This window comes from Canis lupus, chromosome 3, assembly GCF_003254725.2.
Source record: "Canis lupus dingo isolate Sandy chromosome 3, ASM325472v2, whole genome shotgun sequence".
Taxonomy (NCBI): Eukaryota; Metazoa; Chordata; class Mammalia; order Carnivora; family Canidae; genus Canis; species Canis lupus.
The window spans coordinates 68720094-68848571 of record NC_064245.1 but is presented as its reverse complement, the minus strand read 5'-3'; the positions used below and the strand labels follow the sequence as shown (position 1 = coordinate 68848571).

The following is a 128478-nucleotide window of genomic DNA, read 5'->3' as shown; positions in this document are numbered from 1 at the left end:
CCCACTGTGGGTCCATCAGCAAATCCTATCTACTCTAACTTCAGAATGTATCCAAGATCTGAACACTTCTCACCACTTCCATTGTTTACAACCTGACTCATCCTTCTTTTCTAGATTTTTAGTCAACTATTACATTTTCAGTGAGGCGTCTCTGCCACTGTATTTACAATCTCAATGTTTTACTCCCTGAAAACCAAGTGATGAAAATTCCTATCCCTTGCCTTACCATATTTTTCCCTATTCCACCCACCACTAACTAGTATATTATATGCATATTACATATAATATACACATGTCTCTCTGTGTGTGATCTGTGGTTTGAATGTTTGTGTGCTTTCAAGATTAATATACTGAAATATTAACCTCCCAGGTGGTGGCATTAGGATGTGGGGCCTTTGTGAGGTGATTGGGTCATGAGAGCAGAGCCCTCGTGATGGATATTGGTGTCCATATAAAAGACGCACAAGAGGACTAGCTCATCTCTTATGCTATATGAAGCTGAGGCTATAAGGCCTCCTTTAGGAAGCAGGCTCTCATGAGACACCAGATCTGCCAGTGTCTTGATCCTGTACTTTTCAGCCTCTAGAACTGTTACAGATAAATGTCTGTTCTTTATAATTTACCTAGTCTATGGTGTTTTGTTGTAGCAGCTCAAATGGACTAAGACAATGCATAAACTTGTTTATCTATATTTCTACCATTAGAACATAAGTTTCATTGGGGTTACATTTTTTCATTAATGACTATATCTGTTGGATGTAGAATACTGGAATATAGTAATCGCTCAATCAATATATCTTGAATAAATACAATAACTAAATAATAAAGTTCTTCCATATCCTTTAAGGTCACGCTTATATGATTACCTTTTTCCTAAAGACTTTCCAAGTTTCTTCAACTAGAATTAACCACTCCTTCCTCTGGCCTTCCAATAAACCTTGCTTTAAATTTTATTGAATGCCTTCCATGCATTAAACACACGTATGTTCTTTCATTTATAACTTATTCCAACCAGTAGTCCAATGCTTATGAACTTTCAATAAATTTTTTGCAAAGAATAAATACATTCTCACTAAAGCCTTGTAATATAAAAATAATCATTCCTAATGTAATGAAGAAAGTTTCAATATCATTAAGCATCTTGTAGAAGAGGCTTATAGCTAGTAAATGAGACTTAGAATGAAAATCAAGGTCTTTGACCCTAATTCTAGTGCCTTCTTCAATTCTGCACACTCCTTCAACCATATGGGTCATAGTGCCTCACCTAGATGTACATGAAAAAATTCTCTGCATGGACTGTTATACCACTGTGCTTTATTCTACAGGAGAAATATTGAGCTATATTATGACTTGGGAACAAAAGGATATGAATTTTGTGTTGCTAAATCAGAACCTTATATTGCTTACCAGTTTGGCATGGTAATCTTTTATACTTATGAGAAGACATAAAATTAGAAGCAGCGAGTGTGGTAAAGAAGGAAGATGGGTACTGCCAGATATCAAAGCACCAAGAAATGGAAATAAAACAAAACAAACAACAACAACAGCAGAAATAAAAATAATGAGGAGTAAAAGAAAGATCAACATTAAGGCAATAATAATATAAAGGGTGTTCAAGAAAAGAAACGAAGTCTTACATATTTATCGAATGTCAGAGGGCAGTTTTGCACTACAATACCACATAATAACTGGCTTAAAATATTCTGGCTAATGGGGCAGAGGTAAGTATAATACAATTTTTCAAAACAATCCCATCCTATTATCCTTTGACAGGTAACATGCTCTTCTATTGCTAACTCTCAGTTTGATCTGAACAGAAATCAAGTCTCTAGTTTGTGGCTAAAAATAACATAATTTAACAGCATCTCAAAATCACATTGGAGACACTTCTACATCTGATCTAGGTGGAGTACTAAAGACAGACCTACCTCTTCCCCAGAACAGCCAACAATTTTTAAAAATGACATAATGGTTTTCAAGACACTAAATATCAGGCAAAGTACTCACTGAGAGACAGGGAATGAATGAGGTTAAGTGGTACTAATCTCATTACCTTGCCTCGGCTTACTACAGGGAAGAAAGTTTTCCACTTAGTAATTCATGTTCCCAGTGTGTTCAACACTGGGTCCTGTATATTCATCCATTTTACAAACACACACTGAGCTTCTACTACATAAAGGACACTGCTCTAAATGTTTTTGGGGAAAAATGTGTACAAGCCAGAAAGGTAGTATGGCTGCATATGCTTTTGTGTGTCGGTCCTTGCATAAGAATGACCAGGCAAAGGTTCAAGTATGGGCAGAAATTTCATCAGCCCTCATACTCCAAAATGTGTTCTTGGCTGTGGGGGCTGCATCCATTCAGAGTGACCCCTACTTCTACTGCCAAAAGACTTGTAGTAGGATCTTACAGATATGGTTTCTATTCTTATTTAGCTTGCATGTTAGAGGCAGAGGCATATAATAAACGCATAAAGAGGACAGTTACATGCAAATAATTATAACAGGGCAGTGAGAAAGAAAGTCACTAAGGGCTACCTGATTTATTTGTTTACTAATTTCTTCATCTCATTACTTTTAATTCTTTGTGGTTGTTAAGATAGCACATATGTTACAGAAGTCAAAACGATATAGGAAAAGGCCATCTTTTATCCTCTTTTCCCATGAAAGCTCTTAACTCACCACTTCTCCCTTCTAGTGATAATTAGAGTTACCAATTTCTTATGCAATCTTCTATGGATAGCCCATGCATATAAAACCACACATGTGGATGTTTTAAAACTTTTCTACAATACAATACATGGTCTGCATCCAAATTTTCCCACTTAAAGTCCTATATTGTCAGTCATTTCAAATCAGCATCAGCATAGAGAGAACTTATTCTTATTCTTGTCTTATTCTTCTATTTTTAAAGTTCTTATTTTAATCCCAGTTAGTTAACATACAGTGTTACATTAGTTTCAGGTGTGCCATAACAGCTACCTCATTCTTTTCAATGTCTGCTTAATATCACACTGAAGAAAAGGTTCTGGGGTTGATTCTCTTTTATTTATTTATTTTCAAGATTTGATTGATTGATTGATTGATTATTTATTTAAGGGGGAGAGAGAGAGAGAGAGAGAGAGAGCAGGGGAAGGGGCAGAGGGAGAGAAAGAATCTTAAGCTGACTCCCTGCTCAGCTCCAAGCCGACTCAGGACTCGATCTCATGACCCCTGAGATTCTGAGCCAAAATAAATTGTCGAACGCTCAACTGACTGTGCCACTTAGGCACCTCTTGATTTGCTTTTTAGTAATGGAGTTTGAGGTCATATCCAACTTTTTGCTGTTACAAAACAAAGCAGCATAAGATATTGTTGAACATAAGGCCATTTCATACTACATGAATGTTTATCTGTAGAATAGCTTCCTAAAACTGAAATCACTGACTCAAAATTTGTGTGGGGTCTCACTTAATAGGAATTGCCCTCTATTTTTCCTTGGAGTGCTGCCAACGTGAGCTTTTATCAACAATGTATGAAAGTTTGTCTCCACACACAGGTCTCATCAAACTTTTAGATCTTTGCTTCCAAATTAGGTTTAGAAATGATATTCTTTGTTTCAACTAAAGTGTATTTATTGTGGTGGTTTCATACTGTTAGGAGATTTTTGATCTTCCTTTCTTAAAAACTGCCTGTGCATATCCCTTATTCATTTTTCTACTAGGTTCCTGGTAATTTGTTATTTCTAACTGAGTTTTAGGAGATCATCTCCTACTTCAGACATAGCATTACATCTATAACACACTCTGCCGATGTTTTCCCCAATTTATCAATTTCCTCCTGACCTCTGTTTGTAGATTTTTTTTTCCAGGATGAATTGTAAATATATTTTTATGTAATCAGAACTTTATCTTGAGTAAGTCATGAATATAGGACAAGGGAAGATGCCAGGGGTCTATAGTGAAAAGTAGTTCATTAACGGATTAATGATCAGAGATACTGCAAGGATGAATTACTGGATGGGGAATCACAAGGTTGAATGAGCTGATAGATAGAGGTGGACAGAGAGCTGGATGATGTCCTACTCCAGCTGTCAGAGGGGTACTGGTGATGACAAGGTCAGAGCATGACCGTGGGAGTGGTAGCTGCTAGAACTAGATGATTGGAGATGCCCAGGGGGAAGAATGGAGAAAACTAAGTGTTAGGAAAGCTTCCCCTGGGGACACTGAAGGGACAGGTGGATGGGTGGAAAGGTTTGAGGGAATAGTCATGGAGGCATTGTTGAAAGCAACCTAAAGGTATTTAGTAAATGCTCAATTGCAAGGAAAAATTAATAAGAGGCAAGAGAATAGAATTTTATTTCATTTTCCCATTTTAATCCCATTATGGTGTAGTGGCACAGTGCTGTGGATCAAGGACTGGATGGCAAGTCAGAAATTGATCTCTGTGTAAGACCCTTCCTTTCCTTGAGCCTCTGTATTTTCATTTGTAAAATTATCTGCTGGACTAAGTGAATTATGCAGTCACGTCTGGCTCTAATAGCCTACGAGTCTCCAGTGCCCCAGGCAGCATCATCATAGACTGATGGTTTCCCTAGCAGACACATGATGGGGACAGGCCTGGAACCCCAGCACACTCACTGAACTACCACACTGGGTAGACAAGTTCTCCTGGTTGGCACTGGGCCATCTTCTTAAGTAAGGCTGTCTCCAAGGGAGCCTTTGAATTATTGACAGCCAAGTTGGATCAAGGCCCAGAATTGAAAAGAGATCAAAAGCATAGCCTTAAATAAAACCAGCTGGAAACACAGCTACTAAAAAAGAAGAGGGGGAAAAAAAAACGGAATTTTTTTTTTTCTGGTAGGCTGGGACCTTATTTTAACATGTAAAACACAAACACTGGAGGCCGAGAATCAGACCCTTTGCAGAGAGCATTTATGGAAGAGGTTGAGCTAGCATTTTGATTTGCGTAATGAGAACCGGCTGTTTAAACATGTTTAGTCTCATTAACCATAAGTAGGAAGAGAAGTCTTCTCTCTCCTGCTTGACAGGACTGAGGCAAGTTTCTTTTCTTCTTCTTCTTCTTCTTCTTCTTCTTCTTCTTCTTCTTCTTCTTCTTCTTCTTCTTCTTTCTTCTTTTTCTTTTCTTTTCTTTTCTTCTTCTTCGTCTTCTTTTCAAAAAGAACTTGGAAGTGAAAGTGATAAAGCTGCCTCCACATTATCTCATTTAATTTTCATAAGAAACTTTCAAAGATGGGGAAATAAAGCTCAGAGAGGTTGAGTATGTTTCTAAAGTAACCGAGGCTCTGAACATTAAAATAACTTGGTGAAGTAACTGGCCCAGCAGAAACCCCTAACATAACAAATCATGCAGCAAGAATGAGAAAGACACCCTGGAGCCATGTCAGTCCAGCATCTGGGAATGGGTGAGCTCCTTGGGCAAGGTGATGGATCTGGAGGGTAGGACACGCAGCCTCAGAACCAGTATCCTCCAAGCCAGATCATTCCTTGTCGTGGGGACTTTCCTCTGCATTGCAAGATATTTAGAAGCATTTATGACATGGTTGGCATAACTATATCTCAGTAGTGGCAACCAAAAATGTCTCTAAGATATTCCCAGCTGTCCTTGGTAGAGAAGCAAAATCACCTCCAGTTGGAAACCACAGAGCTGGACAGTAGAGATGCTCTCATGCACAGTGTCAAAAGGTTAAAGGGACAGAAACAGGCCATGATGGGGGACCACGTGGCTTTAAGGAGGGAGAAAATTGGCTGCAGGAAGGAGTCTTCATATGCAAGAATCTGTTGCACCAAGTCACTAGGTTCGCTTTGGAAATTGGCTCAGGGTTGATGTGGGCCTTTATCCTCTTGTCTGCTATGATGCATTTGTCTGTCTACCAGGATCTCACAACGTGTGTGGCACTGGTCAGGCCACATACCCTACGATTTTCCACTTCTTCATATGTAAAGTTGGAATAGGAATTTGCACTTTCACAGTGGTTGAAAGCTTTAAAAAATAGATGTATATAAGCATGCTGGCATCTGATAGGCTTATGTGTGTGTGTTTGCTTATTTATTCAATTATAGGATACGTTGTATAGGAATAAGTTCCGTATCATCCTTATAACTTGGTCTCCCCCACATCCTGTGCTTTGTACATATGTTAAGTGTTAAAAAATGTTAATAATAAATGTTTAAAAAAGATAATACCTGATAAAATTGTGAAAATGTTAAAATAAATAAACGCTAAACATTACAAAAGATGTGAAATGATGTTAAGTGTTAAGATAAATGTTAAAATGTTAAAAGAATAAGTGAATGTGAAATAATGTTTAAAAATGTTAAAAAAATAAATGCTGTAAAGTATAAATAAGAGCTTATTTCGTGCCAGCCTTAGAACAGTTAGTTTTCTAATTGATAATTAATATATTTTTAATTTTTTATTTTATTTTTATTTTTTATGAATTTATTTTTTTATTGGTGTTCAATTTGCCAACATATAGAATAACACCCAGTGCTCATCTTGTCAAGTGCCCACCTCAGTGCCCGTCACCCAGTCACCCCTATCCCCCACCCACCTCCCCTTCCACCACCCCTAGATCGTTTCCCAGAGTTAGGTGTCTTTCATGTTCTGTCTCCCTTTTTGATATTTCCCACTCATTTTTAATATATTTTTTAAAATCTTTCTTCTGAAATAGAAAAATGCCAGTATTATGCCAATTAAAAAAAAACAGGTTTTCATGTGTGTGTGTGTGTTTTTTTTTTTTTTTTTTTTCATTTTTGACGGTTTTGCTGAAATATTGTCCTCTCATCAGGGCAGGCTTCACTTCACGAGGACATAAGGGTAGCTGTGACCATGCACAAATAAGCAGCTGGTGTGTACAGTGGGGTTCTGCAGTGGACAGAAGCAGGCTCTTCACTAAAGTCAGTGGGGTAGGAGAAAGCCAGAGGATGCTGAGGCCCTGATGAGGAGCTGACCTTCACTATCGTCATGGTGCCAGGTGAGGCAAGGGCTTCCCGGGGAAGCACCAAAGCTGTCAGAGCCCAAAGGGACAAGGTGACACATCAAAATTAGGCTAATTCAAGTGGTGCTTACTTATTAATTTAAGGTGGATTCGCGGCATAGGGACCCACAAAGAATAGTGCAAAGACTTAAGCTAGCATCATCAGGGATCCTGTTACCTTCCCGGGTCCAATAAGGCAAGGACACGGAGAGCTCACTGGATTTTGGAAGGCCAGAGAAATCCCGTGTATAGTGTAGGCTGACTCAAGGGGGCCTGGGAGAGGACATGGCTATCCTGAAGGGATGTCACTGGGAAAACAAGTCAGTGGAAGAAATGCTTCCCATCCATCTCCTGCTGGGCCTCCATATTGGCTGAACTCAATCAGAGGCCAGAGTATACGGGAGGCAGTTGGTATTAACCCACAGGCCAGCCTCCTAGATGGAGAGGGTAGGGTCTGATGGGCAAATGGAAGTATCTACAGAGTCTCCAGGTCTGAAGATGTGCCTAGAAGAGGAGATTTTCCAGTAAGTAATGGAGTGAAATTGGGGTTATTTGGGGTTATTTGGAATTTATCTTATGTGCCAAGCAAGACTTACAGTGCTTGCTTTGCCAAATGCAAAATGTCAGGAGAGGACAGAAACCTGGTCCATTTTATTTCAACTGAGGTCTGTCCTCTAATTTATAAAAATAAATGCACCCATATAATGATGGAACTCCCAAATACTGGCTGATTAGGGCTGTATTTGTGGACAGATTCTGAAAATCCTCAAATAACCCTGGGCCATGTGTTTTTATGTGTGCCTTGACCATTTGCAGAAAGACATTGCCAATTCATTTAAAAGTAATTGTAAGCAAATTCTCAACAGATGCAATTTCCATAGTTACTGTTAATTGAGTCACTGCTAAGCTTTTATGGTGTTCTCAGACACACCAGTGGGATATTTTGCCCTCTTCTCTGCAAAACCTGTCCCTCTGCTGTGGGTGGGAATGCCTGTAAATCTGGATGGCATATAGCTCTGTGGCACACTGCTGTCAGACCTCTATCCTGTGTCCACGGCAGACATGACTAATCATTTCAGCATGCCCATACTACTCTTAAACCCAGGGCTTGCAAGCAAGATGAAAGTAATTTGTAATTTCTGCCTTAAATTGTGCTTAAATGGTAGCATACATTTAGCCTACTCTCTCTGACAGGGAGTGTATGTGCAGATGGTCCGTACTCAAGAAGATAAATTTAAAAACTCATTTATGTACTAAATGAACATTTAGTGAACACCTACTGTGTGTCTGGCTCTGTGGTGAGGGGTGTACAAGTGATGAGCTGTGTACAAGCAATGAAAGGTATACCAGTGATTCACACGCAAGCCAGTCATTTCCACAAGTTTAAGGCTACTTTAACAAAGGTTTGTATAAGGAAGAAGACTCAGTTCTACCTGGAAGCTACAGATGCCAAATATGCTATTTTCACCTCCAAGGATACTATTCTTGAAAATTATTAGCATGATCATACTCTCTTAGAGCTTTATCCTTTGACTTTAGGAAATTGAGTATGACTTAATCACATATAGGGAGGCCAAAAGACATTCCACTTGACCCCAAGAGATGAATTTTCTCTTATTCTAAAATCATAAGTGCTGACAATCTGGAAAGGCTTAAAAAGGATTATTTCTTTTTATTTATTTACACGGTCATTATCATCATTATTATTGCCACATTTAATATTTATTGAATGTCAAGCAACCTTGGGTTAAGTAAAAGAGACAGCTAGTGGTTTGACATATAAAATGAGTCTCCAAAATAGAAGCTATGAGATTCTCCTGTAATGCCTGTACTCATGTGCAAGGCTGAGAAGTGGCTTCAGAGCAAGAACAGACCACAGAATGGGCTTAGCTTCTACTGTGGACAGTGATGCTCTAGTTGGATTTCTTTCTGGGGCCAATTTTCATTTCTTCATAAAGTACTAGTGTCTTGTAAGCCAGTCTCTAACAAAATGGTTATTATACGTTTGCACTTTGTCTAGGAAGTCAGGCTAGTTTTATACAAGATAAAGCAAATATCTATTTCTCAGAGGGAAAGATAACAGTATTGTAATCAGACACAAAAGGTAGAGAATAAAGCAATGACTTTCACTGTGATTTCATTACTTAAGTTTCTAAGAAGTTAAAAAAAAAAAAAAGAATGGAAAGAAAACAAGCAAACACAAAGGAAGTTCAGTTCTTCCTCACCAAACTGGTAAATGATATCCAGTATATCCCTACTGGCCATATTTCATCTCAGAGGTTGAGGCAAAACAGAATGAAACAGAGAAAACCATGTGAGGATTTTCAGAAGATATTTTTTAAAAATCAGGTTAATTCGCTTTTACAACGTGCAAAATCGATGTATGCACTCTTCATTAAACACTGAATGGGGTTATACTACATATAGTACCCATCTATTGGTTGCTCTGGAGTATCAATTTTCTCATTTTCCTTTGAAATATCTTGATTTCCATGAGGGGATCCATGTAGTTTGGGAAAAGCTGACTCTCCTCCTGTCTCCAGGAGTCTGGTATTATATTTGGCTGACATTTGATTCAGGGCTGGAGCTGTGACCTAGGCTAGTGTGATTAGTGTTAGTGTTGGAACTCTTGCTTAGGCTTCTGGAACTCAGGAGCCAGTTCTGCCTCTGAGGGTTGTAGGTTGTGAATATGCAACCTGAAATTGCCATAGCCAGTTTGAGTAGGAATCCAGCCTGAAGAGGAAACCATAAGAAAAGTCAGAAATTCAGAATAGCTAAAAGAAATGAAGCTGTAATCTTGATAACCTTATAAACCTCTGAATCAAACTGTGCCTGAAACCCTCCCAATTTTTAGGGTTCTAAGTACTGTAAATTAAAAATTATTTTTATTTCTGAGTCAATTATTTTTATTTCTGCAGTCTTTATTAGTTATAATTAAAGTGGTTCTAACTAATACATGTTTAGACACGGTAACTCAATTTATGCAGACTTTCCAATGTGTCCTGCCCTATGCAAATTAAAAGAACTTACAGGAAATAAATTCTCCTGATCCACTCTCCTGTGTTTCTTCCAAACATAAAAAAAAAAAAAAAATTCTACTTAATCTTTATGGCTCTGTTAAATCCTCACTACTGTATGAAGCTAGCCCAGTCTTGCTCCTGAGCTTAATAAAATTGATAGTTTTCTGTTTGTATCCACATAGTTATAATTATAGTTACAATGCACATGAAACACTCACCCCATTGTCTTCTGGTTGGTTGGTTCCATGATTGTCTTCTTCACAAGATTATATGTCTCTGAATCTTGAGGGTGTAGGATAGAACCTTGCCTAGTTGTATGTTCCAATAAATATATGCATATTATTTTGTTTATCCCTCCATTCTTTCTAGACTGTAAGACATTGCACCAGAAATTTGGGATTCAAGGATGAATGACCTTGTCTTGACTTTTAAAAAGCCTACTGTCTATGGACACAACATGTTTTTTTGATTATACATTTTTAGTAGTTTCTGTATTATCTGTTTCTGCATATGATAGTAGTTAAAACACAACTGCAATACATAACCTCACTTATTAATTATATAGATGTACCTCAGTGTTAATATATTATTTACATTACAGAATTTAAAGTAAACATAAGATGGACTAGAATTAAGTGTAAATCAAAGACCTACTAATTTATCCTTGCATCTGGTGGATTACCTGTGTGTGCCCTGAATCCTTACTCCCACTTTGAAGACCTCTGCTCATTGTCTCTGAGATTCATGGGAGACAGAGAGGATGGGAGTTCCACATGAGGCTTGTTCAGTATGGAAGAGAAGAAAAGGAAAATGAACACCAATGCTCTGAGCCTGAGGCTCCAAGAATGGTGGGAAGAGCTTGCAATGAGTCATTCAGATGGCTTCCTTCTCAATCTTCATGCTCTGAGGCTGCAAAGAGGGACAAGGTGTGAGTCCCCTCCAGAAATGCATCCTGTTTCTCCTCCTCCCAGGACAATCCCTACAAAGCAGGCTTCTTGTGGGATGAAAGGAAAATAACCTCTGGTGAGAATTAATCTTATTCTTTCCGGGGCTTTCTCCTTGCTCGGTTCCTGGCAATACAGATGGCAAAATGAGTCTGCAGTTCTACACTGTTAAAACAAGGATCTTTTCCAACTTAGCCATTAGCTCTGTATCCATCCCACATGATAAACACAAAGGGCTTGACTTAAATCTTGAGGCCAAGAGATCTTTATTAGCTCCCTAACTCCTAATGTCCCCAACCAGGCAGAACTAAGGGGGTTCAGGATTTCATTTGCTATATGCTCACTGGATGTTTGTAGAAAGGCAGCAAAAATGAATTGAAACATACGATCTCATGTACTTTTCTTCCCTCACAAGAGTTTCATTTTGCAAATAAGACAGTTCAGGCCATGGCAATTTAATAACTTCTCCCATTAACATCCTGAAGAACCAGGATTCAAACCAGAGTTCTCTGGCTTTGGTTGTTTTAATTTTTCCCACCATACTGCCCTGCTCCATCATTACTGATAGTGCAGTTGATGGCCAGAAAAGTATGCAATTCTATTTTACTTCTAAGTGGGTAGCAGCTACATAGAGATCATGCAGCTTTAGAATTTCAAGGTACTATACTGATAGTGTATTCTCGTAGTTGGGTGTTATTCTTTTTTGCTTGTTAGGTGAGTGTTTATTTCACCCACAAGGTGAACTAAGTTACTTCGTGGTGGAGTTGGGATTATAATAAGTCCAGCCTTCATACCCAAATTTCCTTTCTACCACCCCTATGCCTTATCTGATTTTCTTGTCGAAGACAGGGTTAGGTGATTGTAACATGTTAATTTTATAGCATCTCTGCATTTAACCAGTACTTTCTTGTACATTATTTCTTTCAGAATTCCTCAGCACTCTGTGAAGTAACTACTATTTTTCTGCCCAGTGTGCAGGTAAGTCAAAAGATTCTGAGACCACAAATACATTCAGGATTTGATTGGGGAACCCAAACTCTAAAATCACAGGATTCTGCTGTCCCCAACTAAGTACATCTAACAGTAGTGTTCAGCTATATATTTTATGTTGATATTTATTATTCCATGCATTATTTCAGTTTCCTAAGCAGTATCAGTCATGCATGAGGAAGATAGGGACACAGAGTCAACCTGATCTTCCCCATATCAAATTGGGAGTTCCTAATGTGTCTGTCTTTTTATTTAATTGGGAGAGCAAAAGGATCCAAGTTATCTGTTGATGAGACATTTCATTTAATTTCCACATTTAAATGGCCATTTATGTTTAACAGATAGGAGATAAAAGCATGATAAAAAATCATGAAAGTGTTAAAGAAGCATAACAAGTAAAGACAAAGACAAGATAATCAGAAGAGCCATTGGCCTAACTCATAAGGTTGAACCAAGGCATTCGTGTTATAAAACTGATTATCTAAGCAATGACAGACAAGTTTGGAGGGTCTAAACATGTTTTATATATTATATCCTGGCATGCTCCTAAAATCCTATGAAGTAGGTTGATATTATGATAATCATTGCTCTAATTTCACAAAGACAACAGTGAAGCTGATCTGGGATTCCAAAGGGTCTGTTGGACAGTTGAGACTGGACTGGCTAAATAGGTCCAAGTGCTACAGAGCTTTCTGCATAGTTTCTCCCTTTGGTGGTGCGTTAGCTTACTGTAGAAAGAAAGGGGATTACAGAGCTATTCATGCCCTCATCTTCTTTAAAATATTTCTTTGGAAGTTGAAGATTCAAAGGGCAATAGATTTAAATGCCCTTTGGGGTCATATCTTCATCAAAGAATTGGTAAGATAATGGCAATGCCTTTTCTGTTATTTTTTTCCCAATCAAAATGGAAATGGAAATTGCTATTATTAAGTGCTAAGGCCAGGTACAGCCCTAGATATTTAACACAAGGCACTTAATGTGCTCTATAACTGTGGTGTAAAATGAAACCCAGAAACTTCATAGTGCCACACAAGAAAAATAAGGAAGCAGAGAAAAGGCCAGAGGTGTTTTCTTTTTTCTTTGTCTCTTTTTTAAGGGTTTATTTATTTATTTTAGGGAAGGAGAGACATAGGGAAAGGAAAGGGAAACCCAAGCAGACTCCACGCTGAGCATGGAGCCCAACCCCTGGGACTTGATTTCATGATCCTGAGATCACAACTTGAACTAAAACCAAAAATCAGATGCCCTACTGACTGCTCCATCCAGGAGCCCCAGAAAAGTTCAGAGTTTAAGCAAGATTTATATGAACCCAAAAGCTTTGCGGTCCTTCTGCGCAGCACTGCCAATACACAGTCCTCAAATACCTGGGCTACTATTAAATCAAAATGGAGATCTTTTGAAATAATTTAAATGTCCAGAAAGGTGCAATCATCAAAACTCTTATTCAAATATATAACTCCTCCTCTGCACTGAATCTGGACAATGCCAGGCCTGAAAGCCTAGGGTAGTGCATGGACAGTGAGTGTTTTTTTCTGTTTTCTCATCCTACTCTTCCACCTATCCCTATTCCACTCCTTACAGTCTAAATACTTGACCTCTCCACATGAGGCATAGGCATAGAGGGCATTAGGGAAGGAAGGACTAAGGTAACATGGCCACAATGATGGGCAGACATGTGATTGGGAGTTGGTTCCTGTTGCACACATATAGAGGTACTCCCTGTTCATCTCTCAAGGGACCCCCTTTTGAGGACATATTTCAGAGGTATCCATAGCTCCCTTAACACAGATGCTGCTACACCTCTAGCTGGCCACTTCCAACTATCCTGACCCCTAGAATTCCCACAATCCTCTCCACATAGACTCCAGGCTAGATTCCAACTCTAAGGTCACATCTGGTTCCCTGAAAAACACTGCTTGTCCATGTCCTTCCTATGCCTGGATATCTGAAATAGATAGCCCTGGCCACAACTCTCCCAGGTGAAGCTCACAAGTTTCCCATACACACAATCAAACCTGTCATTCCTCCAAAGCTCCTTTCACTTGGTTTGAGGTAGGAGCAAGTAGCTTCCTCTTCCTTGTGGGTTTTGGGAAGAGACCTATAGCCCACAGATATTCCCCTAAAAGGAAGCCTTTTTCACCTATTTTTCTACTCATATCCTTTACTTCTTTGAGATGGGTAATGGACATTCTTATTTGAACAATTTTGTAGCAGATAAGGCCAGCCTTTATTTTTGATCTGGCTCCTATTGCGGTTGTCTTGGAGAATTCTGCTGGTGAAGAGACAGAGGGAGTTCTGCTTATCAGACTCTTACGTTAAAACTTATTCTAGTCTTACTACATGCCAAGCACTGTGCTGATCTCTGCTTATTTCATTTAATCCCACAACAGTCAGGTAGGCATTGTTTTACTGATGAGGACATTTCAACATAATAATCTAAGTTAGTGTGGTACAAGCTTTGGAGCATAAAACAGCTAGAGGAAAGAAGGTAAGAGGAAATGAGTGGATAGATACCCTTAGAAACCAATAAATGGGGCAAGGTGTAGAAAATGGGTATGGACTTCATGTCCAACAGGCTTGGGCTTGACTCTGAGCTTATCTTTGCTAGAATGACCTTGGGCAAATTATTTTACCAATCTGAGTCTTGGTTTCAATTTTATAAAGTAAGGATAATGACATTTATCATAGGACTGATCAGAGAAATAAATGAGATGTTGTAAGTGCTCATAAAATAGGTGAAATGTTAATCTAGGGCTGTGATGGTGAGGAGGAGGAGGGGAAGTTGGAGGGGGAGGAGGAGGAGGATAGTTAATGACAATAGCTAACATTTATTAAATAGTTATTATATGCCAAGGAATGGTCTAAGCACTTTACATGTGCTTATTTAATCTTTACAAGGTATGATGAGACATTATTCCTATCTCCTTCCATGGGAGAATGAATTCAGAATCAGAATTACAGATGAGTAATTTTCCTAATGTTAACACAGCTAGTGAGTGGCAAGCTGGAACACGAGCAGACACAGCCTACAAGTGGTGCCCATGTTGACCATCACTGTCATAGCAATATCTGGCACACCTTAGGGAAGTTCATGATTTTCTTCATAATAAATAGTAATGGTATCACTATAATTATTTTTACACAATTCTTTAGGCAATAGGAAGCCAATCGAAGTACAAGAATTTTGGGTATAGCAATGTCATTGGAGTATAGTTGTGGAATAAATATTTGTTAAGTGAACTCATAATTAAGAGAAGGCCAGCTGAGTTGTCTATTATCTGATTTATTACATAACAATTGAAAATTATTTAGTGAATAGAAATAATTTATGTAATTTATGAAATTTTTAGTTTTTGGTACAAAAGAGGAAAACAATTCCAAATATTCTGTGATTTTGCAGAGATTTAGAGTTTGTTCTTGATCACTGCATTTGGAGTTTGTTTATCTGGAGAATGCCTTGGTTTAAGATCTGTATAGCATAAATGCTTTGGGAAGCAGAAATAGATTTCACTTTATTACTCCTTTCACCAACAGAACCTAATCTGCTTGCAATGATTTAATCAGCAGCAGTGAACTGTTTGCAGAAAACCTCGTACATAAATCAAAAACTTCCGATATGCATTTGCTCGTGACTTCTCTGGTGCCCTCTGACCAGATGGGTGAGCCATCTGCAATTCCCTGTGTGTGTATGCGTGTGTGTGTAACAATAAACTGAATAATCATAACATCAGAACAGGGTTTTTTAAGCCTAGTGATCACTGGCATTTTAGTTGATTCATATACACTCTGGTGTTTGGAAAATGCATTTTCTTTTAAATGCAGTGATCTGAATCTTTTTTTTAGATGACAGTTAAGAGTTCTATATACTTCCTTATTTTTTTTTCCTTTCCTCTATTTTGACCTTCCTTCCCACTTTCTGGCCTATTTCAGCTAAGTTTCTTTGATCTCAAGCAACATACAGTAACTCAGATTAATTTAAGTATAAAAAAAAACCGTAAGAACAGGTATGTGGGTGGATTTGGAGTCACTCTCTACATCAAAAGACAAATCAAAGACAAACTACATCTTTTTCCATCTTCCACCAACAGGCTGATCATCATTTTTCCAATCTCTGTTGACACCCAACCCCAAAGCCATTTCTAAGTACCAATATCAAGTCGTTATGCTTTATACTTTGAACATATACAATGTTATACATCAGTTATATCTTGGTAAAAATGGGGGGAAATTATCCATTGTTGTATAATAACCACTCCAAATCTTAGTTGCTTAAAGCAGTAGATATTTATTAGCTCCCACTTGCAGTTTGGCTGGAGAGGTCATCTGGTCCAGGACAGGTTTAGCTGTTGTGAGTAGACAGAGGTATTGTCTATGCATCTAGGGAGAAACAGGCAGACTCTGTCCCACTTAATCTCTCATCCAAAGGGTGATTACTGGGGTTTGATCAATGCAGGTGGTTGGGGTCCAAGGAAACAAACAGAAGGTGGACAGTCACTTACAACCTAGGCTCAGACCTGGTGGGACACCAGCTTCACCACATCTATTGACCAAAGTAAGTGCCTAAGTCAGCTCAAGTTCAAGGCAGGAAGTGGAGAGAAAGATGCCACCTTCAGCAAAGTCATATTGCAAGAGCCATGTTTGCAAACAATCTACAAAAGACAGGAACCACAACCCTCAAAGGATCTGGGTAACGAAGAATGGACACTTTACTTCTGGCATCACACTGAGGTGAAACAATTCCACTCATTTCTGTCTTTCTGTCATTCCACTGAAGAATCAACACTTACCATCCCTGGATTAGTGGCATCTTCAGAATTCATGTAAATTGGGAAAGGAGAGCCCTAAAGAAAAAAAAAAAAAAAACCCTGAGCTTTCATTGTGACCTAAGAATGAAAAAGGGTACACAGCAGAAAAATAATATCAACAAATGGCTCTCAGGGACCTGAGTCTTTGGGGGAGGTAGAGGTGTACAGCATTGAGCAATAGATGTTATCATGCTATGCTTGTTTAGGTCTTGATACACAAATTCAAAGAACGTCTACTTGGCGAACACTTTGTTGGTGATGACTGGGTGAAAATTTGATAAATAACAATTCTTTACTATAAAGATAAGAAAGTATTAGGAGTAATGTTGGTGAGGAACACTTCCTCCTCACTTCTGACATTTCCATCCTGTGAAAGTAGCTCAATTAGCATAACACGGGGTCCTTATTTTGCTTCTTTAGCTTAAGAGTTGGTAGAATGACCTAGTTGGCTGGGATATTCAAAAGGAATAAGTGGGGGTACTCAGCTCAGCTAGGCCATCTATGTTGCAGGAGTTCTAGGCAGGGGAGGCCTGCCCCAGTCCTGCAATGCCTGAATTTGACAGAGTAGGTCTTGTATAGCCAAAGTTTGATATTCTCAAGTCCACTTGACTAATCCACCTAAGGATGTGTCTTCCATCTTGGCCTCCATCTGTAACAAATATGTTTGGCTTCCATATTTTTTCTTTGCTTCATTTCTGTACATGTTCACAATCTAGCTGGGAAAGGGGGATTTTTTTTATGGGCTCCCTTGGAAACCTTAATAGAAAAAACAGTGTAAGCAAATGATCATTAACATGAAACAATTTGGAACATTTTGAAAACTTTGTGGTTCATATATCTGGGCTAGGTAGAGGTGTGAGGTGGGTCCTAAAGAAAGAAAGACATGTGAGAATCAGACAAAAAAAGAGTTGCATGCCTTATAGAAAGAACACTGTGGGCTTTATACAGATGGCATTATGTGACAGCCTTTGTCTGTCATTGATGTTTAATGGAGAGGAAGGAAATGAAAATACCAGCGTTTTGAAAAATCCACTCAGGCACAATGGTTGAGAATGTTCTGCTAGGACTTCAAACACAATGCAATGGAGCCAAATCATATGCATCACCTTATAGATTAAAATATATGTGTTCCACAAGACATGCACACTTATACACACATGACAAATGAAACAAAACAAGCAAGAAAAAGAGAATAGTGAAAAGGAGACAGAGAGTTTTCAAAGAGTACAGATGATTTCACTATCTATTCTTACCAATTAATATATTGGGCTTAGTCTAGCTGCTAAGTTACAGAGACCAAAATATCAGTGTGCTCACAATGCCAAATTCAATATGAAGTCATTGATCTCTGGATCTAAAAGAGCTCAGAGATGATCCAATCCATTTCTCATACAGGTTCAGTGATTTGCCCAAAGTCCCACAGTTCACTTTTCAGTGTCTTTTTCAGCTCTCCAGCCAGCTTTGCTTCCCACATTCAATATTCCACATCTCTGTCTTATAAGCCTGACTTATAGATGTTATCCTCCACTCTATCTCCTTCTTCTTTCCTCTGATTAGATTAGTTACCTTGTTACTTGTTTATTCTGCCCTAAGAGAGTTGCCCTTGCACTTGTATTATAGTAAAGCATATTATCAATCATGTCACTTTTCTGCTCAAAAGTTGTCATTCAACAAGGATGTGAGGGTATTGAGATAGGAGAGTTCCAGAATGTCTTTTGCTCCAGTATTTCATGCTCCCTTTCAATGAGCATCCTTTATGACCTGGCTTGGACTGGGTGCTTGGAGGATCCCTGATGGGGTGTTAGGCTCAAATAAGCACCAGACCTGCTCCAAACTGCTCCCAATTCTTGCCTCTGTTTATGCTGTTCCTTCTGCTGCTGTTGTCATCTCACTCCCAAATCCTAAAGTTTTACTAAACCAGTAATCATTCTTTATAGTTACCCTTTCCATAATTGTCCATTCAGAACAGGAGTTGAAAAACTATGGTCCACACTGGCCTCCTGTGTTTACACTTATTATAGCATAGCCACACCTATTCATTTACACATGGTCTGTGTCTGCTTTCACTCTGCAACAACAGAAATGAGTCGTCATGGTGGACCCTACAGCCCACAGAGCTGAAAATGTTTACAGGAACATCTACAGGAAAAAGTCTGATGACAACTAATTTAGAAGGTTAGCCACATAGTACTTTACATCTCTTGATAATTAATAATTGCTATTAACAATAGTCACCACTGAATGAGGGATTGATTGAGAACTTAGGTAAAGTTTGAGTTCTTCATTTTACACTAGAGCAGTGTTCATGACCCATCTGAGGACTAAGTGTAATTCTTCACATAATAAAGGAGAGCAAACAAAGGCCTAGAGTAGTTTAGGAATTGGACCAAAAGAGTGTATGCAAAGCAACAGAATCAGGATTTGAACTCAGTTTTTTCCTGATGCTAAAATCTGAGATCTGTCCTACTTTACAGCTGGTTTCATGTCTCTTCTGTCTTGGGCTGAAATTTAATTTCCTTTTTGTACAGTACTAAATGGAGTATTTTGCATGTGGTATGCAGTAGCCTGTTCAGTTACTAGGTAAAAGCATCGCAGCATTCACATATGCAGAAGAAAAAGTAGCTGGAGAGCATGTAGCCATCTCTTTGTACTCTGCATGTGGCCAGGGGTAGTTCTTGGTGTTGTCTTCTTGGATTCTAAGATCCTTGAAGGCACAGATGCATGCCTTCATTGAAGCAATCAAGACATAGGTCACATCTGGGCTTGCGGAATGCCTATGACCTAGAATCCTGGAGACTAAGTCTACTAGTCCTGTTTCAGTTGCAAATTAAGAACTGTCTTAGGCAAGTCACATATCTTTCTAAGCTTATTTATTAATACATATATGATGAGAATTTGATTTGTTGACCTCCAAGGTTTTATTACAAAACCTATTCAAATCTAAGATTTTGTGACTATAACTATAATACTACTTTTGTTATATTTATCATAGAACCATAAAGTCTAAGACAGAGTGGGTGACAGGAAGAAAGTAACTTTTACAAGTTGTGCAGGTGCAGGTCTGGGTGTATTTCATGAATTGTCTCACTGAATACCCAGAGTAATCTTGGGAGGAGGGTGCAATAGTTATCATAATAATTTAAAAGGAGTTTCACGGGGATTAAAAAAGTTTCCTTAGATCAAGTATAAAGATCCTCAGCAGGAATTTGAATCTAGGTTAGATTTATGACAAATAATATACTGTTCCCACCACATCAAGACTTGTTACATCATGCCATCCCACACCAAACACTAATGTGCCATTCCATACCACATGCTAACATACCATTTCACACAGGACGCTAACATGCCATTGTACACCATCACACCATTCATTCCACACTGCACATTAACATACCATTTCACACCAAATGCCAACCAAAGGCTGTCCTTCATTCCTTTGCTTTTAGATCAAGTAGATTGATCTGAAAGTATAAGCAAAGTGAAAAATACAGCAAAACCATTAAGTAGTATTGGCAAGAGACTTCATATTTCTGATCTTCTGAATCACAAGCTGCCTGCTACTGAAGTCTGTTGTGTTAAGTGATAAATCTTATCAAGTCTCTTAAACACAATACATTTGTTTTTATCATCACCAGTAGCATCTGAGTGTAGGCTTTCCTAGTTCTAATCTGATAATTATGGTAGGCTGATAGAGCCTCTGCTTATTCCTTTAAAAAACAACTTTAAACTTTTCCAACACTTCTATTTATTTAATATAATATATAATATACAATATATAATAATATATAATATATAATAATATATGAATAAACTATTTATTTCTTTGTTTATTTTTTAAGTTTTTATTTATTTATTCATGAGAGACAGAGAGAGAGAGAGGCAGAAACACAGGCAGAGTGAGAAGCAGGCTTCCTGTAGGGAGCCTGATGTGGGACTTAATCCCTGGACCCTGGGATCACTACCTGTGCCAAAGGCAGATGCTCAGTCGCTGAGCCACCCAGGTGTCCCCAGTCTTTATATTTATTAAAGTTAATCATGTCACTCCCAAATTAGGCAAAAGCTAAATACTTAATATGTAAATGTCATCACTAATTTAGGCAAAAGCTAAATACTTAAGCTTTTGTTTCATGTTCCTGAAGATAATATATTTTTATAACATAAAGTTTTTTGCTGATACATAGAGGGTAGCATGTTCCTCTCAACTTTGGTATAAAAACAGACTGCAAGAAAAAGTAATAATAATAACAGCCATTTTGTAAATATTTCATAATCTCTGTTCTTATGTATCACTATGTTTAATCCTCCTTCAGTAGTCTGTGAAGTAGATGCACTGATTCATATTTTATAGACAAGGAATTAGAAGCTCAGAAATGTTAAGTCTTGCCAACACTAACCAACCTTTGCTGATGTTATTATGACCAGGCACTTTCCAGATAGTTTCCATGTATCAGTTCATTGTATTTCAGTGAGGGGTAGACTCAGACTAGAATCCAGGCTCCCCAAACCAAAGTCCATAATTTTCCTTCCATTTTTCCCATTGTGTTTAGTTTGTGGGTTATTTTGCCTTATAATCAAACACAAAATAGGGGCACATGGGTGGATCAGTTGGTTAAAGTCATGAGATGGAACACCACATTGGGCTCTGCACTCAGCAGGGAGTCTGCTTGAGATTTTCTTTCTCCCTCTCCCCCTACTCCTCTGCTCTCTCTTTCTCAATAAATAAATAAATAAATAAATAAATAAAATATTTTAAAAATAAAGAATATAGCATGATCAATAATTGCATGGTGTTTATAGTTTATAAATCAATTTTGGTAAAAACTTTTCATGTTTTCTTTTTCCTTGTAGTAACTCCAGGAGACAATTATCATTATACTCAAGATTTGCAGACCCAAACAGACAAACAAAAATGAAGGCTCAGAAAAGTTCCAGCACAATGGTTTACATACTCTCAGTGCTGGTCCCTATCTTTACTTCTCTTCTCGTTGCCATCTTCCTCTGCCCACATAACCAGTAATTCATCTCGACTCCATATTCTCACCAATGTTCAGAAGCTGATTAGGCAAAAGAGAAGACACCAGCCAGACGAAATAGGGTGAACATTTAACCTGTTACTTGTTTCTTGCCTCCACCTTGATGTTATATCAGGCAGCACAGGTTTCCAAGGCTGAAATTAGAGAGATTAGATTTTATGATGATGAAAATTTCTCCCTGGAGAGTTGCATTTCACCTCGTGTGCACTGGAAGCCTGTTTTGACAGTTCCAACTATAAGAAGCATTCCACCACTAACGGTTTGGCCATGACTCACCTCCAATAGTCTCCATCTGCAACATCTGTCCAATTTGTTTTTCTTTTTTAAATCGTGATTTTAATTTTATATTGAGCTTGCTTTAAAGCAAAACCCACATACTGCTGTCCTACCAGGGAACTATTTAAAACAAGCATGGAAGTTGAAATGCAGAAAATATGTCATCCTCCAAAGTTTTGCACAGATTCTGGTCTTGTGCATCATTAACAGTAGAGGAATAGAGCTAAAAGTTGGATTTTATGATTTGAGCAACTGTGAACATTTGGTAGACAATGTGCATGCATTCATAAACCATGGACCTAGCAGGATAATTCATCTCTTCTTTCAATATTTAGATATCTTCACTGAAGTTCCCAGAGGGGCTTTAATGTGTAGTCCCCCATCACATGTGAGAGCTAGTTTTCCAGTATAATATTCTTTTGCCTTATGTCCACCGTGATTTATGCATGGCCTCTACCATGGGGTAATTTCTCTGAGATTTTCTTAATAAAGTTTCCTGAAGCTGGTATGGATTATCTTCTTAAAAATTTAAGAAATACTATCATATTGTGTAGATCATTAAGAACTTTGGCTTTAGGTAAAACTAATCCTAAATAAACTTTTACTTCTAAACTCACTGATTTGAAGACTAACATTTATTGTGAGAGTGCAGTTACTTCCATCCTAAACCTTATTTTAGAGGCCATGTATCTGTAAGTGAGCTAAGTATGGGGACAATATCTTATTCAACTCAGAATCCACAGCACCTAAACTCAACCATACCCCCATGTAGTAATGGACTGACTAATTAGTTAGATTGCTTAAGAGCAGCTTCTGGACCAGCCTCTAACTAGTTAAGTGAACTTAGACCTGTTTCTTAACCTCTCACTCCTCCGTTTATTTATCTGGAAAAAAGGATTAGTGATGGCATTTAATATATGCATTTTGTTGATAGATTAAATAAAACTCATTGAGTTCATTTATGTTACATTTATGTTTCTAAATGAGCATAGCATAGTGTCTGACATATAACAATTGCATTAAAATGATAGTTATGCTATCAGAGAAGGGATTTATTTAAAATATGCTGAATTAATCTTGAATAAAGTTGGGAGATATGAAATCCTACAAGTCTTGAATTTTCTGCTAAAATTAAAATTTCAAAGAAGTCTCTGAGATGTAGTAGAAAGAATAAATGTATTTATGATCAGACATCCTGCCTTTGAGTCCCTGCTCAGTGACTTATTAGTGAGCAAGTTTTCTCATCACTCTGAGGTTTGCATACCTTTGTTAGTAACAACGGATAATATTAATAACTACTGTATGAGTCTGTCCTGAGGGTTGTATCTGTGGCAACATTCTCCAGGGCAAGGGTTTTCAAATTTTTAACCCCTAAAAGTTTTTTTTTTTTTCCCAAAGGACTTTTCTTTACAAAGAACCCAAAGAATAAGCAAAGAAAATAAATAACAAAAGAACTGAGTTTATGGACTTGAGCCAGGGGTGAGTGAGAGTTTTATGCTTTGATTGTACTCATCTCCACTCCACATTCATTCCACACCTTTCCAGCCACCTCACAATTAGAAAATTATTTATCTAGGGTGAATAAATCCTATACCAATGAAAAGATTATCATGCCACAAGGAATGAGTGTGCTGCTAAAATTTTTCCTCTGTCTCTCCTTTTGTGGTTACAAATATTTCTGTGATGCATCATATTCTTCCTGGATTTGGGAAGAAGATCCCAGTGACCCTAACCAGGGGGGCTTTGTGGCAGGCCAAGACATTCATAGGGCACCAGAGTGACTAAACATTACACCAGTAATAACTGGGCTGCAGATGCTAATGAAAGAAATGTGGAAAATTAGTTTCTGGGCTCATCCCTGAATTGGGAACATCTCACAAAATTAGGATATGTGTGCTAGAGACCTGGTATCAGGGACTTTGTTTTTTTCTGTTTGTCACTCTATCTGATAGATGTTTTGCTCAATATCAATTCATCAATGGTTAATAAATTTGATAGAGGAGTGAATGATGGAATAAGAAGATTTGACATCGGGGATCCCTGGGTGGCGCAGCGGTTTGGCGCCTGCCTTTGGCCCAGGACGCGATCCTGGAGACCTGGGATCGAATCCCACATCAGGCTCCTGGTGCATGGAGCCTGCTTCTCCCTCTGCCTGTGTCTCTGCCTCTCTCTCTCTCTCTGTGACTATCATAAATAAATAAAAAATTAAAAAAAAAAGAAGATTTGACATCGGAATGGTTTCTTTTTGTTGTTGTTGATTTTCTTTTCTTTTTTTTTTAATATTTTTTATTGGAGTTCAATTTGCCAACAGATAGCATAACACCCAGTGCTCATCCCGCCAAGCACTCCCCTCAGTGCCGGTCACCCAGTCACCCCATCCCCTGCCCACCTCCCCTACCGCTACCCCTTGTTCATTTCCTAGAGTTAGGAGTCTGTCACCCTCTCTGATATTTCACACTCATTTTCTCTCTCCCTTTATTCCCTTTCACTATTTTTTATACTCCCCAAATGAATGAGACCATATAATGTTTGTCCTTCTCTGATTGACTTATTTCACTCAGCATAATACCCTCCAGTTCCATCCACATCGAAGCAAATGGTGGGTTTTTGTCATTTCTAATGGCTGAGTAATATTCCATTGTGTGCATATATATATATATCACATCTTCTTTATCCATTCATCTTTCGATGGGCACTGAGGCTCCTTCTATAGTTTGGCTATTGTGGACATTGCTGCTATAAACATCGGGGTGCAGGTGTTCCAGCATTTCACTGAATCTGTATCTTTGGGGTAAATCCCCAACAGTGCAATTGCTGGGTCATAGGGCAGGTATATTTTTAACTGTTTGAGGAACCTCCACACAGTTTTCCAGAGTGGCTGCACCAGTTCACATTCCCACCAACAGTGTAAGAGGGTTCCCTTTTCTCCGCATCCTCTCCAACATTTGTTGTTTCCTGCCTTGTTAATTTTCCCCATTCTCACTGGTGTGAGGTGGTATCTCATTGTGATTTTGATTTGTATTTAACTGATGGCAGGGGGCGCAGAGCATTTTCTCATGTGCTTGTTGGCCATGTCTATGTCTTCCTCTGTGAGATTTCTGTTCATGTCTTTTGCCCATTTCATGATTAGATTGTTTGTTTCTTTGCTGTTGAGTTTAATAAGTTCTTTATGGATCTTGGGTACTAGCCCTTTATCTGATATGTCATTTACAAATATCTTCTCCCATTCTGTAGCTTGTCTTTTAGTTTTGTTGACTGTTTCTTTTGCTGTGCAGAAGCTTTTTATCTGGATGAAGTCCCAATAATTCATTTTTGTTTTTGTTTCCCTTGCCTTCATAGATGTATCTTGCAAGAAGTTGCTGTGGCCAACTTCAGTAAGGGTGTTTCCTGTGTTTTCCTCTAGGATTCTGATGGAATCTTGTCTCACATTTAGATCTTTCATCCATTTTGAGTTTATCTTTGTGTAAGGTGTAAGAGAATGGTCTAGTTTCATTCTTCTGCACGTGGCTGTCCAATTTTCCCAGCACCATTTATTGAAGAGACTGTCCTTTTTCCAGTGGATAGTCTTTCCTGCTTTGTCGAATATTAGTTGACCATAGAGTTGAGGGCACATTTCTGGATTCTCTATTCTGTTCCATCAATCTATGACTCTGTTTTTGTGCCAGCACCACAACTGTCTTGATGACCACAGCTTTGTAGTACCACCTGAAATCTGGCATTGTGATGCCCCCAGCTCTGGTTTTCTTTTTTAATATTCCCCTGGCTATTTGGGGTCTTTTCTGATTCCACAAAAATCTTAAGATGATTTGTTCCAACTCTCTGAAGAAAGTCCATGGTATTTTGAGAGGGATTGCATTAAATGTGTAAATTGCCCTGGGTAACATTGACATTTTCACAATGTTAATTCTTCCGATCCATAAGCAAGGAATGTTTTTCCATCTCTTTGCGTCTTCCGCAATTTCTTTCAGAAGTGTTCTGTAGTTTTTAGGATATAGATCCTTTACCTCTTTGGTTAGGTTTATTCCTAGTATCTTGTGCTTTTGGGTGCAATTGTAAATGGGATTGACTCCTTAATTTCTCTTTCTTCAGTCTCATTGTGAGTGTATAGAAATGCCACTGATTTCTGGGCATTGATTTTGTATCCTGCCACACTGCCGAATTGGATTCTGGGTCACATTTGAAGGTAAGCCACTCTTATGGTTATGTGACAACTCAGCTAAGCTTTTATACTCAGTTACTTAAACATTGATCAGGTGCTGCATTAAAGGCATGGTATAGATGTGGTTAACATCTGCACCTAGCTCCCTTAAAGCCAACAAGACTACTGTTGATAATGGGATGGGCCTCATTCAATCAGTTGGAGGGTTTAAGAGCAAACACTGAGGTTCCTCTGAGTAAGAAGAAATTCACCTCAAGGTTGCAACATCAACTCCTGCCTAAGTTTCCAATTTGTCAGCATGACCTAAAGATTCCAGGCTTGCACAGCCAATCCTGCAAACATATAAGTCAATTACAGTTGTGTCAACCAATTCCTTCAAAGAAATCTCTTTGGATATGTGATGATAGATAGATGATAGATAGATAGATAGATAGATAGATAGATAGATAGATAGATAGATAGATCCTATTGATTCTGATTCTCTGGAGAGTCCTGCCTAGTGCAGCCACTGAGAACAGTTGATGTGTTACCTGAAGGGCTGTGGAGAGTTTAGAATGGGGAGTGGAGGTGGGAGTTATGAGGATCAGGTGTAGCCCAAGACCAATCACAATATCAGGGGCTTGGTCTTGCCATGCTCTTGCTGTGCTCTTTTGGCATCCCTTAGTCAGTGATTGAGTGTAATGGATGTACTAGAGCCTAGTCATTTCTATACAACCCAGGACTTCTCTAAGGGGTAATCTTGACTCCAGATTCTCTATTGAGTTGGCTGAAACTTTTAGATCTGTATCACTCTGAGACTCTTCTTACTCATTCCCCCCTTCACTGTCATAGTGATTGGTCATCCTCAGTCTGAAAGTTTTCCTTGCTCAGTTTTTCTCCCAGTCCTTTTTCCTTTCACAGACCTTATCCCCTAATAAATCACTGTATTCCTAAATCTGTCCCAGCATCTGCCTCCTGGAGCATCCAGGAGACACCTATCCTTCCATCCTTATCATACACTACCCATTTTTGTGTAAGTCAGCTCAAGTTACTGTCTACTATTTGCAAGGCAAAGAGGTTTGACTTGGGTGTATATTATATTTCTGTGCCCTCATTACATTTCTGAGATCCTGTAACATTCATTTGCCCTTCACTCGTCTTAAATCTGACATGACCTATATCCAATCTTGCAGTCAGTGACTGATTGTCTTATATATGCTGTTAATCATTTATGCTTGCTTCTCTTGCTTTTCTAACTAGGCTGTAAGCAGTGTGTGTGTGTGTGTGTGTGTGTGTGTGTGTGTGTGTATCTAAATTGGAGGGATAAGACTAAATAGAGGAGGTAAGGTCATCCTCATGATACCAGAAAACAGTCTGCACACAGATTTGCAGATGGGCAATTCTGGATTTTTTTAAAGAAAAATTTGAGTAATATCTTCCTTTTAAGAGAGGATTCCCAAGACCTGTTATATAGACAAACTTTATAGACTAAATATTGACATTAGCTACCTAAGAGTAATGTATTTTTAAGTGCAAGAGTTCATGCAAACACACCATATTATCAGAGCCTTATATTTTGGTTTTAGCTTTCAGAGGGAGGACTGCCCACATATTAGGTCATTCAGGCCTGATTTGGGTTTAGGAACTAGTTATATGCATTCCATTCCAGGTTTTATCTCTGTAAACAAAGTTCAGAGCATTAGTGATGTTTCTAGAACAATGCCAGTAGGTCACATGGAGTTTCCACTCAGGAATCACTTCGTCAACATAACATATATTGGTCACCTCCTATGCACTAGGCATTTTTCTGGGTATTGGCTATGAACATGTTATCGAATAGACAGCATCCCTTACCTTCGGGAGATGGGGAGCATATTAAGCCAGTTTTAAAATTAAGTGCATGGTTTCCTTTAGTTAACAAAGGTGTTCAGATTTAGAGTTAATAACTGATTCTGTTACTTACTGTGCTGCATTCTTAGAAAGTAAATTAATTTGTTTGAGCTTCCTTATTCATCTTTAAAATGTGGATTGAAATACCTATTTTCAAGAATGTGGTGAACACAAGATGAGGCAACACTACATAAGGTGCATGATAAAATATCTGGAATGTACAAAACATGCTTTTTCCTAAATTCTTATTTTAGCTTCCATCCTTCACCATCTAATTTGCCAATTAGATCTATGTAAATTATATATTGTATAATTATATGTTATATAAATATATATATACAATAGTATAAATATATATAAAATTGCAGATGGGTCAATTATATGTAATTGGAAATACATAATTTTATATGTGTGTGTATACATAGATATATAGATAGATGATAGATGGATAAATTAATATCTGTATGTATATATGTATATAACTGAATTTGAAGGGATTATATATTATATATAATATATATAACTGCAGATGGATTTACATACACACACACACACACATATATATATACACACACATATATACATATACAACTAGCATTTTCTCTAGAAATCCAGTTTGATGTAATTGTCACAAAAAAGAATTTTCTAGCTGAGAAAATACTTCTTCACATCAAAAAGGAAGCATCTAGATTGTAATTACAGATAAATTAAGAGCATATTCTCTCCTAATTCTGTCAATGTGCTATGGTTGGAAAGGTCTGGAAGAAAGGAAGCAAGATTTGACAACATCTAAACAGGATGATGCTGGATGATAATATGATGCTCCTAGAAGAAATAAATACATTGTTTGTCAGTGTCCCAAACTAAATGAACATTCTGTGGTCATCTGCTTTTTTTTTTTTTTTCTGAAGCAAGCTCTGTACCCAACATGGGGCCTGAACTCAACAACCCTGAGATCAAGAGTCATACGTTCTATCCAATTGAACCAGCCAGCCATCCCATCTGTCTTTAATTTGGGCAAAAATCTAAGTGACCAGGAAGATCTCTCTTACAAGCATAATGGTTTGAGTTTCTGGAGAATTAGCATTGCTACTTGCATTTTCTGAGAACTTGAATAAGTGGACTGGCCTCTCTGAACTGCATGCTCTTTAGTAAGACATGGATCAGATGCCTTCCTTGCATGGGTGTTATGAAGATCCAGTGAGCACTAGAATGGGGTGACCTGAGGGCAAAGACAGGTGCCATCCAGTGCACAGCACTCAGAAGATGTTACTTTCCTTTTTCCCTCCTACTTTCTGTTCCTTTATAGTTCCTTCATGGTTTTGTTCTTCACCTGTTGTATAACCCAATCACCAAAGCCCCATCAGCATAGGATAGCTCAATAAAGTTACGTTTCCATTAACTATGCAAATTAGAGTGGCTTACCCTTCTGTTTGCCCAAGCAACAGAAATTCAACCTTTCATTTCTTCAATTTCCCAGCATGCCTCTTAAAATTGTTTTGGAATTGGTTAGGGTTTTGTGTCCTTCCTGAAAGCTGCTGTTAAGAACATGAATTAACTTGTACCATCTAATATTCATATTTTCAGCCATTAGCCCTGTGGACAATTGCTCCTTTTGCCTTTTGGTGCCAGGGCCTCCATCTTGCAGCTGGTTTTGACAACCTGATACTCCGGATGCCTTCCTTTATGCTCCTGTCTCTTCCAGACCGTGACAGGTCCTTGAGTTATGAGGGAAACACCTCTTCTCTCTGGGTCCAGTTTAATCATTCTGCTTAGGTGCCCTAGGTACACCTGTAATAAGATAAAATTTTAGATTTACACAATTTACCTGTTTCCTCCAAAGATATGTACTCTCAATGCCAGAGTTCTGATCTGGACAGGTTTTGGTACCAGAGGCCCATTGGACAGAGAGCCAGCTCTCACAGCTGACCCAACCCCATAGTCTGCCCTCTGCCTCTTCTCACTGATGATGGTGGTAGGGCTCCTCGTAGGGCCTCCTTGTTCTTTCTGTGCCCTGTTTCAGGGACACTCTAGTCTATCACACCTTTTATTACTTTGAACTTCAAAAGGAAGTGGACAGACTTCTGATAATTTTCCTCCTACCAGGCTCCTCCATCTCTGTAAATATGCTGAATGCACGAGATATGTGCTTTGGATTCTTGTATATTCTTCAGAGAGAGGCTCTAAGACCCACATATTAGTGAATACATTAGATGTTGGGTGAGCACAGCTCTCTTTTGCCTGCTCTGGAGTAGCAAAGTTTTCTTGATCTCAATTCTTCTTAACTTTTAAGACTGTTGTTTGAATGAATGGAAGCCACTAAGCAAATATAGGCTGGAATGATTGTGGACAGATGATGGAAGGTATAGGGATGGAAACTCACAGTGTACTTGGAAGGCAGCGACTATTTCATTGTGTGCAGAAAGTAAGGTGATTAGGGGGTTATTAGCAGATAAGGCTGAAAAAGTACTGAATTCTATAGAACCCAGAAAGACTGGGAATGGTGTGTTAGGGAACTGAGAGTTTATCCTGTGGCTAGAGGGGCCACCACTGGAGATTACTTATAGATTAATTTTAATTATCTATAGCACACAGCAATGAAGCCCACTGAGAGCATCACACAGGCATTCTTAGCACATAAGAAGTTGGAGTCAAAGCCTGTTCTACTGATCACCAGTTCTGTTTGCTGATGTCCTATTCTGCTGACCACTGTGACCTCTGTCTACCACTAGATATTCTGCTACATGTTCACAGAGGTGGATCTATGAAGCAGATCCTGTGCAGACATCTATGCCAGCCTCCTTCATAGCCCAGTCCAGCATCTGGACATCCTAGCTATGAGATTCCCCAGCAAGCTCAGACTCACTCACTCATGCCAAGGCTGGTTAGTGTAGATCATTTGTCTAAAGTCTAATTCTTATAAAACTATGATTCCAGAATGCTCATAGAAGTTCTGCTTCTCTCATTGAACCTAGATATGCACGTATATCATCTTGTATTTATAATACACCTTATGTATTATACTGAATTTTACTATTCATAAAAGATCATTTCCACAGCCTTATGGACTGATATGTTTAGCTACATTTCAAAGACAGAAAGCTTAAGACTCAAAAAGGTGAAGGTGAAGTAAGCAAGTGTCTCGGGTAATCGCAGGTAAACACTTGGTCTCAGAACTCCTGACTACTGATTTTTTTCCAAACACAACCCACTGGAGGAAGGAATTGTCGCTATAGCTATATGAGCTACAGCTATAGGTTCTTCCCCATTTTCCACTAGGCCTCTCTTGTTCTCATAGGCCCTGGGGGATTTGATTTAAGTCATTTCATAAGGAAAAAGTTGATCCTGAAAGTTGACCCTCTGATTCAGATCAGGAAAACCACAGCTGAGCACTTCTTGTAAGCTCTAAGGCATGTGTTCATTGTGGTCAACCACAATTATGTTCTCATAGCTTGGTCACTGAGGAAAGGTCAGGGAGATGGTGGTGGGTGGGCATTGACTGTGGGAGTGGGTTTGCATTAACTGTGTCAGACATAGAAGGGCTGGTCTTTGAGTCAGAATTAGGCTATGCAAGCAGCAAATGCTGTGCACACACACACACACACACACACACACACAGACATCAGTAAGAGTTCAATCAGGAAGGCAGAACCTCAATGAGTATTATGAATCAGAGTTTTATAAAAACTAGACTTTAGACAATGATCTACACTGGCCAGACCTGACATGAATGAGCCAGTGAAAGCTTGCAAGGTCATCTTAGAAGTTAGAAAATCTAGTCACTGGATTGAGACTACAGAGGAAGCTACAACAGAAATCTGTGAAAGGTGATGGCTAAGCATGGTCCTTCTCTGAATTTGCAACAAAGCAACACACACTTATACATTCTCAAGGGTACTATGAAGAGCTCATGCTTTTACTATTGGTTTACCTCCTCTGTTTTGAATATTTGACATTAGATTTTTCTGGACTTAAGAGATAATTTTCCCAGAAACAAGAATAATGAAATTATCACAACAGATGTTTCTTATATTTTAATGGTACTCTAATCTTTCTGAAGCACTTTTACAGTCAGTCCTAACCACAGTGGGGGAGGGAAGTGGGGCTGCAGTACTGGCCTGAATGCTTTTCCTCCTTAGAAGAGGATGAACCAAATTGATAAAATGACTTAGCAAAATTGGGGCTTGGAGGTAGATTCTGCTAAAGGTCTGTCAAGTGAGTAGTTGCTTTCCTGTATCTCTCTTTTTCTTTTTAAAAATGAAACCAAACCAAAGCTAACTCCAAACCAAAACAACTGTGTGTGAACGTATATATGCACATATAAACTATATATATCATGGATGCATTATTTGAATTATAAAGCAATGCAACTAGTGTTTATCCTGAATAAGGTAAACCTTGAAAAGTGATTTCAATAAATCAATACTAAGATTTTTAAACTTGGTGTTCATCCATATTAGCTTCTGGAAGATTTTGAATCCCTTAAATTATATGCAAGATATTTTGTACTATGTACAAATATTGGTAATATGTGTACTCAAGAAAGACTTCTGCATAATAGCTAGTTTCTGTTGAATTGCTGGACATTGTTCTCTAATACATGCTGGGTATTAACCCATGTGGCCTTCTGAGGTGGGACAGAGTAAGTCTGAGCACATGATGGCTCTCCTTGCTTTAGACAGTACCTAGTGCTGGAGAGGGGACAGTCCTAGGTCCCCAAAGAATTTAGTCCCTCTGTTACATTTGTGTTTAGCTCCCCTGCTCTGGAATGGGGAGAATGTAATGGAAGATAAGCCCCTCCTCCCCACAGGAACTCCAACTGCCAGACCACTCCTGCTCATCAGAGAAAAAGAAACAACTCCTACTTCTCAGCTGTGAATGCTGGTGAGCTAGAAGAGATACAAGCAGCCCGCCTGCCAAGGGCTCTGAACACAGCCTACATCCCTCCAAGAACTTCTGGCTGAAGAAGAAGTCCTAGAAAAACTTGTGAAGGAATGTTGTACAGGTTTTATGTAGACTATTGCAGTGAAATTGGATATTATGTCATTTGCTTGCCTCACATATATTTCTAGATTTCTTTTTCATGTGATATATCATTTAGTCTTTGCACCAACTTGGTGCAGATGGCAGTTTCTGTCCATTTACAGGTGAGCAAAATGAGACTCAGAGAAGGTAGTTACTTTCCCTGGACCCAGTGGAGAGACGAGGAAAGTGTCCCCTTGGTTTAACAATTGTTTGCAGTAAAGGCTCCACCATTTCCGACAGGCAATGATTTGATTCTGATCTCTTGTTCTCATAATCTTTTATAAGGAAACAATCCCAATTAAAGAGCAGGCATTATCATCTGAGATAATAATGACTTTAGGGAAAAGTAAGAAATGACTTTAATATTGTTTATTAAGTAGATTTACTCCATACTCTGCATAAACATTTATAAACCATTTAGTGTAATACAGGAAAATTCTTCATTTATAAGCAAAAACAGCAGCTATAGAATTTTCTCTATTAAACTCACCTATGTCAAAAAATAATTAAACTTTCCTAAGCTAGCAAAAATAATAGGAGGGGTGCCTGGGTGGCTAAGTTGGTTAAGTGTCTGACTCTTGGTTTTGGCTCAGGTCAAGATCTCAGGGTCATGAGATTGAGTGCTGTGTTGGGTTCCATGCTTATTGTGGAGTCCACTTGAGATTCTCTGTCTCTGTCTCTCTTTCTCTGTATGTCTCTCCCCTCCTCAAATAAATAAATAAATAAATAAATAAATCTTTAAATAAAAAAGAAAAAGTAACAACATATTTAAAGCATTTAACAACACATTTAAAGTATTATTCTATTTAAAGATCTATTTATTTACTCGAGAGAAAGAGAGAGAGAGAGCATGAGCAAGGGGTAGGGTTAGTGGTGGAGGGAGAGGGAAAGGAAAAATCACAAAATCTCAAGCAGACCCCCACCCTGCATGGACCCCCAACTTGGGGTTTGATCTCATGACTCTGAGATCACCAGGTGAACTGAATCAAGAGCCAGATGCTTAACCAACTAAGCCATCTAAATGCCTGTATTTAAAGTATTTATATGTTAGTTTTTATTATCTTCCAACACCTTGAAAATATAATGGAAAAAATGGAATGCATGGGGGTTTGATGGCACCAGTACTGGGTATCTAGTATGTGCCAGTGTTATGGGTTCAGTGTGTGTCCCCAAATTCATATACTGAGGCCCTAACCCTCTATGTGGAGGCCTTTAAGAAATAATTGGGTTGAGATGAGGTCTTGAGAGTGAAGTTCCCACAATGGGATTAGTGCTTTCCTTAGAAGAGGAAGACAGGGAGATGTCTGTCTCCATGTGGTGCACACAGGGGACAGCCATGGGAGTACCCAGTGGCAAGACATGTTTGCAAGCCAGTAAGCAGGCCCTTACCAGAAATGGAATCTTCTGGCACTTTGATCTTGGACTGCTCATCTCCCAGAATTGTGAGAAATAAATGCCTGTTGCTTAAGCTTGTCAGGCTTTCGTGTTTTGTTAGAGCAGCCTGAGCAGACCAAGACAGCGAGGTATCCATCTAAGTACTTCATACGCATCAATTGACAAAGATTCTCTCCTTGTCCGGCTTTAGTTGGGCTTCTCTGAGCCTTCTTCTTGATGAGGTCCCGACCCTAGCCCCTGTCCTTGTGAGGCCCGCACAGCCCAGTCTTAGCAAGATTCCTGCTAAGTCAGCTTGGTGAGAATTCCTTCCAATGATTACTATATGATCACCCTTGATGTCTGATAAAATTTCCCATCCCCTACACCTGGTATCTGATCATGTTGGCTTGCCTTCAGCAGGAGCTCTGTTAAGTTGGTGTAGCCAGAATCCTCCTACCTTCTCTATCTCTTTTTTACTAAAAATAGCCTATACACTAACCCCCTCACTCCTCTCAGGGATTATAAACCTCCACTGTCTTTGCTGTGTTCAGAGTTGAGCCCCATCTCGCTCCTCTACTCTAGTAGTCGTGACATCCATTGAAACAGTCCTAAATAAAATCTTCTTTAACATTTCAGCAGTGTCAAAATATTTTTTTCTTTAAAACAATTTATTTAAATATCTAGCAACATTATGGGGTAGGCATTATTATCCCATTTTATAGAAGAGGAAAATAAGAACAGAAACATCACATAATATTTCAACATTTATTTGGCATATAAGTGATAGTGCCAGGATTTGAATCTAGTTAGTCCAGCCAGCACAAGATTTTATGCCATGCTAGTTATTTTAGCTGGGACTTTTCTCTGACCATACTGTTTATTTTCCTGTCAATTCTTTCTTGCAGCTCATTTTTAGCTTGTTGATATTCATAAGCTTGATCTTTGAATATACTGTTTCTCTCCCTGGACCTTGAGCTGGCTCTTTCCCATTACCTGTATATACCTAGCATTAAGTATGATTCCTGACACATTGGAAATCTTCAACAAGTGTTTGCTCATTTTAATAAAAATGCATCTGGTATCTAAAAATGCATATTATCACTGCACTTGGGACGTATTAAATAACCAAAATAGATCTGTTGAATTGTTAAATTTTATTTTTTATTTTTAGCAGTTTCCAGTTTATCAAAAAACTGAGCAAAGGACATAGACAGCTCCCATATAACCCCCTTCTCACCTCCACTAGTCTCATACTGTTTTTGCACAAAAAGGAAATGGGATAGGAATGGGGAAGAGTCAGGAATACATCTCGATTTGCTCCTGACTCACTAATGTGTGGTAGAGAATATCCTAGAACATTTCTGAGGTCAAGACTGCTATAGAGGAGTTTGTTCATTCCTTTGGCTCACATAAGTAGATGTTTAAGAAACATTTGTTGGATGAATGAACTAGGTGTGAAGAGCAACAGGAAGAAGGGAGACAGAGCCAGCTCCCTGGGAAGGAGGAAAGTTCTGTTAGTTGAGCTCACTTTATTACTTCCCTCCCACGTCCTCCTGCTTTTTAGTGAGACTGCGTGGGGTGTTAGTGCAGGGAGAACTTGAGGTCATGTCATTACAAGACAATTTTCTTCATCAATCAGCAAGAAGGAGCCTCAGACTTAGAGCCAACCTTAGTGAACATGTCAAAAGAAACTCTTAACTGTCCATGAAGACTTGTATTTTTGCAAATGCCCTGCTCTCTGGGGATCTAAATAAGTAAGCAAAAGAGCTGACATAAAAAAATAACTTATTAAATCAGGGTGAAATATAGTAGGTGCCAAGTGAAGTATGCAGAAATTGAGGGGACATAGGATTTCAGAGCAGGGAGGTATCCAGCAGGACTGACAGGGAGGAAGATAGGAGGTAATCCAAATCTTGAGATACAGCATCACTTGGTCAGGACTGCAAATTGCCCTTACAATAGCTGCCTACATCTCAAATCCCTCCAGCTAGATGCTCCTTGAACTTCATAGACACCACATACGTGAGTGGTTCTCAACTGTGGTTATGCATTAGGAGCCTTCATGGGGTTTTAGAAGACCAAAGGATTCTCACGTGAGACCAGCAGAAAGAATAGCTGAGATAGGAGGAAAGTAGTGGGGGGGAGTTTGTGAGAACTGGTGTCAGCAGGTGCAGAGAGGTGAAGAATACCAGTGTGTATGGAGGAAAGAACACTTGTAGGGCAGCAGTAGGAGATGAGACTGGAAAGGGAGCTTAGGGTCAAGTTTTATGCAGTCCTTAATGCAGGCAAACATGTTCCCTTCCTCATGTCATACAAAGGACCCCATTTTTTTAAAACACCAGCTAAATCCCAGGCACAGACCTTTCACTTTAGATTGTTTATTCTCTCAAAGTATTCATTTGTCCAAGCAATCAATATATATTTAGTGCCTATTATGTTCCAGAATTAGCTCTGGAGAACCAAACAGACATGCTCCCTCCTTCAATTTTAGAGAGGAAGATAAAACTAAAATCAAATAAGCAAAAATTCATTAACTCATTAATTTAAAAATTGAATAAGCAAATAAGCATATGTTTTCCACTAGTGGGAAGTGCTATGAATGAATAAGTAGTGTGATGATGGAGAGGTTTTCAGTACCTAAAGCAAACTTTATGCTGTTTCTTAATGTACTCTTCTTAAGGCCAAAATCCGAGTTCCCATGACCCTCACAGAGCAAAGCACAGCAGTTACTCTAAAAGAGACTACTCCAAGGATTAAAGAGCGTGCACTCTGGGCTCTAGTTTGACCTGACTTGAACTCATCAGCTGAGAGACGATTTGAGAAGACTCTGTTTCCTTATGGAAAAAGTGGAGAGATCTATCTTGTTTCATAAATTCAATTGTCTGAATATAAAGGCAGGATACATGTGTAGTTTCTACCACAGTTCCTGGTACATAGAGGGTGCTTAAAAATAGCTTCCTTTCTTTTATCTCCTCCACATACCCATCTAAAATCAAGTCCCCCCCTCACCCCCCACCACCCCGCAACGTGTGCATACAACTGAGATCAGGTCTAATATCTTTTAGAAGACAGCTGCAAATATTAGGAACATACAGGAAAGCCCACTAATTTCTGTTTGGCTGCTCCAAAAAGTAACTAACTGCATGTGAGATCATTTGCCTAGTTATATATACCACAGTGGCATCCCCAGGCAATTCATTCTGCAAACTAGCAATTGTATGAATGTGTGACATCTGCTGCCCTGGGTCTGGAGAGGCCATCAATCCCACCAGGAGAGTGGCAATGAAGACAGTGACTCACAGCCTCACTCACCTTAAGGGTGATCCCCAAAGATTCATTTATCATGGAGTGTAATGAACAGTGTTCTCTAAAGTTACACAGGCATGTTTCTGAGTGTAGGGCTCCTGGCAGTGAACTGGTGGAGAACTGATAGAATCTCAAGGAAACCCGACCAGTCTGCCTACACTCATGCTGGCCTGTGTGTTTCTGAGAGGTGAGGATTGACTCCTTTGGAAAATGAGGGATGCGCCCATAATGAAATAGGTATGCATTAGGATGCCGCTATCGAAGCATCCTTAAGATTGTGTTTTTCTTCCTACAAAGGAAGTAAAGATAGATGAGAGTGAATGAATTTGACAAGAATGCTACCTTTTCTTTTCTCTTTTTTTTAATTTTTATTTATTTATGATAGTCACAGAGAGAGAGAGAGAGAGAGGCAGAGACACAGGCAGAGGGAGAAGCAGGCTCCATGCACCGGGAGCCCGACGTGGGATTCGATCCCGGGTCTCCAGGATTGCGCCCTGGGCCAAAGGCAGGTGCTAAACCGCTGCGCCACCCGGGGATCCCAGAACGCTACCTTTTCTTAATTAACCACTATTGTTTTATGAATTTTTAGAAATACATTTTTTCAAAAGCCAACTCAGTGACAATATCCATTGTCGATATCCTGATGTGAAACTTGAAACTGTTCTGTAATGCTACAAGATGCCACCATTATGGATGACTGGCTGAAGGGTTCCCAGGATCTCTGTGATAATCTCACCACTGCATGTGATGCAGTGATTATCTCAAGATAAGAAATTTAGTTTTAAAAAAAAGTAACTTAGGAGGACATATTAACCAGATACAATGTGAGGACTTTGGATCTTGATTCAAACACAAACTGTAGAAGGATATATTTGAATCAACGAGGAAAACAGAGACTGGGACATCTGCTATCAGGAATATTGTTTATTTTGTGAGAGCTAATAATGACATAGTGGTAATGTTTTCTTAAAAGCCCTTATCTGGTAGATATGCATATCAAATTATTTATAGATTAAAAAGACATTATATCTGGAATTTGACTTAAAGGACTTAAGGAAGAAGTGTAGGGGCAGAGAGATGAAATGAGCTTGATAAAGTGTTGATAATTGAAATAGCTGGGTGATATGGGTACACGGCAATTCATTGTATTTTCCTCTTTGCTTTTGTATATGTTTTAAAGTTCTATGATTTAAAAAGTTAAGAAAAACTAACAAAAAAGCTGTCAGTTCAGGGCCAAATACAGTGCATGGCTAAAGTCAGCTAAAAAGGCTGAGAGCAAGTTTGGCTGGCTGGGCACTCTGGGTGAAGCCAAGAGGTGATTGGCCATCCAGAGTCTACATAGGAGCTGTTTCCAGAATGTGACAAATGGGAGTCAAGTTGAGTGACAGCAAATGGCAGCCATTCTAATGTTGACACCCAAAGATCTTGGGTAGGACAGGTAGGACCCTAATATCTATTAGGGTAGACTCCTCATCCAATTTGGTTATTTCTGATCACAAGGACTAGTACCACGCCTGGTCCAAAGCTAGTACTCAAAAGCTTTCTATTGAATGAATACATGGAAAGGGACCATTTTTAAGTATGCAGAAGGGAATAAAAGCTGGAAAGGAAAGCCATGGATGTCTTTGGGTGGTTCAGAACATTTCCAGCAACAAACTCTAAGTAGGAGAAAACAGGTTATCAGGAAGTGAGTTCCCTCCTTTCCTATCCATAAGGTGGAAGCTATAGCACTCAGCCCACAGTTTTCTTGTGAGCACTAAATGGGTACTAATAGCTTCTCCAGGGATCTTATTAAGTGTCTTTAACCCCATCTCTCTTATTTTTGACCCTGGACAAGTTCTTTACTTTCTCTCTTCACACTTTACTGTCCTCATGTGTAGAAAGTGCCTGCCCCAGAAGGTGCTTTAAGGTTAGGTATTTCATGCCAAGCACTTGACATTGCACTTGACACTTATTAAGTTCTCTGCAAGAATGGATGAAATCATCATCATATCATCATCATCATCATCAATCATGGTCATGGTCATCATCAATAGTACAATGGCTAACACTAGAGGAGTCCACAAAGACCAATTCCCTTTTATGTCTCACTCAGAGTAATATAGTGAGGTTTCTGTTTCCCAGAATAAAACACTGGGTTTCAGAAGAACTGAGGAAATCCTCATCACATGCTTAGCCCTTCATTAGGTACATAGTATTTTTGAAAGCAAACAAATAATCAAACCCAACCTTGCTAGCAGCGATCGATGCTTCCAATCTCAAATCCAATGCTCTACCCCTTATGGTGTATCCTGGATTTTCTGAAATTATTCCAACTTCAAATGTATTTGTCAGATGTGTTCTTTGCTAAAATCTGGCTAGAGTATTCACAATTTTCAGGATTCCAGTGGCTAAGTCACTTCAGGTTTAAACTGCAGTGGACCTTGGAGGAAAGGAAGGAAATGGATTTGCTTTTTTTTTTCTTTTTTGAAAATAGGTTTTATTCCTGTCTAACCCATCAAAGGGAAAGCGCGTATACATATGCACACATGTGAATAACACACATAAATTCATATGCTCTCACATACACACATAGTACACATGTACACATACGGTAGAAGAACAATAGTGGAAGGGCTGGCCCCCTTGTCAATTTGGCAAACAGACTCAGAGGATGAGATGAGAAGAAAGTAGGCAGAAAGCACATGAGCTTGTAGGAAGTCTCTCCTCAACCATTTCATTTCTTGGCTAATAATAGGAATGCTGGCTTACAGGCAATTTTTGCCCCCCTGGGATGGCAAAGACCACTCTCTGTAGTTGTTCTGAAACATACTGGTTATATTGGCTGAAGGGATCTTGTTACACTTTCTGAAAGTACTGGCCCAAATGTCTGCAAACTCAGGGTAGCTAAGAAAGGGGCTCAGATCAGGAGGTGCCAAGAGTCCACATAGATCATACTATATATGGAGTCTGCATCTGGAGGAGGGCAGGGCTGATGGAATTGGTATCGGGAGACTTGGGGGTCTGTCTTTAACTAGCTCTGTGGGTTTGAGCAAATTACTGCCAGCCTCCATTCTAAAAAGAAATTTTCTTATTTAGTAATTCTTGAAAAGAGCTTAGTATATTTCTGGGCACATAGCAAAAAATTCAATAAATGTTGGCTCTTGTGATTGTGTACACAGTACTGTTCTAAGTTACTGAGGGGTCACAGTCTTCAAGGAAAAAGGGTCATTGAATATATAAACAAGAACAAATATGGCCAGAGATATACATACAAGGCACAAAGGAAGCAATGTAAGGAAAGATTTGATCTTTCTTTGGGGAAGTGGGAGAGATGTAAGGGAGGGTTTCTCAGGGGTATACGCTTAACTACAGAAAAATCAATAAGGGCTTAGCAGTGAAGGCTTGGGCACTCCAGAGAGAAGAAAGGGCCCATTCAAAGACTAGAAGTTTGAAATGATCTGGTCCCTTTGGGGACATCAATGGTATCATGCCAGAGGGAAATGGGCAGGATATAATGCCAGCAAGAATCAGAGCCTAGTTATGATCTCCAACATTCCAACCTTTACAATCCATGTGGCTCTAAAACTCCCCACTTGCACTTCTATTGGTTACATTGTTAACTGGTCAGCCCCTGCCCCCTGCCCAATGGAGCTCCTTCATTCAGAAAGACCCTCCTCCCCTTCTATGTCTATAGCCAGTGTCCCTCAAATAGCTTTCATGCTAGTTCTCTAAACCCTTGCTTTCAGGATGCCTGGGTGGCTCAGTGGTTGAGAGTGTGCCTTTGGCTCAGATTGTGATCCTGGGATCCTTGGATTGAGTCCTGCATCAAGCTCTCTGCAGGGAGCCTGCTTCTTCTTCTGCTTATGTTTCTGCCTCTCTCTGTGTGTCTCACATGAATAAATAAGTAAAATCTTAAAAAAATCAATAGGCCAAAGTGAATTGTATTCCATATACAGAGTTTGAAGATGTAAACCTAAAACCTAAATTTTAAAATAATCAAACACATACACACACACACACACACACACACACACCATAAAACACCTAGGAAAAAGTCCAATGAACTTTATGCAAGCCCATTATGATGAAAATTACAAAAATATTTCAGGAGATATTGAAGACCCAACACAATGGAAGAGAAACTCAATATTATAAAGATGTCGAACATCTCCCCAAATTGAATTACTGATGTAATGCAATTCCAATGAAAATGTCAATAGGGTATTTCATAGGACTTGACAGGTCAAAACCTAAAATATAATTGGAAGTGCTAAAGTCAATAATAGTCAAGAAGAAGAAGAAAAACGGGTTGCATGGTCTTTCCTTTGCAAAAATCATGAATTATTGTCAAGTCCAAGTAATTAAATCACAGCTCTACTAGGCATAGGCAAGTTGACAATGATGAGATTAGAGTGCCCACAAACTACCCGGGCAAATATGGCACCTGATTTATGGGAAAACTCATGTTGCAAATCAGTGGGGAAAGGAGACTTTTCAAAAAATGGTGCTGGGAGTCTGGGTTATCAATGGGTAGTGGTGGGGGTGAGGATTAAATTGAACTCCTAAATCACTTATATACCAAAATCAATTCCAAATGGATTAAAGACTTGACTATGAAAGACAAAACTATAAAACTTTTATCATAGGAGCAAATCTTCAAGCTTCTCAGGCAGGGAAGGACTTCCCAAACAAGGCACCAAATGTGCAAACATAAAGGCAATGACAGTGACAGAGGGCCACCTGGGGACTCCATGGACTACATCACTCCCCAGGCAAGTCTGTGGTGCCCAGGAGACAGTCTGAGGAAAATGGTCTTTGGGAGGCATATAAGTGGAATCCCATACAGGGTGATCATGAAAGCTATTAAGTTTGTGTTATAAAGCAATTAATCAACACTTATAAATGATTACATGCAGAAATCGTTTAATGGTTTGCACAGACATTAAAAGAGTGTGTTTCAGTTATGTAAGATTAGAAAGAACATTATGTCTGAGCCTACAAATAATAACAAAATTAACTCTGATTTTTTTATAAACTACTGCAGTAGCCCTCACACCACTGACCCATCTCGGATATATGTTAAATTTGCCAATTATTCCATCAACAGTGATCTTTCCATATTTATGTTCAGTACCCACAACAGCCAGATTTGTTGATCTTTGCTCATTACTTGACATTACATTTTCTATTAATCTTAATTTTGAAAACTTTCTTGCACAGACAATAATAGACATACACAAAAAAGTCTTAAAGGTGAGGTTAAATTTGGAAGAAATTTGTTAAGTAATAAATTCTCAAAATTGCAATACTATCTCTCTAGGGATTGCCTGTAACGACTTTCAAATGTTTCTGCAGTCAAAATTTTCCTCTGAAATAATGTCACCTGACAATTTATTATAAATTTTGGTACATTTAGTAAAGACTTTCAAAGATGTTCTTCTGAAAATATCAGAGAAATGACTGAATGTTACAAGACATTGCGATAACTTCATCCACTGCTTATTAAGAATGTCAGGTCTTAATGAAAATGATGCAGGCACTCAAACACTGTTTAGATTTCTTTTGGTAATATAAGACCAGCATCTTGTTATTTCTCTTCACATTTTTCTTTGAAATTCAACTCTTTTTTCTATGTGAATGTCCATAACTTACGATTGTTTTCTACTCTGATTAACTTCATCTAAAACTTCACACCTATAGGACAAAATAACTCAGAAAAGAAAAATCTTATATAGCTGTGATTTGACTATTGCAAATCTACTGTTAAAATACAGGAATGTTTATTAAGCCACAGGATTTAGAGGAACAAGTCTGACCCAACACAAGCTTAAAGCATTTCAGAACATTAAGAACTTATTCTCTAAACAAATGCATATAGCTGAGTTTGTGTTTTGAGTGGCTCACTGTGCTAATGGGAGTTCTCCATAACCCCCATATAAATTTATTTTAAATTTATCAAAGTATCACTAATAAAAATATCCTAATTTGAAATTTACATATACATTGTTAAAAACCAGCAGTAAACAAAGTATTTATTTAGAATTGAGAAAAACAGAAGATTTTTTCAAGGAGGAGTATTTCATCATAGAACTTGTAGAGTTGCTGGCATTTGGTGATACAAAGAAGCATATGGACCTTCAGTTGCTTTTATTAGTATAAGTTCCGTATACACAATACATTGCTTTATTTTTTGTCCCTTGATGGACCAGTCCTACTGCCCACTCTTGGTTCACCAGTCTATATAAAATAAAACAAAATAACTTTGAGAGATATAGTTAACTATATACTGAATTTTTAGCTGGTATTTATATGCTGAATTCAAGGTAGGTCATGAATCTTTCAACTGAAGTTCTGTTTTGTGCAATTCTTCACTTCTAGTGAGGCTGAACTAAAAGCAGAATGTCAACTTTGCCACCTCAAAATTCCAAAAGGAAGAAAAAGTCCAAAATCAAATATAACATCCATGATAAACCATTTTATCATTCAGAATATGAGTAGCAAGGAAAGAAGAAAGTGGTTTGTTTTTTGTTTTTTGTTTTTGGTTTTTGGTTTTGCGTTGTGTTGTTTTGTTTTGTTGTTGTTTTAAAGACATAACCACAAGGACCTTGCACCTCCACAGGCTTCAATGGAAGGCTTTCATGTCCTCAGTGCAGCCCTGGGGCTCCGCGGATTCCCACAGGGAAAGGTTGCTTTTGTACTCTTCACCCTCAGATTTTTTGCTTTTACTCTATGCTTCTGACCTCTGCAAATTCTTTACTTTCTAGCCAACTGAGAGAGTGATTAAAATGATCTTCAAAATATTTTCTGTCTTAGTTGGCTTTTAAACTGTTTGCATTTGAAGAATTGTTCAGGGTATCTACTCAGCCAGCCCCCTAAACATTGATGCCTTCCAAAGAATGTGGTTTTGTTTAATTTTATTTTGTTTTGTTTCTTCCCTTTGTCCAGCATGACTCTCTGAAGCCCCTGACTGGGTCTTGCCACCTTGGTTTATGCTCTCATAGTTCTGTGTACTCTCCCTTTCATAACTGGGTTTCCTAATACTTGTCTCTGTCCTCAACAAAGGGTAAGCTTCCTGAAGATCCTCTGTGCTATTCCTTGTTATAGCCTCGAAAGCTTTTCCCAAGGTAGGTGCCCCTTCCTTTCTTTTCCTATCCCTCTTTCCATTCTAATCCTTCTTTTTTTATCCATTTCTCCAACTCAGACTTATTAGAGGCTCATCATGTGCTTGATCTCTTTGAATATCTATTTAAAATACAATTTCCTAAGTGTTATGATAGGAGAATTAGAGGGTAATAAGGGTGGGGGGGTCATACATAACCAAGACTTGAGAAATTGAGAGAAGGCCCCCACCAAAAAAAAATGTAAAAGTGACCCACAGCAATTTTTCACACGTACACACTCCTTTTGCTACCTACCTCCCTTCTCTATCTCATTGTCTCCCTCACACTTCCTGGAATCATCTCCCGAAGAATCAACCTGTACCAACCCCTTGCCTCTGACTCTGCTTTCAAAGGAAGCCAAACAGGGACATCATACCAGTCTTCCTCCATCTTTCTCCATACTTCAATTTTTAGTTTCATAGCCTACTGATAACTACATCATTTTCATCAAGTTTTTCAAATTAAATTCCTCAGGAAGAATCTTATTTTCCCTGATTCTCTTTCCTAGACCAGACCTCTTTCAATAACTGGAAGCCTACAAATTGGCTGCTTGGGGTGAGGTACATGTGCCCATCTCAGTACAATACACTGTGGCTGGCTGTGTAGGGCACAGAAGGTCACCCTTGGTGGGCTCTACTGGCAAAGCAATGGCTTCAGAGTCTGGAAGACGCTCGGAAAATGCATGAATTGAATTGTCTCAATGGTGCTGCATAGGAGGTGCTATCGTTCCCACTATCAGATGGGAAAACTGAGATTTAGAGACATTAAGTGACCAGGTAAGATTTCACCCACATTAAGGTGATGTATGGGCTTATATCCAGAACTTTCTAATGCTAGCATTCTTTTCATTACACTATAATGCATTTTCAACATGAACAGTAGGGAGTCAGTAGGTTACGTATAGAACCAATATGCCCTTTTTATTTATTTATTTATTATTTATTTATTTATTATTTATTTATTTATTTATTTATTTATTTATTTATTTTTTGCCCTTTTTATTTAATAACAATATATAAAATAGAAAACTATTTCCTGAAATGGGCTTATGCCTATCTTTTACCTTTTTCATTTTGTGGGCATATCCATAAGAGAAAAGTCAAAAGAGGCAAGCAATAAATTATACCTTTGCAGTGGAACTAGCAAGCTTGGGTTTTAAGTGGTGGGACAGGGATGGTTTAGCTTAAGGTCAAAATCTCACAGGTAATCAGTAGCATAATTGGGACCTTAACAGCAGACATTATAGTTGAAAGAGCCTGTAAATCTAAGGCCTCTCTTACTCAGAAGGGACATCTCACCATCTCACTACATCAGTAAGGAAGCTCATAAGAAAAATTATGCCTATGAAGCTCACTGTTGACCAAATATACTTTTTTTTTTGCTATGTGAAGCAATGACACTTCAAAAATGCACACAGTACCTGGCAGTATATTCTTGTTTCAAGTGGAAAAGGATTGCATGGCCTCGGTGTAATAACAGACCCCAGGGTGGGTAGATGAAACTTCAGAGCTCTCTAGAGTCAGAATCAAAAAGCATCATCAAGACTCAGTTCTTCTATCCCTTCTCTCTGCCTTTGATTGGTAAAATTTTAGTCTCTGCCAGAGTGAAATAGACATTTCAGACTGTACCCACCCACTTTTCATATCCACAGGATCAGAACAAAAGTCTATTTCCTGGGATACTCAGCACAAATCTCAGGGGATCCCATTCACTCTGACGTGATGACTTGATCATCTTTGAACCAATCACTATGGCTAAAGAAACGGGGTTTCCTGATTGGCTGAGCTTGATTCCTGGTTTGTGTATAATGTTCGCTTTACCTGAAGCACTGCAATGGAGCCTGATAGGGGATTGGAACCCCTAACAAAATCAAGGTCCTTTTATCACAAGAGAAAGTTAACTCTGGGTGACCTGAATACACGTGCATGTGCACACACACACACACACACACAGGACAAACACCCCTACACACCCTACATTATCCTGATGAAGAAAACAACTGATGCTAATGTTCTAGGATACAAATATGTTCAGAAATTTGTTGGACTTTAGCTATCTTCAGATATTAAAAATAATTAACGGGCTGACCGATTTCACAGATGGAATTTAAAAAGCCAAGAGTTCAAACAAACAAGGCAAATCTAGATTGTTTTTTATGCTGATCTGACAAACTCTTACTCCTTCTCAACCCCAGCTTATTTGTTCCCTCCTCTGTGAAGTGTCTCCTCACTCTCCAGTCAAGGTCCTTTCCTTTCATAATTATAGTGGTCATTTATTGCACCATAAAGAGGGTCATTACCTAACAATAAAAGTGTCAACAGGAAGATATAACAATTGTAAATATATACACACCCAACATTAGAGCACCTAAATATAGAAAGCGAATATTGACAGATTTGAAGAAAGAAATTGATAGCAATACAATAATAATAGGAGACTTCAAATACTCCGCTTTCAATAATGGATGGAACACCTGTACAGAAAATTAATAAAGAAAGGGTGACCTTGAACAACACTGTAGATAGATGGACCTAATAGGCATATACAGAATGTTCTAACCCACAGCAGAACACACATTGTTCCCAAGGGCACATGGAACATTCTTTAGGATAGATCACGTGTTAGGCCACAAAACAAGTCTTAACAAATTTAAGAAGATCAAAATCATACCAAGTACCTTTTTCAATCACAGTGTAATAAAATTGAAAATCACTAACAGTAAGAATATGGTAAAATTCACATTCTTGAACAGCCAGTGGGTCAAAGAGGACAATATTTAAAAAGGAATTTTAAAGATATCTCAAAACAAATAAAAAGCACAACATACCAAAACTTATAGGATTCAGGGAAAATAGTATTAAGAGGGAAGTTTATGGTAATAAACATGTATATTTAAAAATGAGAAATCTTACATAAACAACCCAACTTTACACATCAGTGAACCAGAAAAAAAGGACCAAGATGAACAGAAGAAAGGAAATAACAAATGTCAGAGCATAAATAAATGAAATAAAGAATAGAAAAACAATAGAAAAAAATCAGCAAAACTAAGATTTGGATTCCTGAAAAGATAAACAAACTCAACAAACTCTTAGCCAATATTCCATACATACACCATCCCTGCTCTTCATCTACTGATTCCCAAATCATCACACTCGCCTAGGGCTGGACCTGAATGAAGTCTGCACGCTCACGTTTACATGCTCATGTTTAATGAGTGAACTGAATGAAGCATGATACCCACCAGAGTACTGACATGTCTTAAGTGTTCAATGTGCCAAATATCTTGAGCACAGATTTCCCTGGACCAAAAAGTCCTCACCATTTACTGGTGCCAATCTAATTATATTTTTTTTATTTGGCATGCAATAATGCAATCAATGTATCCACAGCCAAACTTTGGACATCTTGTTTACTTACCTAGAACTGTCTCTATCTCCTTAGGCAAAGAGTACAGTTCTGGGAGATTCTCCTTATTGAAGTGCATGGGCTATAGCACATACTTTATTATGATTTATTTTGGCTTCAAAGACCCATTTGTGGCTTATTTCTCACTTCACTGAGGTTGCTGATGAATGCGTACAGGATAACACTAAGCCCAGGATTTCCAATCTGAGGTCACACATATAGCGAAATGCTGAAAAAACACAGCCATTGTCACTACACAGATCCAGGGGTGAGTCCTGACATTTCTATACATGAGTAAATGCACACAGCTTTTGCGCCCCTGGGATTGTTACTTGTCATCCCTGAGCTCCAATTTATTTATGTGTAAAGAAAGGAAAATAATCATACCTAAGTCGTAGTGAAAATTAGAAAACAACATTCCTAAAACTCCTACCCGATGTTTCATGAAAGTCACCTTTTATTTCAATTTTTTCAGCATTTATTGGTACTTTGTCATATGCCAAACACCCTGCCAAGTGTTGTAAGGAAACAAGGGTGAACAAGATACTGCATTCTCTTAAAGAACTTTCAGCTTTGTGGAGAATAAAATGTATGTGAAAGGAGGGAGGAGGGATAGAGGAAGGAAAGAAGGAAGGAGGGAAAGGAGAGGAAGAAGGGAATGAAGTGAGGAAGGAAGGAGGAAGGAAGAAGGGAGAGAACAAAGGTGGGAGGAAGAGAAGGGAGGAAAGAGGGAGAGAGGGGAGGAAGGAGGGAGGAAGGAAAGAAGGAAGGAAGGAAGGAAAGAAGGAAGGAAGGAAGGAAGGAAGGAAGGAAGGAAGGAAGGAAGGAAGGAAGGAAGGAAGGAAGGAAGGAAGGGAGAAAAGAGGGACATACAACACAAACAACATAAAATAAACTTGAGGAAGAGTAGCATGGAACTTTTCTTAGGCTAAACTGAGAACTTGATTTATACTCCTTTTGCAAGCTTTTTACTTCCCTTCCTCATGTTTAAACTACAAATCCAGGTGCCTGGGTGGTTCAGTTGGTAAGTGTCTGCCTTTGGCTCAGGTCATGATGCTGGTGTCCTGGGATCGAGCTCAGCATTGGGCTCCCTGCTCAGCGGGGAATCTGCTTCTCCCTCTCCCTGCTGCTCTGCCCACTTATGCGTTCTCTCTCTCTCTCTCTCTCTCTCTCTCTGTCAAATGAATAAATAAAATCTTTAAAAAATAAAATACAAATCAAGCTTTTGATCTTGGCCTGTGTATCTGCCCCCCTTCCCCCTGCTAGCCTTCTTGCCAGTCTCTTACAATATCCTAAGCCCTCCTTTCCACAGTTGACACTGTTGCATCCTGACTTTGTTCACACCATTCCAATTCCCGGGAACTCCTTCCCATTCCTCTTCGCCAGGTGAGAAGTTCACCCTGTGTGCCAAGATTCTCAGCTCAGACGCCATCTCCTCTACCCATTCCAAAATGAATCCTGGGGTCCTGCTCTGCTCCCAGGGCACCTTAGATAGAATCCAGAGCCAGCACTTGATTTTGTCGATATACATTACCATGTTTATCTATGCGACTGGATTATTGAAGACCTTCCAGAGCAGTGTCTGTGGCGTGTTCACTTTCGGGAGCCTGGAGTCCAGCATACGGCCCGGCGTGGGATTGGTCCCAATGGAATCTCTATGGTGCCGAGCTTTTCTACTGGAAGTTTCTCTGGCTGTCTGATTTCAATCAAGTCCCAGATTTTGCCCAGACTCTGGTGACGGTGCAGAGCTTGCTACTCACTTTCAAGGGTGGACGTTGGCTTCTGTTATCTTCACAAGAGAGACCAAGCTCTGGGAATTGGGTCACACTCAAACAGCAGAGGAGGAAACCAACATATTAAAGTATTCATTTGTTTGGAGAAAGCGTGTGGCCAATATTTTCAGCAGCCAGGTTGGAGAGTCTCCTTGGGACAGTGAACTAAGAGCCGTGGCAGCTTGCTTGGAAGACAGTAAAGGAAAATGTCATTAATTAATGACATCCTTTTTCCACCAGCGGAAGTGTGGCATTTGGAGTCAGACAGATGGGAATTTAATTTTTATCTCAAACTCCACCTGTGTGACCTTGAAAAAGTTACTTAAATTTTCTAAACCTCAGTATTATCGTCATCTATAAAAAATGAATAATTGTACCTTCCCAAGAGAGCTGTTGTGCTGAGTAGTAGACAGGAAAGAGGACAGCATGCACAGTGTCTATCGTAGGCAGTATTTGGAATGTGGTCTCTAACACACACAGGCTCCTTTGCCCAAAGGCAGCAGGTGTTACTGAGACAGACTTTCTCATGACACTGAATGACTTGAGTTAGTCTCGGCATCTGCGCTGGAATCACAGATTCTGTGAAATCTAGCTTCCTTCTTTTCAAAACTCCATCACTTTCCAAACAAAACTTCACTGCCCCCCTTGGTATTTCTCAAAATAGTCGACTGCGTGATTTGCATCGGGGCTTCTAGAGGTTGGCAGGACCCCGACGTAGTCTGAGTCATAATTTCAAGGAGTTTATTTCTGGAAAGTTCTTAGCAAATGGCTCACCCCAGGCTGCAGTGAGAGTTCTAAAAATATCTACTTTGATGATGATGCTTGATTTTCTATCCTTGCCATTAATATTAACGGTTTCTATAATGTCTCCAAACTTCTTCCTTTACATGGCCTTTAAAGCTCTCCACAGTCCCATCCTAGGCCTTTGAATCACTTCTCCCTCTGCCTGGGGCTCTAGAACTCACTCAGTGTAACCTCTCTGAAAGAGACCACAAGTTTGAGACCCCTCCACAGACCCTCCCCAGGATTGCACAGGTCACGGGGCCAGGGTGCTTGTTCTACACATCACACATCACACTTTCTATCACTTCGCAGTTGTAAATCCCAAAATATACAGTTACTTTTTTGTGATTTCTGGATTGAAAGGAGGTAATCCAAGTTTATACAGAGAAGGCCTGTGCCTGTTTCCTGGCCCATGATTTCTGGCAGGCATGAACCGAATACCTCTAATCTGGGTCACCAAAGGCAAGTTACTTCTCATAGTTTTCTCATCTATAAAATGGGACCAAAAATCCCTCCCTCACAGGATTGCTGTCAGAATAAATGAAATAAGAAGCAAACAAAAAATAAACCCAAACACCCCCACACAGAGTAGGTGTTTTGCCCATGATAGTGAGTCACTTCAAAGTTCCAACCTAATTGCACCTTCTAAATGCCCTGCCATACTGACCGACATGAAAACCAGCGTGTGTCTACACGTGTGTGTATGAGCACCTACCAGCAGAGAGGCTGGAATATACAGGTAATTGAATGTGGTGCAAAGGAGTTAGGAGACTTCAAATATAAATCTGGACTGTTCCAATGTTACTCCTCTCAGCTCAGCCTCACTGCTAACAGGTCCTTTGTGGGCCAGGTCTTCCTTCCCCAGGTTTGATCAGAGCCACTCCAGACATTGTCACCAACATGGGGTAAAATTAATAATAATAAAAAGAATTCCAACTTAGTTGACTTAATCATGTTGATACCTACAGAAAACAGAGATACTTGTTTTTCTCTGAATTTCTTTAGACCTCCATTACCTCAGATAAAAAATGGGATGGTAACGTCTACCTGAGATGAATTCATTGGTTCTTTTTGACAATTAAAGTAGATTACCTAAAAGAGAGAGGATTTCTGCTTTCTCTTCTGTTTCTATTATTTTCCACTGGGTGGGTTGCCTGATACCTCCAAGCCTCTTGATTCTTCCATAAAACGGAGAGGAGACCTGCTTCCCTGTTTCACCAGTTTGGACACGGATCCAGTGAGAACAAATGGTCTTAGAATATGATGTGCAGAATGTTAATATAAGTGTGAGTGGTGCCTGCAGCCCACACACCTTTTCACAGAGAAAGGAGAACCCCAAACAGAGTCCTGACAGCTGATCCTCTACACGAAGTTCTGATTATCAAGCAAGATGGGGGAAGTGTGACATGGGTATTTTAAATAATAATTTTAGATTTGTGAAGATGTGGGGGGCAATGTTCCAAGAAGTAGATTTGGTCTCCAAACTCAGGTCTGAGTGTGCTGTGATGTGCAGGCAAGGAAGTCGCAGAGACTGTTCTCCCCAGCCCAGCTTTTTGCCTCATTTTTTGCAGCTATTTTATTTGGAGCTTAAATCTTCAGACTTTAGGTGAAGAGGAAGCACTTTTCTTTTTCTTCTTTTTTTTTTTTTGTTCTTTCCTCAAAGTCATGAATGCTCTTCAAGCAAAAATTATTAGTTTTACACTATTTTCTTGGCACCAAATTGCAGTTTAATGACAGATCTAGGGTAGGGCTTTGCTGATTCCACAGCAGAGATTTGGGCTGTATTTTCTAAGAGAATATAGCAAAGGTGGCATGTGCTATTCATCGGGCTGCAGACAGGCTTTTGCACGTCGGCTCACTTACCTGCTCATTTTCAGCTGAAAGTAATACTAGGTATTAATTTCAATCTACTCAACGCCTGCAACTATTGAGTCCTTGACCTTTGGACCTTTTCTGTCCCTCAGTCCCTGATATTATGGGGGGAAAATGACTGTAGTGAAATATATCTAAGTCCCCTTACACATTGGCTCAGGGGCCCTTAGGCACCAGCCCTGCACTTCTGCTTCCTAATCTGCATGAATGAGCCTGATGACTGCTGCCCCTTCCTGAAGCACTCCTACTTGTCCACCTGCTCCTGGGCGCCCTCTGAGGAGGCTGTAATGGACCTGCCCATGAACAGCTGGAGTACTTATCTCTTAACTCCTGACTCTTATTGGATGAGGTGCCTCTGAAGATTCTATGGTCCTCCTAGGGTACCCCTGTGGGCAGATGAGCAGAGAGATGCTGGTGCTGAGTAAGGATGCTGTCAGCCTCCAAGACAGCCTGTCCGTCTGGACTGCAGGTGTCTGAGCTTGGGCCAGAGAACAGATGGGGCATTGACAGCATTGTCTACTGCAGTGCACACCCCAGGTTGGGCAGGATCAGGTATGAATAAGCAGAAACAATGAGCCCAGAGCAGAGGACACTAGCATGAAGGTAGGAGGTGAGAGGGTAGCAGACAAAGGTAAAATGTGACGTAGATAGAGCAGCCCATGTGGTAAGCACAGATCTGTGAATTTCCCTGCCAAGGGGCCTGCAATCCCCATTAACCTGCACACATGCTCTGTCTGCATGGACAGTGAGGCCAAAATAACTTGTGTTCGTGATGTCTGTGAGGTTCCATCTTTTCTTCCAACTTACATTCATCCTAAACTATCCATCCTCTTCCTCCCTAAACTAGTGTGAGTCTCTGTTCCTTGCCCCAGGTGAAGCCCCAGCTAAAACATTCAGTAAGCCCACAGTAACCCAACCCCAGCTAAACTAGAGTCCTGGGCTTCATCATTAATGCTGGCCAGAGTCTGTGTCTATACAGTAAGGGATGCTATTCTTAGAGGTGCTAAGAATTCAGATCCAGAATCTGATCCCTAGGTTTGGTTCGTAACTCACCTGCTTTTTGCTGTGTGATCTTGGCAGATTACTTAACCCTGCTGTGCTTCCATTTTCTTATCTCTTAAATGGGAATAATGAAACCTACCTTATGGTAGGTATGAAAAGCTAATGAGCTAATACAAGATGTGCTCAGAACACAAATTGGCAGGGTCAGCTGGTGATGGAGCCCTGCACCAGCAGAACCCGGCTTGCAGGGCCAACATTAATCCCTGCTCCATACCCAATGTCAAGAATACAGTGATTTTGTTTTCAAATCCTTGCTGAAAAAAAGGGGCTGAGATTGTTACTCTAATTTTTATCATACCTCAATAGATTGGAGGAAGAAGTTAAAGACTAATGGGCTGGTCTTGAAAGCCAGGGTTCTTCCAAGATTTGACATCTGAAATACAATCTAGGAATGAATCAAGGAAGTAACAGTTCCACCTTGGCAGGGGCATGATTTTGGTACTCTTAGAGTCTTCTAACAGACTTGTATTATTTCCAGAGCCTCAGGGTTTCTAAGCACATAAACTTGGACCAGTCAGCCTGGAATATACCCATTCTCTGCTTCAGGATATCTTGCTTATGCCCAGCTGGGAGCTTAATTAAGCCTCTTTGTGGGACAGGAGTAGTGGTAGCTCTAAGAGTCTGCTTAGTGAGGACCCCTAACAGCAGCTCCATAAAGCAGAGATAGTGTTGGGGCTGACAACTCTAACAAGTGGGAATGGGCTGGTATTGTGTCACCATGTCCAGGGACAGCATCCTATTAGGTATTAGGTACTAAAATTTATTTATTTATTTATTTATTTATTTATTTATTTATTTATTTATTTAATGCAGAGAGAGAGAGAGAGAGGCAGAGACACAGGCAGAGAGAGAAGCAGGCTCCCTGCAGGGAGTCCAATCCAGGACTTGATTCCGGGATCCTGGAATTACACCCTGAGCTGAAAGTAGATGCCCAATCACTGAGCCACCCAGGCTACTAGAATTTAGTCTCTGTTCCTGCATTGCCCCCTTAAGATTGATAAGGACAGAAAGAATATCTCTGAGTCTGGAACCTTGCCTGGTTCTGTGGTCTGTAGTAGACTGTGATGCTTTTCAAGGCTGAGACAGATCCTGGTCCCTCTGTTTGCCCCACTAATTTATGACCTCTGAAGACTGAGACAGAACTGCATTGGGAAAGTATTTGGTGTTCAAAAAGCATTTGTTGCATATACACACCAACAAATGGATATGAAGAAAACAAACAACCCTTACCCAGAGGAATTCACATATGCTGTTCCTCAGCCCCAAAAGTGGAACAGTTTTTCAACACTTGGTTGCCTATTAAAATTATTAACTCTTTAAATTCCAGAAACTATGTACCATCTCAGAAGAGCAGGCCCAGGCTGTCCAACTAGCCAAGTCCTCTCATTATACTTTGATGTTGACCTCTGTACCACATTATAACGGTTATTCATTAGTCAATTGTGTGATTATATTTTCTATAACTAGCTTCTTTCCCCACTATAAGCTTCATTAGGTCTAGAAATGCATCATTTTTGCTCATCATAGCATTTTAAGTGTCCAGAAGAGTGTCTGGAACATAGAAGATCTCAAAAAATATTTGCTAAGTGCATGAATAAATGAGCAAATATAAAAGACTGTGCATAACAACTGCGTTTACAGTGATCCTCTGTCATAAAAAGATTGAAAAGCCAATAGTTGGCTTTTATGGAGTCCAAGGTTGGCCAAAAAAACAGCTGAAGGAGAAATGGCTTAGGAAATACACAAGAACTCTCTAATTATCTTTCTTATGGGTATCCATTTAGCCAGACGATTATGTTTCTTTGTTCTTCTTTCGGTAAACAGGTTTCAAAAAGGAGGTGCATTTTCAAAAATTTTTTTCAAAAAAATTTTATAGACTTTTTTTACCCAAAGGTAATGCATGAATACTTACAGGAAAAAAAAAAAGTAATTCAACTGTAGGGAGTTTATCCCACTGAAGCACTTGTTTGCTGCAGTATTTTTTTTTTGTTGTTGTTGTTAATTGCTCTGAGATAGAGACCTTTATCTAATAATTGGAGTGATGTACCCATCAGTGCCCTATGGATACCAATGACTGTAAATGTACCAGCAAACTTTTTGAGCAAAGTCATCCCTGTTTTCTTTATTACTACTTTTTTTTTTTTACATAACATGAACCAAGGTTCCCGCTCCCCACATGCACATGTTGTTCTGAAGCATCATCCTTGCTAATTACAAACTCAAGATAATAAATGCAATGATCAAGCCATGCATTGATGGGGGAAGGGTCACAAATTGATCTGTCAAGTTCAAATATCAAAAAAATCTTCATTAGGATATAGAAAGGATTTTCAAGCACACATTTGGTATGACATAGAAATGACTTAACCTAAGCATATACCATAATTCAATATCTGAGATTTTTCTTTTTTCATCTTATTTATGTTACTTGGAGAAACTCACATTTGCAGACTTTTACTAATTTATGCCAATGTTTTCCAACTGGTGCTTTATCAAAAGTATTGTCCTATGTCCTCTTTTGACAAGTTAAATGGCAAAGCAGGAAAGTTGGTGAAAAGTGCTCATTCATTCTTTGTTCACCTGTTCATTTACTCACTTGTTTGTTTAAATATGACATGTTGTCAACAAAACTGTGTTTAAAATCGACAACCTGTTAGGAATCGTGTCAGGCTCTCCAAGGACCCTGAGGGATGACTGGTAGCATTGATGTCACTAGAATAACCTGGTTGGAACCCTTTGTAAGAAAATCTACAAACACCATGGTCTTTGTTGGACTGTCCACTGCACTGGTGGGTCTGTCCTCTTTCCACCAAAGTCTTGCATCAAATAAGCAGAGATGAATAAACTAGAGAATCTGACTTTAGGTAGAAAAGACAGGTACGTGGACAATGTGGCATTTGTTAGGAGCAAGCTAAGTATAAGTGTGTGTGTATGGCTATAGATGAAGAGAGGGTCCCCCAAGCTGACCACTGATAGGTAAGTGTGAGTGATAATGGTGACAGGACAGAGAAAAGGGGGGACCTATTCTATCTCAAGAGAAGGTCCTTGAGGGAAGGGACAGGTGTGCCTGAATTCTTGCAAGATTTTTGACATAGCAGTTTATGAGAGAGAGATAAAAAAAAAGATGGTAAATATTTCTAGAATTGAGAATAAGCCTATTTTTCAGGAGTCAGACAGGTACGTAGGCCCAGGAGAAACTACATGCTCTTCCCTTTCTTTCCCTTTTATTTCTCCACATTCTGCTCTCATCTCTCATCTCCCACATGGCCTCTTCTGCTGAGCTTCTTGTCTGAGCAGGAGCTCATTCACTGGGGATGACGTTCCTTTCCATGACTGAGACTTCTCGGCCCGCACGCTCCCAGGCTGGATCCCCTGCCGGCCACCCACTGAAGTTGGCCAGCTGTGCAGGCAGCCGAGGCGGAAGGTTGGTGGTGAGTCTTCTGCACACAGGAAGTACCTGGCTCATTCTGCTGATTGTGCAAAATGAGAAAGGCAGATAGGAGGTTACTGTTTTTCCAAGTGACAGCCGGAAATAAAAAGGCAACGAGGCCAAATGTTCACTGGGACAGAGCATCTTGATGGGGAGGTTGAAATTCAATCAACTTAATGAGGAGAGGCGGTGGCATTAGGTGCACTGCCCGGATTGGAGCGCCATGTATAAGCAGATAAAACTAAAAAAGGTTGACTTAAAAGATATTTAGGAAGGAGATAAGGCCTCTAGGAAGGCTCCTACTTACTATCTACATATAACATCACTTTATCTGCACCAACTTTCTTGTAAGCCAAAATCTGAAATTCAGGAGTAGAAACTGCCTTTTCAGGCAACTTAATACCATAGGACCCAATTAACTAGGGACAGATAGAAAAGGGGAGATAAAATAGTGTATAATGAGATCATCAGGGGTATGCAAATGAAATCCCACATTCTTGTAATACTTTGATAGAAAAGATATTTATACAAATCATTATATTTATATGAGGAGCAGCCAGGATCTGCCCCTGTCTGGTGCCGGCGTGAATCACCCTCAGGGCCACTGAGAATTCCAGGGGCCCCTAGAGGCCAGGTCAGAGTTGATGCATCCAGGCAGACCTGGAGTGAAGGCATCACACTTTCTGGGCTTGAAGCTGCACCCCCTGTTCCTGGGAAAACAGTGAAGATTCTCAGCAATGTGTTCTCCACTGCCCGCAACTTTTATTACTCATGATACTGAAAAAAAAAAAAAAAAGTCACAGGGAAGAGAAAATCAGTGATTTTCAGGAACCCAGAACTTACTAGATAAGTCTTTCCACATACTGTCTTTAATCATCTTCACATTCTTGCAGGAAAGAGTCCATTGTTCTTATTTTATAGATTAAAACCCAAGACTGGGGGTGTCCCTAAATGGCTTGCTTAAAGCTGCAGGTGAGAGAGTAGGGCCAGGGTGCCTATCTCAGAAATGCTAGAAGCAGACTGCTTGACTCTGCTACATGGGTGGAATCACAGGCGTCTTCCAGGTACTACTCAGAAGCAGGTGTTTCCTTTTCCAGATGGTCCCAGAGATTCTGCAACATTCTCTGTGAAGTCTCTGGTGGTTCTTTGATCTCTGGCAGACTTTTTTTTTTCTTTTTCTTCTCATGCCCTTCTAGGGCTTACACATAGTGGCCACCTTTTCCTAGACCTCACCCTCCAGACACCTGCTCTCAGGTGCGTTTAAAATGGGAGGAACCACATAGAGGCCCTGTGTCTTCGAATGGCATTCAGGTACATTTTGGGACTTCTTCATGATATCATCCCAACCAGCCAGGATGAACTCAAGCTCCTTCACTCTCTGTACTTTTAATATTATCCATTTGAAAAGAATTAGTTGATAATTCCAACTTCTGTCTTTAAAATTATTATTAAAATTATTGCCATTTGTTCTAAGAACTGAAACTATACCTTTATATTCTCCTGTATTTTCCTGTTTTGGTTAGTCTGGCTTGGTGTCCCAGATCTAGGCCAACACTATGGATCAATCTGCCTTATCTCCTATCTCTGACTAGGTACCTGGATGCATCTTTTGTATTTATTTGCTTATTTATTGATTTGAGAGACAGCATGAGAAGCAGGAGGGGTGAAAGGAGAGGGATGGGGGAAAGAGAATCTCAAGCAGGCTCAATGCCCAGTATAGAGTCTGATGCTGGACTTGATCTCATTACCCTAAGCTCATGACCTGAGCCAAAATCAAGAGCAAGACACTTAACCACTGAGCCACCCAGGCACCCCTGAGTGCAGCTTTTAAAGTTAATATCCTAGTGAACTCAGTCTTCTTGTCTTTATGACCCTAGGCTTCCCAGCAAACAAAAAGTAAAAAAAAAAAAAAAAAAATTAAAAAAAAGTTTTCTTCTCTTTGATGTGATCAAAAAGCCAGATTGGCTCAGAAATAGACAAGGGCCAATGAATACTGGAGGACACGTCTCCAACTTTAATTACTTTCTGTGATACGTTGGTTGCTTGCTTGGAGTGTAAGAATCTCCTGTGTGCGATCTCCATCATACAACTGCAGTCATGAGCAGTTATAAGAGCTGTCAAGGTCCAGCACAAATGCTGCTTCTTGTTTAGTTTCCATTTTGTATATATCTGGCTCCAAACCTTTAGATTAGCACAGATCACTCTCAACTCATTGGTCACTGGTTATTGGTTACCAGGGCTTCAGGGCCATTCACAGCAATGGTCAGATCCCTTGGTTTGTATTGCTTGTCCTTGTGTTCCCATATTTGTGGATTATTTGTTTCATTCACCCCTAATGTCCAATACTGGGCTCCTGACTTTTATTTTATATGAAACTCAAGGTACTTGCTTCTAGGCTGGATTCTCTTCAGCAAGTAAGACCCAAACTCAGCCTGGTTACTTCAACCTTCATGAAGTAGTGTAGTAGTTTCAAGAGTGCCTATCAATGTCATGGTGTTGTTTTACACATGTTTTTGTTCACATATCTGTCTCCTGTAGTATACTGGAGACTGTATCCCAGCTGGGAATTGGACCTCGTTTACCTTCTTTCTTGAATTTTTTTTCTTTCATTTGTGTACCCAGTTCTCAAGTACTTAATAAATGTTTACCATATCAATGAACAAATACATGAATGATAAATGAATAAATGTGCTTTTCAAGTCACGAGAACTAAAAATGGCTATGTGATCTTCTCCGTCTCTTGGCAGGTTCACCACATTTAAATCTGTGCATGGAGGCCTGGATCCATGGTGAGTCACTACAGCACCCAGGGCATATGGCAGGGCACCCTCCAGAGATCTCAAAGAATATCAAGGTTGGAAAAGACCCAAAGGAAAACCAGCTCTCGTAATGGCTCATGTTTGTGGGAATGGCAACACATAGTATCTCTCCACACACCTTTCCATCTACAATGAACAATGCATCTCTTGAAAACCAAACCCCTAAAGGGGTCTATGGGCCAGAAATAGATCCAGCAGATGTTTAAATGACTAACAAGGGCAGTATTTCAATTGAGAGATATCTAGAGTCATCAGTTTTCCACATAATTTCCTATACAGTGTTTTATCTTAATTTCATAATAATCTCAAGGTATGAGCAGAGAGGAAGTTATTAACTTCCATAATTAGGATGAAGAAATAAGCTCAACAAGGCAAAATGAGTGACTTGACAAAGGACACAGTGTCAGTGAATAGACAGAACTCAAACCTGGATACTCTTTCCGTATCACGATGCCATTGTTTAAATGAAAAAAAAAGTTAGAAGAAAGAAAACATCATCCATTTACTTATATCCTTCTTTGCATATGATTTAAACCCACTTATTTGGTCAGTTTTCAAAAACTATAAATGGTGTGTTATCATAGAACAAGCACATGGAAGTCACAATAGGCCTATGTTTAAATCCCAGGAGCACTATCCATAATGTGATAACCTCAGAGAAATGGACTAACCTCTCAAGGTCAGTTTTTTCAACATAAAATTTGAAAAATAATGCATAATGCAAACATTTCTGAAGATTAATTGATATTGTGCATCATTCCTGGCACACAGTAGGTCTTCCAAACACAGTACTGATTTTTGTTACTCTAACTCCCCCATGTGAAGCCGACCTTAGATATAATAAATGCTTATTTTATCAGTTTTTGATTTATTGATATTTGGGGGAGGGGCTTTGTAAAGATGAAAAAATATACCTCACTGAGTTATAAGTTTAGTAAATGCTTTTACTTGAAGAAAATAAAATAATAGGAAATACTTCATTTAATACTTATGGTACAGCATCTGAATGGTAGAACTGAAGGTATTGGGAGATGATTATTCCAATTTCAGACAGCACAGTTTGATTTGGCATAGACGAGATCTCTACTGTTGTGCAGCCCTATCTCCCATGGCCCCTCTTAGTGCAAAGTCAGTTTGCATACATGCATGGATTCATGCATGGGGCATGGGCTGCACATGCTCCATAGCCCTCACCAGCCCTCCTCCTGATAGACTCAACACTCCTAAGGTTTCAGCTGAACTCCCATTCCTAATGCTCAACCTCACTCCCAGAAAAGGCAGTAGCTCTCCAACCAGCCAGAGTATGCTCTTTGTAGGCAACCTGAGCCAGGTTGAGGGCCTCACACAAATAAGAGGCTAGAAAATATTTGGTTGTTGAATCCCTCTTCCATATGATGACCCTCCAAAAAGCAAATCTATAAATCTATACATGTATTTTTTTTAATGCAGTGATGTGATTTGTTTCATCCCTTAGCAGAATTTAATGCTCCTAATCATTTCTCTGATGTTCAGGTCCCCTTTGCCATTCTGAACCTTCAAATTTGGCTACCTCTCCAGACTTGCTCTCCACCAGGCTGCTTGAACCCTGTCTCCAGTATAAGGAATGGAGAAATGAGCCTGTGAACACACTTGGCTTCTGAGAGCTCTAAAATTCCTTCCTTTTGTAAGATCTATGATGTGAATTTGGAGCTAAGCCTCAATACATCTACCTGAGTAGCATCTTCCAGATTCAAAGAGAGACTCTTTAACCAATAGAACTCTTTGATTTCAGTGCATCCAAGGAAGGAGCACAACTACAGATAAAAGCAGAAATTGGCAACTTCTACATCGGTTGTAAATTATAAACATCAAAGCTGCACTTTTTGTCACTTCCAGGTGTTTTTTTTTGTTGTTGTTGTTGTTTTTTTTTTTTAACTTGTGTTTGTTTCAGTCTAAACAGGCTGGAAAAAAAAAACAATAAGAATGCATTCTCTTTAAGCTGAGAATGTAGTTCTTGCATTAAGTGTTAATAATTTCAGCCTGTGAAATACCCAGATCCTTTGATCCTTTATTGGGACTGTAAGTAAAGGTCTTTGCAGGGGATGCAGGTACCAGTTATAAAAATCTGTGCAGTGACTTGAAAACATCTTCTCTAATTTTTTGATAGTCATCTCACTGGCAAGTGAGATCCATGTCCCCTCCTCCAGAGTCTTGGCTGGCCTTTGCGGCTCACTCTTCACTCTTGATCAAGAAGCAGCAGCAGGGATGACTTCTGGGGCTAGATTGTTGAATGCAAGGAAGCATGCACTGTTGTTAGCTGGGACATTTGCTCTTGGAACCTGAAGCTGATGTGTGAGCAGTCATTCTACTTTGGAGTCACCATGCTATAAGGAAACCCAAACTATCAGCAAATATACCAGATAGTGGTATAATGGCATATGACTACCATTATCTATGTGGAGAAAGGATACAGAGAGACCTGCAGATTACATGGGGAGATAAAGATGACCATTCAGCTGCTAGGTCCAGTCCCCCCATTCTACTTCCACCTGCTATCTGACTGCAACGCATGAGCATCCCTGAGCCAAATATTGCCCAGCTGAGCCCTTCTTATTTCCAACTCAGAGAAGCAGTGACAGATGATAAAATGATTGTTGTTATTTTGATACTTTGGGAACTAATTATTCTAAAAAATAGTACCTAGAATATTCTCTTTGTAAAATTTGCTTGCAACATAATTCAAAAACAATTCCTACGATAGACATCACCTGGGCTACAGAATCAAAGTTGAATAAGACAAAGTTCCCGGCCTTAGAGAGTTCACATTCTGGAGGTAGAATCCAGTCTCCAGAAACCTAGGAACTACATTTTTACAGAGCCCACTGCCACCCTACTGCTAGGACTAATCTGAGAGTTTATCAAGCAGAGAGCATAGAGATGAGTGTTCTTTAGGAAGACAGATCATGTACAAGCTCAGAGAGATATGAGTGCCATGTGTCATCCAAGGCAGGGATGCTTTGCATTGTGGTTGAAGCCCAGGGTGAGCTGTCAGGATGAATTAATCTAGAAAAAAATAGATTTAAATGGGACCTTGAAGCAGTTTTGTAAAAGAGTTGGATATCACACTAAAGTGTTTAAAATGTATTCTGTTAAGTGATAGTGAATCAGGCTATAGAGAAGTATTGATCAGATGCATGCTTTAAAAAAAATATTTTATTTATTTGAGAGAGAGAGAGCAGAAGTAGGGAGAGGGAGAAGCAGACTTCCCACTGATCAGGGAGCCTGATGTGGGACTCGATCTCAGGACCCCAGGATCATGACCTGAGCCGAGGGCAGATGCTTAATGGACTGAGCTACCAGGCACCCCAAGATGCAAGCTTAATAACTAGACACATGCACATAAACATACACTCTATATATATACATTCATATACGCACATTGATATGTATAGATGAGTAAATAAATGAAAAGAGATTTTTATAATTAGAAATACAATTATTGTATTATCAGTGCAGAAATGCATAAGAAGTATATGAAGAAGTTTTAAAATAATCTAAATCCCAATAACCAGAGATAAACATCGTTAACATTTCAGAGACTACATACAGAAATCTCTTCATGTGTATTCATTCATTTTAAAATATTTATTGATCATTTAACAGTGTCAGGCAGTGATGAATGAGAAATTTTATGGTCGTTGGTTTCATTGTGTTTCCAGTATAGTGACTGAGGTGGATAATAAACAGGAAAACAGCTCAACGCATAAACAATTGAAGGCTGTAACAAATGCCATGAGAAGAGGAAACAGTGTGTGCTGATATGGACTGGGGAGGTTTCCAGAGAGCAGGAAAAGGAGGCTTCGATAAAGAATATTTCAACTGAGACATGAAGGCTGCATAGAGGAAGAAGCAGACATAGACATTGAGTGAGACAGAACTTGGGGGATCCAGAGGCACCAGTGTGTCTGGGCAAAATGAGGAAGGGACCATGCTATGATTTAAGATTGTAGAGGAAAAGAAAAACCAGATTAGATCAGGGCAGCAGATAAGTAGGTCATGGGACACTATCAGAGTTTGAATAGTGTCCTAGTGAAAAGGCATTACATTGGTTTTAAATAGGTGACAGTTTTGGAAACGTATGCAAGTATATGCTATGGTCTGAATATTTTTGTCCTCTGTCCCCTAAATTCATATGTTGGAACCCATCCCTCAAGGTGATGATATTAAGATGTGATTAGTGCCCTTATCAAGGTAGTCTTAAAAAGGGCTCTTACCCCTTCCACAATGGGAAGTTATAGGAAAAGTTGGCCAGCTAGGTAGAGGGTTCTCGGCAGATGCCAAATCTGCCAGCACCATAATTTTGGGCTTTCCAGCCTCCAGAACTGTAAGAAATAATGTTGGTAGTTTAATAAGCCACTTGGTTTATGGTTTTCTATTCTACAGCCCAAACAGATTAAGACAGTATATAAATATAAAAATAACTTTAAAGAAATGGGATTATAATACACATGCTACTTTATTGCCATGTAAAATGTTCTGAATGTTTTTATATGTGCATAAATATAGCTCTTTGCTATTATTTAAGTGGCTATAGAGTATTCCGTTACACACATGTACTATCATTCATTTAACCAATCCCTTATGGATGGACATTAGCTTTTTGCTGTTATAAAAAATGCTGTGTTGAATATCCATAGAGCATGTGTTATTGTATACTTTCATTAATTTTTATTATTTTTTTAGAGAGAAAGAGAGTACAAGGAGAGGTAGAAGAGGAGAGGGAGAGGGAAAGAGAAAATCTTAAGTAGGCTCCACACTCAGCACAGAGCCCGACTCAGGTCTTGATCTCATGACCCTGAGATCATGACCTGAGCTGAAATCAAAAGCTGGATGCTCAATGGATTGAGCCACCCAGCATCCCTCTAGACTTTCCTGAGAACATGTAGGGAAAAATTAACTGCAAAGGCAATCTGAGTTAAAGAGATATAGGATATAAATTTTGAGTCTTATTGTTAAATTCTTTTCCAAATTTGCTATACCAGTTTCTATTTCCTATAGCATTGAATGAAAGTGCCTCTTTCCCTTAACACCATAGTCACTGATGCTGATACTTCTAATCTTCATCAACATTATAAGCTGCAAAATATCTCATTTTATTGCTGAATTTTTCCTTTAATTAGGGCTTAATTTTTTTTATAGGTTTCCTATTTGTCATTCATGTTTGGGGAATTAGATATTTATATATTCTTATATATTTATATATTAATAATAATAAATTAACAAATTTATAACTAATTTATAATGTATAAATATAATTTATAAATTTATAATCTATAAGTTATAATAAAATAAATAATTATAAATTAATATTTATATATTTTTTGCTTATTTCTCTATTGACATAGCTGTCTTTTTTGTTGTGTTAGCTCTTAGTATAAAGCTGATGAAATTATTTATTAAATTTCAGATTTTAACTTTTGTTTTTATGTGATCACCCTCTCTGATCTTTTATGTTTTCTGTTTTTTGAGGTCAAACTTTGACAGAAGTAGAAAACAATAATGTCATGAAGATGATATGATGGCATTTCTGGAAAACCTTACAAGACCTCTTGAGTCACCAGTGCATACAATAAGTTCAGTAATCTTGACAGATATAAATAAAAATACAAAACTAAATAGTTTTCTCTTAAGAAAAACAAAATGAAAATAGAATAAAAAAATTCCATTCATAACTGCAATAGCATCAAACAAATATAAGTACACTTAATAAAAATACATAGTATTTTTTTCTGATGATACCCAAAAGAACCTACTTAGTGGAAAATGAGAGGATGAGTAAGTGAAGAAGCTTACCTGAGTTGCAATGAGGGGCACTCAGTATCATAAAGTTTAGCCCATCCTCAATCTAAAAATCCCAGTGATTTTTTTGAATTGACATAATTATTCTAAAGTTTATCTTATAAATATTCAATAGGAAAGATAACTCTGAAATGGGGAGTAATAAAAAATAGCTTTAATGTCATAAATATATATCATAAATCTTCTCTAAAACAGGAATCAATATAGAAAATGGCAAAATGATGAATGAAAGAGAATCCAAATTAGAGCCAAAAACACTAGAAAGTTAATCTCTGGCCAAGACAGCACTGAAATCAGTATTGAAATATGGATTATTCAATAAATTGTATTGGGACAATTGGCAAGACATTAGAGGGGAAAAATTAATTGGGATCACATCTTTATTTCTTACTCAAAATAAATTTCAAATAAGCAAAGATTTAAATGCAAAAGCAGGTTAAACAAAAATGCAGCCTTACAGATACTTGAATAAAATAAAGTTATTGTCACCTTTTAAATAACAAATGAGGGTGTGCAATATGGCCATGCAGTAGGGATTTGAAAGAAGAGAATGGCCAGGTGATAGTGAAGAGGTGGTGTTGACAGGCTTGGTGATTGATTTTGTGCAGAGCAGGAGGACCAAGGAAGGAAGGAGGAAATGTAATCAGTTTCTCTCTGGGAAGATATGAAAGCCTATGACGTTATTATCACCTGTAGAGATCCCCCTGCCTAAAGCCTGATCTAGACCCTGGTTTCTTGACAGGAAATTCATAGATTGAGCTACAGACTATACCACCACCTAGTTACCTAGTTACCAGTGTCCTCAGAGTCCTAGTCCTAGTGCCCCAGTAGTGCTTATGACCCTGCGTGAGTTAGCTTCAGTAAGCTGATCATCTAGTCAGGAGGGCTGGACTGTGTGTCCCCTAAATTCCTTTGTCGAAGTCTAACCTCCAGTACTTTAGATTGTAACCTTATTTGGAGAGAGGGTCTTTATGGGGTAATCAGGGTGAAGTGAGGTCATTAGAGTAGGCTTTAATCCAATATGGCTGGTATCTTAAATAAAAGGGCAAATCTGACACAGATAGGCACACAGGGAGAATGTCATGTGATGAAGAAAGCAGAAGTCAGAGTAATGCTTCTACAAGCCAAGAAATAACAAGGATTGCCAGAAAAGTGCTAGAAATGATGAGGGGCTTCGAAAAATTCTCTCTCACAACCCTCAAAAGGAATCAAGCTCTCCAAGACTTTGATCTGGGACATCTAGATTCCAGAACTCTGAGGTAATAAGTTTCTGTTTTTAAGCCACTCAGTTTGTGCTACTTTGTTGTGGCAGTCTTAACAAATGACTATAAGCACCGACACATTTTTCCTTTTTCCTATGTTTTTCATTTAAGTGTAAGAGGAATGAAAGGAAGGCATTAATACACAGAAGTATCACCACTTTGCTACAAATCAAACTTTGGGAGATGAATTACATAGTAGAAATAAACAAAATTGATCATGAAAGAAGTGTCTGATAATTTCAATTTTATTGGTCAGAATTCCTATTTTAAACACTATAATCTCTTCATTACTCATACAGAGAAGAAATGTATTAAGAGATATGAGGTAATACCATGTACCCCAAGGATGGTCAGAGAGTGGGCCTTGGTGCTGTAGGACCAGACACAGTGTATATAATCACACCATGAGGGCTTCTCTAAGACAAACCTGACTCTTACCCAGGGCACTTGCGGAGTAGATGCCAAAGGTCCCACTGTCACCCTGTCTGAAGGAATAACTGGCTCTGTCTCCAGATATCACCTCCTCATGTTGTTTATTTCCAAACGCAAGTCTAACCCAAAGAAACCAGGTCACATGCTCCAATCCTAGCTGCAAGAAGGTCAGGTGGAAACTTCCTGTCTTCTACTTTAGGTATGGCCAGACTTCTGAGGTCAGAAATTTGCCAGAACCAATGGTGAATGCTCAAAAATATCTATCAAGTGCTTCAGTCCCAATTCCATCATCAACATGCAGTGAAACCTGGGTAAGAACTCACCTGCTTTCTGGGCCCTTGTGTCATCACTAGTAAAATAGATAACTAGAGAGAATGCTATCAAAAGCCACTCTCTGATTTATAATTTCATGAAAGTTACAGTTTTGGTTTTCTGAAACTTTGTGGGCTTTTTTTTACCCCCCCCCCTTTTTTTTTTCTTGAGAGTACTTTGGAGTTTCTGAGAAACTATATCAAGAAATATATAATAATTTTGTTGTTTGTGCATTTTTTTAAAATTGTATTTATTTATTCATGAGAGACCTACAGAGAGAGACAGAGGCAGAGACATAGCAGGCTTTACACAGGGAGCCCGATGTGGGCCTCAATCTCAGAACCCTGGGATCACACCCTGAGGTGAAGGCAGATGCTTAACCGCTGAGCCACCCAGGCGTCCCATGTTTGTTTATTTAAAAACTAAACTAATTGGAACAATATGGTATCCTAGATGGGATCCTGGGATAGAAAAAGGACATTTGATAAAAACTAAGAAAGTATAAATTTTAGTTAATAATATAATGATACAGGTTCATTGCTTTTGACAAATGTACTAATGTAAGATGGTAACCATAGGGGAAATCAGGTGTGGAGTATATGGGAACTCTCTACAATCTTCACAATCTTTTTTATAAATCTAAAATAAAATTCAAAAGAAAGTCGATTATAAATTAATGAGTCACATTTGCTCTTTGAGAAGGGAAACAAGTTGGACATAGTTTATATAAGAAGGAAAACAAATCTTCAGTTACAGAACCAGAGATGTAGGGAGAAGACAAACCTGTCCTCTGAACCCTCTAAAGTGAGGTGCAGTTGCAGCACTGTGGATGAACCTTGATGACATCATGTTATGTGAAAACAGCTGGTTTCAGAAAGACAGATAATGTACGATTACACTCATATGAAGTATCTACCGTAGTCAAATGTATAGCATCAAAGAGTGGAATGGTGTCCCTGGGGGCTAGGGGGAGGGAAATTGGAGATTATTAATCAATGGGCATGACATTTCTGTGAGGCAAGATCTGGAGGTCTACTTGTCCAACCTTGTCCCTATATTATATCTTACACTTGGAAACCCTTTGAGAAGAAAGATCTTATGCTAAGTTTTCTTACCACAATAAACTGAAATTAAAACACACAAAATAAGTTAAGACACAGAACTGAGGATATTTGGCTCTAACAAAGCATGTGAGTAAGTCATTGGATGGTTGACATATGCAGCAAGATAGTTCTGAATAAATCCAGGGAATCTAGATGGAACAGTCTTGGGAGGACAGATGGGGCTTAGCCACACGGTGGTGTGGTTGAGAGAGCTCTACAATGAGGAATGTTTTATAGTAAGCAGAAGCTCATTCAATGACTACGTACTATTTACATGAATGAGATGGAATTGGAGGATATTATGCTAAGCAAAATAAGTCAATCAGAGAAAGATAATTATCATATTGTTTCACTCATACGTGAAATATAAAGAACAGGGCAGAGGACCATAGGGAAGGGAGAGAAAACTGAATGAGAAGTCATCAGAGAGGGCAAAAAACCATGAGAGACTCCTAACTCTAGGAAATTGAGGGTTGCTGGAAGGGAGGGAGGCAAGGGGTTGGGTTTATTGGGTGATGGGGCATTAAGGAGGGCATGGAATGTGATGAGCATTGAGTGTTAAACACAACTTTTAAATTATTTAAATTTTAAATTATTTAAACTACATCTGAAACTAATGAGGTACTATAAATTGGCTCATTGAATTTAAATTAAAAAAAAGAATGCTATGTCACAAATGCTGGGTATGATTTTTGTTTCTACAATTTGAAGCAAAGGGGATAATTTCCCTAACTTATAATTGCAGAGCATATAAAAAAAGAATTATGATTAGTTATTTGCAAAAGGAAAGCAAAAGTCTTCAGACTAAGAACAAAAATACATATGGAACTGTAAGAGTGGATGTTCTGTAGAACTCTTGGTGCAAGCATTGGAAGTAGTTGTGGTTTGAATATGTCTCCCTAGATTATGTATGTTGAAATTTTAACTCCCAGTGTGATAGTATTAGGAGATGGGATGTTTGGGAAACATTTAGATCATGAGGGCGGAGCTGTTATGAATGGGATAATGCTCTTTCAAAAGACTCCCCAGAGAATCTCCTAGTCCCTTCTGCCATGCGAGGATACGAGGAGAAGTCTAAAAGCTAGAAGAGGGCCCTCACCTGACCATGCCAGCATCCTGACCTCAGACTTACAGCTTCCAGAACTGTGATAAATAAATTTCTGTTGTTTATAAGCTACCCAGTGGGTATTTTGTTATAGAGTATCCTGAATAAACTAAGACAGAAGTCTCACAAAATCTGGCACTTCCACAACTTATGGATATGGTGGCCTTTCATCAGAATTATGGAAAACCATACCAAATGCTTGTCGCTGTAGCTGGCCAACAGCTTTGTTGTCAGAAAGGGAATATTTAAACTCGGCTCAGTGAAGCGGCCTCTCATTTCTTGTCCTCAGGAAAGGAGTGACCATCAACTTATGTCCTCTGCAAACTGATCAAAGCTACAAATGGTTTTTGTATTGTTTCAAGGTACCATTTTGTGCCAAATCAAGGAAGTGCCTTCTGATGCTTGTGCTTTCCATTGCCCTGGTTTCTAGAAGTAAGGACCCCCAAATAGTGTTACTGAAAATAGTTTTCTGAGAATAAAACTCTCATTTACTTTAGTATTTTAAATATATTCATCCCTAAATTATTGTTTTCATAATGAAGCCATCTTCCTAATGAGTGGAACAGCTGGAGTGCTCTACAATCACCAGCAAGCCCAAGATGACTTTCCTAATGTAAACACTTTCACAAGAGAAAAGCCCATAAAATATGACCTCTACGCAGTCAATACAAACCAATTGTCTCTGCCTTTTAATGGACAGTTCTACAGACAAGCACAGGGGTATGATACTATTAGCAATCTATTAAAAGTGTTCCTTTATCTATATCTATTATTATCTGATTAAATTCTCAAACTATTCTGGTAGGGTAGACAGAGTTGGGGCAATTTTTCTTCTATTTGCAAACATTACACTGAAGCTCAGCATTTATTGAACTATTCAGGACTAACAGAGCCAAAAAATGAACGCCAACATTTCTAAGGAGAGGAGTTAATTCCCTTTGGATGAGAGGTGCAGTTTGAATCACTTTTTAAATTGACATACAATTGGTATTTCCTTGAAAGAACTTGTTTATGTGAATAGAGAGATACTTATATTGACTTCTTGTAAAATTTTTGTTATTAAAATGATTTTACAAAGTCAAGGTTAGACTCTGGTCTAAAATTTTGTTTAGCTGCCTCCAGGGAAATGTAGTTCTAGTTTTCAAAAGCTGAGGGAAGATTTGGAAGCTTCTACAAAAGAAGAAAAATGAGAAAATCTGCACTAGAAAGACAATTGTACTTATTAGTTCTCTTAAATTGAAATGTTAAACTTTATTGGAAAAACAGTTCATATTAATTAATTTGTGCTTTTTCTTCTCGAGAAAGATTATATCCAAGTTAAAACAAAGGTTAGAGTAGTACATACTCTTGAATGTGAGTACAAATTAATTTTGTTTGTCCTTAATTAACTGTTATCAGCAATTGTCATCCAAGCATTCATTTTTATTTATAACTAGAGAAAAGCTATTATTTTTGTTTTTCTTCTGCATCTGAGGTTTCTCAAAGCCATATTATTGTTAGAAGTTATTTGGAGGGAAGAAAACACAGCAAACATTAGTTTTCCTTTTAAACTCTAATTCTTAATCTGTGACCATTAATTATGTTCCATTTCTCTCCTGTAAAGCATTTTTTTTGTCAAGATCTTTTTCTTTTCTCTTCATAGAAAGAGATCCCCACCTGTTCTTTCCAAACAGAAGCATGTATGAGATCTCAGTTCATATTTCATTTGAAAGCTCTAATTCTTTCTGTAAGCTCAGTCCATATTCTAACATTTATTTCCTAAAGAGTCCAAACTTCATAATTATTTATTTTTACTTGCAACATTCAATGCAAGCATCTATGAAAGAGTATAATTGTTTAGAGTGGTTCAAGTTTTTGAATTCAGACATTTCCAAAACTCAAAAGGAAATCTGTAAAAAGAATAGGGTGACAATTTTCCTGCAGAAAATAAAGTAATAACATGATATTAGATGGGCATTACCTCACTTCAGAGGGACTGCCTGTTGTTAAGGAAACAGTAGTGGTGTTGGAGCCAGTCAGGTCCTGGTTTGAAATCTGCCTCTGTCACTTGCTTGTTGTGTGACCTGTAAGGATTTTCCTGATGTCATAGAGCCTTGTGTTCTCATCTGTATTAGAAGGTGGTCATAATTGCTTCAGAGTCACCTTTGCTCTAGCTTTCTTGTATTTTCCTTCTAGAGTAGCTTATTCCCATCGGAATACAAGATCCTTAAAAAAAGATCCAGGCTTGACCTCAATTTTCCTCTTCCGATGACCTCTTCACTATCGCTTTCTTCCATGTACACCCATCCAGCATCTTCCAGCTGGCCTCTGCCCCATCACTAGACTGAAGGCACTTTCGTCGGAGTCACTCTACAACCTTTGCATTGCCATGCTTTACAGACCCTTTCCTTATCTTGTTCCCCTCTCAGTGGTAACTGATGCAGCATACTACTCTGCCCTTCTAGAAGCTCTTTCCTGTCTTTGCTCCTGTAATATGAGCAAGAGAATTGGCTTTCTTCCCATAACACCGACTGCTCCTTATGGCTCTCCTATGCAGGCTCCTTTTATTTCCTACCTCTTAAAGTCTGTAGTGCCTCCAGGCATGAGCTTGGGCCTCTTTTCTTCTCAATCTTCCATCCCCAGGTAATCTCAAAATTCTGAGGCTTCACAAGCTATCTCTATTTGCTGAATGCAAGTTTACATCTCCACTCACTACTTCTCTCATCCCTAGACTCGTATGTCCTATTGTCTATATGATATCTCTATTTAGACATCTGAAAGTCATTTCAAACCACACTTCCTCAAAAAAAAAGAACACCTGCTTCTACCTTACTCTTACTTTTCCAGTAACTGCATAGTTTGCAAACCAGTTATTAAATACTGGATTCAGGTCTACTCCTCCTTATTCCTCACTGGTCACATCAATGCACTGGTATCTCCTCATCAACTCCACCATCTCCTCTATTCCGGGTTAACATGGGTCTCCCCAAAATTCATATGTTGAAGCCCTAACTTCCAGTACCTCAAATGTACTTTATTTGGAGATAGAGTCTTTCAAAGGTGATTAAGCTAAAATGAGTCATTAGGGTGGGCCTTAATCCAATAGGACTTTGTCTTTAAAAAAAAAAAAGAGGACATTTAGAGACAGACAAACATATGGGAGGTAGAAAGCAGGTGATACATCTACAAGCCGAGGCATGCAACAGGTTGCTAGTGACCATCAAAAGCTAGGGAAGAGACATGGGATAGATTCTCTCTCACAGAGGTGACCAATCTTGCTGACACTTTGATCTCAGATTTCTAGCCTCCAAAACCATGAAACAACACATTTTTGTTGTTTAAACTACTGGGTTGGTGATACTTTATTATAGCAGCCATCAGAAACCAATACACTATCTTTCTTCCATTTTTGCAACAGCCTCTCCCCGGTTCCATATTTGTCTGTTGCCCCTCTACTGTCTTGCATAGCAGCAAAAGTAATAGTTTAAAAAAAGTTATTCCAATTACACCCCTCTCTGTGTAGATAACTTCTCATTTGATATAGAATAAAGTCCAAATGCCATATGGATATGATTTCATCCCCACTTTATTTTTTAAATACCATCTCCCACAATTCTATCCTTCATTCACTATAGTTAGTCATATTAATCTTTTATCACTTTTAAGGATATTACAAAATTGGGGCACCTGGGTGGCTCAGTCAGTGGGTCATGAGATTGAGCTTGTGTTGGGCTTCCACTAAGTGTGGAGTCTGCTTAAGATTCTCTCTCTCTCCCTCTATCCCTCCCTCCTTCTCTCTCCCTCTCACTCTAAAAAATAAAATAAAATAAAGAATATTATAAAATTTCTTCCTACTCCAGGGCTTTGTGCATGTTGTTCCTCCATGACAGACTGATGGCCACTCTTCACATGACTGCTTATTTCCCATGATTCAGTTTTCTGCTTGCTTACTGAATACATTATCAGAAGGGCCTCCATTCCCTATCTCAATATTATACAGGATGTTCACTTATTTAATAATTTATTAGTTCATTTAAATGTGCATAATGCCTAGTGCTCTGAGAAATACACAGGCTCAGAGTGTAGGATCTTTGCCATCACCTTTACAATTTCGTCCCAATGTCAGACACATAGCAGCTCCCAGATACTTTGTTGAATGAATGAAGAATGGTCATAGAGGATATTTTTCAAAATGAATCTACATAGTATATACTTCATTTACTCAACATTTATTGACCAAGTTCCTTTAAGGTGCCTCACACTGTTTTAGGCAGTAGGATCTCAGAGTGGACAAGACATACATCTCAGGCTGGGGAAAGAGTAAAATTAAGGCCCTGAGAATGTGTGTATGAAGAATGGCATGAAGTCCACTGAGGCAGGAGAAGATTAAGGGTAAGATTTTGAAATATGAGAAACTGGAAGAGAGGAGAGACAAAAACAGATTTTTAAACTATGAGTGAGCAAAGGTCAAAGAAGAGAGAACAGTTAGGGCTATTTTTACAGAGTGAGAGAGGCAAGATAATGACTCGCACTGATGGTAGTCATGCAGGACAAGAGAAATGATGGGGCTACAGGTAATTTTCGAAGTAGAGTCCAAAGGAATAGCTGATAAATTGGATGTGGGTAATATTAATCGGAAGAGAACAGTTATGGATAATTCCCAGGTTCTTGACCTGAGGAACTTAATGAATGGAGTTGTCATTTATTGAGATGGGGTCACTCATGGGAGGAGCAGATTTCAAGGAAAAGATTGGAATCTTAGTTTTGGAAATATTAAATTAAAAATGTCTATTAGATAATCAGATGGAAATTCCAAATAAGCAGTAGGCTATCTAAGTTTAAAGTTCGCTGGAGGTTCAGCTCAAAGTAATAAGTGAATTTCTAGCCACAGGATTTTATACCTGGACACTGAATTAAGTCAGTGCCTGGAATAGTTTGCAACCAGTAAACCATCATTGTCTGTGGGTATATTGCTAATTCTTCCTTCTGCATTAAGTGTGAAGTCATGTTCAAGAATGATTTTGATTTAAATAATTGTATTGACATCTTATGCAATAGTGGCCATTTATTTGATTGATTAAAATGGAACAGAAAATGATACTAAATTTCTATAATAGCTCATGTGCTATGCAGGATGAGGGCATTCTTTTCTAAATGTTTATTGGATACTCTTTTAGCCAACAGACATTTATAGAAATCCCATTATGTGTCAACCACTGACTGTATCCAGATTACATAATGAAAAATACCAGGCAGTCCCCAGACTTAAGGAATTTAAAATCTGAAGAAGGAACAGGAAACTGTTTTAGCTAATAGTCCATTCTACAGCTACGTTAGCAAGTTCTGAAGTTCAAAAGAGAACACTGATGTAAACTGTTGAAATATGTCCCCTCACATCAATTAGTGTGCTTTTTATAAAAGAAGAATTTAAGACTCAAAATGTGAAGCAGCTTTCCCAAAGCAAGACTGGGTCTCAGATCCAAATTTCCTATCTCTAGATGGTGATAGGAACATCCAATTAGCTCATCTTGACCCCCTTATAAGACTGCCATTTAGTTTTGTTTTGTTTTTTTAAATATTTTTTTTATTTATGATAGACATAGAGAGAGGCAGACACAGGCAGAGGGAGAGGCAGGCTCCATGCCGGGAGCCTGACACGGGACTCGATCCCGAGGCTCCAGGATTGCGCCCTGAGCCAAAGGCAGGTGCTAAACCACTGAGCCACCCAGGGATCCCAAGACTGCCATTTTGGAATGATGATGTCATGAGCCTTCAGTTCTTTATTTGAAAAACTGAGGGGAAAAAAAAAAAAAAAAGCAAATGCTTCCTAGTTGTTTATATGCATTTTTAATGAACATTGGATAAGTTAACATGTGTGAATATGTGAAATTTGAGATCACATTGTTCTGGCTCCTTCTGAGTGGGCTCAGACAAGTTACTTAACATACCTGAACACCGTTTTCTCATCTATAAACTGGGAAGAATAATAGTAATCATTTTGTGAATTTGGTTTGAGGATGGAAAAAACAAAGCACGATGAGCAGGGTGCAGAGCACACCCCAACTCAATGCATTGTTATCGCTGTGAATGGTATATAATCGAGGTGGTGGGACTTCAGTACACTCACTGAAATTCTGTTGTCTGTAGTTTCCAATTAGCTAGCCCACTGATCTGACAAATGGAAGAATAAACCTATAGGGATGAGAAAAAAGAGACCTCTTTTAGGAAGGCTTATTTTTATCATTTGTGAAGCACAACTTTTCATGTCATGATCTCCTCCATTTACTGTCTTCCTTCCAAAGAAGGACTTATTGATAAGAATTTAAAAAGTGCTAAAAAATAAAGCACAGGTAGTCTCCCTTGAAATTTTGTACTATGCCATTTCCTTTTTAGGAGAGACCTACATTTAATACCTGTTTCCTTAACCAAAAGAAATCAGGAGAAAATTTTTGCTCCTATGAAAAGCGGCAAAAAGCAAAAATAGTGCTCAGCACTGATTTTGCCTCAAGATGAGCCAGTTTAGAGGCAGTGCCCACCAGAGCAGCCAGTGGCACCCCCCGCACCTTGCCCAGGTACCACACTGAGCATCTTGGCATCAAGCCCTCAGAGCTCTGAACTGTCTTTGAGCATCTTTGCTTTATCTTGATTTATTTTGTGCCCCTGCTAGCAAGATGTGTATTAAGGTATCAGAAAAGCCTACTAGTCAATTTATTAAAAATTAGAAGTGGTCAAATAGTGGCCTAATTGCTGGGGCTTATGAGTACCTGGGGGTTATGGGGGAAAGATTGGGAGAAAGAATATTCATTAAGTATTTACTCTATGTCCTATGCTGCTGTCTCTCTGTCACACGTTTACACCCAACCTATTTTGACAGATAAGAAAACTGAGGGTCAGAGTGGCCATGCCATGGGCCTAGGTCACATGGATAGTAAGTTAAATAATTAAAAACCAGGGCATCTTCCTCCAAGTCCTCTTCTCCTTCTATATGATACTGCTTAGTGGTCAGCATTTATCACGTGATAACTGATGTTTCTTTAGCAGCTTAGCATCCACTACGTTGTGGCTTTGTGTTGGGTACTGAGAGGACACACATCAGAAAAGATGAGCTTAAATATTGCAGTTGACATGTTAAAGCCCAGTATTGCTGGTTTTCCTGAAGGATTCAACCTGAGGACTGCTGATGTTCTGGGTCACATCATTCTTTACCGTGGGGGTGCTGCTCCTGTGTACCGTAGGATAGTCAGCAACATGCTTGACCTCTATCCACAAGCCTTACTTGTGACAAATGACAATGTTTCTAGATATTGCCACATGTCTCCCAGGGACAAAAATCTCCCCTGGTGGAGAAGTATTTTGCTATATTGTAGCCCTGTGGGGTCAGGGAACCACCTCTGGATAGTTAGCTTGAAATCCTTAGAAAGTATTTAAATACATACCTGGTGACTACCTAATTCCTTTAGTGATGACTTCTAGGGATTCATTCCTTTCTTAGCACACTCTTTATGCCTCTAGAAGTTTGAGACACATCAGAACAGCAGGAGAGGATTTAGTGCCCACTAAAAGCCACTCCCCTCCAAGTATACTTGCCTGACCTTTAAAAAGTTAACTTGGATGTTTCCCCATAGTTCTTCAGGCTGCTGTTCTTCCACATTCTGCTCGCACAGAAGTAAATTTCGGTGTGCCCCAGGCTCAGGGTGTCCCCAAATTCCGAGTCTTTGGGTAAATTAAGACACTCTCCTTCTGTGTAAGGAATTATTTTTGACAGAGCTCCAAAGCTCCTATCTTTTTCACACAAGTCCTGCTTCCTTTCTGCATCACAAGGATCAGGCTCTGAGGTTTTCATTTGTTACGTGCTCCCTGTCTGCCTTTCTCAGCCCTCTCTCACTCCCACCCACATGCCATGCTGAATGGTGTCCAACTCTGGTCTGCCTGGCTCACCTGGGTAGCCCCAGAGCCTTGAACATGGCCTGGGGGTGGTATATGCATGCTGAGTTAATTGGTGCTGCCTTCATGTATTGTGTAACTAGTGTTTGCTAAGCATTTTGACAGCAGATGCCATTGCTGTCCTGATCATGTGCCCTAGGCATGCACAGGTCCCTTTGCTCTGAAAATTTTGTATTGCTCTGGCCTGAGCAATCTCTCTGGCTTGGTTTCTCCTGTGGCCTATTTGTCTTGTAGAAGGCCGTCTTCTTCATGTGCCTACCCTCAGTCTGCTGGGCCTGATCTTTGTTTCTTCTAAGGATACCAGTCATACTGTATTAGAGCTCATCCTAATGACCTCATATTAACACAATCAACTCTGTGTAGATCCTGTCTCCACATAAGGTCACATTTGAGGTCCTGGGAGTTAAGACTCCAAAAAATTAGGGGAGGGACACAAGTCAACCTCACAGCACCCTCTTACCCTCTTGTTTCCTGCTTCATTTTCCAAATTAACTTATTGCCCTCAAATCCCTGTTGATAGTTTCTGAAATAATCCTAAACTAAGACAATTTTGATATAGAATTATTTTATATATATAAATAATGATTTTCCTGTAAATGCCTAATCTCTCCAACACTATGTTAAGGTATAATTTTCTACATTCAACACATAGAGAAATTGAGACTCAGAGAGACTGCACATGTTCCCAAGAATCCATAGAAAAGTTAGAGAACTAGGAGGGAACACAGATGCCTGTGGGTCCCATCTTCATTTCCTTTCCTCTTGCCTGAGCTGTGGATCTCAGTGAGCTCCAGAGGTCTCCAGAGAATTCATGATCTGGCAGATAAAAGTCCTAACTGCTCTAATTTTCTTCTCTTTCAGAAAGGTATTAGTACTGATACTTGGCCAGAATTTTATCCATATTTCTCAGATCAACCTAACCAGCTTTCCTGAGCACAGACTCTGGGGGTGCATCAGTGTGGTTTGATGGAAATACGAGATGAATAAGATCTTGTCCCTAAAAAGTCCCCTGTGAAAATGTGTAGATTTTAGTACTAAGAACAGCTTTGTTCGCAATGTGGAAAGACATGTTTCCTTTTTAGAGATTCAGAACTAAATAACAGCTAGTATTTCCTGTTCAAGCAGGGCTGCCAGAAAGCATTAGGTTTACTCATATCATTGGTGTATTTGAAATTTATTCCCATTCTCTTTGATGGATTTTTAAAATTTACATTCTGATACTTCAGACTACTGACAACCATACAACAGTGACACCACTAACCACCACAACTATTATTACCAATACTAATTAAACACAATATGTTTTAGGCTCTATGATTTATATGTATTTTATTATTTTATATAACACCCAAAGAGATGGTTGAGAAAACAAACAACCATCAATGAGATGTTTTACAGATGAAGACTGAAGTTTAGAGAAATGAGTTTATTTTCTCAAGATCATACAGCTAATAGATGACATGCTGGAGATTCGAACCCATGTCTGTATGTCTCCAAAGCCCAGACTTAACCTTGGTACTATGTTCCATATGTCATATTTTAGGCCACTAGAAACCTTTATTAAAAACAGTGATAGATAGATGATAGATAGATAGATAGATAGATAGATAGATAGATAGATAGATACCATGGGGGACATAGAGGTGCCCTGCTCAGAATCTCTTTCAAGGAATCTGCCGAAGGAAGCAAAGGTGACTGACCTTTATCCTAAGGGTTGCATCTTTAGATCCACCCCAGGTAAGGCCATTCTTCCACGGAGTTGCTCATGGCCAATGACAGAGCATGGCAGGATTCCTGCTCGATGATGCATGGCTCTTTCAATGGGTGACTTTGGCTCAGAGATGCCTCACTGTCCTGGCTGAGACTTTCACAAAACTGCTATGTAGTTTGAGGCTTTTTCTATCCATGTCTGTCTCCTTTCTAGGTGTTAGACCAATCTGCATCGTGATAGGCTCTTCCTATGTACTCCTGATCTCTCTCTCTCTGTCTTTCTCAGGCATTTCACCTAGTAAGTTTCTTGCACTTCTAACTCCATCTTTGCATCAGAGAGAAGGAGAGAGAGAATAAAAGAAGTTTATTATTTTTCTACTTATTTAATGAAATCCTAGAACCAATTTAATGCCTTGGACATGCTCAAGGCTCAATACATATTTGTTGGATAAATGCTTCCAATATTTAAGTTGTCCACTGTAATTCAATTGTAAGACCTATATGCTAATGGATAACTAGGACAGGAGGGATGGTGTAAAGAGGGTTTGTGATAAGAGAAGAATAAGTCAGGTGGTCTGGTTGTAGAAGATTCTTACAGTTTAGGAACCAGCAGAAATCTTCATGAAGGGAACAGCATTTCACATGATTTTAGAGGGTATTTAAGATTTCCAGGAGTGAAGAAGGTTAGAAAAGTTAGTCAAGCTACAGCAAGTGTGAGTGAAGTAGGGAGGTATGTTCAGTGATATGGCTCATATCAGGAAATAAATGGTGCCATAGGACTGAGGTAGCTTTTACATAGCACAGATAGGGAGTGGAATGGAGACCAAATTGGGGCAAGACTTTGTGTATTAGCTGTATGAAGTCATACTCTTTCAAAGACCAAAGAATGAGAGTAAAGACAATTGCTCTACAGTATTATCCAAGAGAAGTACAATGCAAGCTACAAATTTGAGCCACATATGTGATCTAAAATTTTCTAGTAGCTGCATAAAATGTATAAAGAAATAGGTGAAAATAATTTAATAATGGTTTATCAGATATATACAAAATATTATCATTATAGCATGTAATAAATATAAAAATTATGAATGAGATATTTTATATTATTTTTCCTACTAAATCTTCAAAATTGGATGTATATTTTACACCTAAGAGCACACCTCAATTCAAACTAGCTACATTTAAGTTCTCAATCCGTGTGTCCAGAGATTCTTTACTGGCCAGCACAATTCCATAATATATCATCTGGAATGGTCTAATAAAATATTTTAGGGAATTTATATTTATGAGAGGAAGCACTTCTTAAAGACACGTTGAACAACTCCATGGTCATGTGGACCGTCCCAGACCCTCCACTTGGGAGCTGCAGTGGGGTGCACAACCTTTGAGAAGATTGACTTTAAAGACCTGCAAGAGTTGACTTAGAATCTAGCTCTTAGCATAGCTGAGTGTGTGATTGTGAGCACATCTGAGTCTTGAGTTCTTCACCTGTATGAAGGTGATAAAACCATGCAGCTCTTCAACTGCCTGTTTTTCTTTTCCCATTGAGCTATTAACTTGCTATAACTTCTCTTCAGTGTGCCTTGAAACACTGACATAATTCACCTGACAACTCTATGAGGTAGGTTTCATGATTATCCCCTTGTACTTTTTGAAACAGGAATGCTGTGATGTAGACAGAGGTGAAGTGACTCCACCAGGGTCAACCAGTAAGTAGGTGCTTAAAAGATTCAAACCTGGGCCATCCAGTACCAGAGTCCAAGTTCTTATTCCATCATGTTGTCTGTCTAACAGGGCTTTAAAGTCCCAATAAATAAGAGCAGCAAGAATCAAGTGCCCATGCTCAGAAAACAAGTATTCCTTTTTTAAAAAGATTTATTTATTTATTTATTTGAGAGAGAGAGAGAGAGAGAGAGAGTCCATGGGGTGATGGGTTGGAGGGGCAGAAGGAAAGAATCTCAAGCAGACTCCTTGCTGAGTGTGGAACCTGATATGGGGCTTAATCTCACAACCAATGACATCATGACTTTAGTTGAAACCAAGAGTCAGACACTTAACTGGATGAGCCAACCAGGCACCCCAGGAGGCAAGTGTTTCTAGGCACTACCAGGCACTACCAGAGATGACTCCTTAGGCAGCAGAGCTGAAACCTATGTTTCATACAAAACAAACTCTACTATCCTCAATCTTTAATATGAACCAATTGTTCGATGGGGTTGGAATTAATTTCTATTTGGAGTTATTAAAAATGATATTCTTTAACATTTTCTATCATTGAACAAACACTTCCATATGCATTACTCTTTCCATCACTAGAAGGGAGGTGTTAATATTTTTCTAGGAAGTGAGAGGAAGTTTCAGAGTAGCAAAAAGACTTGTCCACAGTCATAGAGTAAGTGGTCTTGAAGCAAATCTCTGATCTTCTTTCGCATTTTTAGTCCTCTGTATAAAATACATTATCATTTGGATGAACATATGGTATAGATTGCTGTTCCAAAGAGATATATGTCTGGAAACAGGGGCTTTGCACTTGTCTCAGGACCTTTGCACTTGGCATCTCCTCTATTTCAACACTAAGTATTACCCATTGTTATGGTTAAATTATCTTCTCTCAGGGGATGTTAAAGTTGTAACCCCCAGTACCTGTGAATGAAGCACCTTATTTGGAAATAGGATCTTTGTAGATGATCAGGTTAAGATGAGCTCATTAGGATGGGTACAACATGACTGGTATCATTACAAAAAAGGGAAATTTGGACAATGGAGACAGACAAGTAGAGAAGGAAGACAATGTGAAGACACAGGGAAAAGATGACCATCTGCAAATCAAGGAGCTCTTGGGGCTCCTAGAAGCCAAGAGAAAGGCATGAAACAGATTGTCTCTCACAGCTTGCAGAAGGAACCAATCCTGCTATCTTAGTCAGTTTGGGATGTTGTAATAAAGGACTAGTGACTGAGTGGTTTATGAAAAATAGAGGTTTATTTCTCACAGTTCTGAAAGTATGTGATAGGGTACCAGCATGGCTGGGTACTGGTATGACCCTTGTTCAGGCTGTAGACTGCTTACTGGTCTCTGCAACATGGCAGAAAAAAAGCTAAAGAGCTTTCTGAAAGAAGAAGAAAGGTCTCTACAAGGGCACTAATCCCATTCATGGAGGCTCCCCTTGCGTGATCTAATTACTTCTCGAAAGACTCACCTCCTAATGCCAACACACTGGGGGTTAGGTTGCAACCTATGGATCTAAGGGGACACAAGCATTCAGACCATAACCGCTGCCAACACCTTGATTCAGCCTTCTAGCCTCAAGAACTATGAGGCTCTAAGTGTCTATGGCTTAAACCACCTCATTTGTGGTACTTCATAACAGCAATCCAAGGAAACCAACACACCCACGATCTTCCCACAAGTGACTCTGTGAGTTTAAGTGTGGCCCCTCAGAGAAGCTCTCCTGAACATCCCCACAGCTGCCCCTGACTCACTGCTATTAATTCGTTTGATTATTTTCTTATCAGAATCTGAGAAACATCTTGTTTAACATATTGTTTATATAAAGTCCATCTTCCCCCATGAGGTACCCCAACTCCCCCATTCATCAAGAGTGCAGGGCATGAAGAGCAAATAATTATTTACTGACCAGGTGGGAAGAGGGAGGAGCCCAAAGGGGGAGCTGGGTCTGGCTTCTTCTGTGAAGGTGCTTTATATATTACAAAGAAGGATGCAAGTATCATTACTAATATTATCATCATAATTGTTGTATTTTTCTTTGTGCTTGAGCCCATTTGTACCTTATTATATCCAGATTTTAGACACTAGTTGAAGAAATGCTGCTGTCTCCCTGGATGCATTTGTCCATGGTTCTATTCCATAATCAACCGTGGATCCTTTTGACCTTGAGGTGTATCAAGTCCAGGATCTTCTAAAAATAAATATTTGCCTTATTAACATGCTTGCTCATTTACTAATTGCTTTTTTTAATATCAGAGCCTCTCTTACAGCTGGGGTTTGTGTAACCTTTATCGATCTTACTTTACTTCTAATTACATGTGTTCTTCATTTGCAGCTAAAAGTAACTCTTGTCACCATTCCTGTCAGATTTGATCCATGACACTTTAATTGTTGTAATTTCTTTTCCCCTCAACAGTAGCAAAAGGGTGCACATATATTTTTGTCAGGCCAATTCCTCATCAAAGAAATGACAATTTGGATTTTAAAGAAGCGAATCCCTAGCAGTGGTCCTTATCCACGCTCTTTCAATAGCTGAGGGCCCTCATTCCTTTCTACAGGGGGCTGGTACATTGAGAATGCGGTCACTGTGCAGTAAAAGGAGGAGCAGAACTAATCACTGAAAGCTCAGTTCAATCTTGAGGTTCAGAGTGTGATCCTGTTATGGAACCTTAAGCAAGATGTTCTGGTTTTCTGACCTGGGGCTTCCTCATCTTGAAGATGGACACAGAGACATCACACATCTGACTGTAGTCCAACCAGGGTCTCTAGATACACGTCAATATTCTGCGTGGACTGCAACATTCCCCAAGATGACAGCTGCTGACTTTGCATTGTTTCCTTCTTTTCCTAAATCTCCTTCTGTCTTCTTGATTCCACCTGGTGAGAGGGTTATGAGAAAAGCAGAGAGAGAGAAAGGGCATATCCCTCTGTTACCCTCCAAGGAAGCTGGGCCTTTGGGTTCTCCTCCCAGCCTGGCCTCTCCCCAGTTTCACAGAGTTGGCGGGTATATCCAAATCTATTTACTAGTTAATCTTGGTTCAGAGGCTGATCTAGGGATATTAATATATGGGGTTCACCCAGTAAGAACACATGATTAGGCCTCAGAATTGGGGAGCATGGACTTCTAGATTCCAGACTTGGATACCTCACCTGGTGGGAAGGCTTTGACAACATCAAGAAAATCTAAGGTTTCCCTGCTGGAAAATGGAGAGAGAAAGGAGAGAGAGAGAGAGAGAGAGAGACAGAGAGAGAGAGGCTCTGCATACATGGCCCACCTCCCTGCTCCTTACCCTAAAGCAAGAAGAGGCCAATAACCCTCCATTCTGCTCTCCTGCTCTGCTGTCAGGTGGATGTGGCTTTGATAGGAAGCAGGAAGGGACTGTAATTCCTCCACAGATGGAGGTCCCTGTGCATGTGAACATGCAAGCACACATGCCTCCAAGTACACATGTGCATGAATGTGCATATATTTGTGAGGGCTCAGCTCTAGATGTGTACATGGAGGTAATGAAGGAAAGAATGCATTTTTAAGCACTCCCTGTATACCAGGAACTGCACTAGATACTGCTCTGTTACTAGGTGGAAGTGACCTTTTGGACAGCTGGAGGTCACTGTGTGTAAGCATCCACGTGGGCGTGTGTGAGTAATAGAAGGTATATATGGATGTGTGTGTGGGTGTGTGTGTGTGTGTTGGGTTGGGCATGTACAGAGTAAACCAAAGTCCTTGCATTAGGACACGAGGACCCTGGCTCTGTCACTAACTAGCTCAGAAACTTAAGAAGGGATGATTTAACTTCTTACCTCCTCTACTTCCTTATTTGAAAAAACTATGAGGTGAAAAGATATTTACGTATCAAATGTTTGAAGGATGTGTGCCTAATGCATTCCAGTTGAAAGCAAGTTATCTATATGCTAGGAATTTTGTTGAGTCCTTCTGGCTACAGGTGTTGGGAACATTTGGGGGTTCTGTGGCTTTGTAAGAGTTCTCTTCCTTGCTCTCATCAGGGTTGAAGTTTTCAATTGCTTGGGAAGCACTTTGGTGCCGGGTGCAGTTGGGACCATCTGGGGCCCATGGAAGCCTCTGTGCATTGGCCATAATAATGCTTCACCTGAAGTATTTCATGAACCATGGGGAAGCTCCTTGCCTCCTGGAGTCCTCTAATAACATGTGCCAGCCAGCAGGTACTTGGTACCAGTGCCACGAAGGACAATACTTTTGTTCACCTGCCTGCCTCCTGGCCTTTCCATAAGGGAGAGTGTAGCAGGAGTATAAAAAAAAATTAAAAAAACAAAAATAAAAAAAAATTAAAACTAACCGAGCTGCCTCAGAAGGCCTTCAAAATCCTCCAGTCTAACTTTATTTTCTGTTTTAAGAAGATAGCATTTATGCTGTGATGCATTTCTCCTATTCCCCCCTCTCTCTCTGCTTCATGTTTGTCCATCTGCCCAGGGCCCTGAGGCCACCCTGCACATAGAGCCCTCTTGGCAGCTCAGTCAGCATGAAGCGTCGTGTGAGTCTGCATGGAGTGAGGCCTAGCTTCAGTATCTTTCACTTGGCTTCCCCACCTTGTGCTGCCTTGATCAGAAACTCCTATTTTTGTCAGACAGTAGCTCCACCCTGTTGCCCTTCCCTCGAAATCCTGAGATCCGCTTGTTCTCTGGTCCTTCAAGCATAAGAGTGGTGGCAATTTCTCCCCCCTCTATTGTCCATGACCTTGTCCTTTTCTTAAAACCTGCCTACCTCTTTATACAGTGTTTCTTTTCTAACTGCTCTGTGCATTACCCATTCTGAATGGGCCATCCGTTGTTTCCTGTGAAGGCCTCAGCTGATGCAGATATCTATTGGCTACCAAATATCTGTTCTCCTTTATACAATGCAGACTTGTTGCTGGAAAGAGGACTCTCAAGGACTTTCTTTCCAGCCTCCTTGACTCAAGGAGAATGAACCAGTTTGGGTCAATGCTTCCAATGCTTCCTTGAGGAATGCTCCATGGTACATTCCCATGCTCTGATCCACTTCTGGGGCCATCTTGGAGGCCACTGCCTGAAGGTAGAGCTGTCACAAGACAGTGGATAAAAGCCTGAATTCCAGAGTTACTGCTTGCAGGAGAGCCTCTCCTCCTCGAAAATGAGTGAGAAATAAACTTTTAATGTGTTAATCCACTGAACCTCAGCATTGTTCCATCAGTTAGCCTACCCTGAGTTATACAGAAAGAAGTCTACTCAAATATATTATTTCTAATCTTCATGAGTATCTCATTGCCATTTTACAGATGAAGAAATGAAGACTCAGGAAGTTAATCCTCCAAGGTCACGTAGTCCGCTATCTGTTATGGACTGAATTGCGTCTCCTGAAAAATTCATATACTGAAGTACCCCAGAATGTGACTGTATTTGGAGATGGGGACTTTCAAGAGGTACTTAAGGTAAAATGAGGTCATTCAGGCGGGCCCTGATTCCATCTGACTCCTGTCCTCATAAGAGAAGGGGGTTAAGACGCAGAAATGCACAGAGGGATGATCACGTGAAGACACAGGGAGATGGCAATCTAGTGCCAATGAGAGAGACCTCAGAAGGAACCAACCCTGCTCACACCCTGATCTCAGATTCCCAGCCTCCAGAACTGTGAGGAAACACATTTCTGCTGTTTAAACCATCTGGTCTGAGGGGCTTTGTTATGGCAGCTAAGAAGACTAATACAGTATTGTTACTGAGCTGGAGCTTTGCACTTTCCTGCCACTGGGAGCTCTGTGCAGTTGCTGGAAACATGCATGGTCTCAGCCCTGGATCCTTAACTTACCCAAACAGCTGGGCATGAAGAGGAGTTGCTGGGTCACATTATTAAGTGAGTTGAACATATCTGTGAGAGTCCCCATCTCCCTCCTCTTTCTCTACAGAAATCTTACCTTGGGGGGAACTTTCAGGATCATCTGGGAGGCAAAGCCACTTTCCCCAGGTATCAGTGTAATGTCCTGGATCTCCACTGTCCTGTGGAGGAAACCGGAGCTCACAGAGGTTAAGTGATGGCCATGGACACGAGACAAGAGGTCTTTTGACCTTGCCATAATCTCTCTGCCTTCCAGAGTAGGCAGAGGCAAAGTGTTCTGCAAAGGATGACATCTCCTTCCAATTGTTATGAATTATACAATATTTTCATATTAAAAATGATTCTGTGCTGTTTAGAAAGAGAACAGAATTGATACTGAGTGATGAATAAATGCCTGCCAGATTCCAGTGATGTCAATAAGCTAGTTTTTAATATACTGGGTACCGCAAGGAGAGGGCTGACAGTCTGTCCACAGTGGGAAGGACCGGTGTGGGGCAGGAGGCTGATGGCCTTTGTTTACAAAGAGTCTAGGCTTTTGAGTAACATGTGGATGACTCTGGCAGCTTTCTTTGTTTCCATTTTGATTCATCATTTTGATGACATCCACTGTCATAAAAAGTCACTTACAATTAGAGTCTGATAGTCTGGGATTATTCTAGTTCTGTGACCTTGGACAAATCCTTGAATCTCACCAAGACTCAGTTCTCTCTTCCACAAAATGGGCATAGTAAAAACAACTATAGAGTCGGTTTGTCAGGAGAATTAAACATTTTAGATGTCTGGAGCAGCACTGGAAATATCAGACTGGATCTATCCATTTGAATTCCACCTGCCGTACACATCAATTTTTCTCTTTTCACAATGTACATGACACTTTGATTGGCTAACTCTTGAGGCAGGTGTCAGGGTTAAATTAGGTGACATGTTTGCAGGCAACTAGATTTTAAGTCGTTTTTGCATGTGGGGTTATGGTAGTGATTCTTCCAGCTATTATGCCCCAGAACTTTGCATATGAAAGCAAATGCTTATTGGATTGAAATACATTAATCAAACTCTCTTGTTTAAATTTTATGTTTTTATCAATCAAAGAAAAAGTATTTTCCTGAATCAAAATGGTAAAGTTGTTAGCATTTGTGTATCAAAGACAGGAAGAAAAACAACCTATTGACTTACAGTTGTGAGGCCAACTGTAGACGATGGATGTACACTATTGTCTGTAGAAAGACATCCTACAGATTACAGATCCACCTTTTCCCAACATGGAAATCATTGTGCTACCATGATTCCCAGGAAGGCACAATAAATAATCCTTGACACTGTCCACTTGGAGAAGGAGAAGGAAAACCCATTTATACACTGGTGACATGCCTCTCATTGAAGATTAGCTATATAGCCTCATACCCAGGCTGCATAGGCAGGACACCCAAGACCATAGAGAAGTCTGGGCTAGACCAAAATGCCCAGCTCTAGGCCCAATAGAGATGCTGTCCATCTGCACCATGTGAAAGCTGGTTTGTCTTGCTGTATGACTGGTCGCTGAGGCCGTGGTGGAAACAAGAGGGGATCAGAAATGGTGCTTGAGAGCTACCTGGTGCAAAGCCCCCTCTGCCCCCCTGCCCTCACCATGGCATTCGACTGTTACCCAAACCTGTTCAGATTCAGTTATTGCAGGGGTAAGCCTGGAACAAAAGTACTGACTTTGTGGGGTTGTTGGGTGGATTGATCAGGTAATGCTTAACTTAGCATGATTTCTAGCACACAAAATAGGGCTGGAAAAAAATGTGAGCTTGCCTTCCTGTCCTTCCCCTTTTAAACCCACAGAGCTCTGGATCTCTTTGTGAAGTTTGGCCTCCTCCAGATCCCCATGGGGACCCTCTGTAAGAATCTCTCCTCTCACCTATTGAGAAGAGAAAATGATGGTGGAGATTTGTCAAGAGATGAAAGAGAGGTCCACACTCCGAAGCCAACAACAACACAAAAAAGTCACCATGTTTGTTCTTTGGAGCAGAGGGGGAGGCTTCATCTTCAAATACAGTTTATCAATCAGAAAAACAACATAGGATAAAAGCTGGTATATTTTTTAACATAAAGGGCTAGATCAAGCCTCAAACATATGTACTCAAAGGAGGAAAAAATGAAAGAAGAAAGAATAAAACATGCACTATGAGGGCTTCTGGCACATAGATAGATATACACATTAATTTTAGTTTCTATACATCTTAGATTGGAGTTACAATAAGATTCTAGAAAGCCCTACACCAGGTGGCTGTCCGTGTTTCCTGGGTTTAGAAGTAAAGTCATGCTCTGAGCAAGAATTCTCATGTGAAAATCCACTCTAATGGAGAAGGACGTTAACTAACCATGGATATCCTCCAAAGATTTACTGAGAAAAGGAGAAAAATGGGCAAGTCCACAGGGAGAGTAGGAGATGATCTTAGGAAGGCAGAATTTAGATATAACTCCTTCATCAAGCCAACTCACTGATTCCACCATTTTCAGCCACTTGCTAGGGGTTAGGGACACAGAGGTGAGCAGGATCCTATCTGTTGCCTTCCTAAATGGCTACTATTGTACATAATTTTATTATTTAAGTGTGTATGCTATACTCTAGCCATAATGAACTCCTCATGGCTCTTTCTTGCTTGTTTCTAGGCATGTGCATGCATCACATTACATTGTGTATTTCTATTTACTTGTCTGTGCCCCTCATGAACCTACAAACTTTTTGGGTTCAAAGAGTACATCCTGTTAAGCATTGTATATCCACTTCCTGTTAGAATCCATAGCACATCTAGGCATTAATAAATATGTAGACAAAAACACTATTTTTACTAAGGTCTTATGTATTTGGTTAGAAATAGCCTATCTTCTTGAATTTGATCACCTGGGGAAACCTAGTTTCCAAACTTAAAATGTTGAGAATTAGACACTAAAACTTTATGATCTCTCTAAGGCACAAGTGCTCAGTGGAAATGTTCCTCATTGGCTCTCAGCCTCCTCTTGCTCATTTCTCTCTCTCTTCCTTTCCTTAACATCAATACTTGTTACAACCAGAAAACCAACCAGGAAAAGATCTATATAGCTCAACAGGATGGCCTAAATGATGCTTTTCCCCTTTAACTGAAAAAGTGAAAACAAAATGTTCAATTTTGTACCCTCCATCAGCCCATCTGTTTCTTACAGGCCATCATGGTGACAGCTACAAAAAAGGTTGGCCATGAACAACACCTCCTGCTGCTTGAGAAAGACACATCTGTATGTGTCTGTGTTCATAAACAGGAATTTAAGAAGAGTACATTTTTCAAAATGTGACCCAGCAAACAGATTGAATGCCTGTAAACAGGTTTGTCACATGCTTGTGTTTATTTTGAAGGATGGAAAAAGATTCACTGCTTCATTAATTGGTGGCCTGGTGGATGTATAGAAGGGATATATAAGGAAGGTCAAATTTAAACTCAGTGGAGAGAAGCAAATTAATAATTAATAATAATTATTATAAAAAGGTATGTTGCTATGGGCTCGAACTGATGGAATTTGTGGTGGCAAGATAGTTTGGAGATCACCGGGCTCCACATTCCCATGGTGCACATGTGGACATGGAAACCCAGACATGAGGAAAGAGTCATCTAAGGTTGTGTGGCTTAGAACCCAGGTGACACCCAATCAATTTTGATTTGGAGGCAATTCTCCTCTAACAGCCTCATTGCACAGGAAGAGTAGTTAACTCTCTCAAGGTCACTTCACTGGGACAGTTCAGCTCTGGGAATTAAACTCCACCTCTTCTTAGTCTCTGAGCAATTTTCTTTCCCTATTATCTTACTTCCTGGGAATCTACGTGCTCTTCTGGATCACAGAAGAAGTACAGTCAAGCCTGCATGCTCGATTCCAGAAAAGACATAGAAAGGGCATGGATTTGAATGTCAGACAAGTTGGTACTGAATTTCAGTCTGCAGGACCTGGGGCAAGTTTAATCTCCCACATTCTTAATTTCTTTTTCTGTGCCATAGTGGTAATAACCTTTACAAGGAAGGGCGGTTGTAGGGTCTAAATAAAATTGTGTTTCTTAAGAACCTGGCACAGAACTTGGCACACGTGTATGCCATCATTCCTTCTAGCAAATGAGGACAATGGAATTTAGGATAATTCAATATTTTGAAATATACCTTTGGACACTACTTTTACATCATCAAGTGATAGGAAGTTGTAATTTAAAATGGATTTAAATCTATACCAACAATAAACAACACATAAAAAAATCCATAGGAAGCACTTAAAGGTGAATCTGGCCAATGGGTTAGTATGTGCAGAACACCAGGGTGAAATCTCAGCAGGAGATCATGGTGAAATGGAGTATTATTTCCTGATATAGTTACAGGACTTTATCGGTTGGAAAAGCTCAAAGTCACTTGTACATTTTATGTTTACATACATATATACATACATATGTACACACATACATATATAATTAGTTTTATTTTATATGAATTTATTCCCTTTAAAACCAACGATTGCAAAGGGAGTTTGAACCTGAGTGAATGTATTTTTTATCAGGTAAGGTGATCATGGGACCATTGGATGTAATCTTTTTCTTTCTCTCCCCAAAAGTGGATACCATGAAAAACTGGAAAGCCCAGAAGATTCCATTATAGTTCTTGCTCCATTTCTCCAACAGTGAACTCACACCTGCCACTTACACTCTCTGACTCTCAGTTTGCTCATTGGTGAAATGGGGCTAATTATGTCTCTTCCAACTCTCCTCAATTCCAGCCTGATTTTAATGGCTAAGTAAAATGCCTAACACAGATGTGAAGCACTAAATAAGCGTTGATACATCCTTTTGTTCAGGATCTGAGGTGTGGCAATGGATGGAGCAGACATGCCCCATCCTCCCAGAGCTTATAAGCTGGTGAAAGACACACACACAGGGAGCATGTGAGCACCTGGACAGGATGTGAGGGAGCGCAGAGGAGGTCATCAGGCTCGTTCATTTGCAAGGATGCTTCTCAGAAGAAGTGATATCTAAGCTTATCTGTAAAGCAAGATGGAATAAACCAACTGAAAAACAGTGTAGGGAGCAGGGGAGCGGCAGAGGGAAGGGTTCTTGGCAGAGACAAGTTTTGGCACATACAGAAGAAAGATAGCAGGTTGCTTGTCCTGGAGAGGGAAAGAAATGTGGTTGAACTGGCTCACAGATTGCAAGGGAAGAAACTCTGAAAGCAAGGTCGGTCAGGGTGTACGGGTGCTTGCAACCCACCTCTAGTTGAGACTTTGCAATCAGAGGAGGACTTTACGGGATTTTGTACAAAGTCTTATTATGAGTGGTGTCATGAATTATACATCAATCCATTTGGCAACTTGAATGGAAAGAGTTCCCTGTGTCAGGAACAACATGCTTCTCAGAAACAGTAGCTTCTGCTCCTGCTCCCTGCCCCCTCTCCTTCCCTCAACTCCCACACCTTTTCTCTTTGCCCAGGTTTTCAGTTTTGTGAACAGGTGCAGTCTCTGCACGCCCTTGACGTTGCTGCTGCCTTCAAAAGGCAGTATTTGAGAGTTCTACATCCAAGTCTGAAGCTTCTATCCAAAGGCTAAAAACCTGTCTCTTCGGCCAGAGATTTTAGGAGCATCTTCACCTTTTCCTTGACTTGGAACTGCTCTTCCACCCTCTGATGGCTGTCTTATAAAATTTAGAATTGTAGAAGATTAAAGAGATTTTAGAGACTGTAGTGTTTACCTGGCCATCTCTGCCCTGGTGCTTCAAGGTGAAAGACTGGACTTGACTCATCTTTTCACTTCAGCCTTTTTTTTAAATTTAAATTAAATTTGCCAAGATATATACAGCATTAGTTTCAGGTGTTGTTTTCAATAATTCAGCAGTTATGTATAACACTCAGTGCTCATCCCATCACATGCTCTACTTCATGCCCATCACCCAGTTACCCCATCCCCTCACCTACCTACCCTTCAGCAGCCCTCAGTTTGTTTCCCAGAGTTAAGAGTCTCTCATGGTTTGTCTCCATCTCTGATTTTTTCCCCATTCAGTTTTCCCTCCTTCCCTTATGATCCCTTGCACTATTTCTTGTACTCCGCATATGGGTGAAACCATGTGATAATTGTCTTTCTCCCATTGACTTTGACTCCAGTTAGGTTTAATGCAGTGCCTAGCTCCATCAGTGTAGAAACCAATGTCAGATGAGGAAGCTGAGGCCTGTCCACGTATGAGAACTGTGCCTTCCTGGGCCACCTGAGTGGCTCCGTGGTTGAGTGTCTGCCTTTGGCTCAGGACATAATCCCAGAATTTCAGAATCTAGTTCCGCATTGGGCTCCTGCTTGGAGCCTGCTTCTCCTTCCTCTGCCTGTGTCTCTGCCTCTTTCTGTGTCTCTCATCAATAGGTAAATAAAATATTAAAAAAAAAAAAAAAAGAACTGTGCCTTCCTGATTCTCACTCAAGTCATCCTGAGTTTTGGGGCACAAGAGTACTTCCTCTGCCCCTACCTACAGCCTAATCCATAGACAGAAAGGGCCATGAGTCTATGCTCTGGCCCCTCTCTGACCTCTCTGGCCCCTCCTAATCAAGAAGAATGGCATAATTTCACTGCTGAGGGAGCAGCGAAGTGCATCCAGCCCAGCACAACTCTTGTTTTCCCCTGGTCAGAGGCCACCTGCTGAGCACCTGCTTTTCCTCCAGTGGGGAAGCCTAGAAGGTAGGGCCTGGTCCTCCTTTTCCTGAGGCAGCCTGTGAGTTTCCACCCTTCCTCCCCATTCCCTCTCGGAGTGAGTACCTGCAGGGAGAATGGGCTCCTCAGTGTCCTCCCAGGGCTGCAGCAGCTTCTGCCCTGCTCTGGGGAAGGTGTCCTGGCTCAGAATGACCTGTGACTTCTGGGTGAGGCTAGCTCATTCTGGGTCAGATACAATCGCATTCCCCAAGATGATCCTTACCTGTAATAAAGGCCATTTTTTGTTCTCTGACTTAAGGCTTGTTTCTCTCGCAATGGGTTTAGAACTCAAGCTAGATAAGGAAATGCTGTTTGTTGGGTCCTCAGATCAGAAAAGCAGACATTCCCTGGCTTGTCTGGGGCTCCCTTCAATGAGAAGCGCTGGCTGCCTCACTGCCACCTTAGGCTTGCAAGTGGAGTCATCACATGACTTCTCCCTGCTGGTCAGAGCCTGAGAAGAATTCCAAGAGCTACAAACTAGCCAAGAACTAAAATCACCTGCCCAGATTCTGGGACTCCTCAGAATGTAACAAGCGAAGCTCCGCAAACCTGGACAGGGCCAGCCCTCCCACTGTTGGCTCTGGAGTCTGCAGATGCAGCTGAGGGGCCTCGGTTGTGTTGAGACAGATGTTCGCACATCTTGTAGAGGAGCTCCTAGGCTGGGATGTTTTGCACTGAACTTCATCTGTCAGGCTACAGGGTCTGCTGACGCAGAAGGTTTGGAAGTCTGTGTGGCCACTGGGGAATTTACTGCCTTACATTTGACAAAGTAGAAGGAGCTTCTCTCCAGCTCATTTCTTCCTCTCTGTGAGGTGTATGGGTCAGCACTGGGTGTGGCTTTTTGCACTAGTGGCCAAAATTTGAATCGTGTGAAATGTTCCAATTACGTTTTTTTTCCCCCAGACATTACAGTGTTACAGTTAATGAACAGTATTCCTTAGGACAATGATAAGATAGCACTAAAAATGAAAACATGAAGTAGTGATGTTTGATAATTTAAAAGGGAATTACGTATAGCCCACTATGTATACTGGGATATTTCAAGTAGCATCTAATTTTGGATTCCTCAGCCTCCTTTGCATTCTTTAAAGTAATACTTAGCATTATTTTCTGACAAAAAAATAAATAATCTTATTTATACAAAATGTGGAAAATATATAAAAGCACGCGCACACACACATCAGCTCCAATCTTATCATCAGAGTCAACCGCTTTTAATTAGAGTATGTTTTATTTTGTAATCTGCTTTTTTATCATTCCCAAATAGAAGGCAAACATACTGTCATACCTTCAAGTGGTTTTAAAGCACTACTTTCAATGGCTGAATAGCGTTACATCGTAGAATTGGAAAGTGTCTATTCCCATAGAGTTTTTATTTTCCCTAGCTTCATTATCCATCATACTCTACATAAATAACTCCTGTGGTAAGATAACCATCTTAGAATTAAGCCCAATTCGACGACCAAGAAATAAATGCTTTTAACGCATAGTATCTACTACTCTGCTGTCTGTACTTTTTCACACAGAGAGTCATCAGAAACATTTTTGCATGCTATTAAATAATTTCAAAACATTATTTGTATTGGCTGAACAGCATTCCACTATACGGATTCAATTCTATATTGCACTAGAGTTTCTTTTTTCCCCCTTAAAACCTAACCTATGGCAAAATCAGGATTACCTCATAGGACAGATGAAGAAAAAGAGGCCTCCATTGGGGGATGTAGGGTTCCTGACTAATCTCAAGTTCTACTTCTGCTAGGATTTGTTCTCTTTGTATTAGGGAGTTTGATTGAGCTCATTCTGTATTTCCTGGGGGGGTAGAGTGATGAGGTCCTCTGCTGGACTCTATAGAACAGATACAAATGTATGAAAGACCTATTTCTTAGTTACTGGGAATGTGGATCACCAGGGAAACAAGCTGACACTCAAAGGCATGGCTAGACTTTCCAGGAGGGGTAAATGGTCTATTGCAGCTTCATGTAGCTATAGTCACATTGCAAAGCTAGGAAAGATGGCAACTAATTCTTTGATTCTTCTCTCACTAAGAAATCTCTTTCCCATGAATTGGAGCAGGATATGGTTTAACTTACAGAATACAGTGGTTATGCCACTGTTCCACTTTCCAGACCTTGGCTACTAAAGATAGAAGCTTCCACTACCTATTTGTTGAAAGGCTTGTTTGAGGGGAAGCTAGTCACCATATAAGGAGTCTGGTTATCTTTTTTTTTTTTTTAGATTTCTCTATTTAATTTTAGAGGGAGCAAGCATGAGGAGGAGGGCAGAGGGGGAGAGAGAGAGAGAGAGAGAGGGAGAGAGAGAGACTCTCAAGCAGACTCCACACTGAATGTAGAGTCCAAAGACATGGGGCTTGATCTCACAACCCTGAGATCACTACTTGAACTGAAACCAAGAGTAGGATGCTTAAACAACTACACCACCGGGTGCCCCAAGGGGTCTGGTTATCTTAAGATCACCATGCTGCAGGTAGACCTAGAGGTAATTATACTAAGTGGAGTAAGTCAGACAGAGAAAGACAAATAGACAAATACCATGTGACTTCACTTACATGGGGAATCTAAAAAAACAAAGAACAAACAAAGAACAGCTCAGGTGACTCATTACTACAGAAAACAAACTGGTGGTTATCAGAGGGGAAGAGGTGGGGGGTTGGGAGAAAAAGGTCAAGCAGAGTAAGAAATAACAGACTTCCAGTGGTGAAATAAATAAGTCATGGGGATGAGAGGTAAAGCACAGGGAATATTGCCAATGGTATTGTAACAGTGTTATGGTGACAGGACAGCGGCACATTGTGAATGTAGCATAACATATAGGCTTGTTGAACACTATGTTGTACACCTGAAATTCATGTAACATTGTTCAACTATACTTCAATTAAAAAAGAGAAAGGAAAGAACACCATGCTGTAAGGAAACTCAAGCTACCCGATGAATAGACTTGAAGAAGAAGAGAAATGTCCAGCCATCCCTGAGCAGGGACAAACCTGTGAGTGAAGACACCTTCAGATGATGTCTAGGCACAGCCACCATCAGAGATGATTGCATGAGAGACCTCACAGAGTAGATAGAGTAGCCCAATCAATCCACAGAAACATAGGACATAACAATGTATTATGATTTTAAGCCATTAGGTTTTGTAGTGATTTGTCGCACAACGTAGACATCCTGGGTAAATGGTGTGATAGACTTGACCATGGTCAGCAAATAGCTATTCTCTGCCCTGCACTCCATGGCTGTATTATATTCCCTTCCCCATTACTACAGGGCATGTGGCATGCTTTAACCAAAGGAAGGGACGCAGGTGTAGCTTTGGTCATATACCTTTTAGCCAATGAGGGTTCGGAGCAGAGGATCTAAGAGGCATTGCGAGCTTCCACCAACCAGCCGTGCTCCTGACCCCACATGGGAACAATGCATCCTGCACCTAGTTTACTCTTTCAGTCTGGGTCCTGACTGAGAAGACACATGAGACACTTACACCTGCTCTGTGAAGAAACAATAGCAAACACACTCCCACAAGAAAAGAGCATTTGCTACAGAAACTCACCAAAATTTGGATAATGTTTATGAAACATTATCATAGTAAAAGCTGATTAATATAGAAATTAGTCGTAGCCATCTAATTGCTTAAGTGGGGCTGAATGATCTTCCAAGATGGCTTACTCACATGCTATTGGCAAGAAGTTCCTTGCCACATGGGGGCTTCTCCATAAGGCTGCTTGATAAGTCTTCATGACACCGGAGCTAGTTTCTCTCAGAGTGAGTGACACAAGAAAACCAGGCAAAAGCTATACAATATCTTTTAGGACCTAGTCTTGAAGGTGACATGCCACCACTTTAACACTGTGCTATTGGTCACACAGACTAACCCTGATACAACGTGGCAGGGGAGGACTAAGGAATAAATGCCAAGTGGAATCATTGGGGGACATCCCGGATGATTGCCACCACAGGACCCCACCTATTTATGGCCAGGAAGCAACCTGAGAAAGCTGTGTGTATCCCACAAAAAATAGTCTCCATTGTCCTCTTTAGATGTGGCCAAATAGGATAATAGAAAGAGAAAGACTTCTTGGAGTCTGGATTTAAGAGCCAGAAGAGCAATGCACTGGGGAGTTACTCCCAGGAAGAAGAACCAGGGGATAACCAGGGCACATTCCCTACCCTAAGACGGTGGACCCTCACAATGCATGTCCAAAAGAGTTGAAACATTGCTATTGCTAGCAGTAATCAGTGCTTCCAGTCTCAAATCCAATGTTCTTCCCCTCATAGTGTGTCCTGGATTTTCTGAAATGATTCCAACTTTGAACCTTACCAGCTGCTCTATAGTGTCCTCATCTTCCCCCTTCCAATGAGTATGTCGATTATGGGTATCCTGCCTGTGTTCCTCCCAAAGTACCTTAGATGTGTGGGGGGAAATCATCTGTTTTTTGTTGTTGTTGTTGTTTTGTTTTGTTTCATTTTGTTTTTTAGCTTCTAGACCTCTTTATTGAGGAGCCACCTTCAAGTTTGATGTAGAAACCATCATGAGATCCTACATCTGGAAAGCCTGATGCCATTTTTAGATGAGATTTTTGTTTGTATGTTTTGTTTGTGGAAGGAAGGGGAGTGAGCATATTTGACCAAAAAGTGTGTGCTGAAGTATATTGTATTGCTGTAAAGCAAATAGAAACTTCCCCTTTGCTACCTCCATGGGAGAAGTAAATTTCCCTGTCTTGTGGTTGTTGAGGTTGTGCATGTACCCAATGCTTCGATCAATGGGATTGGAGGAAGCCTTGATGTGCCATTTTCAGGCATAATCCCCCAGAGTCACTGGGGGCTTCCCCTATTCCAGCAGCTCTCTTGCACTCCTGCCCTCTACCTCGAGAATGCCACAGTCAAGATTCACTCTCTGCTTGAGTCTGAGAATAAGAAGAGAGTCTAGGCTGCTCTGAGCTAACTCATAGGTTAGAGCAAAACCCTAGCACCTGATGTGAGTGAGGAGTAAACATTAGTTGTTGCAAGTCACTGAAATGTTGAGGTTTTTTTCCTGCAGAACATCATCCCAGCAAAAACTGGAGGATACAAGGACATATGGGGAAGATGTTCAGAAAGATGACTTGAGACAGGTTTTGAAGGACCTTGTCCAGTCACATAAGGAGCTATGTTTTATTGTATATGCTTAAGAAATCACTGAATATATTTTATTGTGGTAAAATAGATAAAACATAAAATTTGCCATTCTAGCCTTCTTTAAATATTTGGTTCAGTGGCATTAAGTACATTCACACTACTATGTAACCATCATCACCATCCATCCCATAACATTTCATTGCCTCAAACAGAAACTATATCCATCAGGTCAGAGTCACTGAATTTTTTTTTTTTTTTTTTTGGGAAGGGATACTCCTGTACTTTTGAGAAGCCAGAACTTGATATGAATGTCAAGAGAGATGATTAAAATATTTTCACTGATGTTTGTTTTTCCTCCATTCTCACAGACTCCAATCCAAAGTGTGGACAAGCCATCAGTAATTCCTTGCCCTAAGAATTTTTTTCCATATAAGAACAGAAATTATCAGAAATTAATGTCACTTTTTGTCCTCTTAAAGGTGTGGGTTTATCGAAAATCATTTATGTGGAGAAGTGGGGAAGAAGGCTGGCAGTTTGGGAGTAAGGAGGGTAAGTGGGGAAGAGAAGGTAGAAAAAGCAAGAAAGAGAAGCAATTTTGTGAGCCTGGAAAGGAGATAAACATTTTAGGAATAGAGATCATCATCCCTCCATTATGGTCAGCTGTGGTCTATGCCAGCCCTTATCCCAGACAAGGGTGAGCATGTCCTTAGCTAACTAAGCCTTAGCAAGAAGCTGGATTTCCAGAGAGGCAGTCAGACTTTCAGGAGCCACATTGAGTGAAGACAATGAGGATGGCATAGCAACCAGGATGAGCTGAAGGCCAGAAGTCATGATTCTTTCATCTAAGCGCCACTTAAACCTCCAGACTTCCAGGATGCACCCAGTAGATGGTGAAGTCAATGCTAAGACTAAATTTCCCACCACGCTGAGGTGAGGAGTCACGTTTATTTTGATTTAGAGAAAGTAGAGTTTATATGCTGACTTTATGGACAAAATTTTTACTCCTTCATACACATCATGTCATTCTTCTAAGGTTGGTGTAATGAGCCTCAATTTTCATGGAAGCAGAAATAAACATGAAGGAGGTCAGGCAGGTAAACCAAGTAATTTCTCTCTCACATAGAAAGTGGAATCAGAATTAGAACCCAAACCAGTGGTTGATGCCAAAAGGTATACTTTCCAGAACCCGACTAGAAGAGTTCTCAGGACCCAACTGCCTGTTAGGAGAATATTCTCTAAATATGGAAGAAGGAGATGCTTATCAATAGGCAGAAATGTCCTGTCTCTTGTTTTATATCTTTTCCAACATCATTTGCCTGGGGGCCTAAAGAGAAACCATTATTTTAGAACGTGTCTTCAGTCAGCACTAGCCAGTCATTTATAAAAAATAAAACACGTAGGCTGAAAATAATTGAAGGAAAGCATGCTAAAAAGCAAGACAATAACCACTAAAACCCTAAAGGATGTGGTGGAGAGGGAAAAGGAGAAAAAGGCAGATTGCTTACATGGTGGAAGCCCCACAGAACTGCAAAACAACTACATAAGCTGAGCCTTCTTCCGAAAGAAGAGCCGGCAAGTTTCATCACAAAAATAACAGAAAAAGAAGATGCACAAACTATAAGAGTAAGAGAACAAGGAACCATTTAATATTACAAGAAAGTAATATGTACTAAGGTCTCCTAAAATTCAAGTGATGAACACAGTGCATTGTATTATAATTGTCAGTTTATTTACTGATCTTCCCTGATACTAAGTCTTTGGAAGTAGAGGCTCTAGTTAGTTCCTGTCATTATACCTCCAATACCAAACAAAACAAAGTGGAAACCCAAACATCCTTTGTTCCAGCACAGAGGGAACATTCAATAAATATTTATGAATGACTTTTTTATTTTTTATTTTATTATTTGCAGTACACATATAAGTGAAAGTGACTGAGGGAACTGGAAATCTGAATAGGACAATAACAAAAGAAGCAATTATTTCTACTTTATGTGCTGTGAGTTATTTAAGAAGTACAAGAAGGAACTAATACGTAAATTATTTGAGAGGGTAAACAAAAGGTGAATTCAATCCATATCATAAAACTAACTTCAATGGGGCAGCCCGGGTGCCTCGGCGGTTTAGCACAGCCTTCGGCCTAGGGCGTGATCCTGGAGACCGGGGATCGAGTCCCACATGGGGCTCCCTGCATGGAGCCTGCTTCTCCCTCTGCCTGTGTCTCTGCCTCTCTCTCTCTCTCTCTCTGTGTCTCTCATGAATAAATAAATAAAGTCTTTAAAAAATAAACAAAACTGACCTCATTTAGAATTTTGTTAAAATCTTTTTAAAAAGCACTTAGACTGATGCTAAATGAAAGACACTTTGCCAAGCTGGAAAGTCAGGGTTTTCACAGTGTGAGAGTCTGCAGCCTCTACCTCTTATTAGTTGTGAGATTGTGTATGAGTTCCTGACCTCTTCGGTGTCAGAATCTTCATTGATACTGTCATGACTACAGTGGTTTTCTTTCCCCCCAGTGGATTTTCTTAGGCAGACATTACAAGTGACAAATAATTTGTCCTTATTTAAAATAGGCATAATTTTCATTTTTTTATAATTTTCATTTTTCATGTTTTATTCCATGAGCCTGAAATTATAGGATATGCTTACGTGTTATGTCAGTGTTAAATACCTTAAACCATAGGCTCTCGGTGTTTTGCTCTTAAGTACCCGAAATACAGTGGGTGGGCATTTATATACTCTGCAACTAGTTACCTCATTAGCTAGCTAGGGGACCTCCAGTTTCTTCACCTATAAAGGAAATGGGAAGAACAAAACAAAAGTTTTATGCCACTCAATTTCAAAATGATATGGAAAATGTAAGTAGAATTTGGACCTTCCAAGTGATACTGTTTCCATCTCTCAGAGGAAATCATGTTTTTATATTCAAGATTCTCGCTATATTCAGAGAGAGAAATTGGACTAAAATGAAGCTCTCGTGATTTCAATGTTTTGTACTGTATTAGTCTGTTTGGGTTGTCATAACAAAATATCATAGACTGGGGGCTTAAACAGAAATTTATTTTCTGGCAGTTTTCCACAGATCTGGGAAGTCTCAGATCAATGTGCTTACAGATTTCCTTCCCCAGTGGGGGCCTTCTTCCTGGTTCATAGACAGCTGTCTTCTGGCACCATCCTCACAGGAGCATAACAGAAAGAGAGGAAACTGGTGTCTCTTCGTATGTGGACACTGATCCCATCCTGGGGGCCTCACCTTCAGGACCTCAACTAACTTTAATCACTTCCCTGAGGCTCCACCTTCAAATACCATCCCATTGAGGGCTAGGGCTTCAATTTATGAACTCAGGGGACAGAATTCAGTCCATGGCATGCACCTTCCATAAGAACAGTAATTCTTCTGAAATGTTTTGAAAGTTCAAGTTCCCTTTAAAAATCTGATTTTTCTTTTTAAAACAGACAGGGAGACAAACCATTCTTGAAGACTCACATAGACTCTGCATGCCAAGTTAGGTTTTGAGGGAAGAAAACTTAGATTTATTTGTTTTTATTAGAAAAGTATCTCAGACTCTTAGATAAAATGGATGTAACAAAAATCAAGGACAGTTGATTAAGGGACTGAAGGCAGTGTTCATGGTGAAAGGCCGTTGCCAATGTGAAATTTGCTTTGTTATTCAAATGTTTCTGTCTGCACTACCTTCTAGGTTCTCCGGCCTGATGAATATATGACTTTAAAAAATATATATGGGATGTTTAAGAAACAAAACAGGTGAAAATAGGGGAAGGGAAGGAAAAAGAAAATAAGACACAAACTGAGAAGGAGGGAAACCAGAAGAGATGCTGAACTCTAGGAAACAAAATGAGGGTCACTGCAGGGGAGGGGGTGGAGGGGGTGGAGTACCTGGGTGATGGGCATGAAGGAGGACATGTGATGGGATGAGCACTGGGCGTTATATGCAACTGATGAATCACTAAATTCTACTCCCAAAACTAATAATACAATATATGTTAACTAAATTGAATTTAAATATTTTTTAAATCCTGGCAAAATTTATGGGTTTATTTCCAATGAATGGGGAGGAGTATATGTATAATTCCATGTATATATCCATATTTCTATATATAAGTGGACATACATTACACATCCCCAGGGAATTCCTGAATGCCTGGAACATGTCTGTGGTGCTCTTTTGGTCCAAAATCCCCACCTTAGGAACTCTGGCCCTATGCTATTACAGGTCTAATCAAATAAAAAAAGAAAACAGTTCTGAAAAGTTAGAAGTAATTATTTAGTGTCTGAAGAATTTAGAAAGGATAGTTGCAGGTATTTTCCTTATGAAATCTTCCAAGCATGGCTTCTCCTCAACTTCCAGCTCAGGGAAATGAAGTGGCCACATGCTTTATTTCCTGTAAGGATGCCATCATTAATAGGTCCTTCATTCTGCGGATATTGGGCCCAGAAGAGCCTAAGGTCTCCTCTGGTCCAGACCTCTTGGTTGGCCAGCAAAAAAAAAAAAAAAAAAAAAAAAAAATATGAGGCCAAAGATCAGGAAGAGAATGTGCTCAAAGTCACACAATTCATCTTAGACTTTACCAATGAGTTACCTTCAGATTCTTTGGAAAATAACGGGAAATTATTACTCTTGTTATTTCCTAAAACTTTTACTCTAGGACTGTGTCCTATAGCCTCTCTTTTGGGGTCTCCATGACCAATTTAATAATTTGAGCTCTTCCAGAATGACAATATTCCATCTAGTGGTTAAGATTTCTTTCAGAATGTAGTAAAATATATGTCTATATTTCATTTTCCAATATATCCAGAGCACTGTAGGTTCTCTTTTACTTCTGATGGACCCAACTGAATTCTCAAAGATAGCTGAACAATTTATTGCTCCCATATAATTTCATATTCCTCTGCAGAGATAACACAGTAATTATCCTGATTGGAATCATACTGAGAGTACACTTGCATGACTTTTTTTTTTTTTTTTTGGCTTTTAGCAAGGAGTTTTATTTAGTAGAATGCATAACAACATCATAAAATTATTTACTTCTTCAAAACTTACCCTTGTGTTCAACATCTTATGATTCACACTCAAGATAATGATATTTTGTTTCTCTATCTTTGTTACTCTATCTTTGCTTAGAGGGAAGAGCTTGTATTCATCCACACGTTGTCAGTCTTGCTGGAATTGCTGTCTCCGAGACATCCTGGAACTTCTGAATTTATGACAAAGGAGTTAGTTTTATCACAGTGGAGGAGAAAAAACTTGTGATTTGGAACCAGTGAAATGCATGTGTCATATGCAAGGTTTCACTGACCACATGAAACATTCTCTTGGCTTAAGAAGAAATAAAGAAATTCCTTGGAGAAGAAAGCGGGTCCTGGAACGTGTGAAGAAATGGAACCAAAGAGGTGCATTGAGTATGCAATGGAGGAAAAATGGGTCAACACTCCAGCCTACACACGTCTACGTAGAACTGTACAGAGCTTGGCTTGTCCTTGAACGACTTGCCATTATTATGTGTGTGATTCTTATAAAGCCTCAAGTACCACCTTCCTAGCATCCCTCCCTCCCTCCCTCACGCACACACACACACACACACACACACACACAAGGTAAGGTGCAGGTAAAATCGAACTAAGTCAAAAAAAGAGGAAAGATTCAATCAGAAGAGAAAAAAAGAGGCAGACTGGAGATGCATAAAGACCCTTCGGGCCCCAAACCTTCACGGAAGGCCATTACGACCCACAACTGACAACTCTGGAGTGGCAGCAGCTTTCCAACATAACTAGGTTATAATTTCAATGTAATATTTTCTTGGGATATTAACTTGTGTTTTATTCTTTGTTCTTGTTGTGTTTTTCTCACCTTGATTTAAGCCCTTGGGCCACTCTTGTTAGAGGCAGTTGGTGTTGCAAGACTAAAAGCAGAATTGTCTGAAGTTGGCCTCCTTTGCTGGCTTCAGCTTTTGAACAAAAACAAAAGCATGTGTCCTCTCTTTGACCCAGGAGCATAAAGGAGCCTCTGTAATGACAGATTAAAATTTGCACCCTCTTCCAAGCTCAAGAGGGGCTCCCGGTCAGGTTAAATTGATTTGAAGAAACTATTGCAACCTTTCAAGTATTTGTGAGGTAAGAATCTGGTCTCTACATGTTCTTTCTCCACTTTTCTGCCTTCACGTCTTCCTCTGCTCCCACACCTGCGGTGGTGTCATGGCCCCCTCAGAATCGCCGCCTCCCCTTTTCCCCCAGGAGCCAGACAGGCCTGCTCTTTGGGACTTGGAGAGAGAGGGTCCAGAAAGCATTTGATCCATACCCTCAACATGAATGGAGACTTGCACACTTACCCAGGACTATCGTGGTCCTCTGGGCTGCTATAACAAAATACCATAAATCGGCTGGGTTATTAACCACAGACATTTATTGCTTATGGTTCTCAGGGCTGGATGTCTGAGATCAGTGTACCAGCAGGTTTGGGTACTGATGAGGACCTGCCTCCAGGTTGCTGACTGCCAAATTCTCATGATATTCTCACATGGTAGAAGGAGTCAACAAAGCTCTCTGGAGTCCTCTTATAAAGGCACTAATCCCATTAATGTGGGCGCCACCCCCATAATGTAATTATCTCCCAAAGGCCCCATCTCCTAATAGTATCACATTAGGGCTTAGGATTTCAGCATACAGATGCAGCCTGGATGCAAACTTATGGTCCATGGCACACAGCTACCTATTTCATTGCAGGTTTCATACAAAAATCCCATTTCCCGGTTCCCCTCCGGATGTATACCTCAATAATTGGTGTGCCTAGCATGTATTGTAAGTCCTGCAGGGACAGGTACAGTTCTGTTTAGTGTCTGCAGCTTGGTGAGATAGGGCAGTGCCCAAGGCATTGGAGATGGGGAAATAGCCCTAGGGACATGAGCTGTTAAAGTCACCTATCCAAGACTTGGCTCCAATGTCACCAGCGGTGTCAGACTCCACATCTGTCTCGTCTGCATGCCCATCCAGCCTGTGCTCTAGGTAATGAGTGTGCTCACCAATTTTCACAGGAGACCGGGGTGATGCTTTATTCAGTTTTGAGCTAACACTTGTCCTTGTACATTCTATGGCCAGTAGTAGATTCTTTGTAAAGGTTTGGTGAGTTGGATCAAGTAAATTAAATTAAATTAAATCAAGTTAATTAAATATATATATAGACATACATATATATACACACATATATAAATTTTATATAAAATAGATTTATATATGTGTGTGCCTATATATGTATATATTTCAAATTGCATAACCCAATGATAATCTATATAACTAATGTCTTAAAATGTTGGAAAGGCTACCATATGAAACAATACTTGAGGAAAACTACCATTTAGTGAGCGCTTATGATGTATTACATCAGGTGCTAAATACTTTCATGAATTATCTCACTAAATCTTTACAACAACCCTATATGCAGTAGATACCTCCATCACTCTCTCTTTACAGAAGAAGCTGATGCACAGCAGCTGAAGTCAACTGGCTCACTCCCAGCCCCCAGTGGTATGAAATTCTGGATGGGTTCCAAGTGGAACTAAATGTAGAAGGAGACAGGAGCTGGGGACTGCGAACCTCACGGATGACGATTTTGGCCTCACTCAAAGAAAGCTTCCAACTGTTAGAGCTGTCTTGGGGAGCAATAAGCTCTCTGTCTCTGGAAATAATTTGTAATCCAAGGCTGGAAAATTATTTGACGGGTACGTTACAAAGGAGTTCAAGCACAGGAATGTTTGCATGTTTAAAAGAATGCCTTTCAATACTAAAGTTTTATGATCTCTTGGCATCGTCATATATGTGCTTACAATTCTCTCATCCAGGGGCCATGTGGCTTTTCCTTTACCAGCCTCACCACATCGGTGTTTATAGGATCTGTTTTGTTCGCTAGCTCACAAAGGGACGTGTCAGGCCTGCTCTCTGCTACACTCTCACATAAACACAGAGTACTTTGTTGTTTGGGCTTTGAAAAACAAAGCTGAGTTTAGTTTAGGAATGAAAAATGATTTTCAGAGGAGCAAAAGCAAAGGTCTCTGGGAGCCACAGAACAGAAGTTCAAGGCATGCGAAGAAGCTGTCGCGTAGTTTCCTTCTGGTGCTGTTGCTTGGGGTCTTGTCCTTCCTGTTCACCTCAGACCATGCCCTGCCCACCTCCTTCCCCCAGGAAAATGCTCCTGGCAGCAGCCTTTGAGTGATCCGGAAATGCTTCCCATTTCTGTCCTCCTTGAGAAAGGCCAGAGGCCAGCAGAGCTGGGGAGGGGGGGTGTTTTCCGGCTCCATCCACTTCCACAGCCTTCCCACTGTTTACCCCACTCACTGGAAAGAGCCCATGCATCAGGGCCTGGCATGCTACTGACTGTGCCACCTGATGAACTCATAAATATACCTCCCAGGAGATATTATTAAGCACCTCTAGGTTACACAGAAGAGAGCGGGCACACTGGTGCATTTTCCTATGGAAGGAAGGCAGGCTTCAGGGACATCCCATTTTGGACAGAATTCCAACGTCATTTCAACGAGCAGATTCTTAGGACACCAGCGGGCAGGCTTCCCTGTCACCAGCAACTCTTTTGGTTGTGCTCTAAAGGAAGCTTCTTTCCCAGCCAGCACCTCATTTTGCTCTAGGGAACCAAGTCCTAAAGTAGATAGGGCTTCTAAGCATGTTCCTTTACACACCTTCTCCCACTGCAGCCACTGGTCCAAGAAATCTCATGGCTTCTGCTCACTTCTGACTTGGCTTCTAAATTCCCCCAAACTGGGGACATAATAACTGCAAATGTTGACAGAGCCCACATAATGCCTTGGCACTGTGACTAGCGCTCAGCGAATTTCAAATAATTACCACCTATTATAAAATTCTGCGGGTAGGGACTCTTAGCCCGCTGTTTAAATGGGTACACCGAGGCATATAGAAATCATGGGATTCCTGAGGCTACACAAATGCTTTTACACTAAGGATTCAAACTCAGTGTCTTTATTTCCCAAATGCTGTACCTCAAATTGTGGCATATCCCCCTGCCTCTTGCAATCGGACCCACCATAGCTGTGGGCACTGGGACATATCCTGTATCTTCTTCCTATATTTCATTTCTTATCTGTGGTCATGCTGCATATTGGATCCAACCGTGTGAACAGACCCTGTGGATATATTCTAATCCCACAGGCTGTGCGAGAAGGGCCAGATGTGAATGGACAATGCTGTTTATCTGGCATCATGGTGGAAATGATGTAACTTCTTTCCAGATAAGAAAATTTCACCTGCTGTAATGATTTCTTTTTTTTTTCCCCCTTTCAAGACTTTACTTAAACTCAAGTTAGTTAACATAGAGTGTAGTTTTAGTTTCAGGGGTAAAATTTAGTGATTCATCAGTTGTATATAAAACACAGTGCTCATCATATCCTCCTTAATGCCCATCCCCCAGTTACCTCATCCCCCCCACCCACCTTCTCTCCAGCAATCCTCAGAAAATCTCAAAACACCTAAGTGCAGTTAAGCAGGTGGCCCTAAACACATATGCACCATCCTTGATGGTCTGACACATGATCCCCCAAACGAACGCTTGCTGCACTAGAATGTAAGGATGGTGTTGGCTGTAGCCATAGACGGCAGAGTTGCTGGGTCAGACCTTAAATGGGTCATGTTCTTGAGGTTTTTAATACTATTATTGTTCTTACTACTGTCAGAAATTCTTGTCTCTTACTGTTGTCAGTTTTCTGCCTTCTTCTTTGCTTTGGGGCTGGGATGAGTCCTTTTTAGCCTCTGGAAATTCTCATGCATTGTTTCTGATCTATTTGTAGGAGAACATATATACCCAGGGTAGTTTGAGCTCAGAACAAATGTGCATTGCTCACGGGGAATGCAGGATGGAAGGCCCCTGAGGGATGTATAGTCAGGGTGATAATAGATAAAATGCTCATATAAAATATGAAACAGGATGTGATTATTGGACTTGCAGAAATAGAAATTAAATCCTGTGGAAACAAAGAGTTCCGTGACAGGTATTCCTCCTCCAGATGGCTCACCACTCCTGAAATGGCAGATTTCCCTCCAAGACTGCAACACACTTAACTTCCAGAGCTTCTACGCTTCTCTTTTGCCAAATAATTTAGAACAGTGATACTATCCTTAGCTGGAAGAGGGTTTTTTTTTTCAGCGTACTCAAAACTATCTCATCAGTTTTGATGGGCTCCGTCTGTACCTCTATCCCAACCTTCAAAATCATTTCTACAGTGACTCACTGCTGGTGAGAAGACAGTGCATATTGTTTTTTAAGTGTCTTCTCTATGGAGATGAAGGCTGGAGACCACTTTGTAAGAGGTGATGCAGTGTGATAGTATTTACACTATGTTTTTAAGCACTGTATGAGCCAACTCCATTACTCTGATGACTTTGTGATGTATCAACTCAGCTGCAATCCTCAGGTACTTAAACACACATTCTAAGTGTCAGTGTAAAGGGACATTTCAGTTGTGCTAAAAGTCCCTCATCAGTTCATTTTAAGTTCACCAAAAGGGATATCACCATTGGTGGGCCCACCCTAATCAGGTGAACCCAGCTCAGCTACTCTAAAGAGCTTGTTCACAAGGTATTCCAGTGTACTTGTGATCTTCTATGCTGTCTCTGTTTTTCTTTTTTTTTTTTTAAGTTTTTATTTATTTTTTCATGAGAGACACAGAGAGAGAGAGAGAGGCAGAGACACAGGCAGAGGGAGAAGCAGGCTCCATGCAGGGAGCCTGATGTGATACTGGATCTCAGGTCTCCAGGATCACACCCTGGGCTGAAGGCAGTGCTAAGCCACTGAGCCACCCCAGCTGCCCAGTTTCTGTTTTTCTAGTAGAAGCCTGACAGACATAATTACTTAATAGTTATGAAAAAGAATGTCAACCTCAGTTTTCCAATGTATGAAAGGGGGATTTGTGAGGATAAGTGATAATATATACAGACTTCTAGACATTGGGTAGATTGGAAACAAACAAACAAAAAAGTTAAAATTACAATAGCTCAGGGTCAGGAATCCGGGTGAAAGATATTCTGGTTTAAAATTTACAGTGTGTCCAGTGAACTTTACCTGAGATGTGTGAATTTTCCCTAAGAGAGGGAAGGAAACTAAGTTTATGTAAATAAGAAAAAAAATTACCTTAATGGCAATACTAAATTCCTTGATTTCGTTTTGATATCCAGAGAGGAATATATGCTAACCATGCTTGAAGACTCACATAGACTCTGCATGACAAGTTAGGTTTTTAAGGAAGGAAGCCTAGATTTATTTGTTTTTATTAGAAAATCATCTCAGACTCTTAGATACAATGGATGTAACAAAAATCAAGGACAGTTGATTAAGGGACTGAGGGCAGTGTTCATGGTGAAAGGCCATTGCCAATGTTGAAATTTGCTTTTTTATTAAAATGTTTCTGTCTGCACTACCTTCTAGGTTCTCCAGCCTGTTGGGTATATGACTTTTAAAAATATATGGGATGTTTAAGAAACAAAACAGGTGAACATAGGGGAAGGGAAGAAAAATAAAATAAGACACAGAGAGGGAGGCAAACCAGAAGAGATGCTGAACTCTAGGAAACAAACTGAGGGTTGCTGGAGGGGAAGTGAGTGGGGGGATAGGGTAACTGGGTGATGGGCATTAAGGAGGGCATGTGATGGGATGAGGACTGGATGTTATATGCAACTGATGAATCACTGAACTCTACCTTCAAAACTAATAGTATAGCGTATATTAACTAAATTGAATTCAAATAAAACATTTTAAAAATATACAGGATATCAGTGTATTGAAATGATTATTAAGGCAAATTGGGCCTAAGACACTATATAGTAGGCCACTTTCTTTAAATGCCTTTTAAAAATTAAGGCAAACAGCTTTTTAAAGTTAATGACGCATGTCATTGTTGGACGGAATGGGCAGCACCTTTTGGCTCAGGGTCACATTTATAGTCTGACTACCCACATCCTAATAATTTTGATGTTCCTATTTGACCAAAACACTATTTAGCAGTGTGATTAAAGCAAAACAAAAATAAGTAGGTGACGTCTGTAAAATCATAGCATTGTATATACTCATGCATTCAATTAAAAAACTATTTATTTATGCAAACATAAAAAGCCCAAAGAAAACAGGTAACATGTGTATGGCATGGGAAGCGAAGGCAGGGGCAGGGATTGAGGGAAGGAGACAGATGATTGACAGTATTTTTTTTTAATTTTTTGTATTTAAATTCAATTTACCAACATATAACACCCAGTGTTCATGTCATCATGCACCCTCCTTAGTGCCCATCACCCAGTCACCCCATCCCTCCACCCACCTCTCCTCCAGAAATCTTTGTTTCCCAGAGTCAACAGTCTCTCATGGTTTGTCTTCTTCTCTAATTCTCCCCACTCAGTTCCCCCCCTTCCCTTATGGTCCCTTTCAGTATTTCATATATTCCACATATGAGTGAACTTCTAAAGAAGCTGATGAAATGCTAGATCTGAGACATGTGCTTTCTATCGATGGGTCTAGATATTGGCATCTTATAATGCTTCCTGGTAAATCTGGGGCTCTCCAAAGTCTGAGAAGCAGGCTGGTTCTCCAACATACACATGGACAGAGTCAGGGTAGGCTCTGTAGGACACAAGTGCTGGTTCTGGAGCAAAGTGCTTGGGATCATCTTTTACTTCCCCCCTACCAGCTATGTGACCCTCCACTTTAGTATCTTCATCTGTAAATCAAGTATAATGGCAATTCCCTCACATGATGGATTGTTGGAGAATTGAAAGTTGAAAGTACTTTTGAGGGGCACCTGGGTGACTCAGTTGGTGAAGCATCTGCCTTTGGCTCAGGTCATGATCTCAGGGTCCTGGGATTGAGCCCCTCATCGAGCTCCCTGCCCAGTGGGGAGTCTGCTTCTCTCTCTCCTTCTGCACCTCTCCCTTGCTCCTGCTCTCTCTCGCTTTCTCTCTCTCTCAAATAAATAATAAAATCTTTAAAAAAGAAAGTACTTTTAAATAGTATTTGGCCCATTCAAGTCCTCAATAAGTGAGTGTATTATTATACTAGTATATTATTATGTATAATAACTTATAATACATTGTATATATTATAATTGCACAATATAATAATGCTAATGGTAATGTATGATAATAATAAGTGTATTTGCATAATAATGTAACAAGGGTAATAACAAACAAGTGTAATAGCAAACTCATATTTATTAAGGATTTGTATAATAATAACTCTGTACTTGCATATAATAGCATACTTGTGGGGTCAAGTTTCCTTGCCTCGTGCTTTGCAGCCAATCATCTGCTATCACTTGAATTAACCCCTGACGGCCCTACAGTCAACTGCAAATCATCTTTTGTTCATGGCCTCTCGAATGAACCCTCAGAATGGAGCATCCCTGCTGAGAGTGGAAGGTTCGAACAGAAAGGTAATAGATTGAGAGCAAACCATAATCTCTGCCTGGCTACAAACCTGGATGGGATTTTGGAACAGCTGGAGGGATCTGTACGTTTGCTTGCATGACAAGAACATTGTTATGTAGAGGGTCCGGGAAGAGTGTGCCATCTGTTTAAGGTTAAAGTTCAGCTAGGATTTGTCTTATAAGCAGTTCTTGCACCTTTGTGCTGCATTGCCTTTTGTTTTCTCCCACACTTGGTTCAGCACTAAATATGAGATGGATACAATTGTCCCCATTTTGTAAGAAGAGGAAACCATGGCTCACAGAAACACTGTCCCACCAGGCCCATGCCCATCCCAGGGCACCTGATGACAGAGGAGTCTGGCCCTGTTTCCAGGCCTTAGCTCTGACCCCACAGGATCAAAGCCCTTCCTGTGGCTGATTCCCTCTCACCTGTGACCCTTTGAAATATTTTCTCTCTTCCCAGTTTCAGTTTTATTTTATTCTTCAGATTGAATACTAAATACCATTTCCTTTGGTCCAAATCGATTCCTATTCATCATCATTCTGGTCCTAAATCCATCAGCCTTCATCAGGTAAAACTCCCAGTTCAGTTTGAAAGCCTATCCCCAACTGTCTCCTGTAGATGGGGCCTCATCGGCTTTCTCTGGCCCTAGGATCAGGAATCAGTTAGTTGCCAATTGTAAACTGAGTAGCTAATCCCTTACCTTCTGATGACTTTAGCCAGAAGAGACAAGATTTTACTGTGCTAGCAAATAATCCCAACCTCTTAGCGGCTTCAAAAAAAACCCCACAAACAAACATTCAATTCTCTCCTATATTCCTCTAGAGGAGGTGGGCTTGGTTCCCATGTCATCGGGTGTGTTTGACCTGGATGATTACTTTGCTTTACATCAGGGAATGGGTTTTGAGTCATCAACCTAGAAGACGAAAGCCAAATAAAGCTGAAACTGTAGGGAGAGCAAAGATTAAGCACCCTTGGGAGATAAAGCATGGAATTTGAAAATAGACTTGGACACAAGTCAGTGTGCTTCAGGTGTTATAACGACAGCCTAAGGGGAAATTCTGAGGTCACCAGTGAGTGTGTTAAAAATGGAACAACACAGGGACAACTGAGTAGCTCAGTGGTTGAGTGTCTGCCTTTAGCTCAGGTGGTGATCCAGGGGTCCAGGGATTGAGTCTCGCTTTGGGCTCCCCACAGGGAGCCTGCTTCTCCCTCTTCCTGTGTCTCTGCCTCCCTCTGTGTCTCTCATGAATAAATAAATAAAATCTTCTTTAAAAATGGAACAACGTGGGGGAAACCAGAGATGGTCTGGACAATGATGGGTTCTGGAAACCCCACTTGGCTGATGCTACTCTTTGGGGACAAGACCTGCCCAACGGGGTACCACAACTGCTTACCCGTCACCCTCCTGACTCCAGTATTTACATTGTCTGCTATGTGACTCAAAGAAGACAAGCAAGAGGGGAGAAAGTGACCAACTACCACCTGCCAGATAATTTCTGAGTAAATTTCATTTAATCTTCCCTATAATCTTTCCAGGTGTTATTCTTGTATCATTTTTTTTCTTTTCAAATAAAGAAACAGAAGTTCACAGAAACCATAGGTATGAAGTGACAAGTTTTGAGTCTGAGTCTGCCCAGCTTTCAGTGCAGTCCCTGCTCCCATCAGCGTGCTGCCTCCTGCTCACCCTCGGCCCATGGGAGTCCTGAAGTGAGACCAGGTTAACTGGAAATGAGGTTTGGTTACCATCAGGTAGGCTGAGAGGGATCGATGAAGACCCTCATACACAGCAATGCAAATAAAAGCTCCTCAAAGGATACCGATGACCTGATTCCAGAAGGGTTGGCAAAGTGACTGCCACCAGAGTTGTGTCCAGCCTTGGCTATGATCACTAAATCCCAGGAAGATTCCTTGGGCTGTCAGCCTCACAGACGTATCCTCTACAAGTGCCATGATATCTTAATTACAGCTTGTATGGAAGGCAGAGTGTAATATGTTCTCTCGAGGGGACTTTACATAAATTAGTGCCTATTACCCTACAATGACATGCATTTTACTCATAACAAATGAATATCAAGAGTTGAGCGGTCTCCCCTCTCCGATATTTTTCAAGCTGCCTACGACACCGTGCCCGAGCCCATCGTAGTCATTGATGCTTTAATCATGTGGGTCTCTCGCACAAATGCTCCCAATAATCTCTCATTGACCTCCCCGCTCTCTTTTCCACTTCCCATCTGTTTTTCACTTCTCCCTATGTTCTTTATAGCACGAGTCTCTCGTTACCCATGCTTTTATCCAACTGGTCTTTCCATCTGTCTCTCAAATGTGTGTCCCACTTTCCTTCATGACTTGCATGTTACTGCTATCTCTCTACCTATTCAAATCCATAATACTCATTTTGAAGTGACCCCTCGCTCCTCCTAACCTTGTGCTTAGAACCAGGGATCTTAAAATTTATCTGAAACCATATTGGGATAAATATGGAAATATAATTATGGATATGGGTAGGGATACACATACGTGTATACAATGCTGGCTGCTGGGGCATGAGGACACTCTGGCACTCTGTGTGGAGGTCCCAATGGCAAGGAACTGAGTCCTTCCACTAATCGCCAGTACACACTTGTCAGCCAGGAGGGGCAGCCGTCTTGGAACCAGATCCTTCACCCCCAGTCAAGCCTTCAGATGAGCCCAGCCAACATCAGACTGGATTCTCATGAGACACTCTGGGCCAGAGTCACCCAGCTAAGTGGCCCCTAGTTCCTGACCCTCGGAAACTGTGTCACATAACAAATGCTTATTGTTTTTCCAAACCACTGAGTATTGTGTATGTAGCAATAGATAAGTGATATAATTGTGTAACATTAATTTTTTAAAGATTTTATTTATTTGAAAAAAGAGCATGAGAGAGAGAGAATGAGCAGAGGGAGGTGTAGAGGGACATGGACAAGGAGACACCCCACCGAGCAGGGAGCTCAATGCCAGGACCCTGGGATTATGACCTGAGCTAAAGGCAGATGCTTAACTAACTGAGCCACCTGGGTGCCCATTGTCAAGCATTAATTAGGGGCTTGATGTGTGCCAAGGACTTTGCTAGCTGCTTTACCTACATGGATTATATTCATCTCATCCCATTTCAGGAAAGACTGACTTTCAGTATCTTTTGCCCACTTTCCAGATGTGTATTCCAGGACTTAGACATAGATATTACATGACCTATCTAAGGTCACACAGGGGTAGGGCCAGAATCCACAGTGGCCCCCAAGGCCCAGGACATGGGAAATAGATTCTTACCTACCCTTCAATGCTGTCTTGACATCTCATACTGGAGGCTTCAGCCGTATAATTTCTGCCAAACTCAAATACATCACACTTGCCCATTCCTGTCTTTCTAGTGCCGTGAGCATTTTGAAGGCAACATTGTTCCCTTGATATCCTTTATCTTATTTAATGGTGCCCCGATGAGTTTGTGACATGTGTGAGGTTGCACAGATAAGACGTGGCCCTTTCTTTGTGTGTGTTCCCCTCACGCTGCTGGAATCACAGATGCAGTGGCACTCTGTAAACTATAAAACACTGTGAACATAGTGACATCTCTGCATGCTGGGATCTCTATGTACCCCCCACAAGAGAGCACAGATCTTCTCCTGCCATGTCTGAGCAATTTCAGAAACAAAGCCAGGTTAAGATAGACACCAAACAGAAGCTTTATTGTTAATAGAAGCTGGAGGACTTCATTTGGTGTCAGAGCAAAACAGCTGAGTTCCCTGATGCAGAATCGAGCAGTGACTTCACCTGGGTTCTCTGCAAATCAAGGACTGTGTCAAGGACTTGGGTGTGCACAGATCATCTGAAAGGTGAGTCCAGGAAATAGAAATGAGGGAATGAGGCTGGGATGGGGAAAAAGCTGGTGTAAAGATGTCTCAACAAGGCTGGTGGGGAAGCTTGATTATCCCAGGCCCCTAAGAAAAGTAAGAAATATCTCACAGAATTGTAGTCTGAAGGATGGGAAGCCAGAGCATGTATCTCCTGGCCCTTTGCCCTATTGGCCAACTGTCATCTCCAGGGCTGTACCTCCCTGGCATACAAGATTGCTGCACAAGATTGCAGGAAACTTGAGGTTCCTTCATCTTCAAAATCCCTGAGGTAGAGAATGGAAAGGCCTGTAGCCTGTCCTACAGGGGCATCTATGTGCCCTGGAGCAGGGATCTGGCCACACTGTATGATTTTGGACCACAGCAGCTAAGGCTGCAACCAAAGATAGGCCAAAAAGACCTGATGGGAGGCACACAAAATTCCTCCACACGGTCCATTCTGGGTAAGGCTGGAGCAGGGAGGAGCTGGGCGCTCTCTGAAGGCAGCTAGGACCACACAGGGCAGGGACTGGGTCTAGTCAAGCATTCTTAGCTTATTCTTCCCAAACTTACCAAGCTGAGAAGGGGCAGTAGAGGAAAAGGAGCAGAGAGAGACCCTTTCCTATACTCAGGAAAAATAACCGTCTTTCTGGAAATCATAAGTAGAACACAATATCCCTCCCAGAGTCCAATGACTCTAGTGTCTATTGGAAGGAGCAAAGGAATAAATAAAACACATGATAAATTTACAATTGTGACTCTTCACCAAGCGTGCCAGACGGGAGGCCCTCAATAACCCCCCTGACACCAGAGTCAATACAAATCAAATATGATAAAAGAGTCCTATCCTCCTTTTCCCTCTTTATTAATTTTTTTTGCAGGGCTTTGGAAAAGGTCATTGTAGAAGATTGCATTATATTTCAAAAATCTTTAGAGTTCCCCACAGGAAACATTATTACCAATATATTTGCTTCCATTTGATGTCTTTTTAGCAGTTGATGCCAAAAAAAATCTGTTGTTTTTAAACCAGTTTCCAAGTGAGCAGATCTTGGGTGATTAAGGGGAGAAAAAATAACAACAAGAAATAAATCACCGGGAAATGTTTCAGAGGGAGAAAGAGCTGGAATAGGCTGAGGCCCCAGCCTCCTGTGGTGTTGAAAAGCAGGCTCTGGAGGCTGATGGCCTGGGCTACATCCCGGCAACACTGTGCACAAGCTCTGCTGTCTCTGTGCTTTTTCTTCCCCATTGGCTGAACAATAACAGCAGCTAATCTGGAGAAAGAGTGCAAATGTTACACGAGTTATTATATGAACAGAGCCCAGCACAGAGTCTGATGTGTGGCAAAGTGCATGCTAGAGTCACACCATTGTGGGGTAGAGGGCTGCCCCCCACCCCCAAGACCATCTCTAGAGCACCGCATTCTATTCCAGGTAACTGAAGCGATGCATCATCCAAGGACTTCTTCTCCCACTTGGGTTCTCATGTAGGGCCCACGTTGGGCCATTGGTGACACCTTTATGAGCACCTTCTGCCAGGATGGTGCCTTAGCCCACTAGGGCCACCTAACGAAGTACTGTAGCTCTGGGTAGCTCAAATCACAGACATTTATTGTCTCATGGTCTGGAGGCTGTGAGTCCAAGATCAAGGGGTTTGCAGGTTGGTGTCAGCCTCTCTCTGTGGCTACTTTCTCCTCATGTCTCACACTGTTTTTGCTCTGGGTGTGATGTCTGTCCTCGTCCCCCCTTACTACAAGTCACAGTGGGATAGAGCCCACCTTAATGACATCATTTTGCCTTAATTCCATCTGTAAAAACCCCATCTCCCAATACAGCCACATTCTGAGGTGCTGGGGCTTAAGACTTCAACACATGACATTTTGGAGGACAGGATTCAACCCCTAATAGAGGAGGTCAAGGAGAAGAGATCTTGAAAAGGAAGCTTTTTGGTGCAAACAGTGACATTGGCTAAGGGGCATTTGTACCGGAGGGCGGTACATTTTCAGGATGACCTTTATACTGTGGAACTTAGGCTGGTCAGGGCAGAGAGTAGAGCAGGAACAGCATTTATTGATCTATTGAATAAAAATGTGCCCAGGCCTGTGCTTGTCACAGGCATACGTTTGTGTAGTATACAGTTTATACATATATTGATTTATTATATATAATAATAAATAACATATATAAATACTATAATATTACATATTTACATAGTATCACATATGTATGTATATAGAGTGTATAATCTATAGAGAAAGTATTATATATATATTATGCAGTGTCATATATATGTATACATAAGATAAAATGTATGTATATAAATAACATCACTCTCTTTGGGCCATAACAAATTACACAAACTTATGGCTTAAAACAACAGAAATTTACTTCCCTATAATTGTAGAGTCCAGAAGTTTGACATCAAAGTGTCAGCAGAACCATGTTCCCTCGAAAAGCTCTGGGGAAGAATCCTTCCTCACCCCTTCCAGCCCCGGCGACCCCTGGCCTTCCTCGGCTCACAGCTGCATCATCCAATCTCTGCCTCTGTCTGCACGTGGCTTTTCTTCTCTGCCTCCAATCTCCCTCTGCCTTTCTTTCATAAAGATACTTGTCATTGGATTTAGGGCACAGGTGGATAATCCAAGATGATCTCATCTCAAGATCCTTAATGTGATTACATCTGCTAAGACCTTTTTTTCAATAAGGTCACATTTTCATAGATTCTGGGGATGAGAATGAGAACGTGTCTTCTGGGCACAGTTCGTTATTCAACCCACTACATATATATTTATTCTGTCTCTCATATTTACGTATATAAAGAGAGATGGATATAAATATGTAAAAATAATTTCCTTTAATCCTCACCAAACACACACACACACACACACACACGCACACACACACACGCCAGGCTGTGAGAGACACTGAATGCAGAAATGCTTCTGTCGAAGTGGGGTGTGCATTCGGACGGCCCCTCCCATTTCTGTTTTCCCCTCCAGTGGATCAGGTGCAGAGCTGCAGAGCTGCGCCCTGGGACCAGGGAGGTGGGGGCAAACCCACTGCGCCTGCCTGCCTCAACTTCCCTGAGGGTGACTTGCCTCTACAGAGAGGCCAGGCTTGAGATTATGCACATTTCTAATGACTGTGCTCGCAGAGAAACCTGAACTTATGAGTGTCATTATTTCTGCTTAAGTAAAATTCCAGCATACATATTTTGATTAAATTTCTTTTACCAGCCAACGACAATGTCAAAAGATCAGAGAATTAGCGCATTGCTGAGAAGTGTGACAAGAATGGATAAGGCACAGCGACCTGGGAAGGGTCTTCCCAGGTAGAACTTGCCGTATTGCCACCTGTCCAGGAATACTGACAACTGTGTTAATGAACTGAAAATGAATTCTGCTCATTATTTTAAGCCGTTTGAACTTGAAACTATATTGCCTTTAATAAGCAACAGACTTAATAGGCTGCGGGTAGCTAGAAATACTAATTAATATCCTCTTTGCTGGGCTGTTTGGAATATTAAAATTCAAAGGCGGCGATTTGACTACATCGTCAAAGTTAAAGAAGCACAACCAAATACAAAGCATGGAACAACAGGAGTCTATTTTCCATGAAATGCCTAATTTCTCATTCTCTTTTTCCCTGAAAACAATGCCTCACTTCTGCCTAAGCACCAGATATAGGAATTTCCTTTCAGGTAACACACCTGTGGAATCAGAAGTCAATTGTGAAAATTGCGCATCTGGAGGGCATACATCGGACTGGGCGAGCCAGGCTGGCTGCAGGCTGTGTTCAGGCAAGACCGTGTTTCACCCACAGCTCTGGTCCTGGTTTGCCTGGGATGTTCCCAGTTTACACTTGCTCCCCTGGGGTGAGCACATTCCTCTCTCACTGGTGTCTTGAGTAGGGAAGGCAGTCGCGGAGCAGGTACTGCTATTCTTAGAAAGACCTTCTTGCCAGGTTGGCCCTTGGCTGGCCTCTGGAACTTGGCAGCTACTGGGTTCCCCACAGCGATGTCACACTTTTTCTAACTGGTAAGTATGGCTCACTATGGCTAGACTGTGGAAACACTGTGGCGTTGTGCTGCTTTCTTTCTGAAAGGCTAGAATTTGGCATGTGCTACCTGGAGGGTACCTATATGACCAGGCCATAATACAACCTTGAGCACGACGCTTCTAGGGGAGTTCTCTGGGCAGGCAGGGACATCACGCACAGGTTGCCACATTTTCATGGCTAGGGAAGACTGTGTTCTCTCGGACTCCTCATGGCAGGGAGGGAGCCTGAGGAGGCCTCACGTGGATTCCTAAAGACTCTGCCTGTGTTCATATCCTTTGCGTTCGGCTGTGCATCCTCACTAGGTCGCTGTAATAAATCTTAAATGCGACTATAACCATATGATGAGTCGTGGTGAATCTCCCCTAGTGGGTGTGCCTGGGGGATCCCCAGCACACAAGGGATTGGTGAGCGATAATATGGCCACTCAATGATTTTTTGACTAAGTGGCACAGTGACTCCAGAAGCAATCAGGGCCACGATAAATATTTTACTTATGAAGTTGAGAAACTGAAGCTCAGAGAGAGTTTCTCTGGTTTGGCCAGACCCATTAGAACCAGGCCAGGAGAACCTCATGTGGATGGATCTGATGCACGGGATACCAAACTCCACTTCCAGTGGTGAGAGAAACAGGGTGAATGACTCAGAGGCTCAGACTCCTCAGCCATGCGAAGGAGACCACTGCATCCTGGACACAGGAATACGGTGAAGACGGGGCTATGGGCCCCAGGCTGGTCCACAAGGATCCTCAGGGAAAGGTAGCTTCTAGCCTCCTGTCCCCCAGGCCAGCACTGGCTGCAGGCCCCAGCATCACCTGTGATAGCAAAGCCGGGAAAGACCAGTCTCAAAGTGGACAGCATCAACAATCTTTGTGCTTTCAAGAGAAATAAAATGCCCTGGATGAAACGTCAGCTTTCTTTTCTTTCTTTCTTTTTTTTTTTTTTTTTAATAAACTGCCAAGCCCTGGCCACAAGGGCTATTCAGATTGCATACATCCTGTCCTAACAACAATAAAGACAGAGCAAGTTAGGGAGAGATGGACACATTGCACTGGCCAGGCTGATGGCTTGGGCTTCCAGAACTCCCCAAGTCTCTTCCATCAAAGGAGACAAGCTGAGATGATGACAGCTGATTTGAGAGGCGAGGAATCAGCTTCTCTTCCTGCTCTGCTCTGTCCTACCCCAGGGCAGCCTTTGTCTTCTGGCTCCCAGAGCTCTGTCATTCATGCTGCCATGGAGGAAGGCATCAGAGAACAAGAAAACCAGGCTCTAATTCATCACGGGTGCAGAGCCCGTCCTGGCAGGCCTGCAGTAGCAGCAGAGGCTGACACAATTAGCTGGATGACAGAAGCAAGAAGCAAGGGCATTTGGAAGGGGCCAGCATTCACCATAGGCCACAAGTGTGGGAGATGCTGGACTGCCCACAGGCTCAGCCTGCCTGTGGGGTTGATTTCCCATTTCGAAGATGAAGAACCAAGTAAGTGCAAGAGGCAAAGTGATTTGTCCAAAATCACTCAGCTACTAAGAGAAATAGGGCCAAAGCCAATACATATACACATAATGTGTATATATATACACACACATGCATACACATATACTCACACACACACATTTATACACATACACACTCTTTCCATTACCCCATGTTTTCCCCACCACCTTATGCCTACTGGGGAGTTCCTTGCAGACACTAGTTCTTGCTAAAAACCACCCTGGACAGAGTGAAAGGGTAGTGGGTTCTGGAAGGAAGCAATCTCCAGTGTCACCTGTACTATCGGGACACTTCAAGCTGCCTTAGTTAATGTCAACTGGGTACTGGAGTCAAGATTGGGTTAGCATGAGGTGGGGTCTTCCAGCCAGGACAGTTGTGGGGGCCAGGGAAGGCAGGCAGAGGGATGAAGACAGAGGTGTTTGGAAGAGGCCTCCTCTGTCCCAGAGGCACCGTATTGAAGAGGTTCCAGTAAACTGGGTATACAACCAGCTAGGTTCTAGGCATGCACCTACTGCAAATGACCAGTGGCTTTCAGCAAGTTATGCCTCTCTAGAACTTTCTCTCAGTCTGTGCTTTTACACATTTTAGTGGTTAGTTAGGGTGTAATTTGAAGGTGGCTTTATTTTTTTTTTAAAGATTTTATTTATTTATTCCTGAGAGACACAGAGAGAGAGGCAGAGACACAGGCAGAGGGAGAAGCAGGCTCCATGCAGGGAGCCCGATACGGGACTCAATCTCGGGTCTCCAGGATCACGCCCTGGGCCGAAGGCGGTGCTAAACCGCTGAGCCACCTGGGCTTCCTTTGAAGGTGGCTTTAAAAAAAAAGAAAACAACCATGCAATACAGTTAACAATCCTTTTCTACAGATAAGGATGTAAGAGTAAAGGTAAAATAAATCTGGAATGTTCGGATCCAGATAGGGACGTTCAGACCATGGAAACATGGTCTGTAAGGCTGTACAATTCGTACAACGTTCTGAACTTCCTGTCAACAAAAGAAAGAAAACCACATGGTCAATTTCGTGAGTCACATTGTCTATCAGCTAAAAGGAAACTAATTTACCTCCACAATGCAGATGAGGATTGGATTCGTTTCCTAGGGCTGTTGCACAATGAAGTACCCCAAACTAGGTGGCTTAAAACAACACACATGATTTCTCTCACAGTTCTGCAAGTGCAAAGTATGAAATTTAGATGTTGCCTGGGCCATGCTTTCTCTCAAACCTGACGAGGAGACTCCTTCCTTGCCTCTCCCTAGCTTCTGGCCATTCCCAGCCATCTTTGGCCTTCCTCGTCTTGTAGAACTTGTCTCTGTGGTCGCAGGACATTCTCCCTGTGTGTATGTCTGGTGCTGTGCCCAACTCTCCCCTCTTTCAAAGGACACTCATTATATTGGATTAGGGGCCCACCCTATTCCTGCATGACCTCATTTTAACAGATTGCATCTGCAACAGGTTTATTTTCAAGTGAAGTTGCATTACAAGGCAATAAGAACTGCAACATGCATTTTTGGGGTACAAAATTCTACGCATAACAAGGATTCAGATGGTTATGAATGTAGGTCTGGGCTCAGACTGGTTTGAGTCTCATGCCCAGATTCTAATGTTTCTTAGCTGTGTGACCTTAGGTAGATTATTTACCCTTTCTATGCCTCAGCGTCCTCATTTGTAAAATGGCATTTTAAGAGTCTTTAATTCACAGAGTGTTTGTGAGAACTGAGATAATGTACATAAAAATGATTTTAAAGTTGCTTAGTGCAGGGGCACCTGAGTGGCACAGTTGGTTAAGTGACTGACTCTTGATTTTATTCAGTTCAGGTCTTGATCTCATGGTCATGAACTCAAGCTCTGAGTTGGACTCCTTGCCGGGTTTAGAGCCTACTTAGATAAACAAACAACAACAAAACATTGCTTAACACATAGAATGCACTCCATTTCTATCAGATGTATCAACAAAGAGGAGGAGCCATTCCAAATTCACATTGCTAATATATAGAAAAACTGGATCTTAAGCCATGAGTGTTCTCAATGTATGCAAAACGCATTTTCCTTTATATTCTGGCTTAGTTGATTATGATCTGTTTAAATAAATGTCTTTTTAAAAGGCTGATGTAAAAAGAACAAAAGCTGGTTCCCTGAAAGGTAAAATTGAAGAAAGGAAATGGTAAAATCAGTATCAAAAGTGGCTTAGCTATTGCTGAAAGATAATTCATCATTGGTGTCCCATGGAATATAAACTCTACGGGGGCAGGAATTTTTGCTGTTTTATTCACTAATGAATTCCTACTGCTCAGAACAATGCCAGGTACAAAGTAGTTATTTAAGAAATGTGTATTGAGCACTACGTGTGGAAAAGCTTTGCAAGTGGACACATGCTCTAAAATTCCTGCTTTTAGTAATTTCCTTTAAGGAAACAATTAAAGATAAGCAAAGATTAGTTATTCCATTTTGTTGAAGAGCTGTTTATAAAGATGTCAGCAGCAGCCTAATTGTGCGTTAATAGGGGACTGGTTAAAATGGGTGATAGCTATCAACTGGAGTGCCATTCCTGGTAGGGAGCTGGGGAGAACAGAAGCCTCCAAAGATGCCCATGTCCCAATCCCCAGAACCTCCGAGTTTATGGATGTGATGGAGGGTCAAGGGCCTTCACGTGAAGAAATTATGCTGGGTTATCCCGGCAGACCCAAATGAGTCCCATAATCATATAAATCCTTCGGGGGGGGGGGGTGCTTTCCCATAGTCAGATGGGAGTGGTAGTGGGGTGGTGATGGCAACTGGGTCCAAGGGTTGCAGTGTTGCTGGCCATGAAGGTAGAGGTCGCAAGCCAAGCTATGCATTGGTCTCTAGACCAATGGAAGAAGCAAGACAATGGATTCTTCCCTAGAGCCTCTGGAAGGAATGCAGTCTTGCTGACACTGTGAGGTTGGCCCAGAGAGACATAGCAAACATCTGACTGCCAGGATTGTAGATAATAAATGTATCTTGGTTCAGGCCACAGTAGTCGTCTTTGGTGCGTGGCAACAACAGGAATCTCATGCAGCCAATGACGCAACAGAGCAGGGTCCTCACACTCGGACACCCACAGCAGCCAAGCGGTTGCCTATAAGTGCAAGCCAGCTCTAGTGTCAAACACTAAGTGCAAAGCCATTTAAATTGATAACCAAATCTACCATCTACTGCCTACTTACTTAGCCTGGTAAGCTACTATGCAGAAGGTGGCGGGTGGAACCTGAACCAGCCATCTCTAACCTCTGCTGCAGTGGAAGTTATTGGCATGAATGAATGCTCACAGTGTATTTTTTTAATAGTCGCTTTTAAATAGCATATACAGTAGAATCCATTTCATTTTCATAATTTTATTTACGTAGGAAAAGATCTGGAATGGTCCTGATCTGATAGCAGTAATCATCTGCAAGAAGACACTGTAGATGTTCATGTAGTTTTGCTTGTGTGTATCTTCTAATTTCTTTACGGCGGACATACAGTGTTTTGAGGATGCACTACACCTAAAACAGTGAAAGGAAGACTGAGTCGTCCCTATGTGGCAGGGCTGTGGTGGGACCTGCCTGAGAAACCGAACTTGAGCTATAAATCCCACGCCATCACCATTTTTTCCTGTCCCTCCGGGTGCTAGTGACAATTACCCCTGGAGGCATTCCAGCCAGGCTTTACTCATTCCTCTGTGGGGCCAACTTGGTGAAAAGTGTGCTGGGTGACCCTGCAGAAAAGGCAGTGCACTGGGGCTGCTTCCCTGGGGAGACCGCCACACTACAGCCACGAAACCCGGCCTTGCAAAACTCATCAATCCCCCGCCTTTTTAAATTAACAATACTGCAGAGTAGAGAATACAATACATGTTACCAGGTCACGTCATCCATCTCAGGGGGCTGAAAGCCACAGAATTGAAAACGGGAACCAAATGGCACTTTCTTTGTGGCAGTCCCTCTCGCCTTGCCTCCACCCTCTTGTTCAGCTCCTTTCCAGAGTTAGACCTACTCTGAAGTATGTAGGCAGCTTCTCCTTATGGAGGGGAGGGGGGTTCTGGAGGCAGACAGACCTGGGATGGAAGCCTCGCTCCATCCTTCCCAGTTGGTGACCTCAGGTGCCCTCAGATCTCTCTAATGTGCAGATGCTGCACCTGTGAAAGGGATCTTGGGAGCACTTGGGTGGCTCAGTCAGTTGAGTGTCATGATCCTGAGAGTCCTGGATCAAGTCCCACACTGGGCTCCCTACTCAGCAGGGAGCCTGCTTCTCCCTCTCCCTCTGTCCCTCCAACCACTCATGCTCTCTCTCATGCTCCTTCTTGAATGAATGAATGAATGAATGAATGAATACATAAATAAATAAGTATTTTTTTAAGGGATCTTGGTTTCCATCTTCAAGTTTATTATGAGGATTAAGTACTAGGAAGAATTTTGTGTAGCTGGCACATTGTGAGTTCACAACATGTCAAAATTTATTAACCACGAATCATGTCATTGCCATCACTGTGCTGTAGGTTACTTCTCTGGGAGACTCCAGAGGGAATGTCTCGCCCATCCTGGATCTGCATCTCGGTGTGGCTGGTTTTACGGAAGATACTGTTTACAAATGCCAAAAGGACACAAAGGTAGCTTATAGAATTGTGTACAGTACATGAAAATGTTGCTCATGGGGAAAAATTAAGATAGGAAAATAGTCTGAGGTAAGGGTTCGTGAACGAAATGGTTAGCTCCCCAAAGCTGAGCAAAATGTTGTTACTTTTCAAGCTCTGCACGCTTGCTACAGGTGTACTGTAAACTTGGTTGTGAGTTTCTCGGTGGGCAAAGAAAACAACAATTAGCTAAAAGATTAGGCTTTCTTTTTTCTAGCAGTGAGAACTGACAGGAGTCCTCTCCTGGGTTGTACTGATGGGGACCCTCTTCGTGAGCAATATCCATGACAACTCAGTAATAGATAAAACGCCATCTCCTTTTGTTTTGTTTTTCTAAAGACACCTTTGGTAAAGAACTGAAGGATACATAGAGCAATTCTGTAGAGAAGCCATGGTCATGCTATCTGGGAACACAGCCCCCGTGAGTTGGCTGGTTCCCAAAACACAGGTCAGAATACGGTGAACGTCAACAGGGAGTCTCCACCCGCTGGGCACATTCTCTTCAGTACTAGAGCACATGCTTGCCCTCAAACACAGAATTCAAAGTCACATCTCAGCCATGTGATGGTTTTGTGATCCAGTCACTTGACCCGATCACTGCATAGTCACTGCACATTCTGAGCTTCTATTTTCTCATCCTTGGATGGAAGGGGCAAACACCATCATGTTTTCATTTCAGGACTAGTTGAAGAATAGATGTGACTTGAATGAAAGTTAGGATAGGTAATAGTTGTTCAATGAATGCCAGATTGCTTTTTATGCTACACTTCCTCAACCCCTGCAGATACTAAAAATGATCAGGAAACCATTTCACAGTCTCAGGGAATGCCAAAAAGAGACCCTGAGCATGAAAATATTCTTAACCTAGTAAACACAGAAACTAACCACGAGAAGCACTATTCCTATAGTCTAGGAGCTTGCACAGTTGCGTGAACCCCATCTATGCCTCTGTTACCTGCTCTGTGCAGATAATAACAGCACCTACCTGTGGGGTTTATTGCAAGGGTGATGTGGCTCAGCCTTCCTGGCAGGGAAGGAGCTCATGATTGCCTCCCTCATCCACCAAGGTTTTGGCACACAGAATGGACCTTATACATCCATTAGTAAAGTTCAACATTAGCATTTGACAAACATCTCTTGCCCCCTTTAGTGGTGATTTTTAAAAAAATACGTTTTTACCTCTCTGCAAAATTTAGTTGCTGCTGTATATACAAATGGCATCCTTGGGATACCTCTCTTATAATTTTCAAGAGAGCAAAATTAAGCAGATTTCTGATATGACACGGCAGAGAAGTGACCATGTTGCACGAGGAAATGATGCAGGATCGAAAATAATGGGGTGTCAGAAATGCACATTGTCAGCAAATGTGTCAATAAACTATTCAGTTCCAGGGCATCATATTGCTCCACATACTGCAGTGATGTTTGGCGATTTTGTAGGTGATTTGGTTAATACCTTAAGAGAAACCTTCCTGCTTTATAGCACAGCATGTTGCAGTATACAGAGTGACTTCTTTATTTTAGCTCTGGAAGCTAAATAGGTCATTGCAATGTTGTTAGTGAGCATGGAAGCAGCACAAACTCATCCCAGTTCTGTGATAAGACCCTATGTCCCTGCCACCAGCACAGAGCTCTTCCCAGATTCAGCATTTTTCATCAGTGAAAACTGCTGAACACACATTTTTTTTCATTCAATAAACCACTGAATATTGGTGAGGTACTAGGCACTGTTGTGGGTCCGGGGGATGCATTAATAAGGCTCATCTCTGCCTTTGAGGAATTTAACTTCCAGAGTGGGGGTCCTCAATAGTCAATCATTTCAATCCATAGCCCATCCTTTGGCTCTAAC

General features: G+C 40.4%; 1 long non-coding RNA gene across 3 annotated transcripts; it reads right to left on the bottom strand.

The window, feature by feature from the left end:
- Positions 1 to 8759: 8759 nt before the first annotated feature.
- On the bottom strand, positions 8760 to 72192 carry LOC112653821 (uncharacterized). Of its 3 annotated transcripts, XR_007409933.1 has the most exons (7): positions 72083 to 72192; positions 21690 to 21907; positions 16720 to 16773; positions 10681 to 10907; positions 10217 to 10368; positions 10009 to 10044; positions 8760 to 9711 (listed from the first exon to the last, which is right to left on the bottom strand). It is a non-coding gene; the product is annotated as an uncharacterized LOC112653821 (long non-coding RNA). The 3 variants fall into 3 exon arrangements; XR_003132555.3 differs by lacking the exon at positions 10009 to 10044 and having other exon boundaries at positions 8770 to 9711; positions 10217 to 10306; XR_003132554.3 differs by lacking the exon at positions 10009 to 10044 and having other exon boundaries at positions 9148 to 9711.
- Positions 72193 to 128478: the final 56286 nt, after the last annotated feature.